This window comes from Triticum urartu, chromosome 6A (assembly GCF_056163025.1).
Source record: "Triticum urartu cultivar PI428250 chromosome 6A, HENAU_Tu73, whole genome shotgun sequence".
Classification (NCBI taxonomy): domain Eukaryota; kingdom Viridiplantae; phylum Streptophyta; class Magnoliopsida; order Poales; family Poaceae; genus Triticum; species Triticum urartu.
In genome coordinates, this window is record NC_141878.1 from 45,428,880 (window position 1) to 45,573,058 (window position 144,179).

General features: G+C 45.1%; 5 protein-coding genes and 3 pseudogenes across 6 annotated transcripts; 3 read left to right on the top strand and 5 right to left on the bottom strand.

The window, feature by feature from the left end:
• Nucleotides 1-6,638: 6,638 nt before the first annotated feature.
• On the top strand, nucleotides 6,639-8,730 carry LOC147963765 (uncharacterized). The gene has a single exon (XM_087528293.1). The coding sequence runs from the start codon at nucleotides 6,853-6,855 to the stop codon at nucleotides 8,728-8,730; it is 1,878 nt and encodes a 625-aa protein (XP_087384419.1). The 5' UTR covers nucleotides 6,639-6,852.
• Nucleotides 8,731-13,930: 5,200 nt separating this feature from the next.
• On the bottom strand, nucleotides 13,931-18,831 carry LOC125514875 (F-box protein At5g03970-like). Of its 2 annotated transcripts, XM_087531184.1 has the most exons (4): nucleotides 17,742-18,831; nucleotides 17,597-17,698; nucleotides 16,101-16,168; nucleotides 13,931-14,277 (listed from the first exon to the last, which is right to left on the bottom strand). In XM_087531184.1, exons 1-4 carry the CDS (start codon nucleotides 18,741-18,743, stop codon nucleotides 14,151-14,153), a joined length of 1,299 nt encoding a protein of 432 aa, XP_087387310.1. In that variant the 5' UTR covers nucleotides 18,744-18,831; the 3' UTR covers nucleotides 13,931-14,150. The 2 variants fall into 2 exon arrangements, with proteins under 2 accessions (XP_087387310.1, XP_048536201.1); XM_048680244.2 differs by having other exon boundaries at nucleotides 13,931-14,275; nucleotides 16,070-16,168; nucleotides 17,597-18,826.
• A 1,997-nt stretch (nucleotides 18,832-20,828) lies between these two features.
• On the bottom strand, nucleotides 20,829-22,322 carry LOC147963766 (uncharacterized; annotated as a pseudogene).
• Nucleotides 22,323-32,760: 10,438 nt separating this feature from the next.
• On the bottom strand, nucleotides 32,761-43,556 carry LOC147963767 (uncharacterized; annotated as a pseudogene).
• Nucleotides 43,555-47,811, top strand: LOC147963768 (phospho-2-dehydro-3-deoxyheptonate aldolase 1, chloroplastic-like; annotated as a pseudogene).
• Nucleotides 47,812-58,551: 10,740 nt separating this feature from the next.
• Nucleotides 58,552-61,067, bottom strand: LOC125516272 (uncharacterized). Its single transcript, XM_087529692.1, has 2 exons — nucleotides 59,648-61,067; nucleotides 58,552-58,589 (listed from the first exon to the last, which is right to left on the bottom strand). Exons 1-2 carry the CDS (start codon nucleotides 60,876-60,878, stop codon nucleotides 58,552-58,554), a joined length of 1,269 nt encoding a protein of 422 aa, XP_087385818.1. The 5' UTR covers nucleotides 60,879-61,067.
• A 2,095-nt stretch (nucleotides 61,068-63,162) lies between these two features.
• Nucleotides 63,163-63,708, top strand: LOC147963769 (uncharacterized). The gene has a single exon (XM_087529693.1). It carries the CDS (start codon nucleotides 63,163-63,165, stop codon nucleotides 63,706-63,708), a length of 546 nt encoding a protein of 181 aa, XP_087385819.1.
• A 44,609-nt stretch (nucleotides 63,709-108,317) lies between these two features.
• LOC125515873 (uncharacterized) lies at nucleotides 108,318-111,529 on the bottom strand. Its single transcript, XM_087529694.1, has 11 exons — nucleotides 111,177-111,529; nucleotides 110,836-110,993; nucleotides 110,157-110,185; nucleotides 109,932-110,076; nucleotides 109,704-109,805; nucleotides 109,354-109,465; nucleotides 109,160-109,237; nucleotides 109,014-109,047; nucleotides 108,861-108,929; nucleotides 108,676-108,765; nucleotides 108,318-108,572 (listed from the first exon to the last, which is right to left on the bottom strand). Exons 1-10 carry the CDS (start codon nucleotides 111,527-111,529, stop codon nucleotides 108,691-108,693), a joined length of 1,155 nt encoding a protein of 384 aa, XP_087385820.1. The 3' UTR covers nucleotides 108,318-108,572; nucleotides 108,676-108,690.
• Between the last annotated feature and the right edge of the window lie 32,650 nt (nucleotides 111,530-144,179).

Consider the following 144,179-nt stretch of genomic DNA (forward strand, 5'->3'; position numbering starts at 1 on the left):
GTTTCTGGATAATACAATTCTAGCATGAATAATAAAAATTTATCATGATATAAGGAAACAAAATAATAACATTATTATTGCCTCTAGGGCATATTTCCTTCAACACTACCCTCTCATGGGGCCCGGGGGTGGGGATGAGCTGCCCCTCATCTGGGAGCCGGTGCGCGATGTCGTCGGGCAGGTATCCGGCTCTCCTCAGTTTCTTGATGTCTCCCTCCGTGACGGAGGAGACCATCCACCTGCCTCCCGCTCCGGACATGGTTGGAGAAGGTCGAGGTGGGAAGTGCGGACTTGGGAGCTGGAGCTCGAGTGTGCGAAAACGGATGAGCAAAGGAGGAAGAAGGCGTGGATGAAAAGGTGAATCCTTATCCCTTTATATGGGCGGACGAAACTAAGCGTCCCCACTAGCCTGGTAAAACTCGCTTATCCCCCAAACGCCGTAATCGATGGCGCGGTTGGGTTACCCATGCTCGTATTGATGAGAACCCCGTGATAAGGGGACACGATCTTTGCTTTGACAAGACGTGTCGAAAAACTGCCTCGCGTTATGTGCGGGGCTAGTTAAAGGAAACGGTTCGAATAATCATCGGGCCATGGCATAATGTCGTGTTGCCAAAACAAGTCAGCAAATTAGATTTGTGAAAATATTATTCTCTCTACGGTGGTATGTGGAACTTATTTTGCAGGGTAGGACACTATACTTGTATTCAAATTCTTCTATGATGTATTCGGAGAAGGAACCCGCCTTGCAATGCCGAAGACAATACTGCGCGCCGGACTCATCGTCATTGAAGCCTGGTTCAGGGGCTACTGAGGGAGTCCTGGATTAGGGGGTCTCCGGACAGCCGGATTATATTCTTTGGCCGGACTGTTGGACTATGAAGATACAAGATTGAAGACTTCGTCTCGTGTCCGGATGGGACTCTACTTGACGTGAAAGGCAAGCTAGGCAATACGGATATGGATATCTCCTCCTTTGTAACCGACCTTGTGTAACCCTAACCCTCTCCGGTGTCTATATAAACCGGAGGGTTTTAGTCCGTAGGACAACATACAATCATACCATAGGCTAGCTTCTAGGGTTTAGCCTCTCTGATCTCGTGGTAGATCTACTCTTGTACTACCCATATCATCAATATTAATCAAGCAGGACGTAGGGTTTTACCTCCATCAAGAGGGCCCGAACCTGGGTAAAACATTGTGTCCCCTGCCTCCTGTTACCATCCGCCTTAGACGCACAATTCGGGACCCCCTACCCGAGATCCGCCGGTTTTGACACCGACAGTTGGACTGTTAGAAGGTCAGCGGTACTCTGTCTTATGAGATATGAAACCTCAATTTTAACGTTTTGGTATCTCGTTAATGCTGATTTTTTAGTAGGACATGACATTGAACATGCTTATGGTAACACCGTCAATCTTCAAGCTCCGCAACGTCGACCCGATTTTCAGTAGATGTTATGTGGTTGTGTTTACGTTGTGGTGTGAATATGTGTGTGTCAACATTGTAGTAGATGTTGATAAAAAATGCAAGCATAATAATAGGACTACCTATGAATTGAAAACTCTATGACAACACATATTAGTTAAATATTATTAAAAGTGACATGGGAGAGAGCTACCGTCAGTTTGGGTTCAACAAAGTCGCAAATGAGTAACCTAATTTGTTATCAATCTTTAGTAATTATTATTATAGCAAAATTGCGTATGCCAGTCATTAAGGCGAGCGGTGGTAATGCCGTCTCCAACCAACTGGTTGTCAGATTCTGAGGTATGATAAAGGAAGAATGATACAGCCTAATTCAAAACTGATTGTTGATCATGATCGGAAAAAAACATGTCGTTAACTAACCCAAGAGCCTTGATTGGTGTGCAAAATGTGCGGCCCGCACAGGGCCTATAAATTTTGGGGGCCCCAAAGTTTTAGGCAAACCCTAGGCGCCCGTTGCGCCCGTTTCTTCGGTTTGCGCAAACAGGTGCATACCCCCACGCTTGCTGGGCCGGCCTGTTTCATTTTTTTTCTTTGGTCCAAAACTGCAGTAAAAATGGTGTTTTTAAGGTTTCAGACTCAGGATCCCTCGTTTAAGGATGCAGCACACTGACCACCAGGACAACGAAGAACTTGTGTTTAACATTTCTTTCTTTTCTTTTATTTCTTTTAGGTCGCGATCTCACTGGTTCGCTGATTTCTGGGCGGGTTTTTTTTCTTGTTCCTTTATTTACTTAAATGCGCGAACATTTCTTCAAATGCGTGAACTTTTTTTTCAAATTCCATGAACTTTTATCAAAATCGACGAACTTCTTTTCAAACTCGATGAACTTTTTTTCATTCGATGAACTTTTCTCAAATTCGGTGAACTTTTTACTGATTTGATGAATTTTTTTCAAAATTGACACACTTTTTTCGAATTTGATGAACTTTTCTCAAATTTGATGAACTTTTTTCAAAGTTGATGAACATTTTTTCAAATTTCTATGAACTTTTTTTAAAATTCAATGAACTTTTTTCAGAATCGATGAACTTTTCTCAAATTTGATGAACTTTTATCAAAGTCGATGAATGTTTTTTCAAACTCGATGAACTTTTTTAAAAAAAGTTGAACTTTTTTCAGAATCGATGAACTTTTTTTCAAAGTCGATGAACTTTTTTTAAATTCGATGAACTTTTCTCAAATTCAATGATTTTTCCCAAATTCGATGAACTGTTTTTCAAAACGATGAATGTTCTCAAATTAGTCAACTTTTTTTCATATTAATGAACTTTCTGAATATGTGAACGTTTTCTAATTCATGGACTTTTTTTGAATAGACTAATGTTAATTTGCTTGTTCATGATTTTTTTATGAAAATCATGTTTATCCAAATTGACTTTCCTTCTTTTAAAAGAAAATCATGTTTATCCAAATTGTTATCAAATAATAGCAAAAATATAATTGATACACAGATAGCGCGGCTACTATCATTCTTATAATGTTCGCGCTGACTTGAGACAGAACTATGTGGCTAGTCCAGTGGTTCGCAAGATGCTTGAGGAATCTAGTGTGTGGGTTCGATTCCACGTAGGGCATCTTTTTGGAGCGTTTTTGGTTTTTGGTGTGAGCAGCGAGCGCTTCCGTTTTTGCCACGTGATGGGCCAGCCCATATCAGGAAGCGCGTGGGTGCCAGAAACTCCAGCCGGCGCTGAAGGCGCCGGTTAGGAGCTCTCAAATTTTTATATAGGCTTATCAAAAACAAAATGCTCTTCCCGGGCGCTGGGCCTCGGCCTCGCATGGCGTTGGGCCGCTGGCGCGAGCCAGGCCGCCGCAGCGCTGAATCAATCGATTAGAAACTGGATCGTGAGGTAGTGTGTTAAAAAAAGAAACTGGATCGTGAGAGTTCAAAAAAAAAAAGAAACCGATTGCAAAAGGCAAAAACTATCGCGTCGCCGTAGCTACAGCCTATAGGAGGATCCACCGGCGACTGCCCAAAAGCCGGCGCTACCAGCGCCACCTTCGCTGCAAGTCACCGTCTTGTCTGTAATTCTGTATCTGAATTTTTACAAATACATCGATTTTCTTTGCTCTTAGTCCTCATCTAATTTGGTAGAAACTGCAGGACATTGCTGCATTTGTCACAAAGCCCATCAATTCTGAGTATTTCTATTAATAGAAACTGCAGTCCATCATTTTTTTTGTACATCACGCCCATCTAATTTGATTGTTGCGGAATGTACTAGTTGATTTTACTCTAAACAATTGGAAGGAATGTGGTATAGACAGCAGTAGTTTCTTAGAAACCTCACCAAGTGAAAGACCAATGCATCTAGGTGAGTCTGTAGCAGCCTATTTTATAAAATCAAACTGGGCCTCATTTTTACAGATTATATTCTTAACCGATAAGAAATATTCTTTTAAACGATAGGCCCCATTTTACAGATCAAAGCATGTACGCATGGCGCACACTGAACCGCAAGCAAGATAAATTGATACCGGAGCCCGCCAAAAGATAAGTGCTCTTTAACCGGGGCAAAGTCAAATGTGCTCAACCTAAGGCCTTGTTTGGTGGAGGAGGTTTGGGGAGATTTGGAGGGGAATATCCTCACAGGGTTCAAATGTTGGGGAACGTAATAATTTTAAAAAAATTCATACGCACACACAAGATGATGATGATGCATAGCAACGAGAGAGGAGAGTGTTGTCCACGTACCCTCGTAGACCGTAAACGGAAGCGTTTATCAACGCGGTTGATGTAGTCGTACACCTTCACGATCCGTCCCGATCAAGTACCGAACGTATGGCACCTCCGCGTTCAGCACACGTTCAGCTCGATGACGTCCTCGCCTTCTCGATCCAGCAAGAGGGGCGAAGTAGTAGATGAGTTCCAGCAGCACGACGGCGTGGTGACAGTGTTGGTGAAGAACAATCTCCGCCGGGCTTCGTCTAAGCACTACGAAAACTACGAGGGAGGATAAACTAGAGGGGACGGGGTAGCCGGCACACGGCTTGATGTTTCTTGATGTCTCTTGGGTGCTAGCCCTAGCCCTCTATTTATATATTGAGCCTTGGGGTCAAAACTTGGAGTAAAAGCCTTCACAAAGTCGGTTTCACCCGAAAGGCAAGAGTCCTTCTCGGACTCCAGGGCCAGACGCCAGGGTTCCCGGCGTCTGGACCCAGACGCCAGGGACCCTGGCGTCTGGCCCCTGGACTCCGCAAAACTTCCTTTTGCGCTTTCCATAAACCTTGTGGGCTTTCCCCTTTGGCCCAAATAAAGTGTTCTCGTATCCAAACATTTCGGGAAACATCCGGAACCCCTTCCGGTGAATTCCGGAACCCTTCCGGTGACCAAACACTATTATCCCATATATCAAACTTCATCTCCGGACCATTCCGGAGTTCCTCGTCATGTCCGTGTTCTCATCTCGGACTCCGAACAACATTCGGTCACCAACATACATAACTCATATAGTACTATATCGTCAATGAACGTTAAGCGTGCGGACCCTACGGGTTCGAGAACTATGTAGACATGACCGAGACACCTCTCTGGTCAATAACCAATAGCGGAACCTGGATGCCCATATTGGTTCCTACATATTCTGCGGAGATCTTTATCGGTCGGACCGCATAACAACATACGTTGTTCCCTTTGTCATCGGTATGTTACTTGCCCGGGATTCGATCGTCGATATCTCAATACCTAGTTCAATCTCGTTACCGGCAAGTCTCTTTACTCGTTCTGTAACACATCATCCCGCAACCAACTCATTAGTTGCAATGCTTGCAAGGCTTAAGTGATGTGTATTACTGAGTGGGCCCAGAGATACCTCTCTGACAATCGGAGTGACAAATCCTAATCTCGAAATACGCCAACCCAACAAGTATCTTCGGAGACACCTGTAGAGAACCTTTATAATCACCCAGTTACGTTGTGACGTTTGGTAGCACACAAAGTGTTCCTCCGGTAAACAGGAGTTGCATAATCTCATAGTCATAGGAACCAGTGGCGGCGGCAGGGGTATTCACGTGTATTCATGTGAATACCAAAGATTTGGCCCAAAAAATTTATTATATGTATTATTCGGCGACCCACAAGCCTACAGCCCAGAGCCCACCAGTATTGCAGCCCACATAGCGAGTCCAACACGCTGACCACCTCGGCACCTCGTTTCGCTGATTCGTTTGACCTCGACCCGAATCCATTCCCCAGTCCCCACTCGGTCGTTCGTTCCCCAACTTAACCTAGCGCCTCCTGCAGCGGCGGCGGCGAGCAGCGGCAAGCGGAGCCGCCAGCGGCCGGCGTCCGACGAGCGTCCAGGTTCTATTCTCCTTGTCCATGTCTTCTCTCTCTAGTTCTCTTGATCTCTTCCCCTAAGAAAGTAAGAAGGCCAGCCCCCAGCCAGATTAAAATGATTACTAGTACTAGTTTGCTGGCGTTTAGTATCCGGACAAATAGCAAATCTGCAATCGTTCTTAAGGCCAGCCAGTTCCTAATTTAGTATCTGGTCACTAGTTTGCTAGACTGCAGTTTTGCTATTTTAATGTAGTTTGCTGGAGCGACCAGCAGAGCAGGTTGCTTGCTTCTTCCTAGTACATATTACTGCTAGTACATCTAGTTTGGTGGAACGACCAGGTTGCTAGATTGAAATTTTGATATTTTAATTTTTAACCTACAATTTTCAGAGTGTATATTTTGGTAGATTGCTAATCTATCTTTTTCTGATCTTGTATCATAGATGAAGAAGAAGGGTGTTAGCATTGTTGCATTGTGGGAAAGAGCTTCAAAGGCAAATAAAAGAACTTCCACATCTTCACCAAATCCTCCTGATGTTGAAGTTGAGAGCAGTAGCATTCCTCCTAATGTTGAGAGCAATCTGCAACTGGCACTAGTGCAAGCACATGAACCGGATGATAGTCACACAGAACCTGAGAGTGGCTCCCCAGCCCCAATTATAGAAGATGATGAAGCAAATGATGAAGTTCAATTTGAAGTAGATTTGGACGCACTTGAGTCAGATCCCGGGAAACGGATCCCCATCTCTAGGTACAATGTCAATGACCAGGATAAAGTTAGAAGGAGATACATCGAGTTGGGGGCATGTCAACCAAAGAAACATAATTTTGAGTACAGAGACATAAGTGGATTACAACGTCGCTTTTGTCCTTCTTGGTTTAAGGATTACAAGTGGCTTGAGTATAGTGTGAACAAAGAGGCTGCTTTCTGCTTTGTTTGCTATTTGTTCAAGGATAAAACAAAAAGCCCCGGTGGAGATTCATTTGTTAAGGGTGGGTTTAGAAACTGGAACATGAAAGCAAGATTGACAAGGCATGTTGGTGATGTAAGTAGTGCTCACGCTGAAGCTTAAGAGAAGTATGATATGTTCACTACACCACAAACATCAATTCGGGAGTCTGTTGCTTCCAACACCTCACAATACAAGGCTTTGTATAAACAACGTTTGACATGGACACTCAAGTGTGTGAGATTTCTGTTGCGCCAAGGCTTGGCATTTAGAGGACATGATGAAAGTGAAGACTCACTAAATAAAGGAAATTTCCTTGAGCTTCTAAATTGGCTAGCAGGAAATTTTGAAGAGGTTGACAGGGTTGTTCTCAAGAATGCTCCACGGAACTGCAAGATGACTCACCATGATATACAACAAGAGGTGATAAAATGTTGTGCACAAGAGACTACTAAACTAGCCATTGAAGAACTTGATGGTGGTCATTTTGCAATACTTGCAGATGAGTCTAGTGATGTGTATCAGAATGAACAGTTGGCTGTTTGCTTGCGTTATGTTGATAAGAAAGGAAGGGCGGTTGTAAGTTTTCTTGGTCTTGCTCATGTTGAAGATACTACCTCTCAGACACTAAAAGCTGCAATTCAGAAAATGCTTATGGACTACAATTTAACCTTTGCAATGGTTCGTGGGCAAGGATATGATGGAGCTAGTAACATGAGAGGTAATGCTAATGGCCTGAAAAAACTGATTATGGATGAGTCCCCTTCTGCCTACTATGTTCATTGTTTTGCCCATCAACTACAGTTAACTCGTGTTGCTGTTGCTAAGGAGAGTGGTGATTGTACTTGGTTCTTTCAGCAGCTTGCACACTTGTTAAATGCTCTTGGCATGTCTTGTAAAAAGATGAGAATGCTTCGGATAGCTCAGGCTGAAGAACTCATTAATGCATTGGAATTGGAAGAAGTAGAAACAGGGAGTGGGCTGAATCAGGAAGTGGGTTTGGGAAGGCCATGTGATACACGTTGGGGCTCTCACTTCAAAACTGTGAACCATGCCATCTCTATGTATGGTGCACTACGACGAGTCCTTCGCAAGATTGGAGACGAGTACCATGGTGCGGAGGCACAAGCGGCTCTATCCATAGAGACAATATTTCGATCATTTGATTTTGTTTTCATGGCACACTTGATGCAAGAAATATTTGGATACACAGATGAGTTGTGTAGAGCTTTGCAAAAGCAAGACGAAGATATTGTTCATGCTATTGAGCTTGTTGGTGACACAAAGTATTACTTGGAGGCTTTGAGGACCGATGCTGGATGGGATGATTTTCTCACAAAGGTCACATCTTTTTGTACAAAGCATAAGATCAAAGTTGTTGATATGGAGGGTCCTTACTTTCCCGTTGGCCGGCCTAGAAGGGGTTTATGTAATGGTGTGATCAATTACCACCGCTTCAAGGTTGATATGTTTGTGGGTGTCATTGATAGGCAAATCAGTGAGCTGAATGGCAGATTTGATGAGGTAAACACGGAGCTACTTTCTTGCATGGCAGCATTCTGTCCACTTCATCTATTTGCTGCTTATGACCAAGATAAGTTGGTTAGGCTTGCTACAAAGTTTTATGCTTCTGATTTTACAAGTGATGAACTGGCAAGACTTCCATGGCAACTAAACATGTATATTATTAATGTGCGTAGAGATGAAAGGTTTCAAAACCTGAAAAATCTGTGTCGGCTTTCAGTTATGCTTGTTGAGACAAACAAGCATGAACAATATCATATTGTTTACAAGCTTCTTAAGTTGGTATTGATTCTGCCAGTAGCTACTGCTAGTGTTGAAAGGGTGTTCTCTTCAATGAGCCATGTGAAGAATAAGCTAAGGGACAAAATGGGTGATGAATATTTGAACAATTGTTTGGTTACATTTGTTGAGAGAGAATTTTTCAATCAAGTGAAGGATGAAGATGTCATCAATCTCTTCCAAAAAGGCGACCGCAAAGTTATATTGTAAGAAGGATATCATCACTTTATCAATCAAAAGGTACTTATGTATTCATGTCGTTATGGTCTGATACATTGAAATATTGCTATTGCCATTATGCTAGTGTTGTTTTGTTCATATATTGCCAGTGTTGTGTTGTTTGGTTCATATACTACATTTAGAGCAAAAAAAAATTTGGATGAATACCCAGGCTTCATTTCCTGGCGCTGCCACTGATAGGAACATGTATAAGTCATGAAGAAAGCACCAGCAACAAACTAAACGATTAAGTGCTAAGCTAACGAAATGGGTCAAGTCAATCACATCATTCTCCTAATGATGTGACCCCGTTTAATCAAATGACAACTCTTTGTCTATAGTCAGGAAACATAACCATCTTTGATCAATGAGCTAGTCGAGTAGAGGCATACTAGGGACATTATGTTTGTCTATGTATTCACACATGTATCATATTTCCGGTTAATACAATTCTAGCATGAATAATAAATATTTATCATGATATAAGAAAATAAATAATAACTTTATTATTGCCTCTAGGGCATATTTCCTTCATCAAAATCCTCAGAAATCCTTGTCAGCCCATTTGACACGTAGGGATTGAGAAGGCCAATCCTCTCCGTTCCCCACGAATCCCCCTCAATCCATGTGGTACAGAAAACCCTCCAAGGCACCCATGGAACTGGACGCTTGCTTTGCTGCTGCTGTTGTAGGAGGTTTAACCAAATAGAGGGATTTATGAGAAGAGAGAGATTAGTGGGGAATTGAGAGAATTGGGTGAAAGAGAGGGATTAACCAAATCCCCTCAGATCCCCCTCCACTCCGGGGCTACAAAACCCCCCGTCAAACGAGGCCTAAGGGATTGATTCTAGATGGAACTTGGCAAACTAAGGGGTTGATTCCTACAAGTGCACTTCGCAGCTCATGAGTGTACACTACATAGATGGCCAGCCTCCACTTCGAGCGTACAAAATGGAGGAATCAACACCCGACGACCCATTCCTGCATCTCAGCCACCAGAACCTAACTCTAGATACCTGTGAAGCAAGCAATATCATCAGTCAAACAATCTTGTAGTATTATTTATTAGGAAAAGCCGATGGAGTTATTCCCCTAACTTTTGCATGACTCAAAACAGGAATCATTAGATTCATTGTCATTGCGCAAATTGTGCCAAAAGTTCCAATGGTAAATCATCTCAGCATTATTAGACAAAAAAAAGCATTAGAAACAGAGAACAATAGGTAAATTGTAGCGTAGTGGCACACCTTCAACCTCTAATATTACATACTGCTGAGTAGATCCTAAATGAACAGCGGGAATATGGCGGTCGCATGGAGTAGGAACTAGGAAAGCAAGAAATATATCTGGTTTCATATATAACTTGGATTCAGCATCATTAGGTCCTCCTCCAGGAAAATAGGATCAGCCCCCGCGTCGTCGTTCTCCAGGGCGACTCGGGCGGGGCATCTCACCCCCTGGCGCAAGGCCTCCTCCCGGCGTTCACCCATCCGCCGCTGCCTAACGCATCCCCGGGCAAAGCCTACTCGGATCTGGCGGCGGCGGGCCGCGGCTCTTAGGGCATCGTCATTCCTTGAACTGGGGGATCGGGTGGTGGCCGACGGCGCGGCGCTGCCCCGGCACGCGTCGCCGAGGTCTGAGGTGGAGGGGACGGCGGTGGTTGCGGGCGGATGCCGTTGGCCGGTGCTCCTGGTACGTACGTGCAGCGGCGGAACAGGGTGCGGCGGCGCGGCTCCGTCGGTGGTTGGGCGTGTTCGTGAGGCCCGGTGGCTGGCTACCGGCCATGGTCGCCGGGATGTGGACGACGCGATGGCGGGTGCGGCACGCCGGCAATTGGGCAGAGACGCCCTTGTCTGGGTCCTTGATACCGCGGGCAACTCCGGGGGAAACCCTAGATCTCATTGCGATCGAGCGATGGCGGTGCTTTAGCGTCGTAGTCCCTCTTGAGGGCATCGTTTTTGGAGTTTTCTCAGGTTCAAGGGACTAGCGACGCCGGAGGTGCACTGCCTGGTGGCGCGGCTGCCGATGAAAATCGCGCCGACTTCGGTCATGGCGGACGATGGCGACGTCTCCGATGCCGTTTCCTTGTTGAGGCATCGTCGTTGCAGTTTGCGTCATCATGCTCGGGATGTTCCGGGGGAAACCCTATGTCTAGGCCTCCCGGATCGGACGATGACGACACCTTTGGTGTCGTTCTCCCTCCTGGGGGCATCGTTTTGGAGCAAGTGCTGGGTGGAGGGGACTACTGGAGGAGCGGTGTTACATCTACCGCAAGGCCGACGGCGGATCCCGGCGGCATGGCGCCGCGGAGGTTTGACGATGGGAGCATTGGATATGGACTCGCGCAAGAGGAGGAAGTTGTCTGGCGTCATGGTGGCGTTGATGGCAGAGACGCCTGGCAAGGTCGGTGCATCAGTTCTGCTCTGAGGATGGACCGAGAGAAGATGGAGGTGACGGCCCCTACAGTGTGCGGTGCTCACTGAGAGTGTGCCAGACCGGTGTGGGACTCAATCCAGGTAGTGGTTTGGATGGGACACCCGGCTTTAGATGTTAGGCTTTGGTGCGATATCTGTTTGGTATTAGGCCCGGACATATTCAGCACGCCTTCATCAAGGGGTTAGGAGTAGCAACAACGTTACCAAGATGGTGGCTTCTGGCTTATTGATGTATCATCTTATATGGTCTTTGTGAATAATTAATAATATGGCTGTATGCATCGTCCAGATGCAGAGGCCGGGGGTACATCCTCCTTTAAAAAAAATACTTTTCAGAAATGAACAGAATCTCTATCTTCCTATAAAAAAAGTCTTTCTCCTAACTAAATAGCTATCCTCAAGTAATATTTGACGAAGTAATATTTTCAGCGTTACTTTTATTTCCAATATGCTAGTAAAAAATGTTACTAATGACTGAAACAGTTTTTAAGATGAATGTAGTCATGTAATTTTGATCAGATGCTCGGTATGAACTATTATCTGGTTGGGCAAAGTGAAGAAATCAGACCGCGTAAAAAGCATAACCATACATATCGTTTGGATTTTGAACAAGTCAAATTGTATCAGCGGTCAATGGCCAATTATGGCCAATTACAGTATATTCAAATTTGGTAGACAACGAGTGACATGCTAATAAAATGTTTAACCAAGCAACCGCACACTAGAATAATTGTCCATGAAACTACAATAACTGTAAGCAAAACGACAAACAACAGTATAAGATTTAATGAAGCCATACTACTTAAATATTGTCACAATCATTTGTTCACTAGGTATCACAATGGGCATATGAAAGCAGTTTATATGGTTACATTGCCCCGAGTAGAAGCTAAAAGAACAGCGGGCATATGAAAGGCTCATGGTACATGGAGTAGGAAAGACGATCTTGTTTCTACCTGCAGGCATAATTTTTACAAATGTACGAGCGGGTCACTTACGAATCGAATTTCATCAAAATGCATGTTGTACAAGCTTCAAGCAAGATCATGCATCATCTTATTAACTGAAACTTCCTTTGATCCAAAGTGACTGCCATCTTTTTTACTCTTCACTCTTGACATCAAGCAATAATTTCACCACTAGTCTAAAGATATAATATGCTACTCCCTCTGATCCACAACCTTAGTTCAAAGCTGCGACACTTATTATGGATCGGAGGGAGTAGTAAAAGTAAAAGATGCTAATAGCAACAAAAGCAGTAGTAAATTGAAGAACTTAGACTTGTCATTTTGATCCATGTTTGATACTAAGTATTAAGAATCCATGGTGGCCAAAATTGAAGAACTTAGACTCAACACAAAGCATAACCACATGTAGTTTGGCCAATCAAATTATATTAGTGGCTAATGGCCAATCAAAAATGTGCTGGAGTCCTCCTGAGGTGGGTGTGCTGAAGGTGAACGCCGACACAAGTTTTATAGAAGGTGTGGAGCGGGGGAGTACGAACTTGGCTATTACTCCCTCCGTTCCGAATTACTTGTCGCAGGTATGGATGTATCTAGATGTTTTTTAGTTCTAGATACATTCATTTCTGCGACGAATAATTTGGAACGGAGGGAGTAGAAAGCATCAAGGTCGGCTAAAGCTCGGGTAATTGGAGGCCTATGCTATTCGGGATGGCGTCCGGCTGGCTCTTGATCTGGGCCTCAATCGAGTCATTGCTGAGAGTGATTCTCAGGAGGTGGTAACATGCAGAGCAGGTGATCGAGGGCGCTTGTCTCAAAAAACAAAAATAAACATGATCCAGAGCGCTATGAAATTAAGGTAATATGCCAGAAAATCAACGAGCTGGGTAGAGGGTTTACTAGCCTTGAGAGAGGCAAATGAGGTAGATCACCATTGTGCTAGCAGGCTACTTTGGTCAGGAGAAAATGTCTTTGGATCGATTAATATCCTCACAAAAGAAAAGAAAAAAGACTAGCGTATTAAACAACTGGCAATGTCTCCTTCGAATCTTTCTGTGACACATGAGGACACATTGTTATCAAAACTCAGACCAAGATGACATATTCTAATAGTCAATTGATAATGTTATCCTAAAAGATGGCATGACCTCTCAAAGAAAAGATCGTCAGCGTTCACTTGCGTACCCTTTAAATTTCCTTGTCCCGAGACACACGAAGAATCAAAACCATCATGCTAATTATCTGAGCTGTGCTTCAATTCCATTGTATTCTTTTTTGTCCATACTATTTATCTGCAGCATATCCAAGCTAAGATTGCCTGTCATTGGTGTACCAGGAATTAATAGTTCTTCAGAACAACAACCAAGCAGCAATTCATCTTCTCTTTTTTGCGAGGAACAATTCCATTCTTCAGAACAAACTCGTAAAAATATTTCAAACATTAGCCAACTCATAAATCCTTCACCTCACCAACTCACAAAATGCACGACCATCAAGCAAGCAAGCACGTACTACTATTTGACTGAAGCAAGTCACTGTGCCTTTATCATGCCAGTTGGCTTATTGTGTCCAGAAATTATATAACAGAGCAAGTTAGCAAGTCATCTGCTTCTGTCAGCTGTAAAATGTGTTCTGCTTCATCAGACCACTCATGCAGAAGTTTTTTTTCGCAACGGATGCAGAAGTTTGTAGATCTCAAAGCAAAGATGCCTATCAGTGCAAAGAGACATAAAAAAAAAGTTCAACAACTTACCCAAGCCTTCCCACCATCGCAAAGGAAGCAGTAGGCAGTTGCATTCCAGCATACATGAGCAACTTCCATCTCCAGGTCACAGTGATGGGATTCAACATTCATTAGTCACAACTAACCAAAGTAAGCTTACCAAGCTCAAAACCAGGTACAGATTCAAGCAAACACACGCACAAAGTACAACATTGAAATCCCACGATGCTGATACAACACGGAAGGTAATCAAACGCATGCACAAACTAAAATGCAAGCAAGTTCACTTCAGAGCTGAGCACTGTATGCTGCTAGATAGAGGTTGAGTTTTCCATGTCGAGCATACAGATGGAAGGAACTATACTCGACAGACCATTTCTGCATCTCAGCCACCAGAATGGAAATGTAGATACCTGCGGAGCAAGTAATATCATCAGTAAAAAACTTGTACCACATACAGGAAAAGTTATTGGGAGTTATTCTCATAACTCTTCTATGACTCAAACCATCACAATTGTGCGTGTCATAAGCTCCAGAGTTAAACCATCACAGCATCATTGGACAAAATCAACACATGAAACAGAGAACAACAGGCAATATGTAGTGTAATAGCACACCTTCAGCTTCTGATATTGTAAGTTTTTGGCAACACTGTTATGCGTAGAGGCTCATGGGGCAGGATAGCAGGTTTCTAACTCTTGGGCATACTTTTTAGGAATGCAAGGGCTAGCTAGTCACTGAGAAATCGATTTTCATCAAATTCTTGCAGTACAAGCCTCTAGCAAGGGATCATGCATCATCTTACTATACCTGAGACTTCCTTCAGTCCAACATGATTGTTATGTTTTTACTCTCTATGCCATCAAGCAATACATTCAGAGTCATGCTATGCACACGGCAAATTTTGAACGATTCACACAAAAAGATTGAATCCGGCCGGACATGCATATGAGTGAGAAGGGCACTCGCCACTGGATTTGCACGTCGTGCACAGCTCGGGCAGAAGTATCATGTGTGGAGCAGTTTCGATACATTCACCACCACTTTAATAATAATATGTTAGTAAAATTCAAAAAAACGGCATCAGTGATAGAATCAATTTTTATGGTGATTCTAGTCCTGCCAAAATTGAAGTATTAATCATCAATAGTGGCCAAAATTGAAGAAATTATACACCACACAAAGCATACTACCAATAGTTTGGACCAGCCAAATTGTATTAGTGGCCAATGGCCAATTACAGGTTTGCTGGATAAGTAGTCGCATGCTGAGAAAATGTTTAACCGAACAGCCTAAAACTAGAATAGTCGTCCATAAAACCAGAGTGACTGCAGTTAAGAAGATAGACAGTAGTATAAGTTTAACGAAGGCGTACTCTTAAAGTATTGTGACAATCATTAGTTCACTACTAGGTATCACAATGATCCAAAATAAGCAGCAAAGTGAAATGGCACACCTATAAGTCCGCTTAAAAAAAGGAATTTGAAACCAGATGCATTGGCAGTTATCAATCACTTATGAAGACGGGACAACATTCAGATCACACTAGGGCATGATAGACCCATGAACAGAAAAAAACAGAAGTTAAAGGCAATTCAGCAAGAGCAAAGGTAAAATAGAAATATATCCCGGAAGCACAACAAAGGATTAGTAGTTCATTTACTACCACCTAGCATGAAAGCATTCTCATCTGGCTAAGAAAAAAGAGCATTTTCATCTCTGAGCAGGCATCGATATTTGCACAAATAGGGAATGAGGAATGGTCCTAAGCTGCCAGTCAATGGAGGGGCTAGAGGGAGAAGAGCCCACCCACTACGAGCAAGAACTTGGGGAGTACACTGTAGGAGGTAAAGCGTAAGCAAGGAGGCTGAATGGAATTGAGGGCAAACAAAAGAGCACATTCAGTAGAGAGGGGGTAGAAGATCAGCAATTTAAAGGCACGGGGAACAGAACGGAGAGCTGCTGAGGAAGAAATGAGAAAGCAGGGCCTGGAGAAAAGATTCAAGATTTAGCCTGGCATCAAAGCATGATATGAGGTGGCTAGGTGGGTAATAACAGACCAGCAGAGCAAAGAGTGTAGAGAAAATCTTAAGAGTCCTTGCTTGCAATTTGGTACTTGAGAAATTACATTGCAGTAAAAAGGGAATCAATGCATCTTTTTAAGAATAGCTCAGATACCTAAACATACATGCAAACGATAAGCTTACCTACTCAACCAGTACATCACATAGCATATCTAACCGGAAAATCATCTTATGTGCTGTGCAAGAGATCAGCTCCATCATGTCCACCACCAATGCTTGTTTCTGCAAGCATAAGAAGTCAAGCAACCAATGACATTCAAATGAAAAGCCAAATGGATATGAGGAGGCATCAACAGGATACTATTTATACAACATTAGGGATACACAAACAAAACCATATCTACTGTCAGAGTTGGTAAATAATCTCATCTTATCTTGAGAAATAAACTGCAGCTACCTCATACAATTCATGTGATGAGGCACGAACTAGCATGACGCTAATGCTGGTTTCAGAACAACACAATGTCGGCGATTGTCACAAGCGAACAACCTGACTTGGTTAGTAGCAAAGGCATGTACAGCTGCATTATTTCGCATACATCAATACACAGGCAACAATGAAATTTAGTTCAACTATCACAGAAAGAATTTGCCAATCTTGGTATCCATTGTTTTTTCCTCGAACATGCACCCAAATGTGTGACGTTGTGCATTAGAAGAAACGGCAAGATGACCCAAAAGTTCAAGAGGCTGAAACTCAATAAAACAGAAACAGAAGACAAAAGGAAAAAAAATAAAAAGGCAGCCCGGTGCACGTAGCTCCCGCTTGCACAGGGTCCGGGGAAGGGCACAAAAGGAAAAAATAAAACAAAGAGAAAACTAAAGCAAAACTGGGGCTGCGCCAGGGAATTAATCCAGCGGCCGGCCATGCTGGCGCAGCCATCTCAGAGCTTTGTCTCTATCCATTGTTTTATTGTATGGGTTTTCATATAATAAAGTAATAAAAACAATTTGCTAGCTCTGACTTGAACCACACAAATTACAGAAATGAAGCTTAGCAGTAAGTAGATCAGTGAATCCACCACCTGGCTATATAACATGAAGAAAATTAGATACCACTAACAGATACTCCCTCGGGATTTGAAAGAAAAGCATGAGATCTTGAGCGAAGATTAAGGAGGGCAACTGCAAGTTATTTCTTTCCATGTTTACCCCTGAGCACAGAGATTGAGAAGGAAAAAGTGGGCCTCCGCTTTACACCCCTCCGTTTCTCACGCACGAATTACGTGACACATGTGCAGGAGGAAGACAAAGGGGCGGAGTTTGTATGGGAGGGGATTTAACGCAAGCCGGTTTTTCAGGATGGGGAATGGGATAAGCAGGGTTAGTTTTGTCCATCGAACGCTAATAACCTTTCCGATACCCTTCTTTGGCGCAAAATGGTTGGTGTTTTTTCCACACCTTCCTTTCAAATAAGGAGGGAGTACTACTTTACAGATCATAATTATAACATAAAACGCTACCATGCAAGCATAAGAAAAGAACTCCGCATAGCTTCATCGCAATATGTTGAGGGTGTCATCAAGCATCAAAAGAGAAGTGTCATGAGACTACTTATATGGAAGTTTATAAAGAGTATGCATTTTCATCAACCAATTATTGAAAACTAACTTTCTTTTGTTATACAAAGGTTGTAAAGCAAGCTATTACCTGCAGTATAGACACTTTCGAATGGTTGATAGAAAGAGATTCTGGTTTCCACGAGCTTCTTGAGCTGCAACGACTCAAGCTGGAACATGAAGAGACTGCCTTCTGTCCACATGAGAGCCACATTATTCTCCTCAGCAAATCCTACTATCATTGGAGACTCTCTCTCCTTTGAATCCAGCGGAAATAGCTTGTCCATTTCAATTGTTCTTCCCAGCACCCACGAATTAAAACAGTCACAAATGACCTTCGTCTTCCACAATTGAACACTGAACTTTGATACAAATAGGAAACCAAGCCCTCCATCATCTGCCCGCATAACCGAGAAGTTGATATCACTGTCATACAAGTCGACCGGTGCAGGTATCACGGCTAGGCTGTCCCTATCCAAATCAAATTGGAGGATGTTGTACGAGCTATCCCGAAGCCACCAGTAAAGGGAATCCCCAACCAGCACAGCGGGTATGTTGCAAGAAATCATGGTCGGACATTCAAACGGTGGCAAGTCTTGTGCTTGCAATTGGAAGCGGGATTCGGACGCCGGTGGAAGCGGTGTTGAGATTATATCACTCCATGTGTTGGTCTCCGACAAGTAAGCGCTGGCGATGGCTCTTGTATGGTCTTGTGTCTCGGTGGTGCTTACCAAGGCCACCAGGAAGTGGTGGTCGTCTACGGCAGAGCGAAGCACCGCCCCGCCGATCGGGCTGTCCGAGTCGCACCCGAATCCCGGGGGGACGGCAATCCAGTGCTTGTCGCCGGTGACGGGGTCCCAGACCAGCAACTGGTTCGTGGGTCTGTTCAAGATTAGCACCAGGCCATGACGGCTTCCAAGGGACCTGAACCAGTCGTCGTCGCCGCGCTGCAGGGAGAAGCGCCCGGGCGGGACACGATCCGGGGCCTCGAGGGTAGGCACGAAGGAGCGGCAGCCGTACATGTCGAAGAAACCGAGGAGCGGAGGGTTGGGGCGGTGGTGGCGGCGGAAGCGGCGGAAGAAGCCGGGGTCGGAGGCGATGCGGCGCCAGCGATTGGAGACGAGCGAGGCGCGAGGGAGGGAGGACGGCTGCGGGGGGAGGCGGAGGAGGATCTCGGAGAGGAGGTTCTCGTCCTCCAGCGGCGGCGCCGCCGTCGGCAAAGGGTGGGGGCGGCTCATCTCGCCCTACTCACTGTTTTTTTTCCAGATCTGCCCTACTTTGCTCACTGGTGCGATGTGGGGTGTGGACGTGTGGTGGAGTGGATCTGATGCACTGAAAATCTGAAATGAAGTGCGCCCCGTGAAAGAGACGGAAGAGATGCTGGGCTGGACAATGGGCCACGGTATAACAATGCGACGTGCATCCTTTTTTTCTTTTGATTGAAGAAATTCCAGGCTTTGCAGCCCCTGAAAAAAAGAAGATTGAAGAAATTCCAAAAGAAACCCGGTGTATATAGAAAAAATTAATGTAAAAATCATACTATAAAATTCTACTAATAAATAATATACTGACTTGTGAACTACCAATAGGATTTTTTGTGTGTGGATCCATGATAGCAAATAGTAGGTCCAATTTTTGTCCACATATATTTGTTCTTTGCACAGCCCAAGAATAGACATATATATTAATATACAACCATATATGTCAATAGTTGACATATTTATGCAGATGCAGATTTGGTTTTAGATTTTTTTTTTCCTTTGAGAGTTCGAAGTTGATTTTATGTTTTTTTAGTAAGTCTGTGGAGCATAGTACCTATTTTACATTTGTTTTCGACGCACACACAAACCCTAAAAATACGGAAGGTTAATAACAAGCACGAGTTTTAATAGTGAACACCAATAAGGGTAGATGGGAAGCATGCTTAGAGATGAGTGTGGGCAATTCACAACGGCTTCAAACATTAAACTCAACTTTGTGCAGAGATGATTGTAGACTTGGCTTTACTGTGTAGTCTCTAACTCACTTAAAAGATCTAATTGACAAATAGCTTAGTTGTTTGTATGGCGGCGATCCAAACTATGTTATAGGGGAGACCATCCTTGTGAAGGTGATATTCGAACATTTGTCCTCGGTAGGCAGACATATGAGCTCATAATTTAGGGTTGACGACATGGCTTGACAAACCCACCTTCTTTTTTTAGGGGAGGACCATTGTAGCTAGCTTTATTAAACTCAAACCACAGCTACATCGTTTGTAAGAAACTTAACAATAAACCCCGGGGGTGAATCAAACCAAACTGAAGGCTGGTTTTTCATGACCCCTGCTAGCTAGCACATATGCTACTACATTAGATTCCCTATTACAAAACACAACACAAGCCTTTCCGAACTCACTTAAATCTTGACGGCAGTCTTCTAGAATAGGCGCTGCAACCATAGAGTATCATTCATCTTGATTAAGAGCCTGAATTGCTGCCCCGTACATACTGGTGTTAGGACATCCTCACCTTCTTAATGTAAGAAAAAAGCTCATGTTTATGTAAAAAAAACAGAACTCTATCTATGGCATTTTTGTGGGCCATTGAAGCCTCTGAAATAATAAGATTGTATAAATGCCTCCTAAACGGGTTTTGAATGATGATCTCGCTGACATGGCACGTACATGAGGTGGTCCATGGGGCAAAGGAGTGCTCCAAAACTTGTTTGGAGAAAAAACAAGCAAGCTATAGTTTTATTTATTTGTTAACTAGTCATCAAGTCACAACTTACGTGTCACAAGAGGAGAAAAGATGCTCCAAAACCTGGGTACCTACGTGTTTTATTACTCTTTTAACTAGCCATTAAATAGATTCAGAGTAGAGCATCCCTAACATAATTGTCAAGGAAGTATATATACTTTTTCCTTAAGGCCTTGTTCGATTGGCAGAGAATTGAAGGGCGTTGACAGGGATTGAGGGGGGTTAAAGCCTCTATGAGTGAAAGTCCCCTCAAATGCTCTCCAATCACTTTGGGGAGGGATGCAACCAAAGAAGGCCTAAACTACATTAGGGGGTGGGGTGATCATCTTCTGCCTAACGGCTCGTCAAACGTGTGGCAGTGCGCCTGTTATGGCGCTGCTAGAAGGAGGGCGTGAGAGGGCCGGCCGGGGGCCTTTTGCCCACGGCCGGGCAAGATGAAAGGGATTTCCTTCTTAATTCTTACTTGATTAGATTGATACATCTCCTCTCTTTATATAGAGAGGTTTACTTGACTCCCAAGCAAGGCTTACTTGACCCCTAAGCAAGCGACCCTTATCTCTAATTAACCCTAAGACTAAAGGGCTATACCGCCAGCCCAGGCCCATTAGCCTCATTACGTACTCTAACACTACACCCCACCTGGACATGCAGCTTGTCCTCGAGCTGCAGCCTAACCAATTTATAACCATGACTCGACGCAACACAAACCTAACATCTAAAAACAAGCCTTTTACATCTCGGCTTGTTTTATTACTCTCAACCTGAAATGGACTGGGACGCTTTTATTTGGGACCCCTGAACATAAAGTGGACACCATCCGCACGTCGAACGTGCACATGCACAGCCACCTGGATCCCATGGATACCATCTGGACAAAAGGAGTGCATGTGTATGGCCACCTGGAAGTGATCGCAAGAGCGACCAGCAGAGGCGCCCTCGCGGCGGCCGGCGGCAGAATGCAGTGGTGCTACGTGGTGCGCTCCTGTCGGTGACACCATGCCTTCTCCCCACTGGACGGCTGTTGGTCTGCACCGCACAGAGAAGAGTGGAGGGCTGTCGGTGGAGAATGGCGAGGAGGGGTGCGCCCCTCCCCCAACCGCCGATGTCGCAAACTTTGAGGTCGCTGTCCGTGGGAGAAACAACATGCCCAAGATCCCCGACGCAGCGGACGAGATCGAGGTCCTTTGCGCAGCGAAGAGCAATTGGGAGGAGCGGCAGCTGCAGACCATGCATCTCTCCCACAGGCCGACGCGCTAGGAGGCCGCGCGTAGTAGCTTGCAGCCTCACCGCCGCCGACACGTGGCGGGTAGTGAGCCAAGCCGGAAGTGGTGACGGCGACGGCGGGAACTTGATCTGCTGGATGGGGATGCCCTGGGGAAGCGGTGATGGCGACGGCGGGAACTTGATCTGGTGGATCGGGACTCCCTCCGGCGCAGTCAATGTGGGGCCGAACCTGATCGGCGGTGGCTGCTGCAGCCGCAATGGCTGCTACAGTGTCGTACCGGGCAGCGGCAGCGGCTGCTGCGGCGGAGCGCCGAGCGCCATGGAGGCCGCTAGGAGCGACGGCTGCCACTGCAGCTAGGGTGGGGCGGTGGTGACAGTGGGTGGCAGCTGCAGCGGCCACTGCAACCACGGCAGTTGCTGGATGGGGGCGGTGGGCGCGGGAGGCGCGGCGAGAGCCGGCGCCGGCCACGGCGACCACTGCGGGGTGGTGGCGGGCGGCGGTTGCAGCTGCAGCTGAGGCTGTAGCGGCCCAGCGAATGCCGCGGAGGCCGCTACGTGTGGCGAGTACCACGGCAGGGCTGGCGGCCCGGTGGCGGCGACCGGCGGCAGGGGCGGTGGCCGCCCGTAAGGGCTGGCCAGGTACAGCCGGATCGTCTGGACAGCGGTGACGAGGTCGTTGAGGGCCCTGGTGACCTCCTCTGAGGTGTAGGCGCCTGCTGGCGGCGCGGCGGAGGGCGTCGGCATCTGGGCAGTGGCGGCGCCGGAGGTGAGCAGCGGCGGGGATGGGAAGGGCGGCAGCGCGGTGGTGGCGGTCAGCAGCAGAAGCAACGGGGTTGGCAGCTGGGAAGACATGATCGAACCGAAGCTAGCTGATACCAAACTGTTATGGCGCTGCTAGAAGAAGGGCGTGAGAGGGCCGGCCGAGGGCCTTTTGCCCACGGCCGGGCAAGATGGAAGAGATTTCCTTCTTAATTCTTGCTTGATTAGATTGATACATCTCCTCTCTTTATATAGAGATGTTTACTTGACTCCCAAGCAAGGCTTACTTGACCCCTAAGCAAGCGACCCTTATGTAACGCCCCGGATATAACTTTCCTAATTTGTACTCCAACTCTTACCGTTTCCGGCGTTAAGTTATATTTATTTCTCGGGTTCGGGTCTTTGTCTCCGTGTGTTGTTTTCTTTGTCATGCATCTCATATCATGTCATCATGTGCATTGCATTTGCATACGTGTTCGTCTCATGCATCCGAGCTTTTTTCCCGTTGTCCGTTTTGCATTCCGGTGCTTCGTTCTCCTCCGGTGATCATTTCTTGCTTTCTTTCATGTGTGGGGATTAAACATTTCCGGATTGGACCGAGACTTGCCAAGCGGCCTTGGTTTACTACCGGTAGACCGCCTGTCAAGTTTCGTATCATTTGGACTTCGTTTGATACTCCAATGGTTAACCGAGTGACCGAAAAGGTCTCGTGTGTGTTGCAGCCCAACACCCCTCCAATTTGGCCCAAGACCCACCAAACTCTGCTCCATGTCCTAGAGCGTTCGATCACGATCGCATGGCCAAAAACTGCACCTCATTTGGACTCTCCTAACTCCACTTATGCCTATAAATACACCCCCCATTCCAATTCACGGATGAAACCCCAAAACTCCTCCTCTCGGCCGTCGGACGCGTCCACGCCGCGCCGAACGTGTCCAGCCGCCGCTGCCACCTCGCTCAGGCCAATCGGGCTTCGCCACGTCAGCCGGCCGCCGCCCTCCACCAACCTCGCGCCGCCTCCTGGCTTGCCCCGCCGCCTCTCCCGCGCGGGCCTGGGAGGCCCAGATCCGACCCTCCCAGCCAGGGTCGCCGCCGCCCGTTTCCTCTCTCCCGCGCCGCCCCTTGGCTCCAGGAGCCCGCGCCGGCCACCGCGCGCCTCCGCCGGTGTCGGCCGCCGGCCGGATCCGCCGCGCCTCGCCTCAGTGGCCCCGCCAGCCGCACGCCTCCGCCGCCCGCCGCCTCGGCTTCCGCTCCGCCGCCCGCCTCCGGCCGCCCCCACCGCTCCAGCCACGACCACCGCTGCCGGCCGCCTCTTCCTCGCATCTCCGGCGAGCGCTTCGACTCCGGTGAACAGGGACCCCGGCGATCCTCGTAAAGCGTGCATATCTGAGATCTGTTTTTTTTCGGTTGACTTTCGTCTCTCTAACCCTAATTTTTATGCATACTTTGACCGGCCGTATCTCCGCATCTGTAGCTCCGTTTTGGGCATGTAGTATATCAAAATGTTAGTCTCGACGAGTACATCATTTTATTCCATTGCATCATTTTCATTTGAGTTCATCTTGATGCCCGAAATGCTGTTAGAAGGAGGCTTCGTGAGTTAATTGTCAGATCTGCAAGTTCATCTTAGACTTTTGTCATTTTTGACATGATTATTGTGTGCATGATATGCCTGTGAGTCCTTCATATGTTTTGTTAAGAATTTTGTTATCTTTCCAGAGGTGTAACCCATGAATTTTTAGGATGTGTGTGGTGACTTGTGCAAGCTTGCAAAGTGAGGCACCCGGTAAATCTGTTTCCAGGGACTTAGTAGTTTTCACTAAGTCTGGGATTATTCAGTTCATGATGCCATATGTTCAGCTTGTTTCCTAGTGATCCGTGCCTCTTTTGAGAATGATCAGTAAAGGAGTTTTGTTAACCATTTTATGCTCTATCCAGCCATGTCTTTGTTTGCAATTATGGAGCACCCTAGCTTGAGTCAATCGAGCTCTACTTTTGCTTCGTGGTGAATCTGGGCAGATCGTAACTCGTTTGCGATTTTGCCGATATTATTGTAGTTGATTCGTGCATGCTATGCCATTGTTATTGCCATGTCTAGCTTGAATTTTATGTCTTCTTAATGGATGTATGCTTTCCTTGCCATGACTTGCACCGTGGTGAGTGCATCGAGCTCATTTACGTGCCTTCGTGAGTTATATTTCAGCATGTCTCAGTTTTCACTAAGTCTGAAAACTGATTGTGTTTTAGCTATGTTCGTGTGCCCATTAGTATATTTTGTTAAACCTTTTGGCCCCGGGTCACTTTGGGTCTTTTGTTAAGCTTGTTGAGTAGCTCGATGCCATGTTCTTACTTGTCTTAATCAGGTCATGTTTCATGTTGTTTTGCTGCTCCGAAGAGGGCTTCGTGATCTGAAATTTCAGACAAGTGTTAGTTTCACTAAGTCTGGAATCTGTTTTGCATTTGCGTTTTTGCCATGCTTGTTTGAACCTCATAATGGATGAATTGTCCGTAGCTCAGTGCTAGACTTTTGTTAAGCATCTTGTGTACATCCCTGCCATGCATTTTTTGTCATGTTTGGGTGCTGTAGCATGTTCATCTCATTGCATTTAGATGCCTACTTGCTGTAAATCGCAGACCGGTGTCATTCTTAAAACGCTTGCCATTTTCAAACCGTAACTCCAATTCCGATGATCTTTATATTGTTTTCAAGCGATTTCGTCTCATCTTTCCAGTGGAACACTTGGAATTCCAAGTTGAGGCCAGGTTCATGCATTTCCTATCATATCTTGCATTTTGCATCTCGCATCGCATCCCGCATAGCATATCATCATTGCATCGTATCGCTTGATCCTTGCACGTGGTTGATTGTATCCTTGTTGCTTGTTTGTCTTGTTTGGGTAGAGCCGGGAGACGAGTTCGCTAACGAGGAGCCCATTGAGTTTGCTCTTGAGGATCCAGTCAACTCTGACAACTGTGCAGGCAAGATGATCATACCCTCGAAATCACTACTATCTTTGCTATGCTAGTTTGCTCGCTCTTTTGCTATGCCAATGCTACGATGCCTACCTTTTGCTTGTCAACCTCCCAAATTGCCATGTCAACCTCTAACCCACCATGTCCTAGCAAACCGTTGATTGGCTATGTTACCGCTTTGCTCAGCCCCCTCTTATAGCGTTGCTAGTTGCAGGTGAAGATTGGAACCGTTCCTTGTTGGAACATTTATTTACTTGTTGGGATATCATTATATTGCTATGTTATCTTAATGCATCTATATACTTGGTAAAGGGTGGAAGGCTCGGCCTCTCGCCTAGTGTTTTGTTCCACTCTTGCCGCCCTAGTTTCCGTCATATCGGTGTTATGTTCCCGGATTTTGCGTTCCTTACGCGGTTGGGTTATAATGGGAACCCCTTGACTATCCGCCTTGAATAAAACTCCTCCAGCAGTGCCCAACCTTGGTTTTACCATTTGCCACCTAGCCTTTCCCTTGGGTTTCGCGGACTCAAGGGTCATCTTATTTTAACCCCCCCGGGCCAGTGCTCCTCTGAGTGTTGGTCCAACCTAGAGCACCGTGCGGGGCCGTCCCTCGGCAACTTGGGTTACGTTGGCTCCCGTATGCTTAGCTTATCCGGTGTGCCCTGAGAACGAGATATGTGCAGCTCCTATCGGGATTTGTCGGCACAGCGGGTGGTGTTGCTGGACTTGTTTTACCATTATCGAAGTTGTCTTGAATTACCGAGATACCGAGTCTGATCGGAACGTCTTGGGAGGAGGACTATTCCTTCGTTGACCGCGAGAGCTTGTCATGGGCTAAGTTGGGACTCCCCTGTAGGGATTGAACTTTCGAAAGCCGTGCCCGTGGTTATGGGCAGATGGGAATTTGTTAATGTCCGGTTGTAGATAACCTGAACCTTAATTAAATTAAAACGAATCAACTGAGTGTGTTACCGTGATGGCCTCTTCTCGGCGTAGTCCGGGAAGTGGACACGGTGTTGGAGTAATGTTTGCGCAGGTTGCTCTCTAGTTTCTCGCTCGCGCTTTGCCTCCTCTTCTCGCTCTCTTTTGCGTATAAGTTAGCCACCATATATGCTAGTCGCTTGCTGCAGCTCCACATATATTTGCCTATCCTTCCTATAAGCTTAAATAGTTTTGATCGCGAGGGTGCGAGATTGCTGAGTCCCTGTGGCTCACAGATTCCTACTATACCAGATGCAGGTCCAGGTGATTCCGCTCCAGGTGACGATTATGAGCTCAAGTGGGAGTTCGATGAAGACTCTCAGCGTTACTACGTGTCTTTTCCTGAGGATCAGTAGTGGTGCCTAGTTGGGGTTTGATTCGGGGCCTTGTCACATGTTGGGTTCTTTTCTATTTTGGCGCCGTAGTCGGACCATGAGTGTTTGAATGATGGATGTTATTTATGTACTTTGATGTGACGTGGCGAGTGTAAGCCAACTATGTACCTGCCCCTTTTATTATATATTGCATGGGATGTTGTGATGATTGCCTAACTTGCGACATTGCTTTCAATGCGGTTATGTCTCTAAGTCGTGCCTCGACACGTGGGAGCTATAGCCGCATCGAGGGCGTTACAAGTTGGTAATCAGAGCCTTCCCCGACCTTAGGAGCCCCATTGCTTGATCGTTTTTAGCGGCCGAGTTGTGTCTAGAAAAATGTTTTGAGTCTTTAGGAATTATATATCGGAGAGTTTAGGAATTCTTTTTACTTCCCAGTCTCCTCATCGCTCTGGTAAGGCATCCTGACGTAGAGTTTTGACTCTTCTCTTCTCAAATTTCACTAAAAAAATTTTTTAGGATCACGCGAGTATCTTGGAATCGTTCCGATGGCTTATGATGAGAATACTGTCTTGGTGCCTCCTGTCAGGGGTTTAGTGGAAGTGTCCCGGGGAGTTGAGCTCTGAGGTGTTGTCATCATAATTTTATCGTTGCAATTCTGGAATACTTGAGATATGTTCGCCGACATCGAAAATCTCTTTTATGCAGTTCGTTGGTGAGATAACCTCGACGCCACCCAGTACTGGGGCGGGAGTTCGGGAGTATCACCATAACTTGTATAACGGATGCTTTTCGAAGGTTGAGGTAGATGGTTTCCGAAGGTTTCTTGGTTATGTGTTGAAGGATGGATACAGCTGGATGTAGGATTTGCTAGTTTGGGTGAGATATTATGCTTCCCCCGTATCCCCAACACCTGATTGCATAACCGGAAAGGTTCAGAAGTTTCATAGGTGGGAATTCTAGTAGCTCTAGTTCTTCTTCCACGGATATTGGTTTGAGATTGGGATTTCTTACCGATTATTCGTTCTTGATCCATACCTTGTTGATTTATTTCTCTACCTTAATTCTACGTGGCTTCTCAATTTATGGATATGTGACCATTTGAAGAGGAATGCATTCGTTCATTTTGTTCGGATGTGAAGACTATATGTTGCAATTTTCATTCCGTTGGATTCAGCTTCAATATTTATCTGTCAATGTGCTAATGGTGGTCAACCTCTTCAGGATGGCTCCTCCAACGCGCACGACTCCGAATCCTGATCCGCCACCGCCTCCACCTCCTCCAGAGGCATGGCAAGCTGTGATGGCCGCAACCAATGCAAACACACAGCTGATCATGCAAATTCTCCAAGAGCGCAATCAAGGCAGTTAAGGGAATCAAGGCAGCAATCAGAGTCACTTTGCTACACTCAACCAGTTCCTTGCTAACGGGCCAAAGACTTTCAGCAATTGTGTTGAGGCAACCGATGCTGACGATTAGCTTGTGGATCTGTGTAAGCATTTCGAGTGCAGTAATGTCAGGCCTGAGGACTTTGTCAAGTTTGCTTCCTTCCAACTGAAAGATCAAGCTGCAGAATGGTTCCAGCAGTACAAGGACTCCAGAGGTGGACGTGTTATCACTTGGGATGATTTCCGTCGAGATTTCCGAGCTCATCATATTCCGCAGAGCGTGGTTGAAAGCAAGCGTGAGGAATTCCGCAATCTGAAGCAAGGCTCTTTGTCTATCTATGACTACAACAAGTTGTTCCAGAAGCTTGCCCGCTTTGCCAAGCAGGACGTGCCTGATGAGAAGAGCATGATATATCAGTTCAGGGGTGGTCTCAGAGAAGAAATTCAGCTCGCTCTTGTCCTCTCTGAGCCCTTGAGGTACGATGAGTTCTACAACATGGCACTGAAGCAAGAGGCTGCTCAGTTGAGGTGTGATGCTTCCAAGAAGCGAGTCAGAGATGCTACTCCTTCCTCTACTCAAGTGGCCAAGCAGCAGAAGCTTTGGCTTCCTCCTCCTCCATTCCGTCAGCCGTATCAGCAGAAGAGCAAAGGTGGCAGTGGTTCTTCCCACCCACCCAACCCTGGCTTTCAGAACAAGACTTCGTCTCAAGCTCCAAGATCGAGTGCTCCGTATCACCGTCCGCTTTCAGAGGTCACGTGCAACAAGTGCCAACAGAAGGGTCACTATGCCAACAAGTGTTTCAACCAGAGGCGTCTTCCTCCTCCTCCTCCTGTCAGATCGACAAGTACAGCTGTGGTCAAGCATAACCCCAAGCATGCCAAGGTGAATTTGATGAATGCAGCTCAGGCAGAGGACTCGTCAGATGTGATCATGGGTAACTTTCCAGTTAACTCTTTTCCAGCAAAAGTTCTTTTTGACACTGGTGCATCGCATTGTTTCATGTCAAGATCATTTGTTTCCAAGCATGACTTCGTTTCACAAATGTTGGGTAAACCTATGGGAGTGGTTTCTCCGGCTAAGTCTATGAGGGCTACTTCAATAGTTCCGGATGTTTCTATCATGATGGGTGATTTCAAGTTTCTGGCTTCTCCAATGGTTCTTGGTAACTCGGATATTGATCTTATTCTTGGGATGGATTGGCTTTCTAAGCACAAGGCTCAGCTTGATTGTGCAGCCAGGCAGATTCAATTGACTCATTCGTCTGAGGATGTAATTGTCTTTGCCGCTCGTGATGATACCATTCGTCTGTTTTCTCTCAATGAAAAGGGTGAATTGGATGCCATCTCTCAAATTCCAGTCGTTTGCGAATATTAAGACGTCTTTCCAGAAGAGCTCCCAGGAATGCCTCCGCACCGGCCAGTTGAATTCGTTATTGAACTTGAGCCTGGCACGGAACCTGTGTGCAAGCGTCCTTACAAGCTCGGACCTGAAGAGTTGAAAGAGCTGAAGAAGCAACTCGATGAGCAAGAAAAAATGGGTCTTATCCGGCCTAGTTCTTCTCCATGGGGTTGTGGTGTTCTTTTTGTGAAGAAGAAGGATGGAACGGACCGACTTTGTGTTGATTACCGTCCAGTGAACAAGAAGACCATCAAGAACAAATACCCTCTTCCCAACATCAATGAGCTGTTCGAACAACTCAAAGGTGCCCAAGTATTCTCCAAGCTTGATCTCCGTATGGGTTATCACCAGATTTGCATTCGTGAAGAAGATATTCCCAAGACAGCATTCAGAACAAGCTTTGGTTCATATGAATACACTGTCATGTCTTTTGGCCTCGCCAACGCTCCTCCGACGTTCTCTCGCATGATGAACTTCATCTTCAACGCCTACACCAATGACTTTATTTTGGTCTATCTCGACGACATTCTGGTTTTCTCGAAGAACAAGGAAGATCATGCCAAGCACTTGCGTTTGGTTCTTAATAAGCTCAGGGAACATCAGTTCTACGCCAAGTTCTCCAAGTGTGAATTTTGGCTCGATGAGGTTCTTTATCTTGGTCATATCATCTCTGCCAAGGGCATTACCGTGAATCCTGAGAAGGTGTCTGCAATTGTGAATTGGGAACCTCCTCAGAACGTGAAGCAACTCCGCAGTTTTCTCGGTCTCGCAAGCTATTGCCGAAGATTCGTTGAAAACTTTTCTAAGATCGCGAAGCCTCTCTCAAATCTTCTTCAGAAGCACGTCAAGTACGTTTGGTCTCCGGAGTGTGATATTGCTTTCAACACTTTGAAAGAGAAGTTGATCACTGCTCCAGTTTTGACTCCGCCTGATAAATCCAAGCCGTACGAGGTCTTTTGTGATGCCTCTCTCCAAGGTCTTGGCGCAGTATTGATGCAAGAGAAGAAAGTTGTTGCTTATACATCTCGCCAGTTGAAGCCTAATGAGAAGAACTACCCCACTCATGATCTCGAGTTGGCGGCAGTTGTGCATGCCCTTTTGACTTGGAGACATCTTCTATTGGGAAGAAAAGTGGAAATTTTCACTGAGCACAAGAGTCTCAAGTACATCTTCACTCAGCCAAATCTCAACCTCAGGCAAACTCGATGGGTCGAAATGATTCAAGAGTATAATCCGAGTATCGAGTATACTCCAGGCAAGGCTAATGTGATTGCTGACGCTTTGAGCAGGAAGGCTTACTGCAACAGTCTGATTCTTAAGCCTTATCAACCCGAGCTTTGTGAAGCTTTCCGCAAACTGAATCTGCAAGTTGTTCCTCAAGGTTTCCTCGCCAACCTTCAAGTCTCTCCTACCTTATAAGACCAGATTCGCCAAGCCCAGCTTCTTGATGCTATGGTGAAAAAGGTGAAGATTGGGATTGCCAAGAGTCAGTCCAAGTACAAGTGCTACCGCCTTGATGACAAGGACACTCTTTTCTTCGAGGATCGTATTGTTGTGCCCAAAGGTGAACTTCGTAAAGTGATCATGAACGAGGCTCACAATTCTCTCCTCTCCATCCACCCTGGGAGCACGAAGATGTATCAGGACCTTAAGCAAGCTTATTGGTGGACTCGAATGAAGCGCGAGATCGCTCAATTCGTGAATGAATGTGATGTCTGCAGAAGAGTGAAGGCAGAACACCAAAGGCCAGCAGGTCTCCTCCAACCTCTTGCCATTCCAGAATGGAAGTTTGACCACATTGAGATGGACTTCGTGACTGGGTTTCCAAAGTCCAAACGTGGCAATGATGCTATATTCATTGTCATCGATAAACTCACCAAAGTGGCTCATTTTCTGCCTATCAAAGAGTCGATCACTGCAGCTCAATTGGCGGAACTCTATACCTCTCGTATTGTCTCTCTGCACGGTATTCCTCAAGTGATCTCTTCAGACCGTGGCAGCATCTTTACCTCGAAGTTTTGGGATTCTTTTCAGAAGGCCATGGGCACTAACATCCGCTTCAGCACTGCTTTCCATCCTCAAACAAGCGGTCAAGTCGAGCGTGTCAACCAGATTCTTGAAGATATGCTCTGGGCTTGTGTGATCTCCTTCGGTATGAAGTGGGAGGATTGTCTTCCTTATGCTGAATTCTCCTACAACAATAGTTTTCAAGCAAGTTCGGGCAAGGCCCCTTTTGAAATTCTGTATGGCAGGAAGTGCCGTACCCCTCTCAACTGGTCTGAAACCGGTGAACGTCAGCTGCTGGGTAATGACTTAATCACAGAAGCAGAAGAAATGTGCAAAGTCATTCGTGATAACCTCAAAGCAGCCCAATCCCGCCAGAAGAGCTACTATGATAGTAAGCACCGTGATTTGGCTTTCGAGATCGGAGATCATGTTTACCTCAGTGTCTCTCCTATGAAAGGTACTCGTCGCTTTGGTATCGAAGGGAAGCTTGCCCCTAGATACGTGGGACCTTTCAAGATTGTCAGCAAGAGAGGCGACCTCGCCTATCAACTCGAGCTTCCTTCAAACTTTGCAAATGTTCATGACGTGTTCCATGTCTCTCAGCTTCGAAAGTGCTTCAAGACTCGCGACCGCACCGTCAAATTCGAGGACATTGAGCTCCAAGAAGATCTCTCTTATCGTGAGCACTCAGTTGCTATTCTTGAAGAGACTGAATGCAAGACTCGCAACAAGTCAATCAAATTTCTCAAAGTCAAGTGGTCACACCATTCCGACCGTGAAGCTACCTGGGAACGCGAGGATCACCTCCGTTCTGAGTACCCGGAGTTCTTTCAGTCCTAGATCTCGGGACGAGATCCTTTCGTAGTGGTGGAGTGTTGTAACGCCCCGGATATAACTTTCCCAATTTGTACTCCAACTCTTGCCGTTTCCGGCGTTAAGTTATATTTATTTCTCGGGTTCGGGTCTTTGTCTCCGTGTGTTGTTTTCTTTGTCATGCATCTCATATCATGTCATCATGTGCATTGCATTTGCATACGTGTTCGTCTCATGCATCCGAGCTTTTTTCCCGTTGTCCGTTTTGCATTCCGGCGCTTCGTTCTCCTCCGGTGATCATTTCTAGCTTTCTTTCGTGTGTGGGGATTAAACATTTCCGGATTGGACCGAGACTTGCCAAGCGGCCTTGGTTTACTACCGGTAGACCGCCTGTCAAGTTTCGTATCATTTGGACTTCGTTTGATACTCCAACGGTTAACCGAGGGACCGAAAAGGTCTCGTGTGTGTTGCAGCCCAACACCCCTCCAATTTGGCCCCAAACCCACCAAACTCTGCTCCATGTCCTAGAGCATTCGATCACGATCACGTGGCTGAAAACCGCACCTCATTTGGACTCTCCTAACTCCACTTATGCCTATAAATACACCCCCCATTCCAATTCGCGGATGAAACCCTAAAACTCCTCCTCTCGGCCGCCGGACGCGTCCACGCCGCGCCGGACGTGTCCAGCCGCCGCTGCCACCTCGCTCAGGCCAATCGGGCTTCGCCACGTCAGCCGGCCGCCGCCCTCCACCAGCCGCGCGCCGCCTCCTGGCCTGCCCCGCCGCCTCTCCCGCGCGGGCCTGGGAGGCCCAGATCCGACCCTCCCAGCCCGGGTCGCCGCCGCCCGTTTCCTCTCTCCCGCGCCGCCCCTTGGCTCCAGGAGCCCGCGCCGGCCACCGCGCGCCTCCGCCGGCGTCGGCCGCCGGCCGGATCCGCCGCGCCTCGCCTCGGTGGCCCCGCCAGCCGCCCGCCGCCTCGGCTTCCGCTCCGCCGCCCGCCACCGGCCGCCCCCCGCTCCGGCCACGACCACCGCTGCCGGCCGCCTCTTCCTCGCATCTCCGGCGAGCGCTTCGACTCCGGTGAACAGGGACCCCGGCGATCCTCATAAAGCGTGCAGATCTGAGATCTGTTTTTTTTCGGTTGACTTTCGTCTCTCTAACCCTAATTTTTATGCATACTTTGACCGGCCGTATCTCCGCATCCGTAGCTCCGTTTTGGGCATGTAGTATATCAAAATGTTACTCTCGACGAGTACATCATTTCACTCCATTGCATCATTTTCATTTGAGTTCATCTTGATGCCCGAAATGCTGTTAGAAGGAGGCTTCGTGAGTTAATTGTCAGATCTGCTAGTTCATCTTAGACTTTTGTCATTTTTTCCATGATTATTGTGTGCATGATATGCCTATGAGTCCTTCATATGTTTTGTTAAGCATTTTGTTATCTTTCCAGCGGTGCAACCCATGCATTTTTAGGATGTGTGTGGTGACTTGTGCAAGCTTGCAAAGTGAGGCACCCGGTAAATCTGTTTTCAGGGACTTGGTAGTTTTCACTAAGTCTGGGATTATTTAGTTCATGATGCCATCTGTTCAGCTTGTTTCCTAGTGATCCGTGCCTCTTTTGAGGATGATCAGTAAAGGAGTTTTGTTAATCATGTTATGCTCTATCCATCCATGTCTTTGTTTGCAATTATGGAGCACCCTAGCTTGAGTCAATCGAGCTCTACTTTTGCTTCGTGGTGAATCTGGGCAGATCGTCAACTCGTTTGCGATTTTGCCGATATTATTGTAGTTGATCCGTGCATGCTATGCCATTGTTCTTATCATTTCTAGATTGAATTTTATGCCTTCTTAATGGATGTATGCTTGCCTTGCCATGACTTGCACCGTGGTGAGTGCATCGAGCTCGTTTACGTGCCTTCGTGAGTTATATTTCAGCATGTCTCAGTTTTCACTAAGTCTGAAAACTGATTGTGTTTTAGCTATGTTCGTGTGCCCGTTAGTATATTTTGTGAACCCTTTTGGCCCCGGGTCACTTTGGATCTTTTGTTAAGCTTGTTGAGTAGCTCGATGCCATGTTCTTACTTGTCTTAATCAGGTCATGTTTCATGTTGTTTTGCTACTCCGAAGAGAGCTTCGTGATCTGAAATTTCAGACAAGTGTTAGTTTCACTAAGTCTGGAATCTGTTTTGCATTTGCGTTTTTGCCATGCTTGTTTGAACCTCATAATGGATGAATTGTCCGTAGCTCAGTGCTAGACTTTTGTTAAGCATCTTGTGTACATCCCTGCCATGCATTTTGTTGTCATGTTTGGGTGCTGTAGCATGTTCATCTCATTGCATTTAGATGCCTACTTGCTGTAAATCGCAGATCGGTGTCATTCTTAAAACGCTTGCCATTTTCAAACCGTAACTCCAATTCCGATGATCTTTATATCGTTTTCAAGAGATTTCGTCTCATCTTTCCAGTGGAACACTTGGAATTCCAAGTTGAGGCCAGGTTCATGCATTTCCTGTCATATCTTGCATTTTGCATCCCGCATCGCATCCCGCATAGCATATCATCATTGCATCGTATCGCTTGATCCTTGCACGTGGTTGATTGTATCCTTGTTGCTTGTTTGTCTTGTTTGGGTAGAGCCGGGAGACGAGTTCGCTAACGAGGAGCCCGTTGAGTTTGCTCTTGAGGATCCAGTCAACTCTGACAACTGTGCAGGCAAGATGATCATACCCTCGAAATCACTACTATCTTTGCTATGCTAGTTTGCTCGCTCTTTTGCTATGCCAATGCTACGATGCCTACCTTTTGATTGTCAGCCTCCGAAATTGCCATGTCAACCTCTAACCCACCATGTCCTAGCAAACCGTTGATTGGCTATGTTACCGCTTTGCTCAGCCCCCTCTTATAGCGTTGCTAGTTGCAGGTGAAGATTGGAGCCGTTCCTTGTTGGAACATTTATTTACTTGTTGGGATATTATTATATTGCTATGTTATCTTAATGCATCTATATACTTGGTAAAGGGTGGAAGGCTCGGCCTCTCGCCTAGTGTTTTGTTCCACTCTTGCCGCCCTAGTTTCCGTCATATCGGTGTTATGTTCCCGGATTTTGCGTTCCTTACGCGGTTGGGTTATAATGGGAACCCCTTGACTGTCCGCCTTGAATAAAACTCCTCCAGCAGTGCCCAACCTTGGTTTTACCATTTGCCACCTAGCCTTTCCCTTGGGTTTCGCGGACTCAAGGGTCATCTTATTTTAACCCCCCCGGGCCAGTGCTCCTCTGAGTGTTGGTCCAACCTAGAGCACCGTGCGGGGCCGTCCCTCGGCAATTTGGGTTACGTTGGCTCCCGTACGCTTAGCTTATCCGGTGTGCCCTGAGAACGAGATATGTGCAGCTCCTATCAGGATTTGTCGGCACAGCGGGTGGTGTTGCTGGACTTGTTTTACCATTGTCGGAGTTGTCTTGAATTACCGAGATACCGAGTCTGATCGGAACATCTTGGGAGGAGGTCTATTCCTTCGTTGACCGTGAGAGCTTGTCATGGGCTAAGTTGGGACTCCCCTGCAGGGATTGAACTTTTGAAAGCCGTGCCCGCGGTTATGGGCAGATGGGAATTTGTTAATGTTCGGTTGTAGATAACTTGAACCTTAATTAAATTAAAACGAATCAACTGAGTGTGTTACCGTGATGGCCTCTTTTCGGCGGAGTCCGGGAAGTGGACACGGTGTTGGAGTAATGTTTGCGCAGGTTGCTCTCTAGTTTCTCGCTCGCGCTTTGCCTCCTCTTCTCGCTCTTTTTTGCGTATAAGTTAGCCACCATATATGCTAGTCGCTTGCTGCAGCTCCACATATATTTGCCTATCCTTCCTATAAGCTTAAATAGTTTTGATCGCGAGGGTGCGAGATTGCTGAGTCCCTGTGGCTCACAGATTCCTACTATACCAGATGCAGGTCCAGGTGATTCCGCTCCAGGTGACGATTATGAGCTCAAGTGGGAGTTCGACGAAGACTCTCAGCGTTACTACGTGTCTTTTCCTGAGGATCAGTAGTGGTGCCTAGTTGGGGTTTGATTCGGGGCCTTGTCGCATGTTGGGTTCTTTTCTATTTTGGCGCCGTAGTCGGGCCATGAGTGTTTGAATGATGGATGTTATTTATGTACTTTGATGTGACGTGGCGAGTGTAAGCCAACTATGTACCTCCCCCTTTTATTATATATTGCATGGGATGTTGTGATGATTGCCTAACTTGCGACATTGCTTTCAATGCGGTTATGTCTCTAAGTCGTGTCTCGACACGTGGGAGCTATAGCCGCATCGAGGGCGTTACACCTTATCTCTAATTAACCCTAAGACTAAAGGGCTATACCGCCAGCCCAGGCCCATTAGCCTCATTACGTACTCTAACAGCGCCACATGCGACCCTTGTTTTCTTGGTTTCTTTGGCACCGTCATAAGTGGTGTTTTTAGTTTATTAGTCCCCAAAAATCTTTAATGATGTTTTGTTTGGTTTTTTTCCTATGGGTCACTATGCTTGCGATGCCACTCTATATTTAACAGTCCATTTATCTTTTACCTTTTTTGACATATGAGGGGATCGATCAACCGCCAAACCGGTGTACGGGGTAGGGGCGGACCCAGGATGAAAACCGAGAGGGGGCAAAGATGTGTAGTATTTTTTTACTGGAAGATTTGTAGATACTAATGGTTAGACCATTTACACAAACTACCCATACAACTACACAAGCATACATATAGGGACTATGTATAATAAGCAATAGAATCATATATTTCCTTATAGTATAATTTCATCATACACATATTTATGACAAGTTTATTGCAAGAGTAAAAATAAACTGACCATTTAAGACACAATGACTTGAGAAGTAGCAATATGTTGTTCCTAATCTTCTTGAATAAAATTTCTAGCCCGCAACCTGAAAGAAAAAAGTACATGTTAAGGGAGAATGTAAACATTATAATGAATAAATTAATTTAAACCCATTTCCTCCTCCCGTTCATTGCACACCATTTTTTTCATGGAAGCATTTAACCATCACTTCATTGGAGGTGATATCCAAGATTTCTCTTTCACAAAGCAAATGTTACATAAAGCATTCTTCACAAATTTCATGTAATTTTCTTACTTTTAGATGGATCCGGAGGAAGCTTGTTCAAATCAATTAACTGAGACATGTTGCGAATTGTAGATTTTACAACAAACATAGGAAAACCCTCCAATAGCTCCTCTGCCATTGTCAAAAGGTTGAGACATTAAATAAAATATTATACATGAAGGCAGATAGTACCTACAGATTTATTCCACTCTCACATATTCAACTTATTTTGTACTGTACAAAGTTATTCTTTGAAGCTACACTCAGTTAACCTAATTATCAATTAGTATATATTGTACATAAGGTTGATATTTTGAATAAAACTCGCCCAATTCCTAACTCAGAAATCGAAAATGAACAACAATTTGGAAATTAGATCTGAAATTAGAAAACATGAACTTACCCTAGGGCTTATCTCGATTGATCAACAACACACAGAAGCAGCGTCGCAGATAAATTGAGAGGGCTCCGTTCCAAATTACTCGTCGCAGAAATGGATGTATCTAGAATTAAAATACATCTAGATACATCTAAACTTGCGACAAGTAATTCGGAACGGAAGGAGTAGATAGTACAGATAGGATGTTACGTGAGTAGACCAGAGTTAGATAACGACGAAGCCTGTAATCTTAGGCAAATCCATGCTAGTGTTGCTTTGGAAAAAATAAATCACAAGGAAGCAGCGAGACATTTTATTTCTGAACAGCTCATAAAAAAGTCAAGAATTTATGGAACTCATCAAAGTCCCCCAGCAACTCAAAGAAAGCAAAATGGCACTGAAACCCCGCCCTGTTTGAATTGCCAACTATTTATGCAGTACCAAATACCATAATCAAGTGCAACCCCAGCTCCCGGCTCAGACTGATGCAATTTTTTTTACAGCATTTGTGAGTCAGTACTAAGCTTATACTCCCTCTGTCCCATAATATAAGAGCATTTTTTATACTAGTGTAGGGAGGGAATATGTATCAAGCTCTGAAGCAGATAGAAAATCAAGAAGAGCGCACACAGAATAGGACATCATGGAACATATATAAGCAGAAACCTGATGTCTGACAACTCCCCGCAGTACAACAATAATGGATACTCCTCAAACACATGCAAACAGGCGCACACACTAAAATGCAAGCATAATTCACAGGCTAGCTTGTCGCAACCAGCATGGTTTTAAAAAAGCATGAAGCAAATTAAATGAACCACAAGGTAAGTAGGGAGTACTAATTAACCGAGGCGAGTGAATGTGCCTTTAACCTTCATGCCTGTTGAAAGTGTCTAGAGAAATTAGATAGACAGGAGTTAGCAAAATAGGCGATTAATTCCTACAGGTCCGCTTCACAGCTGACCGGTACATGTTATGTGGAGGGTCAATCTCTGCCTCAAGCAAACAGAATGGAAGAACCTACCCATTTATGCTTCTCAGCCAACGGAATGTAACTCGAGATACCTGCAAAGCAAGAAATATCATGAGTCAAACAATTTGTACTATTCATTCAGGAAAAGCCATTGGAGTTATTCTCATAAAGTCTGGTGTGAATCAAACAGTAAACATTGGCTTCACTGTTGTCGAAGTTGTGCCAGAAAGCTCCATAATTAAAACATCGATGTCAGAAAAATTAGACAACGCACACAAACAGAAACAGAGAAAAACAGCACATAACTTGTAGTGTACTGGCACAAACCTCCAACTTTGAATTTTAGCAGAAGTTAAAAGACAGTGGGCACATGAGGAACCCATGGGGTAGCAAAGTAGAAACATCTGGTGTCTAGCTCTCAGGAATACTTTTAGAAATGTATGAGCAAGGTAGTAACTAACAAATCCAATTTCAGAAATTCATGTAGTACAAGCCTCAAGCAAATGATCGCACATCGTCTTATCAATTGTTACTTCCATCGGTCCAAATTATGTTGTTGGCTAATGGCCAATTACAAACTGAAGCCATTGCATGCATGATGGCTGTCAGATGCACTGCTATGCTCGGAGTTGACTAAAATTATCCTCGAGGACATCATTTATGACAGATCAAATATCTGCGCAATGGTGATAGTTCCTGAGTTAGTTCAGTTCAAATTGCAGCTCTGCCAAGGCCCAGTAATAGATTAGCAGACTATCCAGCTAGGGATGCAGGACGGTGTCCCGCATAAGCCCGCAAAAGTAGGAATTAGTTCAAAGCGAACTCAATTGGTAACAATTTTTACAACTAACATGATTTAACTACAGAGCGGGACGGATCGGGCGCCGCTCTGCATCCCTACATCCAGCTACATTTGGCTCGGCTCTTACCTTCTTGAGGAAGAGCCTCTCTTTGGTCTGATGATATTCCAGCGCCTCTCTTTGGTCAGATGATATTCCAGAGCATGTACTATGTCAAGTCTCCAGTGATTTAGCTGGAGCAAGTTATTAATGAAAGGCTTCTTTAAAAGAAAGTTTGGCGGACAACAAGTGACAAGCTGAGGAAATGTTTAACCAAACATCCGAAAACTAGAATAATCCTTCAGAAAGCTACAATAACTGCAAGCAGCAGCATACTATTTGACGAGGGCATACTCATCAAGTACTGTGAAAATCGTTAGTTCACTATGTATCATAATGATCCAAAAATAAGCAGGAATGTGAAATGGCATGGCTATGCTATAAGTCCATATAAAAAAAAAGAAAGTTGAAAACAAATGATCGTGTATTGTCAGTTGTCAATTATTTGCATACGCAGGACTGCTTGCAAATCACACTAGAACTTCATAGACCCATGGCCGCTTTAAAAACGCTTTAAAAATTCTAAATGCCATGTATCAACGAATAGAAATAAGCAACAAATATATCCCTGATGCACGGTAAATGATTAGTAGTTTATTTGTCCTCAAATTTGAACTAAAACCACAACAAGTATTTTGGAACAGAGGGGGTACTACTTAACATGACAACATTGCCATCTTTGAGCAGGCACAAACATATGCACACATGGGGAATGACGAAGGGTCCTAAATCGCCAGTCATCAAAAGAACTAGAGAGAGAACCCACACCACCAGAAGGAACTTGGGAAGTACTAATCAGGATGGAAGGGAGTGCAAACAAAAGAGCACATCCAGTAGAGAGGGGGCAGAACATCAGTGAAAATGTAAGAGAAGGGGGCTGACTGAAAGCATAAGAAATAGAACATAGTTATTGAAGAGGGGATGAGGAAGCAGGTCCTTGAGAAAAGATTCAAGACACAACCTGCTATCAAAGGCAGAATTATGGGAGGTGGCAATGTGGGAATCGACTGAGCAAAAGGTTGTAGAGAAAATCTTACAATCCGCTCTTGTACTTTGATACTTGAGACATGGTAGTAAAAGGAAAGCAATGCATTTTTTAAGAGCAAGTAATATAACTCAATACACATGCAGAAGATAAACATACCTGCTCGACCAGTAGATCAAATAACATATCCCACTGGACAATCATCTTACGTATTGAGCAAAAGCTCAGCCCCGTTGGGTGCACCACCAGCGCATGTTTCTTCAAGCATAAGAAGTCAAACAATGAAACAAACAAAGTGTCATGTGAGCAGAGTATATGACCGCTGCAGTAAGGATAAGGGGAAGGAGTTCAAGGCTTAATCGATCCTCAAGTCAGTCCCACTGTAGCCCTATCCTAATGACACTGCTGAAGCTTTCCTATTTCTTTAACTGATGTACGAGGAACAATGTAACTAGTATCAGCTAGCAATAAACCAGAAAAGGGGATATTATGCTCCAAAATCTAAGCAATGAAGACATTCCAACGGAAGACACACAGAAACCAGCAGGCATCAAATAGGTATTTAGATAAGCTCACATCTGTACCTATTCTTAAGCTCGTTCCACGCCATATTGGAATAAATATACTCATACTAACAAAATCTGGCAACGTAAGTTATCATGATTTAAATTATCATTAAAATGGTAGTCCTACAAGTGATAAATGAACAATCATTCATAAATTTAAAGCCAAATGGTTATTATGGATTGAACTAGCAATATCAGCAGAGTTAACAATACTGAATGGGAGAAGTTTAACTAGGCCTAATTAAGCTCCCAAATGTACCTATTGAGCTACCTAGTTGGTTCAAGCTGGTTTTTCATGTAGTCAACTTCCAATCCAACTGATGTGAATCCCATCAGTCAAAAAAATGGGACTGCAGCTATGCACAAACACTACCATTAGACATCTTGCATCTATCAATAGGCAGGCAAGTAGACACTCAGTTCTATTATTCTACAAAAAATTCCCAATCTTGCTAATCATTGTCTATTTTCTTGAACACATGTAATGTTTGTTTTATTGTATGGATATTCATATAACAGAAATCGCCAGGCTACAGAACATAAAGTAAATTAGATACCACTAACAGAATTCTTTTTCTAACATCGTAATCATTCCAATTAAAACCCACTACACAAGCATCAAAACATGACACTGCAGAACATCATCACTATACGCTGAAGAGGTCATGCAGCAGCAAAAGAAAAAAAATGATATGGCACTACTTCAAATTGTTGGCTTAACACAAAATGATGTGAACAGTTTCATCAGCCAATTATCGAAACATAACTTGGTTTTGTTCTAACCGGCAAATGTAGGGCATGGTTTTACCTGCAGTGTAGACACTTTCGAAGGGATGAGCGTGAGACATGGCCATATATATTAAAAGCTTCTTAAACTTCAATGACTCAAGATGGACCATGAAAACGCCGATAACTGTCCACAGCAACACTGCATTATTGTCTTCAGCAAGCCCTAGCATCACTATGTGCCTTTTCTCCTCTCCTTTGAGGGAAAGTAGATTGTCCAGTTCAATAGTTCTTGCAAGCCCCCATGAGGCAGCACCATCACAAATTCACAATCAGTCATCCTTTTCCATAACTGGGCGGTGCAGCAGTCTGAGTCTGACACGTAGAGGAAACCCACCACACCACCCTCTGTCCGCATAAGCTGGCAGCTATTCCCGCCACACATATCCACTAGCACCTGTATTACAGCTAGCCTTTGCTTCTCCAAATCAAACTCGAGAATTCCATGTCCATCCAAATTCCCAGCACAGCATCATCCCTATAAACGAAGGTGGGGAAACTACTCCCATAAGCCTGGTATGGAAGGGGTGTTGAGATGAAACTTCCCCATTGCAGGCGACTGCTCGTCTGTGTTCTTTGTCGTCGTTGTATGCCACCACCAAGACCACCTGGAAGTGTTGGATGTCTCCGGCAGCAGGAAGCACCGCGCCATTGATCATGGCCTTATTCGCATCATGTGTCACCCCCTGGGAATATCGACGCGGTACTGGTAACCGGTGATGGGATTCCACACAAGGACCTGGAGACGCTTCTGAAGTAAGATAAGCACGAGACCATGGCGGCATCCAAGGGATCTGCAACAAAAGCGGTCGCCAACGTGGCAACGTCGCACAGCAAGGAGAAGCGCTCGGGAGGGACGCGATTGGGGGCCTCCAGAGCAGGTCGGAATGACAAACCTTGAGATCTTTCGAAGTGACCGAGGAGAGGAGGGTTGCGGCGGTGGCGGCGGCGGAATCCGGGGTCTGAGATGAGGTGGCGCGGGGACGTAACGATTTTGTTTTTCTCTACTCCTAATGTCTCAGTTGGTAGGCTGCGTTCCGGGTTTTATTTTCGTCCCACCATTTTCGTCCGGTTTTTTTTCGTCCTCACTCCCACCTCTCATCGATCTCCCACATCCCCACCTCACCCGCACGCAACAAAAAAAACCCGCACGTAGAAAAAAAACCACTCGTGCGATCACGATCCCCTCCCCTCGTGCGATCACGTACTCCCGAACCCCTCGCCCTGACAGCTTCGTAGCCACCGCCGCCGCCGCCGCGGACGACCTGACGGACAAACCGCAGTCGGAACTCGTGCGTCCGCCCTCTTTCAAGTTCCTCGCCGCCGCCGACCTCACTGACAATCCGCCGTGGGATCTCATGCGGGGCCTGATCACCTGCGTGATAGATCTATTTGTTGGCCCGTGGCAACCCTCCACCTGCAGCTGCCGCCCACGCCCGCACCCCGCACCACAGCCCCCTCCGCAGGTTCTCATCGCCGCCACCGATTTCTCGTTTTGTCGTGCTAGGTTGAGCGCCGGCCGGAGCTGGTCGGCCACGGAGATGGCCGTCTGCGTCGTCGTCCTTGGGCTGAGATGGGGAGGGGCGGTCGAGATGAAGAGAGGAGGGAGAGGGAGACGGCGAGCCCATGGAGAATTGCAACCAAGAGCCGTCCCCGTCGTCGTCCTTGGGCTGAGAAGGGGAGGGGAGGACGAGATGAAGAGAGGAGGGAGACTGAGACAGCGAGCCCATGGAGAAGCGCAACCGGGAGCAAATCTGTCCGTCAGCGGTACGACGGCGACAGCCCCCTCCACCTCCGTGCGGCCACCCAGGTATGCAGCGCATTGCTCTATTCCAAGGCGCGTGCATGTCTTATTTGATATTGTGTGTGCGTGCCTGTCTAAATTGTTGTTGTGTATGATTTGCTCCGTCACTGCGCATTCCTACTATCCTAACGATGGCTGCCAAAACATTTGTTGTTCGTTCAGGTTCTTTCAATACTGCACCTGCTTCCTCTTCCTCTGCTTCGAATCGATCTTTAGTAGGTACGAACCATGGTCTTGAAGCTCATGCATGTTCACTGTTTTCTGCAGAATACACGGATAATTAAAACCTATACGGGAGACGGACATTCTTCTTCCACTTCTCTACATCATGCTACCCATCGGGCGTGGATATTCACCTCCACCAATTTCATTGATCCTATGTGCTACTTCAGTTTATTAGCTATGTTTATACACTGTTCTTAAAGGCCTAAGCCAAAATCGCATGTTAATTCCCTGCGCAATTTTTGTTATCCTAATACACCTTGGCAAAAAAAACTGTCACTCAAGATCGAACTCACAGTACTTAACTTTATACCTTCAATGCTTTTAACTGGGTGTGTGATTCTTTTGTTAGTAAATAAGATTAGCTTCTCCCTATGCATCTGTTGTTTGTTTGATAATTTATTGGGCATATTTTCAACTGGAAGACACAAAGGAGGTGGCGTAGTGGCATGGAGATCCTGGTGTTGAGTGTCTTGTTTGTCTGGCTACTGTTCTGAATAGATGCTAACACTAATTATTGAGGCTAAATGATACTGTTATACCGCTTTCTTGGCCTAAATATCATTTAGTAAACATCTTTGTTCCATATCCTATTAATATGTGTGCATCTTCTCAATTTATTCCCATTGGTGCAATGCCTATTTGATTTTATTATTAGGTATTATGGGAAAGTTAATACTAAGTACCGCCCTTGAGCAAGCGCTTTCTATTTATGTGATTCAGTTAACGAATTCAGTTTTCCGTGGCCGATGAATACAGTAGGAGCCTGGAATCTTTTAACCGCAGAGATGCTTAATTAGTAATCAAAAAATGCATCATTTCTTTGTTGGAATTCTATTGGTTCGGCCATCGACACGTCTCTCTTCAAGGCAAGGTCAGGTCTAAGGTGAGCTCATCATATTTTCTTTCTTCAATCTCAGGTGAAGATTTATTTCCTGTGCACTAAGATCCATTTTTTACATGAATGAGGAGGCCAGACAGCATTTTACGAACCGTTTATGTCTCTGAACCGGACCATACCGTGGGTGATTGACAATTGTCTTAGTGTGCATAGCTATATTCTTGGGTGCGTGTTAGATCTAATAATTTTGACAATATGTTAGGTGCCAGACGAAAGATTTGCTGATACGTTTGCATTTATCGAGTTCGGTGCAGAAGGTATTATTATATCTTCAGATGCTACATTTACGTTTTCAGCAGTTAATTGATGGTTTGATACATGGCACATTTAATATAGCGGGTGCTAGAGCTGCACTTAACCTTGGTAGCACAATGCTTGGGTTCTACCCTGTTAGAGTCTTGCCTTCAAAGACAACTATCTTACCTGTGAATCCAGAAATTCTTCCGGTGGTAGGTTGTTTGATGTTTCACCTTCTGCCAGCTCTATTCTACTTATCCACAATACTAACAACAATATCCTATTCTTCCTGGCCCGTAGATGGAGGATTAGAAAGAAATGGTCTTATAAACGGTTTATTGTAAAATATGGATAAGAAGGTACACACTCATGTTCTACTTTGACATCGTATTGTCTTTCACTTGCTCATCTTACATTTTTTTATTTCAAGACACCGCAATCAAATCAGATGTTTAATTACAATTTACATGTTTTCTCTGCAGGTTACTCAATTAGATGTAAAGAGTTTCTTTGAAGAACTTTGTGGTGAGGTGAGTTATGGCGCATATCCAATCATCGTGTCGCATAGCTTCTAAATAAGTATCTGTCTCATGGTGTAAAAAGTCCATAACTTTTGTGAGACTAGCTCTAAGACCGAAATATTTAAATAACACTATATGCTCCTCTCCTTATCAATATGAAGAAAACTGAACAAAGTACCTTGCACGAGTTGTAAATAAATAATTCTCAATTTATCAATACTGAACGTGACATTTGAATGTGTTCAATAGGCTATGTTGATTGCCCTGGTGAATGACAGTGATATCTTTGGGGAAGCTTCAGAAAGTACATCAACTTCTGCAACATCTGTACCTACTGCAGATCTTACGAGTATTGATCAGCTTCTCAAAACAGTATGTCCTTGTCAGAATCATTATTTAGCATGTGAAGTCATTTTTGTTCTTTGTTCTACACAGTATAATCATTATTTTGTGTTTGCGCTTCTGTGGTGGAGTTAATGAGCCAGGATGAAGTTCGAGAAGTTGCATTACACCATGTAAATATTGAGGTTCCACTTTAATGAGCTGTGGAAGACAAGTGCACCGGTAAGTGTTCAAAATTTTAAGTGTGTTGGTGGAAGTGGAAGGGGGATTGTGAGTTGGATCTGTCATTAACAGAGGTGGTGAACTTGGATTGGTCATGCAGACATAGCTGTTGGAGAAATAAGATGATGAAGAGCGATTTATGGGTAAAAAAATATAGTGAATAGATTTGCATGTGAAGTCAAGTGTATATGCCCAGACTCGAGCAGGTTCGCTATTATTGTTGTTCTTGTGTGTCAAGGCTTTTGGCTGCAGACTTGCAGGTATACATACGAGTCCGTGCTTAATTTTTGTTACGTTTCTTACTTACCACTGTTATTTCTAGCAGAAGGGGCAGCTGGGGCATGGGGACACTCTTGCGTAACCTCCAGCTGTTGTTTCTAAACTATGAAACTAAGAGAATAGTATGCACTGCCCTTCATTTTAATTGTGTAAACATGTGTGTATGGTATTGCTAAATCCATGAACATATAGCATCCAACATACTTGAACTTAACAGTCCAACAACATTACATGTTTTCTCGACATGTTTCCAAATGCTAATTAGAAGTTGTCAGTTCTGCAGATACAACATAATTCCAGCAGCTGTTGGAAGAAATCACACGGTGGTTGTAACTAGCGAAGGGGAAAATGCTTTTCATTTGGTGACAACATGCATGGGCGGGAGGGGTTCACTAAGGAATGGTCGACTCCCTCGCCTGTTGCTTTTTTTCTTTATGGTTGATAGATGACACAACTATAGAAGTGCAGTAAATACGACTTATATTGTCACCTGTTCTTACAACCTATCTGTTTGGGTGATAATGAAACCAATAAAAATATGGCGGCCATTAGTCAATGTTTCACAAGTCATGTATAGATCTTTTAGTTTTGTGGCCTACACGCTTATGTATAATATTTATCTGTTGATAATCATCTTTGTCATATATTGTTAAGGACATGAAAAATGATGTGTTTCAACAACCATGAAGAGCATTAGTTTGGGTGTTTTAAAAATCTTGTTAGTCACAATCTTATGACTGTTTTAGACGGAAAAAAATCAATTGACAAATCTAATGACTTCATTTATGCTATACAGGTGAGTGATAAGCTTGATCATCGGAGCTTGTGAAACCGTGTGAGATTTTGAATCCCCACAACAAGCCCGAGAGGCTGGCACTAATCACGAGGATGGGGGCTGAGAAGATCCATGACAAGCTTCCCCATATGATCAGAGTCGTGCGTTAAGCAGGGCTGATTGTCACCTGGGTCAGCGATCCCATGCACCGGAACACCATCAGCGCATCTTGCAGGTTCAAGACAGGACCATTCGATGCAATCCGGATAAGCATGATAACTTTTTGCATAATTCGACATAGAACAACCTACCTATATCTGATTTTTCACGTCAGTTGTTACGGAACCACATGCCATTTAGACATCCAATAGCATTGTTTGGACTTGTCAACTTTGGCATTGCATGGTTCTGAATTTTCACTGTTTCTTATGGTTGTGCAGGCTGAGGCTTTGTTTGATGTCCATGAGTGAGAGGGAGCTACCCTGGAAGGGTTCACCTGGAAATGACATGGCAGAACGTTACAGAGTGCATTGTTCAATCCAACACAATGACCTGAAATGATCTCATTTCCTGCTACCACACACACTGCGACCCCAGGCTGAATGCGTCACAGTCGCTCGAGATGACCTTCACCATTGCCGATAGGCTAAGGAAGAAGGACATGGAACAACCTCATATCTAGGGTACAAGCTTAAGATATCTATCTTATGTTCTTCCCTGCAAAACCCTCTTCTGCTGCTAGAGGACATAATTTTACATTCTTTAGTTTTTTTAGTAGTATAGGTGGCGTTTGATTTTGGAAATACCGAGGAAAAATCTCCCTCAAATAATAGGATATAGTTATTTTGTTGCATTACCAATTGTGCTTAGTTCAATTTCTTCTGTGTTCATCCTTTCTTGGATGCAGATAGTGTGAGAGAGATTACATGAGACCTGACAATAGATTACTCATTCGCTATCTGCTGAGATTGTACATAATGTTTATTGATTAAATTTGGAAATGTAATCTGAGAAGTAAGGGCATCTATAGTGCTTCCCTAAATTTTAAGTCCTCAAAAGACACTCCAAGTTCAACTCAAATTTTGAGGAGTTAAAGGTTATTGGAACCAGCCCTAACCCTAAAAGTTAACTCCCTATAACTTTTAGGAGGGAGCAGATGATGAATGTTTGAAGACATGCAAAGTTTTGCAAGGGATTTCAAAGAAGCACTCGAAATAAAGCTGTCGGGTTGGAATTCCAATATATCTAAATGACAACGTTTACTTCCGTTTGGCATTCCAACGAGTATAGACGGGTAATGAATTCATAATAGAAACATTTATTTTTGTTATCACTATATTCTTTATATTATTAATTTAAAAAATTGCAGGAATGTGTATGGCTATTTTGTTTTTCACTAGCTCAATGCCCGTGCATTGCAATGAGACAAAATAATTTTTTCAAAAAAGTTGAACATAGCCGGAAATATATATAATTCCCACATCTTAAACTTTGATAATTTTGATATCAATTTATGCACATACATTTCTCGAAAAAGAAACAAATACAAGCTTCACCGATAAAAATGTAGATTGGGCCTGATCCAAGAAATACAAGACTTGTACATTGATTGCATCCACCGATAAAATCCCAAATGTGTGTGGGCAAGACTATCTTCGTGTTTTCATAATATAAAAAATAGTAGGTAAGTGTCAATCTGTTGCTGGTTCAGAATTTGATAAGGTTGAAAACTTTGTATGAAAATCTTTGTAATTCTTTTGAGTTGTGGAAGAGACAATACTTCGATAATATGCACTGGATGGCGGAGGATGAAAAATAAATAAGGTGGGGCGGCTCTAAAGCATAAAAAAATTCCAATGGAAAACAAAAGTAGTTCATGCACACTAAAATGCACACAAATACTTTTCAAAATCATGCTATTGTCTGATCATTTTCTCAAAATGACACTAAAATTTGAATAATAATTACTTCTCTCCTTTGTCTTCGTCTGAACCATAATACTTATTCACAGATTTTGTTAGCTTGCTTCAAAAATTATTAATCCTGTTATGGTGTGGTTGCCTATTACTCAAGATGATTTCACATTAGCTTCAGAGGACATGTATGTTGCGTATCCTTTGCCTACTGAGCACACACAGAAATTTTTCTATCAATATCGTTAACTGAAACATATTCCATTTTTGATCAATCGGTGGATTTGACTAATCTAGATATTGTATAAGAGATATTATTCACGTATCATTTTCTTATTTCGAGTAAGCTTGAAACTGATGGTCTTAGTTGGTTTGTGTATTGACTTTCTGTAGAGCCTGAATCTACAGAAACTAAGTAGAGGGTCGCCTTTTGTGCAGGAATTTGCAGCAGGTCTGATCCCTTGCGCGTGCTCCTCCGCTTGCCCTCTCGACCCTCCCCTTGCTCATCGCCATCCATTTTATTCAGAGTGTAGATGGCGGGCAAAACACCTAAGCTCCAGGTGAGCTTCTACTCCATCCTGTAGGTGTCGTAATTTGTATGATGTTTTGTTATTAAGTTTTGCAATCTAATGGCTTGCTCTACTGTTTTTATTTTTAATCTCAACATTTCGAATTTTATCGGTCAGAGGTTACTTGAATGATTCATGGGAATTGGAATGTGGGGGGTCTCAAAGAATTTTTATAAATAAAAATCCAAATATCAACGTTTTCTAATCTCGCTCGATGGTTGAGGTCTTATATAGAACATCATCGGTATAATGATGTTGAAAGCAACCTGCCAACATCATTTTGTCCGGAACATTGAGAACCGATAGGATTCTATGTGTATTTACACTGACATTCTCTCTCCTTCGACTGACTGAACATTGAATTAATGTCGTACATGCATCCTACTTCATATGAGCAGCGCTCATGTTCCGAAAAAATAAACAGTGTGAGTTTACTATTAAAGTGGATGTCTTGTTTCTCCAGGAATGAGCTTAAAAAACACATGAGCTACTGTGACTAGGTGGCCACTTGATAAGGTGTATGTGTTAGTTTTATGTTCTGTAACATGTTAGCTGTAGGCAGTATTTTTGGACTGAGACTTGCTCCTGTTGTTTGTTTCAGATATTCAGTCTAAGATCTAAATTTCACCAATATGTCTTTTGTTTACATTTCCTGATGTGTTTTAGATGAACAGAATCACTTGTGTTTATATGGATAGTAGCTACTTTTACTTCAGCACATAAAGAACGAAATATGTATGAGTATTTTTTAAAGCATTTCTACATAAGCAAAACATATCAAGGGGCAGTATGCTGGAATAAAGTCATACTTACAAATTTGTTTCTAGAGCAAGGATGAAAAGCACTCCATACACAAGGATGATGATCCATCTGTTTCTAGGATGGTGGGACTTGAGGTCAAACTGCACAGGTTTACATTCAACTTCGCTTGTTAATATTTCTGACATATACTTGATGGAATATACATAAATATGTGTTCTTTCTTATAGGTATGCACCAGATTCAAGGATCAGCTACTTGATGAAATATACAGTAGACTCTCCTACTCAACATTACCTTAAAGAAGAATCAAGGATCAATTCAATGGGAATTGGAATGGTGAAAACACTTGTTTGAGCACATCGATCTGATCCTCACAATAGCATATTTTTAACAAATCACTGTAGTCAAATCATTTTTTTATAATTTCTATAGTAAAATCACTTACTATTGTGTATAAGTGCCATTAAGGATCAACCTAGATCTGCGGGATAGTCTGGAATATATACCCAAGGCATTATAATTGCTCTATATTATTATTAATTTTGTATATCATCACCTTAGACTACTCGAACTGTCGGCCATGCTTTGTGATTAAACAATTCTTGACTGATTAAATCCATTTCAAGTGTAATGCAAGTGTTGAATTGTGATCCATGAACAGCAAGCCCATTTGGGGAATGTATTTGAACAATGACCTAAGCAGTCGCACAAGTGGATCTGCACATATTATTATCAAGGTATCGTCTCATCTTTCAATTTTCTTTGCCACTAAAACAATGATCCAAGCAGTCGCACGAGTGATTTTTTTTCTAGAAGCTTGACAAGAAAACTGAAAACAAATAATTAGAGAAGATTAACCGGGCGGGAGGAGAGGGAAGAAGGGATAAAGAGAAAAGAAATACATAGTAACGTTATATTGATTAAAGAGTTCTAGCAATGCATCTGCTTCCAACTATATATAAAGATCTTGCATGTGATTAACCGGGCGGGAGGAGATGGAAGAAGGGCTTGGCCACTTGGATCGTGAGATGACTATTCGGTTGACCATTTGTGCTATCTATTCAATGTCATGCATCATAGAAACAAAGATTAGTTTTGTTGTTGTGGATTTTGCAGGAAAACAGAGTAGGTCATGGTGGATGAAGAAAACATTAACCAACAGACTTTTCGGTAAAAAAATTGGCTGCCTTGATTAGTTTATTTCTTATCAATTAAATTTGTATGTGAAGTACAGAAAGTTGATAATTGGGACAGAATTATGACTTTTACTATGTATCATTTTCATATATTCCTCAACAACACGTCTAGATTCATGTAGATAATAGTTTGAACACGTCTAGCAATTTACATGTCTTCTGGGCAAGCTAAGCTATTTTCTTGATGATCCAAGCAGGTTGCTGATCAAATATAAAATATGTAATTTTCTGGTTCAGTAATAAACGGGCAATTCAACTTATAGCTGGGGCAGCCTGATTTCCTCCTACACACGCCCGCTAGCAGTAGCAGTTACGACCAGGCGGTTGCGGAAGGTGATAGGTGTGGTGGTCGGTGGTGCCTGGGCTATTGATGTTCGATTTGAGAGGAAGAAGAGAGTGGCTGCTGATTTTGGGAGGAAGAAGAGATATTGAGCGTGCTGTTGCTGCCGTGTGTGGTCTTGGGAGAGGAATAAAAGAGAGTAGTAGAGAGCTTTAGAGAGATAGCAAAGGATTGAGAGGCTACTGCTATTTGTATTGCTGTCGATGCTTGCACAATGCCACTGGTTATTATACTGGGTTATTTATCTTTGAAAAAAAACAATCATTTTCTCCCTTCAATAGTTTAGTCATGACTTAGTTTTACTTACTAGCCTCTCTTCATAATTATTTTTGGATTAAATTTAGCTTTTTATAAAGTTGTAAAGAATAGGACTATTTCATGCATCCCGACGGATATGGTTGATATCCACCTGGAAAGGAATAAGATAGCATCCATGTTGTCGTCCCTTGCTGTTAGTTTGGATTCCTATTTACTTTGTGTGCCATTCCTTAATGCATGAATCAGTTGCAGTGTGAATGGGATTGACTTGTTATTTTGTTCAGTTTGTAAAAGGGTTGCTTTGTGCAAATTCTTAACACAGTCATCATAATTGCATTTATAGCAACTACCTATTATCGAAATGATAGACGGCTCCAAGATTATGGTTGTACTATGCTAAATTGCTAATTTCTATTACTAGGAATAAATACTCATGTATCTCTAAAAAGACTACTAATGTACTCCCTCTGTAAACAAAATGAAATTTATTTATGAACCGATTGTAATATTACCTCGGGTGAAGAATAACTTATACTCCACCCTGGGTGATGAATAGTATTACCATGTATATATAGTGTGTGTTGTGTGTTGTGTGTGTGTGCTTCAGACATGTCGTTTAATTATCTATTTGGTTTATTCACTAATATCTGATTGAATCGGGAATGTGCGCGCGAGGAGGGAAGAGGAGAGAACCATTGACATTTTTCATTGACATTTTTCATGCTCTGGACGAACATTTTTATGCATAGCTTTCTTTTCCATGAGAACACATGAGTGTGGAGCTACCGTTGTAGAGCCCGGGATAAAGGGTGGGTCCAGTATAGAACCAGGAGGTACTAGCACTAAGATGGGAAGGTGGTTGCCGCCCTTATCCCTTGCTGCTGGCCGGCCACGGCGATGTTGATCATCGGCTCACTTAAATACAAGTTGATGGATTTTGTGATAAGAGTGAGCGGGACGGAGGTTGGGTTTGGTATGTTTACTTACAAATTTGCATTCTTGGCTTTCGGGGCGCCACAGGCGGCGCAATACCTCCTCCATGGCAGTGGTGAAAACACACGGACACGGGGGAGGGGATCATGGCAGAGAGCGGGGCAGGCATTACGGGGGACTCCTCCTTAACGGTCTATGAGGAAGTATGGTGTGAAGGAGAGAGGGTGTCATGGTGAAAGTGAGGCGGACGTCACCCACTACGGCGGGAAACAGAGCAGAAAGGGGAGGGTCCGATGAGAAAAGGAGAGGGTGTGTCGTTGTGGTGGGGTTTTGCGTTGGTTTCACATGTTGGATTATAACATCACGAATAGTCTTGGATAGCAACATTTCTTTCTTATATATGGGCCGGATTTGGGGCACCCGGACTATCAAGACGGTTGTAGTAGCCCGTTTGATGTTCGAACACATTCGGACGTATGAGGAAAAAAAATAAGCTTAGACGTGAATACGACTTTAATTGTTTCTTTGATTCATTTATATGCATTGTTGTCCGTAGCAACCCGTAGCAACGCATGGGTGTTTTACTATTGTTTTTGCATGATGGGTATGAGTTGAGAAAACAGTTTTTATTATACTTGCTCAAGCATCGTGCGAATGAAGAAAAAAACTTTCTTGATATTGTGCGAGAATTTCTTAAGCGCATCAAGTAGATTTGAATAATTTGTAATATATTTTTAGTTGGATCATCGATTTATGTGTATACATCGTCAATTTGCTTTTTTGTTATCAATTTACATTACAAGTGAAGTAGACTTCAATTATTATGCAATTGTGTCCATGCTATATTGTTTCTTCCTGTGATATTTTACATGGATTATTTTATATACCTTCAGCAATATATTTCAGAAGCCCGTGGCAACGTACGGGCATACTACTAGTACGTAATAACGATCAAGTAGCTGGTAAAAATTAGGGAAAATAATGAACGCTTGGCTAACTTTGCCCCCCCTAACCACGTGAAGTGCAAAACTATAAAGCCCATCTATAGCAGGCCCCTGCAGCAGCCCACAACAGGAAGACAAAGGACGTAATTAGTGCTCGTTTTCTTTCCTTTTACTTGCCTCCGATGCTATCGCTAACTCTAAGGTATAGCCGCCGTGTAGGGCAGTTCCATATTCACCGTGCAATTCCTAAATCAAGATCTAGACTGTCGAAGGGGGCAAGGGGCGATCCAAAGCTTGTGGGGATGCACGGCCGGCCGGCCGACCAGCCGCGCAGCTAGCATGATCGGCGATGAGGCAAGTAAGACTATGTTACTCTTCATTTCTCATTCTCTTTACTCCATCCTTGGGTTATACTCCCTCCCTATAATTAGATTACTCTGTACCTTTAGAACTAAAGGATTGGAACAACACAAACTGTATACATAAAAGTTGTTATTAGGAAATATTCCTGAGTCCTAACCCATGAGATAAGATTTTGCATTGTTTATCCGTTCCAGCAGCAGAAAGATTTAGTTCATTAGCATGTGAATTACCCTTTGTATTTCTTTTACAACTTTTAGTAAAAAATAAATTGTTCAAAGCCACCACATGTTTTCTTCTCTTGATGAAATCTTTCATGAACCTAAGCCACAACCATCTCTGTACATTTTTTTTTCAGTCAGTCACCACACGGAAAACCTTGCCCCCCCCCCCTCCCCCCTATATTAGAATTCTGGCTCCGTCCCTGGTGGCGCCAATGCTTGCAGACGGCCGATGCGCGCGCTCGGGACGATGACGCAAGGACTGCGTAGCTAGTCTTCCTTGTTAGCTAAGTCCGGTGATAGAGATGATCAGCGGACTTGGACCACCAAAGAGCCCCCCCCCTCCTCCCCCCCCCCCCCCCCCCCCTCTTATTGAGATAGGAAGTGAGCACGTGAAAGCTCAGTGAAAACCGGCGTGTAGTCGAGGGTGAATGGCTTGACCTGCGACATGCGGAAGATGGGGTGGATGAAATTGTTATCCGGTAGCGTGAGCTTGTATGATAGTGTGCCGACGTGTTGCTCGACAGAGTATGATCGAAGAACTTGAACCCAAGCTTGGGGTAGGGGCGGCTTGACATGGAGGATTGCATGTACAGTTGCAATTTCAACATGACTTGCTCGCTGGCCTTGAACAAGCGCTCGGTGTGGTTCCTATACGCCTTCTTTTTCAAGTGCGCTTGACTGTGAGCCAGTTGTGCACGAAGGATGTCATTGTGCGACATCCAATCCAGCTCGTCGCCAGCGCCCATGTCTGGTAGGTGTAGAGGCAAATCCGGTAGCCCACCCAAGCAAAGTTTTAAATAGCCGATATAGCAATGTTATAATGGTTTGAGCAGGGTGTCACTAAATGGTACTTCTATTCATGTACAATTGTGCAATAACATTACAAAATAGCGGGCTATAGTCTTGCTATACCTGTTTGAGCGGTGTGCCGCTATTATGATTTGGCATAGCCCACTATTTAAAATTACGCAACCAAGTTGGGCTCCTTGATGTACAAAGCTTTGAATGGAGAAAAGTTGAGCGAGGGGATGTGAGTGGAGTTATACAAGAATCTATAGTCGGAAGCCACTTACATCACCATTGCCCGGGGCAATCATTGATGGTACATCTTCAAGCATTAGTTGACGTGCTCACTTGAGCCATCAGTTTGTGTGTGATACACCGTCATCTAAAATTGAGCTTGGTACACGCCGCCTCAAGGAGGGAGCGCCACATCACTCTCGTGAAGATATGGTCACGGTCCGAAGACGATGGTATGAGGAACATCGTGAAGCTTGATGTGCCTTGATTACTTGGGCAACGGTGAAGGGGTGTCGGAGGAGCACAAAGTGTGTGTACTTGGTCAAACGGTTAACCACCACCACGATGATGTCTTAGCCCTCAGACGAAATCCATGGTCAAGTCTTGTCCTGACTCGGTTTTTTTTTTTTTGAGGGGCAGTGGGTATCGACAAGTGGTTGGAGGAGGCCCGGCATCTTCATGTGCTCGTGTTTAGCCTGCGGCAAACTTCTTCAACCGCCCGCTAGAAGACGGAAAAAAATTATATGAGACCAGGTCTCACGATTAGCAGGTGAGACCCGTCCTGATGGATGACACATGACATTCACAAATCACAAAGATGCTTTGTGATTTGTGAATGCCACATGTCATCCATCAGGATGGGTCTCGCGTGAGACTTGGTCTCATAGGCTACAGTGTTACAGGATCTCATAGATAAGTTTCTTTGTTTTTGCATTGTCACACGTAAAACACAGCGAAGCTTTAATTTCCTTTGACAGGGCTCCTGATAATGGCGAAAGATCGAAAGCCTGGTAGGTGATAGGCTTGCTTCAGCATCAAGTGCAGAGCCAACTCCCCGAAGAACATCAAAGGGAGCCGACTCCCTGAAGATCGTGACATCAAACAGGAAAGAACTCATCGTTTCACTTTCAGAGAGATTTGTACTCCAATGCATGCACAGAAATACAAGAGGCCACACCTATCCTCTGTGCTGATGTGAAAGAAAACAAAATGCAATTCTGATACAGTGCGACTTATATGCAATTCTGAAGGTTGTTGTCTGTTTACTGAACTCTGTCTACCAAAAGAGATGCGGATGGAAAAATCGGTCGGGTTCTTCCAAGCAACCTACAACCCTGCCGCTTTTCGCTATCCAAAAAAGGAACCTACAACCTTCTGGATGTAACTCTGAAATAATTCATGGCAGAGTAGATTGCAGAGAGAAACTTTAATTACGCATCATGAGCAGCAAACAATAAATCAATGGAGCTCCGTGTCGTGGGCCTTCTGGTAACAAAAATGGGATCCGTGTTAGACCTTTGAACCTGAGCATTGATAGTTGTGGATGACACTTAGGAGAGTTGGGACAATTTTCGTTGGTTTATTTCTCACTCAATGTCATGCCAACCTGAGGGGTTAGGGATACATACTTATAGGTTGCTAGCCAGCCAAGCATATGCTAAGATGCTGCTAAGATGCTAGTCTAAGATGTCAGTCTAAGATGCCAGTCTAAGATGCTATCCTAACTGCCAATCCTTGATAGTCCGGAACTCTATCCTAACTGCCACAAGGACCATGTGCTGCAGCCCCACAACGATCCTAGTATACAGACTTATCCATCAATCCGGACACCTTCATGATGATAAAAAATAGGGTTTATCTAATACAATAGTAGCAACATGGGGCATAACATCAGCAGGGATATAGAAACCTGAAAACTCTACCTGGCACAACACAAGACTGACAGTAGAGCTTGCCTGATCGTGCCTACTTCAGCGGCATCAAGCAAATGAACCGCAAGAGTGACAGACATGACAACACTAATTATTAATCCAAGCAAGTAACCGTGTCCTCATACAGAACATAGATAATAGGCACGTAGTTTGCAAACGAAGCGATTAGCTCCTACTAGTCATACAACTTCACACCTGACCAGTACAGAGGGCCAAATTCTGGGTGTAGCACACGCCCATGAACAGCATACAAAACGGAAGAACCTACAGCACACAATCAATTTCTGCATCTTGGCCACCGGAATGTAACCCTAGATACCTGCGGAGCAACCAATTTCATCAGTCAAAGTTAAAGTTGTGTATCTCAATACATTCATAGAAAAAAGTTGAAGTTATGTATCTCAACTTATGTACGACTCAAACAGTAAACACTAACTTCACTTTTTTCTATGAAACCAACAATAGAAACAGAGAACCGCTACAGGAGAATAGTTCATTTTTGCCACCACACCTTCAACTCTTATTATTAGCATATATTCTCAAGTTTTTGGCTACATCTGTTATTCTGTTCTCAATAGAGGCAAATAAAATAAATAAACTGTGGCTCAAATAACTCCAGGGAAATACTGGTCATCCCAGCTTATTGAATCACTTGAAATATTCATTTTTTATCATGGGCACGTAAGGGGCTCATGGGGTAACCGGGTAACAAACCCGAACAGTCCGGTTTATAGCTTATAGACATACTTTTCAGAAATGTATGTGCTAGCAAGTCGCTCACAAACCAAATTTAATTGAACTCATGTAGTAGAAGCCTCAACTAAGGGATCGTGCACCGTCTTATTAATAGAAACATTTCATTCGGCCAAATATAGATGCACTGCTCTTTCTTCACAACAACAAAAGCAATGCTTTGACCACTAGTTTTACTGATAACATTAATATGTTAGTAAAAGTATACAACTTGTGGCAAAAGCAGTGTTTACGGTGAATCTAGTCATGCCATTTCGACCATATGTTTATAAGAAAAGTCTTGAACATCTAAAGTGACCAAAAGTGCAGAAAATAGACTACCCGCAAAGCATTGATACATATAGTTTGGACCAGACAAATCATGTTAGGGGATAATGGCAGTTGGCAGATTACATATGCAAATTAGATAGGCACTGAGAGATATGCTGAGAATAATATTTAAGCAAACTGCCTTACACTAATAATCATCCATAAAACTGCAATAAATTGAGCAAAAAGATAAATAGAAATACAAAAATTAATGAAAGCATACTCTTCGAGTATTATGACAAACAACATTAGGAAAAGATAAGCAAAACTACACCAATTCTAAAATTTATAGAATATTCAAGGAACAGTATAAAAAGATGAATGTTGTAGAAATGAAGAACATGTACACTCAGACCATTAGCTGGTCAGAAGAGTAAGTTATCCAGAATTATAAGCCCATTCCATGCCATATCAGAAAAAATAAAAACATAATCATATTAAGAAATCCAAGCAGATTAGTGAAATAAACAAATAAAATATTTTTCCTATGTACAAATGCACTTGGTACTCTCAGTAGGACTCTTCTAAAAATGGTAGATGAGTAAATATTCTTAAATTCCAGAAGTTCATCATTACAAACTTAATATTAGCACAATTACAGAGATAATAAATACTGAATGAAAGAAATAGAACTAGCTTTAAACTTCAACATGTACCTATTGAGTTCACTATATTTTTCATGTAGTCATCTTCAACTTCCCACTATTGAGTATTGAGAAAAAACTGCCTTCTAAAACTACTACTGTATTATATAATATTTGCATATGTGAATAGGCATACGACAACCAGATTTATTTCAATGCTACACAAAGAATTTGCTAATCTTGATCTTTATTGTTTTATTGTATGGATATTCACATAATAAACTGATGAAGCCAGTTTGCTAGCTCTAACTTGATTACAGATATGGAACTCAGAATAGACCAATTGCAGCCCAACGCCTGGCTACAGAACACATATAAAATTATACACCACTAAAGGATTTTTTTCCTACACATCATAATCATTAAACACCACACAAGAATCAGAATAGAAACCGTACAGAAAAAATTCGCTATATGTTGAAGAGGGCATCAAGCAGCAAAAGAAACAATTGCTATGACACTACTTGAAATTGCTAACTTAAAACAAAAGGATGTGAACCATATATGCCATCAACCAACTATAAAAAACTAACCTGGTTTTATTACAACCAATATATATATATATGTAAGGCATGCTTTACCTGCAGCGTAGACACTTTCAAATGGATGATAATGAAAAAGGGGGTAGGCTCCAGGAAGTTTATTGAACTGCAATGACTCAAGATGGACTGTAAAGAGGATGTGATGTGTCCATACGAACACCACATTATTTTCCCCCATGGGCCCTTGTATTATTATGTCATTCTCCTCCGAATTCAGAGAAAGTAGCTTGTCCAGTTCAATGGTTCTTCCAAGACCCCATGAAGCAACACCATCACAATCAGTCTTCCTCTTCCATAACTGGATGCTGCGGTCTGTCTGGAGGAGTAAACCAAGGCCACCACCCTCTGCGCGCATAATCGAGAATAGGCAATGGCCGTCTTCAAGGATATGCACTGGCAACCGTATGACAGCTAGGCTTTGCTTCTCCAAATCAAACTCAAGAATTCCGGTAAAATTCCCAGCAAGCCTCCAGTAAAGGGAATCCCCAATCAGCACGGCAGGCTTGTAAGTAGAAACGAAGGTGCCAACATTACTCATTGGAACGCGAGATGGAAGCTGTGTTGAGACGAGTTCACCCCATGCGCCAGCCTCTGAGGAGTAAACGCAGGCAAGCGCTCGTCTGTGTTGCTTGTCATCATTGTCTGCCACTGTCAACGCCACTTGGAAGTGTTGGGCATCGTCTCCAGCAGCACGAAGCACCGCCCCGTTGATCGGTGTCTTCTCTGCATGTATCGCAACCCCCGGGGGCACGTCAAGGCGGTGCTGGTCGCCGATGACGGGGTCCCACACCAGGATCTGGTTCTTAGGTTTGTTGAAGACGAGTACCAGGCCATGGCGGCATCCAAGGGACATGAACCGGTCGCCGTCGCCGTCGCCGCGCTGCAAGGAGAAACGGCCGGGGGAGACACGATCCGGGGCGTCGAGAGCAGGTAGGAAGGGCAGGTCTTCATTTCTGACGAAGAAACCGAGTAGGGGTGGGTCGCGGCGGTGGTGGATGCGGAAGCGGCGGGAGAAGCCTGGGTCGGAGAGGAGGAGGCGCCAGCGCCTGCAGACGGCGGAGGCGCGGGGGAGGGAGGAGGGCTGCGGAGGCAGGCGGAGGAGGATCTCGCGGAGCAGGTCGTCGTCGCCCAGTGGCCTGACCGCCGGCGAGCAGGGGTGGCGGCGGCGGCGGCTAGACCTAGGCATCTCGCCCTCCTCACTGCTCGTGCGGGATGTGGACCATACCTGGACGCGAGCCGAGCTGAGCCGAGCTCGGGCCGAGCCAGCCATTAGCTCGCCCAGCACGAGCCAAGCCAGCCCGAGCTAACTGCTTAGGCGAGCCTAAGTAGCAGGCTCGACCCGAGCTGTGTGCTTGCTCGGTCCAACTCGGCAGCTCGTGTGCACTGCACATCAGCGTGCAGACTACTCCCTCTCTTTCTAATATAGTAGTATTTATATGTGCTAAGTGCTAACTTTGACAGCAAATACACCCAAGTGCTAACTTTGGACAGCATCAACACTGAAAGCCTGAAACTTTGACAGCATGTACACCCAAGTTTGGACAGCATTAACACTGAATGTCTGAAACTATTGACAAAAAAATACACACAGGTTTGGACAGCAAGTACACTGAAATTTGGACATCAAATGCACCCAAGTTTGGACAACACTGAAGAAATTGAGATGAACATAAACCATTCATGAGTTTAGCAAAATAAGATGACATATGTCACATCCATAGTTCAAAGTTCAATGACAACATAAACTTAATAGTCCAAGGTTGAGAAGTTGACATATGTCACATCTAAAGTTTCAGGCAACATAAGCCATGCAAGAACTCCATCGTTCAAGGGTGACGACCAATATAGATCCATTGCTTGATTTACTTCTATGTGCAAATTTAACAAATGCATCTTGATGGTTTTCTCCCTACAATGTATCCTACATGTAACAATGGTTATTGTAAATAAGAAAAGCCTACAAGTAACAAAAGTAAACTAAAAAAATCTTACAAGTAACATACTTACTAGTAGTTGCAATCTGCCACACTTTTAGGCAATTTGACCTTCTCCACATCCTCCTCCTCATCATCTTCTTCCACATCCTAGTTTTGTGCAAGTTAGCCATTAGATTTTTAGTTTATGGCAATAACATGATGCATATTGAAATCATACGACATAAAACATAGATCGAAATCATACCAACACATTTAAGTCTTTGTGAGCACCCTTGATATAGCTTCCGCCACACACCAATGCCTCCACCATGTATGGTTTTAGAGAGCTTCGATAATCATCCAGAATTCTTCCACCGGTGCTAAAAGTGGATTCAGAAGACACCGAGCTAGCAGGGATAAACAGGGGCATTACATGGGCATAAATACTCACTTTTTAGACAGTATATACACTCAAATGCACCCAATGTTGTACAACATATACATTCAAACGCGCCCAATGAACAGCCAAATAATAACTTGATTCCTCCTACACAAAGCTAGCTAGGCTAGCAGACTGAATAATAACTTGCTACATCAGAAATAGACAATCATGTTACAGACTGTAAAATATTATGCAATTGCTACAAAATATCTGCAGGCGCAAAACTGGAGGACTCTGGTTGCGTTAGACTTAGTCATATGCAAATCTTCAGGAAACAATCAATTACTTAAGCACAACTGATTATAATGGACAATAGCAGATGGGCATAAATCAAGTGGAAACAATAGGAAATTTACTACTTCTTTTTTTGTTCTTTGGCTTATCCCTATGCATCACACAACAAGCTCACAAGCTTTATTTATATCTAGAGGAAAGAAGAGCAGGCCACTGCTTTGTGCTTACCCAGGACTCAGCTTCAGCCGGAGAAGTAGGCGTGACGGAGGTGTTCGCGGAGCCGGTCCAGCCGGATGCAACAGCAGCTGCCGCCCGCGCGCCGATATCTTTGTTGTCAGGTAGACGCCGAGGCGGAGGCGGGGGTGGCACTGCTCGCGCCTGCTGCTTTGCCCTCACAAGCGGGTCAACAAGGACGATGCTTGGATTGGCCATGGAACGAACGGACGGCTCGATGCCGGCGTCCATGGAGCTGGAGGTCTTGCTTCTGCCCTTCTTCTTTTTTCCAATCGCTGGCTCCTTCCCAAGAATGGAGGTCAATGACCTCTCTTTCTTCTTCTCCATGGCTCCTTGGGCGATCTGGACAAGCGGCGTGTGTGTCATCGGCGACACAAGGAATTGCAATGGCGGCGGCCGGCGGAGGCTGGCTAACCTAGCGCTGGGGGGAAAGAGGATGAGTGCTGCTCGGGGTGAGGTAGAGCGCTAGGTCAAGTGACTGGTGCTGGGCCACTTTGGGCTGCAGAGTTGGACGAGCTCACGGGCTGGCTCGAGCCGAGCTGGGCTCGGCCCGAGGCCGAAACAAGCCCAATAACGCAGCTCGGCTCGGCCTTTTTGTTTCTCGGGCCGAGCCTGGGCGAGCCCGAGCCGAGCCTGAAAGCTCGAGTTCGACGTCCAGATTATGGGGAAATCTGATCTCAACACCGATTCCATACCAGGCTACGGATAGTCCATCCCGTGTCCCCACCATGGTTTATACAGATGACGCTGTGCTGGCTGGAGATTCCCTTCACTGGAAGCTTGTTGGGAATATGGTTGGAATTCTCGAGTTTGATTTGGAGAAGCAGAGTCTAGCTGTGATACAGGTGCCAGTGGATATGTATAGCGGAGGCAACTGCTTCAGGGTTATGCAGGCCGAGGGTGGTGGGCTGGGTTTCCTTCTTGTTTCAGAATCAGACTGCACTGCCAAGTTATGGAAGAGGAACACTGATTGTGATGGTGTTGCTTCATGGGAGCTTGGAAGAACTATTGAACTGGACAAGCTACTTTCTCTGAAATCAAAGGAGAAAGGGCGCCTTGAGATACCAGGGTTTGCTGAGCAGAATAATGTGATGTTTCTGTGGACATTTATTGGCGTCTTGATGATCCAGCTTGAGTCATTGGAGTTCAAGAATCTTTATAAAACCATGTTCTTTTCTTACTATCATCCATTTGAAAGTGTCTACAGTGCAGGTAATAGCATGGCTTACATTGCAGATACAACAAAACCAAGTTATTTTTTGATAATTGGCTGATGCAATTATGTTCACATCATTTCTTGTTAAGTGAACAATTTAGTTAGTTTTTTCTTTTGCTGCTTGATGATCTCTTTAATGTATAGTGATGATGTTCTGTGGTGTGCTGTTCTAAATACAAGAATTGCAAAGAACTTTGTAGAATAATTGAAATAAATTCCATCATTGCCTGCTCATTAATATATGCAGGAATTGTCCAATGTTAGTGTTAGTGCTACCTGCAGTGCCGTTTTTACCCAATAGGAGATACACAAAACTTAGAAGTTGACTACATGAAAAACTGGCTTGGACGCTTTGGATGCTTAAGCCTAGTTATATTTCCTTCATTCTGTATTGTTGTCCCTGCTGATATTGCTAACAATCTTAAATCCATAATAAACACTTGGTTTGAAAAGTAAGATAAATTTTCATTATCTTTTATAGGACTGTTCTCGCTGTGGCAAATTCCATATGTAGAAGGAAAAAAATAATAACCAGAGTTCATCTTCATCATTTCGTGCTAAATTTATTTAAAGATAATTTGAAAAGGATCACTTAAAAATAATTTGCATGGTGTGGAAGAAGCTACAGAATAGCTCCGGGAAATTTCTCTGTTTTGACCAGCTAATACTATGAGTTTTTTTTTCATTTTTACAATATTGATGAGTATCTGCTTTTAGGAAAAACCAGCAAATCTGACAGTAGGTGTGTTTTGTTAATATTATTGTATCAAGCTGAGTTATTTTTCCGAATTACAGCTATGGATTTATCTGAAAACCCAGTCGACTCCTTCTCATTTATGTTTGTCTTTTATGGGAAATCTTTGTGTCGTTTGCTTCGGGTTGGAGCCTAATCTCTTTTATCTCTGGTTTATTGATCGCTGATATTGGTTACAACATGGGGCTCTCATTATACGAGTTAGAAAATAGCAAAGCTTGATAGCTTAACCACTAACCATGCCCGGCGGCCATATACTTCTTTTTAGCTGGGCGGCCATCTACTTCGCCCCACATGACACATTGTTTGACTTCTTATGCTTGTAGGAACATGTGTTTCTGGTGGACACGACAGGGCTGAGCTTTTGGTCAATACGTAAGATGATTGTCCGTTCGATATGCTCTTTGATCTACTAATTGAGCAGGTTATTTTATCTCCTATTCTGCCCCTATCTAGTGGATGTGCTCTTTTGTTTGCCCCTCCATTCCTTCCAGCTTCTTTGCTTTTGGTTATACCTTGTCCTTAGTACTCCCAAGTTATTCTGGTACTGTGGGCTCTTCTTCTTCTAGCCCCTTCAATGACCGATGACTTTGGACCCTTCCGCATTCCTTATTCGTGCATACGCTTGTGCCCCTCAGATATGGGAATGCTGTCATGCTAAGTACTACTCCCTCTGTTCAGAAATAACTGACGTGGTTTTAGTTTAAATTTGAACCAAAACCACGTTAGTTATTTTTGAACGTTGGTAATAGAATCCTGTCATGCTAAGTACTCCCTCCTTAAATAAATATAAGAGCGTTTAGATCACTATTTTAGTGATCTAAATGCTCTTATATTTATCTACAAAGGGAGTAAAAACTACTAGAAAATGAACCACTAGCCCATTACTATGCTTTCAGGATATATTTCTCCTTTTGTTTTACTCTCATGGCATTGCCTTAACTTTTTTCCCTGTGGTTATTGTCTATCACGTCCTAGTGTGATTTGCATGTTGTCCCGTGTAATATACAAGTAATTGATAACTAAAAACACATGAGCATATGGTTCCATAGTTCCTTTATTTATATGGATGTACAGGCATGTCATTTTGGATTGCTGCTTATTTTGGATTAGTGTGATACCTAGTGAACAAATGATTGTGACAATATTTTGAAAGTTGTGGCTGCATTAAATCAAATATTGTTGTTTTTATTTTGCTTGCAGTTATTGTAGTTTCATGGATGATTATTCTGGTGTTAGGATGATTATTCTACTGTTGTGTTGTTTTGCTGAACATTTTATTAGCATGGTACTTGTTGTCTGCCAATTTGGCCATTAGTCACTATATGTAGTTATGCTTTGTGTTCAGTCTAATTTCTTCACTTTTGGCCAGCTGGATGTTTAATACTTAATATAAAACACAAGATCAAAATTCCATGACTAGATTCATCATAACAACTGCTTTATTACTAATAACTTTTGTTAGTTTTTACTAGTAGTGGTGAAACTGCTGGACCAAAAGAAGTACTCCCTCCGTCTCAAAATATAAGACGTTAGCCTAAAAAACGTCTTATATTTTGAGACGGAGGTAGTATCAATTAATCAGATGATGCATGATCATGGCAGAGCTATAGCACGCTATAGCATTTAAAAGAGGTCCTGCGCTAAGGGTCTTTTTGTCCAAACACGTGAGCAAATATTTTAAATAGCTCGCTATAGCACTGCTATAGCATTTAGAAGAGGTCCGCCGTTAAGAGGCTTAGCGCGCTATTAAAACTTCGTACATGATCCCTTGCATCTGGCTTGTAGTGCATATATTTGACGAAATTCTATTTGTTAGTGCTAGTTAAGCTCATGCATTTCTAAAAAGTATGCGTATGAGCTAGAAACCAGATCTCTTTTTTTTTTTTTGCTTTCCTACTCCATGAGCCTGCCATATGCCCGCTGTTCTTTTAGGCTCTATTCAGACAAGTATAGCCAAATACTTGTAATGTTAGAAGTTGAAGGTGTGGTACTGCCCACTACGCTACAATTTACCTTATTGTTGTTCTCTCGCTCTGTCTAATGTTGATTTGTCTAATAATGCTGGATGATCTACCTTCGAAACTTTTGGCTGAATTCCAACAATAGTGATGAAGCTCATGTTTACTGTTTTGGGTCTTGCAAAAGTCAGGAGAATAACTCCAACGGCTTTTCGCGAATAAATAGGACTACACAATTGCTTGACTGACGGTGATATTGCTTGCTTCACAGGTATCTAGAGCTACATTCTGGTGACTGAAATGAAGAAATGGGTTGTTGGCTGTAGGCAGGCTCTTGTATTTTGTATGTTGGACCTTCAGATTGACTCTCTATGTAGCATGCACCGGTCTGTACTCTGGTGTGAAGTGCACCTGTAGGAATTAATTGCTTAATTTGACAACCTGCGACAATTATCTAGTTTCTGTATGCATCAGTCAGCTGGCATGATGGTTGATGGCACGTTTACTTGTTTTGGTTGATTACCCTGTGTTTCTTTTTTTCTTTCTTTTTTTTGGTTGATTACCCTGTGTTTCATTTAACCTGCTCTATCTATGCTTCTCAAGCAAGCATCTTGTTGACGGGCTCGCCTGTAAATTTATCTTGCTTGCATTTTGGTGTGTGCGCATGTGTCTGTTATTTGACTTATTTGCGTGTTGTATCAGGCGTTGAGATTTTGGCCAGATTTTGTGGAATTTGTATCTGATTCCGTGCTAAGTATTGCCATCTCTAACGTGATCCGTAAATTCGCTCTGGCATTCTGTATGAGCATGGTTAATAATATAGTCAGCTGATGGCTATAAGGAACTGTCATGTCATCTATAGCTATCATCCATATGCACTCATATAATAGTGTAGGCTATAAGGTTGGCTGTTATACTAGTACTTTTTTATCTTCTCTTTTTCTCTTTCTTCACATTTATTGCATTTGTTTTGGAATACGTAGCTAGGCTTTTGCATGAGAGCCCACCTCCCTTACTTTTCCATATCTCTCTCTTCCACATAGGTAAAAATGCCATGTAAACGGGCTATAAGCCCACTATTGTACTTGCTCTAATGCGGACAGACAAGGGTGGACCTGTTTGCGGACATTTTAACTATTGTTTGAACTAAGCGGGAAAAATTTATGCAAACACAGTGGATTTCATTCAAGTTGGGATAGAAAATATCACAAATCATCCATACATATTATGCAAATAAGTCTAATACAACAATAGTTCAAATTCAATAAGATTAACGGGATGTTCAATAAGTTTTTTATGAATGGTTCCCGTCATCCCACACATACTATCCCTATAGCTTTATCCAACGGTGCATGTGCATAAATGGCAGTGCGTTCGGGCTACACAAATAGGTCTAGTACAACGGATCCTGTCATCCCACACATACTACAGATTGAGTGAATGAATGATTCAATCGACAAGTTGAGCAAGAAGAAGCAAAACTTGCAATCTCCTCGGATGCCGTGTGCAATGGTCACCTTGCCTCCAACATATTAGCCGCACCACAAAACTTGGTGACCCTGTGGTCTGGATAGCATATCATTGATACACTAATGACACTAGTAGAAAAAGGGTCAAACGTGAAGCACATTAGTGCCGGTTTGAATTTGAGCCGGCACTAATGGTACCATTAGTGCCGGTTCGAACGACTATGCATTAATGCCGGTTCGTGTTGAACCTTTAGTACCGGTGCCACGAACCGGTACTAAAGGGGTGATGGCAGGCTGGCGTCAGGCTGGGGCCCCACGATCACCTTTAGTACCGGTTTGTGGCACAAACCGGTACTAAAGGGTAGCCCTTTAGTACCGGTTTGTGCCACGAACCGGTACTAAAGGGGTCTGACCTATAGTACCGGTTTGTGACACAAACCGGCACTATAGGGTAATTTTCAAACTCTACCCCCCGTGTGTCGCCATTTCAGTTCTGAAAAAATCAAAAGAAAATGATAAAAACTTCAAAAAATAAAATCCTTCGAGAGGTAGTTATATTACTACATCTACTAGTTAGAAAAATTTGAAAACTTAAATTTGGACATGTTTTGCAAAAAGTGTAGGGAAAATGTAAAACGGCTATAACTTTTGCATACGATGTCGAAAAAAACGTATAATATATCAAAAAATTCAGCACGAAAATCCGCATCCGATGGAGACCGCCTACGACCTGTTTGCAATTTTTTAGAATCCTCAAATTCCAAAAGGAAAAAAAGATATGGTCAAATTTAAGTTTTTTTTGTTAAATCTGGTCAAACTACTTATTCAAGAAGTATTAATGTTACTACATAATTATTCAAGAATATTAGTGTTACTAAATAATTTTTTCAATTTTTTGAATTTTGGTCAAATCTGGTCAAACTGTGGTCAAACTGTGGTCAAACTTATTCAAGAAATATTAGTGTTACTAAATAATTACTGTTTTTTAGAATAATAGTTTCAAACTCAAACAGTGAAATGTGTGACTTTATGCTCAAGCTAAACTCCTGAGGGTTAATAGGATTGGCATCTTACTATTGTGAGGAAAACAACAAGTGTAGACTTGGAAACGAAGGAGAATAGAACCCGAAAGTTAAGCGTGCTCGGGCTGGAGTAGTGAGAGGGATGGGTGACCGGTCGGGAAGTTAGATGATTTGGAATGAGTGATCCACACTTGAGCAGTTAAGAGAGGTGATTAGAGACTAAATCACCAAATAATTCATAAAAATTAAAAATAAAAAAAATCAAAAAAAAATTCCAAAATTTTCAACAAAAAAATTCAAAAAAAACCTTTAGTACCGGTTGGTAACCGGTACTAAAGATCCCCCATACCAGGGCGCGAGCTCACACCACGTGGTGGCACTTTAGCACGAACCGGTACTAAAGGGGGGGGGGGCTTTAGTGCCCACCAATTAGTGCCGGTTATGGAACCGGCACTAAAGGCCCTTACGAACCGGTTTTAAAGCTCCGTTTTCTACTAGTGTGACCTCACATTGCAATCATGGGTGATGTGCGTGTCATACGGCGCCATATGCTTTCGCGTGTGAAACGATTCATGCATGTCAGGACCCCGATCCTAAGTCACATCGATCTAGCATGTAACACATCATATCACTTTGCGGCCTCACGCACGGTATTCCCACAGGTGTCACCTTACCTGGCCCGGGACTATTTGCGCCTTTTGGCTCACGTATATGATAGTGTCGCTAGCATCCATATGGCAAAGAACCCGGGCCGACATGACTAGTCGTGAACCCAAAGTGGCACTAACTTACAGGGACAGGCATACATGAACCAACATCGAACGTGTCGGTCATCAGCGTGTGAATCCGGGCTGTAGCAACTGGGCTAACAGGACTCCGGGAACCCGGGCTATAGCAGGCTAGCAAGACTCCGAAAGTCACCGCGTGACATTTCCCCGAAGGGATAGACACAGGAGCGAAGTGGGACACATGCCGGCCAGTCTAGTGTTCCGGAGCAGTAGTAACTGGGCTAGCAGGACTCAGGTAAACCGGGATGTAGCAGACTACCATGGCTCAGTGGAAGCACCAGACTACATTTCCCCATAAGAGAGGCTACCAAGGATAGACAACTAGGTTGTCGGATCCCACACATACCAAGCATTTCAATTATACACACAATATGCCCGATATGTGTAAATACAACGTGGCATCACAACAAAACTCTACGACTCAAAGTATTTATTCATTAGACTCCGAGGAACCAAGTATTAGAAACATGGGTCTCATGACCCAACATACAGAGCATACAAGCAACAAGCACAAGCGGAAGCTTAACTTGTCTGAGTACAGACAACTACAAATGAAAAGGCTGAGAAGCCTGACTATCTACAAGATCCTGCCGAGGGCACAAGATCGTAGCTGAGGTAACAAGCTAAACGTCAAAGTCCACGCGAAACTACTAGTGAGACTGAAGTCTCTCTGCAAAAACATAAATTAAGCAAACGTGAGTACAAATGTACCCAGCAAGACTTACATCAGAACTATCTACATATGCATCAGTATCAACAAAGGGGTGGTGGTGGAGTTTGACTGCAGCAAGCCAGCTTTGACTCGGTGGCTATCCTGAACTATGACTGCAAGTAACTCTTTTGAGGTGGCGCACACGAGTCCACATATTCACCAATCAATACACCACTATGGATCCGCTCCCGTCTCCCTACGTGAACGCCATCCATAGCACTCACGCTTATCTTGCGCATTTTAGAGTATCCACTTTCACTTGTCTATGAACTGTACAGGCAACCCAGAAGTCCTTTACCGCGGACATGGCTATTCGAATAGATGATGTTAACCCTGCAGGGGTGTACTTCTTCACACACGCTCTCGCCACTTACCACCATGTACACGTCGTGTATCTCGGCAACCTTCAAGCGGAAGCCTGGCGAGGGAGTCGGCCACGACCTGACTAACCACACAAGTCTCTAGTTCAGGTTTATCACCTATTCGGGTTCCATCCATGAGGAGATCCGGCCGAGGTTTCGCTCACAGCCCCAAACGATGTGTACAGGGTTCCGCGACACCAAACGGACACCAGGCATTCCCGGCCGTGGTGTATCTACCGCATCATAGCCCACCCCTAGGGTCAGCGCTACACACGGCCTCCAACACATATCCTACAAACACCAGAAACTAGTTGCAACTGCTGGACAGAGATCGAGGCGATTAATAAGACGAGAGGGGTCAACTTACCGAAACCCAATGTGTGGTAGTAACTATTCATGGATCACAAACACAGAACTCAGTTTCTGAGGACGGTTTCAATGAGACAACCCACCATGTACTCCTACATGGCCTCTCATCGCTACCTTTACCAAATCGTGTTCCCACACTTAGCTCACACACAGTAGGACATGCTCATCACCATTCCAATTCATCCCCGATGAATCAGACCTAACTCAACTCTAAGCAGTAGCAGGTATGGCAAACAAGCATGAATGAGGAGGCACATCAGGGCTCAAACAACTCCTACTCATGCTAGTGGGTTTCATCTATTTACTGTGGCAATGACAGGTCATGCAGAGGAAAAGGGGTTCAACTACCGCATCATGTAAGAGTTGAATCGCTGTTGTCCTAATGCAGTAAAAGAGAGCAGGAGTGAGAGAGTGGGATTGTATCAGAATGAACAAGGGGGTTCTGCTTGCCTGGCACTTCTGAAGATAGTATAGCTCTTCATCGGTGTCATCGATCTCATCGTCGGTACCACGTCTACTGAGGAGGAACAATTACCAGCAACAGAGAGGAAACACAATCAATGCAATGCAACAATTTATGTATGATCATGACATGGCAACATGCTGGTGTTTTGAGCTAATGCAACTAGTAACAAAGTTAAATGAAGTTGGTTTGAACCAAAGGTTCAAATTCAAACTCCATATGTGATTATTTAAATGTCAAACATATGATTTTCCCTATTTAGCAACTATAAGTTGTTCCAACATGCATGAAAATGGTACAGATGGATAGATTAAATTTTTCTGATAATTTTTCATATATAAATTATTTCATTTGGAGTTATGGTTGAATTTCTATGAATTTTTGAAGTTTTTAACATTTACTCAAATTTCCTAGATTATTTCAAATCCGGAAAATTGTTAACTGCATTAGCATTACGGCATAGTGATGTCAGCAGGTCAACAGCAGCCGGTCCAGGTCAAACTTGACAAGCGGGTCCCACTGGTCAGTGTCACAGTGATGGCTAGGGTCACAGACACGTGGGCCCGGTCAAAGGCCACGTCAGCATGGTCAATGCTGACGCGTGGGTCCGCTAATTTTATTAAGTAATCTAATTATTATTTTATCCAGTAAACTAACAAAGCGGGTCCCACGGTCAGTGTCTATTGTTAAATTAATAGGGTTAGTTAGCCCCTAATCTAATGACAGCCATGTCGGCTAACTGGCGATTAGCCGCCGGCGCTAAGCAGGACACGGCGGAGGTCCTCGTCCGGCCGTTTCCGGTGACGAGAGGCCGTGCGGATGGGTTCTGTGGGACCGGCGTGATGAGGCGCGTCGGACGGTGGCAGCTGCGAGTGCTGGGGTGGCGTGCAACGGCGGCGGCGGCGACGAGCCGGGCGGCGGACGGAGCTCGGGACACACGGGCGCGGTTGCTGCAGTGCGTTAGCGAGCGGGATGAGGTGCTGGGCCGACTCCACATGGCTCCGGGAGCACGCGGGACTCGTTGGTTTGAGCAACGGAGCACAACAGCTGGGTTCCTGGCGCCTATGGCGGACGGCGGTGCTCGGGCACGCGGGCGAGGATGCTACGGCACGGGAACGAGCGAAATGAAAAAGGGGAAATGGCAGGAGGTCACGGTGAAGACGTTGACCAGGTCAGTGGGCTCGGGGGAGGCCGGATGGCGTCGGGGCATTGCCGGCGATCTCGGAGGCCGGAGTTAAAGACGACGGTGGTGGCGGCGTTCTCGGGCACCCAATGTTGTGTGACTCGGTGGAGAGGGCGAGGGCGTCTTCACAGAGCTCAGGGGCGTGTCTAGGGGCGTAAGGGAGGCCGGTGGCTATGGCTACGACAACGACGAGCGGCGGCGACTGTCGCCCTCGGGTGGCTGTGCGCGAGAGAAACAGAGGAGGGGAGAGAGAGCAGCGAGTGAGGGGAGGGGAGAGAGGTCTCTTGGCGTCTCCATGGCGCGAGGGGGGAAGGGAGAGCTCGCCAGCACGAAGCAGGAGCTAGCGCACGGGGCGCGCGTGTGCTGGCTTGCCAGTGGGCACAAGGTTGAAGACAACCTTGCCCCTCGTGGGCTGGGTCAACAGTGCCAGGCCAGGTGGGCTGCCAGGTGGCTCCAGGTAAACACTTCTCTCTCTCATTTGTTTTCTGTTTTCTATTTTTCTTTTCTGTTTTGATTTAGTTTCTAGACCAAATCATTTTTGTAGCTTCTGAAATTTATTATGTGGCCTAATACAAAATATTCAGAGCCACTCACAAGTTTTCAGAAATATTGGAGTTACAAAAATATTTATAGAAATTTATATCTCCAATTCAAATAAGTATTGATTTAATTCAAAGACCAAAAATGTCCTGGAAAAATGTGTATCATCTCTGGTTAAGGTTTTCACCTTTTTCCATAAATCATGAACATTTCCGAAGGGCATTTTGGGTTCATTGAAATATATTTTATTTGAACCTATTTGAATTCTATTTGATGCCAGGGGTTGAGCATCCCCATTTCAAAATTTCATGAAAGTTAAACATGATGCAAGCAAGATGCAAACACTAGGCAGTACCAGAAGCTAGGGATGTGAAAACTCACCCCCACTAAACAAGAATCTCGTCCCGAGATTCAAGTGTAGGGTAAAAGAAAGAGGGGACTCAAACTATCACAATCTTCATGATCCAACTGCCCTCACCGTAGATATTGATTCATTGTATCATTTTGGTCTTGATGTCTTTGCTTTCGAGATCTTCGTCCAACACTTTGACGACAGAAAGAAGCTCTACAAGAATCGATCTCCTCGAAGATCGAGCACTCAAGATCAACTCATGGGGTGATACATAGGAACATCTCTTGAGTTGAGATATAAAACACACATCAGTTGCAATGGAAAAAGGTAGATGACAAGGGTTCAACTGGGTAGGCAGAAATTCCACGCTGAAGAAGATGGTGCATGGTTTCAAGATAGCGATGAAATAACTGTCATGATTCCATGACGGGGCACCTTAGAGGAGGTGACTCGTAGAACTATTCCCTGAAGTGACAGAAAGAATTACTTTTGATATAGAGATCATTGAAACTCTCTATACCAGGCTAGGGTAATCCACAATCGATCATTTGAAGAAGTTCCAAAGAATGACATACTCGGACTAGGATGGATGAGGTGGACTACCTTGTTGAAGACAACGCAATGGATGATTTTTGCTTGTCATCGGAAATAGATGGGACCCATGGTAGGACCACTTCTGAAGATGATCCTGAACATCAATTAATGAGAGGGGAAGCCCATGGGAAATTGGCACAATGGCGGTGCAAGCTGGGAACAAAATGCAAGTGTTGGGAATGTATGTTCCTACCATCATATCTGCCTGAGATTCAGATTTGGTTGGTAACAGGATATTCTAGACAACATGTCTGAAAAGGAAAGGTTGCAACACAAATCGACGAGATGATGTTGCAAGATTCTCGGGAGATGAACTATGGTAGCAAGCTCCAAAACATGAGCTGGTTCTGCTACACACATGTGAACACGCTGTCCTAGACAGGCATGACCACATAGTAGTCTTACAATGAAACACTACCGAGTTCTGGTTGGGAACCATCATTGAGGATAACGAAGTATTTACGCAAGTCCATGGATTAGATCCCAAGCATAAACTTCTCTTTCTTGAACAAATCAGTCAGTGGCTTGGTGTGCTAGGGAATACATATGGAATGGAGATGATCAGTCTGTCAAACCACATAATACTTTGCACATGCTTGACTGACTTGGGATGATTCCAGAGGGAGCAAAACAAACTTTCCTGAATTCACGGCGGCAACTTGCTTCGAATGCACATGAGTTAGAGGAAGTCACTTCTTTCATCGAACATATCCTTCATGAACGGATTACGAAGAAAATGCTTAGACAAGTTTCCAACACTGGCTTATATGTTCATCATGAATCATGGAGGGGGTTAAAACTGTTGCTGATGGTCTCTACAACAATTCATCTAGGTTCCCATACAAATGGAGTTCCATAACTATGTGAACAAGATGATAGCATTGGTCAGACCAAGAGATATAATGGTGTATGCTCGAGGAAACAACCAAAAGTAAGACAACATTACGAACATCGTTGGTTCTGATTTGATTTGACGATAGCCCACACTCAAATCAAAGTTTTGACAAGACAATAGATTCAACAACTGATCACAAGGACCAATCGATGAAGATATCATCTTTCGACAACACACACACACATGGATATCCCATAGAACGAACTAAGTTAGGCAAGCTTTTATCTTCCAACTCTCCAAGTTGTTGTTTAGCTTAACCAACTAGCTCAAGGGTATCCAACACAGATTCTTAGAGAATGAATGGTTTAGAGAAAAACCAACATGATCACGAACTCAACATAGCGGTCAGGGAACAACCTGGTAATACTTCCGAGAAGATATTCAAAAAATCACGAACCACCGATATGTTATTAAGCTCGAGAACAATCTTGCTTTTCAGGGCAAGACGATATGATCAAAAGAGTGAGGGATTAACACAATCCTAACTCATTGATCCAAGAGTGCACCGGAAATAAGGACTAGGTAGCATGATCAATCTTAGGATGATGATTCAATAACCAGCACGCTAAGAGTGAGAGTATTGTCCATTAACTACTAAGCAACGAGGTTGCTAGGAGTATTGATTTCACACATCACAGTTCACTTGTCGGCATTCCGGTTACAACAACACGGGGCCGAGGAATGAATAATGATGGCAAGAAGTATCACTGCGTCAAGAATTCATAAGAGGTGGTGCAATTCTCATGAAATTCTTGACATAAAGATGGTAACACTCCAAGGTAGAATGGAGCAAAAGCTGGATTGGCATTTTGATCCACGGAATACAACTAATTTGACTCAAACCTCAAAATGGACAAGGTACTGGAGTTTGTTTCTCCTAGTCATTCTAGAATAGAATGGCTTGACAAACCACAAGAATAATAGGCATCGACGAATGAATGCACACATACTTTAGACTATCGATTGATAGGCAATGGTCAGAATACAAGTGAAGAGTAACAACTCAAGGAACATATATCTTTCTGAGTTGTGGATGCATAGATTAGTATGTCGAGCAAAGCTCAACATTTCTTCCGGATAACCCATGCAGAAAGGTAGAACTGACAGATCCAAAATGCAAAATGGAGAACTCATCAAGAGCACTCTTATTGTGATGTTTTGGTTCAACAAGGAACTTCTGCCATGAGTAGTTCATGGTATTTGGAAGAAGGAAATACCACGGACCTCGAGGACTATCGCAAAGGTTACTAATATCCTAAAGGAACTAGCAAACACTATCAACATGAAGTAAGTAGGGTGAATTTTGGGCTCAAAAACCCAGGAGTAGAATGCCTACTAACTAAATAGCATCACAGGATGCTTTCAAGAATAATGGCCAGAATCATCACACTGGGGATACAAAGCATTGCTAGATTACTGGGTGGTTCTCTAGGATGCCTAGGGTCATAATACTAGCTCCGACATATATGTCAAGGCAAGAGTACCTCAACAGACCGTTTAGTGTGCTTAATTTGGCCCAAAAGGACATCGGGAAATGGGAGGAAGGATTTGCAAATGCATCAGATTCTTTAGAAACCTGGGATGACTCGGACAGCATAACGACTGTAAATGCTCAAAAAGATTTGAGACATCCTGCAAAAATGGGGGCATAACCGCTCAACATCACAATATCAGGGTTCTGAGGCCAGTTATGAACACACGGAAGTAGTAGGAGCTGAACTGAGACTTGAAATCAACAATCCTAAGAGTGTATGGATTAGTAACACGTGAACCTGATAGAAAGATGAGAAGCCTAGTTCTTAATCCCCGTAGAAGAGAAGAGGATGACTCAGATCAAAAGGCCATAGGGTAAAGTGAAGGAAATATGCCCTAGAGGCAATAATAAAGTTATTATTTATTTCCTTATATCATGATAAAAGTTTATTATTCATGCTAGAATTGTATTATCCGGAAACATAATACTTGTGTGAATACATAGACAAACTAAACGTCACTAGTGTGCCTCTACTTGACTAGCTCGTTAATCGAAGATGGTTATGTTTCCTAACCATAGACATGTGTTGTCATTTGATTAACGGGATCACATCATTAGGAGAATGATGTGATTGACATGATCCATTCCATTAGCTTAGCACCCGATCGTTTAGTATGTTGCTATTGCTTTCTTCATGACTTATACATGTTCCTATGACTATGAGATTATGCAACTCCCGTTTGCCGGAGGAACACTTTGTGTGCTACCAAACGTCACAACGTAACTGGGTTATTATAAAGGAGCTCTACAGGTGTCTCCAAAGGTAAATGTTGGGTTGGCGTATTTCGAGATTAGGATTTGTCACTCCGATTGTCGGAGAGGTATCTCTGGGCCCTCTCGGTAATGCACATCACATAAGCCTTGCAAGCATTGCAACTAATGAGTTAGTTGCGAGATGATCTATTACGAAACGAGTAAAGAGACTTGCCGGTAACGAGATTGAACTAGGTATTGAGATACCGACGATCGAATCTCGGGCAAGTAACATACCGATGACAAAGGGAACAAAGTATGTTGTTATGCGGTCTGACCGATAAAGATCTTCGTAGAATATGTGGGAGCCAATATGAGCATCCAGGTTCCGCTATTGGTTATTGACCGGAGACATGCCTCGGTCATGTCTACATTGTTCTCGAACCTGTAGGGCCGCACGCTTAACGTTACGATGACAGTTTCATTATGAGTTTATATATTTTGATTTACCGAAGTTTGTTCGGAGTCCCAGATGTGATCACGGACATGACGAGGAGTCCCGAAATGGTCGAGACATAAAGATTGATATATTGGACGACTATATTCGGACACCGGAAGTGTTCTGGGTGATTTCGGAGAAAACCGGAGTGCCGGAGGGTTACCGGAACCCCCCGGGAGAAGTAATGGGCCTTATGGGCCCTAGTGGAGAGAGAGGGGCGGCCAGGGTGGGCCGCGCGCCCCCTCCCCCTCTGGTCCGAATTGGACTAGGAGAGGGGGGCGACGCCCCCTTTCCTTCTCCCTCTCCCCCTTCCTTTCCCCCTCCTAGTAGGAGTAGGAAAGAGGGGGGGGGGAAAGAGGGGAGTCCTACTCCTACTAGGAGGAGGACTCCTCCTCCTTGGCGCGCCCAAGGGCCGGCCGGCCTCCCCCCTTGCTCCTTTATATACGGGGGCAGGGGGGCACCTCTAGACACACAAGTTGATCTTGGAGATCGTTCTCTTAGCCGTGCGCGGTGCCCCCCTCCACCATAATCCTCGATAATATTATAGCGGTGCTTAGGCGAAGCCCTGCGACGGTAGAACATCAAGATCGTCACCACGCCATCGTGCTGACGGAACTCTTCCCCGACACTTTGCTGGATCCGAGTCCAGGGATCATCATCGAGCTGAACGTGTGCTAGAACTCGGAGGTGCCGTAGTTTCGGTGCTTGATCGGTCGGGCCGTGAAGACGTACGACTACATCGACCGCATTGTCATAACGCTTCCGCTGTCGGTCTACAAGGGTACGTAGACAACACTCTCCCCTCTGGTTGCTATGCATCACCATGATCTTGCATGTGCGTAGGAATTTTTTTGAAATTACTACGTTCCCCAACAGTGGTATCAGAGCCTAGGTTTTATGCGTTGATGTTGTGCATGAGTAGAACACAAGTGAGTTGTGGGCGATATAAGTAATATTGCTTACCAGCATGTCATACTTTGGTTCGGCGGTATTGTTGGATGAAGCGGCCCGGACCGACATTACGCGTACGCTTATGCGAGACTGGTTCTACTGACGTGCTTTGCACACAGGTGGCTGGCGGGTGTCAGTTTCTCCAACTTTAGTTGTGTTGGGGAACGTAGTAATTTCAAAAAATTTCCTACGCACACACAAGATTATGGTGATGCATAGCAACGAGAGGGGAGAGTGTTGTCTACGTACCCTCGTAGACCAGCAACGGAAGTGTTGACACAACGTAGAGGAAGTAGTCGTACGTCTTCCCGATCCAACCGATCCAAGCACCGAACGTACGGCACCTCCGAGTTCTAGCACACGTTCATCTCGATAACGATCCCCGGACTCCGATCCAACAAAGTGTCGGGGAAGAGTTCCGTCAGCACGACGGCGTGGTGACGATCTTGATGTTCAACTGTCGCAGGGCTTCGCCTAAGGACCACTACAATATTATCGAGGATTATGGTGGAAGGGGGCACCGCACACGGCTAAGAAAACGATCACGTGGATCAACTTGTGTGTCTAGGGGTGCCCCCTGCCCCCGTATATAAAGGAGCAAGGGGAGGAGGCCGGCCGGCCCTATAGGCGCGCCAAGGAGGAGTCCTCCTCCTAGTAGGAGTAGGACTCCTACTAGGAGGGGGAAGGAAGTGGGGCGGGAGAAGGAAAGGGGGGCGCCGCCCCCCCTCTCCTAGTCCAATTCGGGCCAGGGGGAGGAGGCGCGCGGCCCACCCTGGCGGCCCCTCTCTCTCTCTCCACTAAGGCCCATATGGCCCATTACTTCTCCCGGGGGGGGGGTTCCGGTAACACTCCGGCTCTCCGGTTTTCTCCGAAATCACCCGGAACACTTCTGGTGTCCGAATTGTTGGAAATATGCCCTAGAGGCAATAATAAAGCATTATTATTATATTTCCTTGTTCATGATAATTGTCTTTATTCATGCTATAATTGTGTTATCCGGAAATCGTAATACATGTGTGAGTAATAGACACCAACATGTCCCTAGTGAGCCTCTAGTTGACTAGCTCGTTGATCAACAGATAGTCATGGTTTCCTGACTATGGACATTGGATGTCATTGATAACGAGATCACATCATTAGGAGAATGATGTGATGGACAAGACCCAATCCTAAACATAGCATAAGATCGTATAGTTCGCTTGCTAGAGTTTTTCCAATGTCAAGTATCCTTTCCTTAGACCATGAGATCGTGTAACTCCCGGATACCGTAGGAGTGCTTTGGGTGTACCAAACGTCACAACGTAACTGGGTGACTATAAAGGTATACTACGGGTATCTCCGAAAGTGTCTGTTGGGTTGACACGGATCAAGACTGGGATTTGTCACTCCGTATGACGAAGATGTATCACTGGGCCCACTCGGTAATGCATCATCATTATGAGATCAAAGTGACCAAGTGTCTGGTCACGGGATCATGCATTATGGTACGAGTAAAGTGACTTGCCGGTAACGAGATTGAACAAGGTATTGGGATACCGACGATCGAATCTCGGGCAAGTAACATACCGATTGACAAAGGGAATTGTATACGGGGTTGCTTGAATCCTCGACATCGTGGTTCATCCGATGATATCATCGAGGAGCATGTGGGAGCCAACATGGGTATCCAGATCCCGCTGTTGGTTATTGACCGGAGAGCAATCTCGGTCATGTCTACATGTCTCCCGAACCCGTAGGGTCTACACACTTAAGGTTCGGTGACGCTAGGGTTGTAGGGATATGTATATGCAGTAACCCGAATGTTGTTCGGAGTCCCGGATGAGATCCCGGACATCACGAGGAGTTCCGGAATAGTCCGGAGGTAAAGAATTATATATAGGAAGTGCTATTTCGGCCATCGGGACAAGTTTCGGGGTCACCGGTATTGTACCGGGACCACCGGAAGGGTCCCGGGGGTCCACCGGGTGGGCCACCTATCCCGGAGGGCCCCATGGGCTGAAGTGGGAAGGGATCCAGCCCAAAGTGTGCTGGGGCGCCACTTCCCCTAGGGCCCATGCGCCTAGGGTGGGGGAAACCCTAAAGGGGGGCGCCCCCTTGCTTGGGGGGCAAGCCCCCCACCCCTTGGCCGCCGCCCCCCTAGGAGATTGCATCTCCTAGGGCCGCCGCCCCCCCTAGGCCCCCTATATATAGTGGGGGGGGGATGGAGGACCTCTTACCTTTGCCTTTGGTGCCTCCCTCTCCCTCTCCAACACCTCCTCCTCCTCCATAGAACTTGGCGAAGCCCTGCCGGAGTACTGCAGCTCCATCACCACCACGCCGTCGTGCTGCTGCTGGAGCCATCTTCCTCAACCTCTCCTTCCCCCTTGCTGGATCAAGAAGAAGGAGACGTCACGCTGACCGTACGTGTGTTGAACGCGGAGGTGCCGTCCGTTCGGCGCTAGGATCTCCGGTGATTTGGATCACGTCGAGTACGACTCCCCCATCCCCATTCTTTGAACACTTCCGCTCACGATCTACAAAGGTATGTAGATGCATCCAATCACTCGTTGCTAGATGAAATCATAGATGGATCTTGGTGAAACCGTAGGAAATTTTTTGTTTTCTGCAACGTTCCCCAACAGTGGCATCATGAGCTAGGTCTATGCGTAGTTCTCTTTGCACGAGTAGAACACAATTTGTTGTGGGTGTAGATGTTGTCAACTTTCTTGCCGCTACTAGTCTTATTTTGCTTCAGCGGTATTGTGGGATGAAGCGGCCTGGACCAACCTTACACGTACGCTTACGTGAGACCGGTTCCACCGACTAACATGCACTAGTTGCATAAGGTGGCTGGCCGGTGTCTGTCTCTCCCACTTTAGTTGGAGCGGATTCGATGAAAAGGGTCCTTATGAAGGGTAAATAGAAGTTGACAAATCATGTTGTGGCTTTGACGTAGGTAAGAAAATGTTCTTGCTAGAACCCTATTGCAGCCACGTAAAACTTGCAACAACAATTAGAAGACGTCTAACTTGTTTTTGCAGCAAGTGTTCTGTGATGTGATATGGCCAAAGTTGTGATGAATGATGAATGATATATATGTGATGTATGAGATCATGTTCTTGTAATAGGAATCACGACTTGCATGTCAGCGAGTATGACAACCGGCAGGAGCCATAGGAGTTGTCTTTATTTTTTGTATGACCTGCGTGTCATTGAGATACGCCATGTAAATTACTTTACTTTATTGCTAAACGTGTTAGCCATAGTAGTAGAAGTAATAGTTGGCGAGCACATACTCACAATGTCTGGGTTACATAACCGCTTGACTCAGCTGGGAGTTAATCTCCCGGATGACGCAGTCATTGACAGAATCCTTCAGTCGCTTCCACCAAGCTACAAGAGCTTTGTGATGAACTTTAATATGCAGGGGATGGAAAAGACCATTCCTGAATTATTTGCAATGCTGAAATCAGCAGAGGTAGAAGTCAAAAAGGAACATCAAGTGTTGATGGTGAATAAAACCACTAAGTTCAAGAAAGGCAAGGGTAAGAAGAACTTCAAGAAGGACGGCAAGGGAGTTGCCGCGCCCGGTAAGCAAGCTACCGGGAAGAAGCCAAAGAATGGACCCAAGCCCGAGACTGAGTGCTTTTATTGCAAGGGAAGTGGTCACTGGAAGCGGAACTGCCCCAAATACTTAGCGGACAAGAAGGCCGGCAAAACAAAAGGTATATGTGATATACATGTAATTGATGTGTACCTTACCAATACTCGTAGTTGCTCCTGGGTATTTGATACCGGTGCAGTTGCTCACATTTGTAACTCAAAGCAGGAGCTGTGGAATAAGCGGAGACTGGCGAAGGACGAGGTGACGATGCGCGTCGGGAATGGTTCCAAGGTCGATGTGATCGCCGTCGGCACACTACCTCTACATTTACCTACGAGATTAGTTTTAAACCTCAATAATTGTTATTTAGTGCCAGCTTTGAGCATGAACATTGTATCGGGATCTCGTTTAATTCGAGATGGCTACTCATTTAAATCCGAGAATAATGGTTGTTCTATTTATATGAGAGATATGTTTTATGGTCATGCTCCGATGGTGAATGGTTTATTCTTAATGAATCTCGAGCGTAATGCTACACATGTTCATAGTGTGAATACCAAAAGATGTAAGGTTGATAATGATAGTCCCACATACTTGTGGCACTGCTGCCTTGGTCACATAGGTGTCAAACGCATGAAGAAGCTCCCTGCAGATGGACTTTTAGAGTCTCTTGATTATGAATCATTTGACACGTGCGAACCATGCCTCATGGGTAAAATGACCAAGACTCCGTTCTCAGGAACAATGGAGCGAGCAACCAACTTATTGGAAATCATACATACTGATGTGTGCGGTCCAATGAGCGTTGAGGCTCGCGGTGGCTATCGTTATGTTCTCACCCTCACTAATGACTTGAGTAGATATGGGTATGTCTACTTAATGAAACACAAGTCTAAAACCTTTGAAAAGTTCAAGGAATTTCAGAGTGAGGTTGAGAATCAACGTGACAGAAAAATCAAGTTTTTGCGATCAGATCGTGGAGGAGAATACTTGAGTCACGAATTTGGCACACACTTAAGAAAATGTGGAATAGTTTCACAACTCACGCCGCCTGGAACACCTCAGCGTAATGGTGTGTCCGAACGTCGTAATCGCACTCTATTAGATATGGTGCGATCTATGATGTCTCTTACCGATTTACCGCTATCTTTTTGGGGCTATGCTTTAGAGACTGCCACATTCACTTTAAATAGGGCTCCGTCGAAATCCGTTGAGACGACACCGTATGAATTATGGTTTGGGAAGAAACCTAAGCTGTCGTTTCTAAAAGTTTGGGGATGCGATGCTTATGTCAAGAAACTTCAACCTGAAAAGATCGAACCCAAGTCGGAAAAATGCGTCTTCATAGGATACCCTAAAGAAACTATTGGGTATACCTTCTACCTCAGATCCGAAGGCAAGATCTTTGTTGCCAAGAATGGATCCTTTCTAGAGAAAGAGTTTCTCTCGAAAGAAGTAAGTGGGAGGAAAGTAGAACTTGATGAAGTATTACCTCTTGAACCGGAAAATGGCGCAACTCAAGGAAATGTTCCTGAGGTGCCTACACCGACTAGAGAGGAAGTTAATGATGATGATCATGAAACTTTAGATCAAGTTGCTACTGAACTTCGTAGGTCCACAAGGACACGTTCTGCACCAGAGTGGTACGACAACCCTGTCTTGGAAATCATGTTGTTAGACAACGGTGAACCTTCGAACTATGAAGAAGCGATGGCGGGCCCGGATTCCGACAAATGGCTAGAAGCCATGAAATCCGAGATAGGATCCATGTATGAAAATGAAGTATGGACTTTGACTGACTTGCCTGTTGAGCGGCGAGCCATAGAAAATAAATGGATCTTTAAGAAGAAGACAGACGCGGATGGTAATGTGACCATCTATAAAGCTCGGCCTGTCACTAAGGGTTATCGACAAGTTCAAGGGGTTGACTACATTGAGACTTTCTCACCGGTAGCGAAGCTAAAGTCCGTCCGAATCATGTTAGCAATTGCCGCATTCTATGATTATGAGATATGGCAAATGGACGTCAAAACGGCATTCCTTAATGGTTTCCTTAAGGAATAATTGTATATGATGCAGCCGGAAGGTTTTGTCGATCCTAAGAATGCTGACAAGGTGTGCAAGCTCCAACGCTCGATTTATGGGCTGGTGCAAGCATCTTGGAGTTGGAACATTCGCTTTGATGAGATGATCAAAGCGTTTGGGTTTACGCAGACTTATGGAGAAGCCTGCGTTTACAAGAAAGTGAGTGGGAGCTCTGTAGCATTTCTCATATTATATGTAGATGACATACTTTTGATGGGAAATGATATAGAACTCTTGGACAGCATTAAGGCCTACTTGAATAAGAGTTTTTCAATGAAGGACCTTGGAGAAGCTGCATATATATTAGGCATCAAGATCTATAGAGATAGATCAAGACGCCTCATAGGTCTTTCACAAAGCACATACCTTAAGATATTGAAGAAATTCAATATGGATCAGTCTAAGAAGGGGTTCTTGCCTGTGTTACAAGGTGTGAAATTGAGCTCAGCTCAATGTCCGACCACGGCAGAAGATATAGAAGAGATGAGTGTCATCCCCTATGCCTCACCCATAGGTTCTATTATGTATGCCATGCTGTGTACCAGACCTGATGTAAACCTTGCCGTAAGTTTGGTAGGAAGGTACAAAAGTAATCCCGGCAAGGAACACTGGACAGCGGTCAAGAATATCCTGAAGTACCTGAAAAGGACTAAGGAAATGTTTCTCGTTTATGGAGGTGACGAAGAGCTCGTCATAAAGGGTTACGTAGATGCTAGCTTCGACACAGATCTGGATGACTCTAAGTCACAAACCGGATACGTGTATATTTTGAATGGTGGGGCAGTAAGCTGGTGCAGTTGCAAGCAGAGCGTCGTGGCGAGATCTACATGTGAAGCGGAGTACATGGCAGCCTCGGAGGCAGCGCATGAAGCTATTTGGGTGAAGGAGTTCATCACTGACCTAGGAGTCATACCCAATGCGTCGGGGCCAATCAAACTCTTCTGTGACAACACTGGAGCTATTGCACTTGCCAAGGAGCCCAGGTTTCACAAGAAGACCAGGCACATCAAGCATCAATTCAACTCCATTCGTGAACATGTTCAAGATGGAGACATAGATATTTGTAAAGTACATACGGACCTGAATGTAGCAGATCCGTTGACTAAACCTCTCCCTAGAGCAAAACATGATCAACACCAGAATTTCATGGGTGTTCGATTCATCACAATGTAACTAGATTATTGACTCTAGTGCAAGTGGGAGACTGTTGGAAATATGCCCTAGAGGCAATAATAAAAGCATTATTATTATATTTCCTTGTTCATGATAATTGTCTTTATTCATGCTATAATTGTGTTATCCGGAAATCGTAATACATGTGTGAATAATAGACACCAACATGTCCCTATTGAGCCTCTAGTTGACTAGCTCGTTGATCAACAGATAGTCATGGTTTCCTGACTATGGACATTGGATGTCATTGATAACGAGATCACATCATTAGGAGAATGATGTGATGGACAAGACCCAATCCTAAACATAGCATAAGATCGTATAGTTCGCTTGCTAGAGTTTTTCCAATGTCAAGTATCCTTTCCTTAGACCATGAGATCGTGTAACTCCCGGATACCGTAGGAGTGCTTTGGGTGTACCAAACGTCACAACATAACTGGGTGACTATAAAGGTATACTACGGGTATCTCCGAAAGTGTCTGTTGGGTTGACACGAATCAAGACTCGGATTTGTCACTCCATATGACGGAGAGGTATCACTGGGCCCACTCGGTAATGCATCATCATTATGAGCTCAAAGTGACCAAGTGTCTGGTCACGGGATCATGCATTACGGTACGAGTAAAGTGACTTGCCGGTAACGAGATTGAACAAGGTATTGGGATACCGACGATCGAATCTCGGGCAAGTAACATACCGATTGACAAAGGGAATTGTATACGGGGTTGCTTGAATCCTCGACATCGTGGTTCATCCGATGATATCATCGAGGAGCATGTGGGAGCCAACATGGGTATCCAGATCCCGCTGTTGGTTATTGACCGGAGAGCAATCTCGGTCATGTCTACATGTCTCCCGAACCCGTAGGGTCTACACACTTAAGGTTCGGTGACGCTAGGGTTGTAGGGATATGTATATGCAGTAACCCGAATGTTGTTCGGAGTCTCGGATGAGATCCCGGATGTCACGAGGAGTTCCGGAATGGTCCGGAGGTAAAGAATATATATAGGAAGTGCTATTTCGGCCATCGGGACAAGTTTCGGGGTCACCGGTATTGTACCGGGACCACCGGAAGGGTCCCGGGGGTCCACCGGGTGGGGCCACCTATCCCGGAGGGCCCCACGGGCTGAAGTGGGAAGGGATCCAGCCCAAAGTGGGCTGGGGCGCCACTTCCCCTAGGGCCCATGCGCCTAGGGTGGGGGAAACCCTAAAGGGGGGCGCCCCCTTGCTTGGGGGGCAAGCCCCCCACCCCTTGGCCGCCGCCCCCCTAGGAGATTGCATCTCCTAGGGCCGGCGCCCCCCCTAGGCCCCCTATATATAGTGGGGGGGGATGGAGAACCTCTTACCTTTGCCTTTGGTGCCTCCCTCTCCCTCTCCAACACCTCCTCCTCCTCCATAGAGCTTGGCGAAGCCCTGCCGGAGTACTGCAGCTCCATCACCACCACGCCGTCATGCTGCTGCTGGAGCCATCTTCCTCAACCTCTCCTTCCCCCTTGCTGGATCAAGAAGAAGGAGACGTCACACTGACCGTACGTGTGTTGAACGCGGAGGTGCCGTCCGTTCGGCGCTAGGATCTCCGGTGATTTGGATCACGTCGAGTACGACTCCCCCATCCCCATTCTTTGAACGCTTCCGCTCGCGATCTACAAAGGTATGTAGATGCATCCGATCACTCGTTGCTAGATGAACTCATAGATGGATCTTGGTGAAACCGTAGGAAATTTTTTGTTTTCTGCAACGTTCCCCAACACGAATATAGCCGTCCAATATATCAATCTTTATGTCTCGACCATTTCGAGACTCCTCGTCATGTCCGTGATCACATCCGGGACTCCGAACTAACTTCGGTACATCAAAAACTCATAAACTCATATAACTGTCATCGAAACCTTAAGCGTGCGGACCCTACGGGTTCGAGAACAATGTAGACATGATCGAGACATGTCTCCGGTCAATAACCAATAGCGGAACCTGGATGCTCATATTGGCTCCTACATATTCTACGAAGATCTTTATCGGTCAGACCGCATAACAACATACGTTTGTTCCCTTTGTCATCGGTATGTTACTTGCCCGAGATTCGATCGTCGGTATCTCAATACCTAGTTCAATCTCGTTACCGGCAAGTCTCTTTACTCATTTCATAATACATCATCTCGCAACTAACTCATTAGTTGCAATGCTTGCAAGGCTTATGTGATGTGCATTACCGAGAGGGCCCAAAGATACCTCTCCGACAATCGGAGTGACAAATCCTAATCTCGAAATACGCCAACCCAACATTTACCTTTGGAGACACCTGTAGAGCTCCTTTATAATCACCCAGTTATGTTGTGACGTTTGGTAGCACATAAAGTGTTCCTCCGGCAAACGGGAGTTGCATAATCTCATAGTCATAGGAACATGTATAAGTCATGAAGAAAGCAATAGCAACATACTAAACGATCGGGTGCTAAGCTAATGGAATGGGTCATGTCAATCACATCATTCTCCTAATAATGTGATCCCGTTAATCAAATGACAACACATGTCTATGGTTAGGAAATATAACCATCTTTGATTAACGAGCTAGTCAAGTAGAGGCATACTAGTGACATTTAGTTTGTCTATGTATTCACACAAGTATTATGTTTCCGGATAATACAATTCTAGCATGAATAATAAACATTTATCATGATATAAGGAAATAAAATAATAACATTATTATTGCCTCTAGGGCATATTTCCTTCAGTCTCCCACTTGCACTAGAGTCAATAATCTAGATTACACAGTAATGATTCTAACACCCATGGAGCTTTGGTGCTGATCATGTTTTGCTCATGGAAGAGGCTTAGTCAACGGGTCTGCAACATTCAGATCCGTATGTATCTTGCAAATCTCTATGTCTCCCACCTAGACTAGATCCCGGATGGAATTGAAGCGTCTCTTGATGTGCTTGGTTCTCTTGTGAAATCTGGATTCCTTTGCCAAGGCAATTGCACCAGTATTGTCACAAAAGATTTGTATTGGACCCGATGCACTAGGTATGACACCTAGATCGGATATGAACTCCTTCATCCAGACTCCTTCGTTTGCTGCTTCCGAAGCAGCTATGTACTCCGCTTCACATGTAGATCCTACCACAACACTTTGTTTAGAACTGCACCAACTGACAGCTCCACTGTTTAATGTAAACATGTATCCGGTTTGCGATTTAGAATCGTCCGGATCAGTGTCCAAGCTTGCATCAACGTAACCATTTACGATGAGCTCTTTGTCACCTCCATATATGAGAAACATATCCTTAGTCCTTTTCAGGTATTTCAGGATGTTCTTGACCGCTGTCCAGTGATCCACTCCTGGATTACTTTGGTACCTCCCTGCTAGACTTATAGCAAGACACACATCAGGTCTGGTACACAGCATTGCATACATGATAGATCCTATGGCTGAAGCATAGGGAACATCTTTCATTTTCTCTCTATCTTCTGCATTGGTCGGGCATTGAGTCTTACTCAATTTCACACCTTGTAACACAGGCAAGAATCCTTTCTTTGCTTGATCCATTTTGAACTTCTTCAAAATTTTGTCAAGGTATGTGCTTTGTGAAAGTCCAATTAAGCGTTTTGATCTATCTCTATAGATCTTAATGCCCAATATGTAAGCAGCTTCACCGAGGTCTTTCATTGAAAAACTCTTATTCAAGTATCCCTTTATTCTATCCAGAAATTCTATATCATTTCCGATTAGTAATATGTCATCTACATATAATATCAGAAATGCTACAGAGCTCCCACTCACTTTCTTATAAATACAAGTTTCTCCAAAAGTCTATACAAAACCAAATGCTTTGATCACACTATCAAAGCGTTTATTCCTACTCCAAGAGGCTTGCACCAGTCCATAAATGGATCGCTGGAGCTTGCACACTTTGTTAGCTCCCTTTGGATCAACAAAACCTTCTGGCTGCATCATATACAACTCTTCTTCCAGAAATCCATTCAGGAATGCAGTTTTGACATCCATCTGCCAAATTTCATAATCATAAAATGCGGCAATTGCTAACATGATTTGGACAGACTTAAGCATCGCTACGGGTGAGAAGGTCTCATCGTAGTCAATCCCTTGAACTTATCGAAAACCTTTTGCGACAAGTCGAGCTTTGTAGACAGTAACATTACCGTCAGCGTCAGTCTTCTTCTTGAAGATCCATTTATTCTCAATTGCTTGTCGTTCATTGGGCAAGTCAACCAAAGTCCATACTTTGTGCTCATACATGGATCCCATCTCAGATTTCATGGCTTCAAGCCATTTTACGGAATCTGGGCTCACCATCGCTTCTCCATAGTTCGTAGGTTCATCATGATCTAGTAGCATGACTTCCAGAATAGGATTACCGTACCACTCTGGTGCGGATCTTACTCTGGTTGATCTACGAGGTTCAATAGTATCTTGTTCTGAAGTTTCATGATCATCATCATTAGCTTCCTCACTAATTGGTGTAGGTGTCACAGAAACTGGTTTCTGTGATGTACTACTTTCCAATAAGGGAGCAGGTACAGTTACCTCATCAAGTTCTACTTTCCTCCCACTCACTTCTTTCGAGAGAAACTCCTTCTCTAGAAAGTTTCCGAATTTAGCAACAAAAGTCTTGCCTTCGGATCTGTGATGGAAGGTGTATCCAATAGTTTCCTTTGGATATCCTATGAAGACACATTTCTCCGATTTGGGTTCGAGCTTATCAGGTTGAAGCTTTTTCACATAAGCATCGCAACCCCAAACTTTCAGAAATGACAACTTTGGTTTCTTGCCAAACCACAGTTCATAAGGCGTCCTCTCAACGGATTTTGATGGTGCCCTATTTAACGTGACTGTGGCCGTCTCTAGAGCATAACCCCAAAACGATAGCGGTAAATCAGTAAGAGACATCATAGATCGCACCATATCAAGTAAAGTACGATTACGACATTCGGACACACCATTACGCTGTGGTGTTCCGGGTGGAGTGAGTTGCGAAACTATTCCGTATTGTTTCAAAAGTACACCAAACTCGTAACTCAAATATTCTCCTCCATGATCAGATTGTAGGAATTTTATTTTCTTGTTATGATGATTTTCAACTTCACTCTAAAATTCTTTGAACTTTTCAAATGTTTCAGACTTATGTTTCATTAAGAAGATATACCCATATCTGCTTAAGTCATCTGTGAAGGTGAGAAAATAACGATATCCGCCACGAGCCTCAACATTCATCGGACCACATACATCTGTATGTATGATTTCCAACAAATTTGTTGCTCTCTCCATAGTATCGGAGAACGGTGTTTTTGTCATTTTACCCATAAGGCACGGTTCGCAAGTACCAAGCGATTCATAATCAAGTGGTTCCAAAAGTCCATCAGTATGGAGTTTCTTCATGCGCTTTACACCGATATGACCCAAACGGCAGTGCCACAAATAAGTTGCACTATCATTATCAACTCTGCATCTTTTGGCTTCAACATTATAAATATGTGTGTCACTACTATCGAGATTTAATAAGAATAGACCACTCTTTAAGGGTGCATGACCATAAAAGATATTACTCATATAAATAGAACAACCATTATTCTCTGATTTAAATGAATAACCGTCTCGCATCAAACAAGATCCAGATATAAGTTCATGCTTAACGCTGGCACCAAATAACAATTATTTAGGTCTAATACTAATCTCGAAGGTAGATGTAGAGGTAGCGTACCGACCGCGATCACATCGACTTTGGAACCATTTCCCACGCGCATCGTCACCTCGTCCTTAGCCAATCTTCACTTAATCCATAGTCCCTGTTTCGAGTTGCAAATGTTAGCAACAGAACCAGTATCAAATACCCAGGTGCTACTGCGAGCATTAGTAAGGTACACATCAATAACATGTATATCACATATACCTTTGTTCACCTTGCCATCCTTCTTATCCGCCAAATACTTGGGGCAGTTCCGCTTCCAGTGACCAGTCTGCTTGCAGTAGAATTACTCAGTTTCAGGCTTAGGTCCAGGTTTGGGTTTCTTCTCTTGAGTAGCAACTTGCTTGCTATTCTTTTTGAAGTTCCCCTTCTTCTTTCCTTTGCCCTTTTTCTTGAAACTAGTGGTCTTGTTGACCATCAACACTTGATGCTCCTTCTTGATTTCTACCTCCGCAGCTTTCAGCATTGCGAAGAGCTCGGGAATAGTCTTATTCATCCCTTGCATATTATAGTTCATCACGAAGCTCTTGTAGCTTGGTGGCAGTGATTGGAGAATTCTGTCAATGACGCAATCATCTGGAAGATTAACTCCCAATTGAATCAAGTGATTATTATACCCAGACATTTTGAGTATATGCTCACTGACAGAACTGTTCTCCTCCATCTTGCAGCTATAGAACTTATTGGAGACTTCATATCTCTCAATCCGGGCATTTGCTTGAAATATTAACTTCAACTCCTGGAACATCTCATATGCTCCATGACGTTCAAAACGTCGTTGAAGTCCCGATTCTAAGCCGTAAAGCATGGCACACTGAACTATCGAGTAGTCATCAGCTTTGCTCTGCCAGACGTTCATAACATCTGGTGTTGCTCCAGCAGCAGGCCTGGCACCCAGCGGTGCTTCCAGGACGTAATTCTTCCGTGCAGCAATGAGGATAATCCTCAAGTTACGGACCCAGTCCGTGTAATTGCTACCATCATCTTTCAACTTTGCTTTCTCAAGGAACGCATTAAAATTCAACGGAACAACAGCATGGGCCATCTATCTACAATCAAACATAAACAAGCAAGATACTATCAGGTACTAAGTTCATGATAAATTTAGGTTCAATTAATCATATTACTAAAGAACTCTCACTTAGATAGACATCCCTCTAATCGTCTAAGTGATTATGTGATCCAAATCAACTAAACCATGTCCGATCATCACGTGAGATGGAGTAGTTTCATTGGTGAACATCACTATGTTGATCATATCTACTATATGATTCACGCTCGACCTTTCGGTCTCCGTGTTCCGAGGCCATATCTGTATATGCTTGGCTCGTCAAGTATAACCTGAGTATTCCGCGTGTGCAACTGTTTTGCACCCGTTGTATTTGAACGTAGAGCCTATCACACCCGATCATCACGTGGTGTCTCAGCACGAAGAACTTTCGCAACGGTGAATACTCAAGGAGAACACTTCTTGATAATTAGTGAGAGATCATCTTAAAATGCTACCGTCAAACAAAGCAAGATAAGATGCATAAAAGATAAACATCACATGCAATCAATATAAGTGATATGATATGGCCATCATCATCTTGTGCTTATGATCTCCATCTTCGAAGCACCGTCGTGATCACCATCGTCACCGGCGCGACACCTTGATCATCATTGTAGCATCGTTGTCGTCTCGCCAATCTTATGCTTCCACGACTATCGCTACCGCTTAGTGATAAAGTAAAGCATTACAGCGCAATTGCATTGCATACAATAAAGCGACAACCATATGGCTCCTGCCAGTTGCCGATAACTTGGTTACAAAACATGATCATCTTATACAATAAAAATTTAGCATCATGTCTTGACCATATCACATCACAACATGCCCTGCAAAAACAAGTTAGACGTCCTCTACTTTGTTGTTGCAAGTTTTACGTGGCTGCTACGGGTTTTTAAGCAAGAACCAATCTTACCTACGCATCAAAACCACAACGATAGTTTGTCAAGTTGGTGCTGTTTTAACCTTCGCAAGGACTGGGCGTAGCCACACTCGGTTCAACTAAAGTTGGAGAAACTGACACCCGCTAGCCACCTTTGTGCAAAGCACGTCGGGAGAACCGGTCTCGCGTAAGCGTACGCGTAATGTCGGTCCGGGCCGCTTTGTCCAACAATACCGCCGAACCAAAGTATGACACGCTGGTAAGCAGTATGACTTATATCGCCCACAACTCACTTGTGTTCTACTCGTGCATATAACATCAACACATAAAACCTAGGCTCGGATGCCACTTTTGGGGAACATAGTAATTTCAAAAAATTTCCTACGCACACACAAGATTATGGTGATGCATAGCAACGAGAGGGGAGAGTGTTGTCTACGTACCCTCGTAGACCAGCAACGGAAGTGTTGACACAACGTAGAGGAAGTAGTCGTACGTCTTCCCGATCCAACCGATCCAAGCACCGAATGTACGGCACCTCCGAGTTCTAGCACACGTTCAGCTTGATGACGATCCCCGGACTCCGATCCAACAAAGTGTCGGGGAAGAGTTCCATCAGCACGACGGCATGGTGACGATCTTGATGTTCAACTGTCGCAGGGCTTCGCCTAAGCACCACTACAATATTATCGAGGATTATGGTGGAAGGGGGCACCGCACACGGCTAAGAAAACGATCACGTGGATCAACTTGTGTGTCTAGGGGTGCCCCCTGCCCCCGTATATAAAGGAGCAAGGGGAGGAGGCCGGCCGGCCCTATAGGCGCGCCAAGGAGGAGTCCTCCTCCTAGTAGGAGTAGGACTCCTACTAGGAGGGGGAAGGAAGTGGGGCGGGAGAAGGAAAGGGGGGCGCCGCCCCCCCTCTCCTAGTCCAATTCGGACCAGGGGGGAGGAGGCGTGCGACCCACCCTGGCTGCCCGTCTCTCTCTCCACTAAGGCCCATATGGCCCATTACTTCTCCCGGGGGGGGGGGGGGTTCCGGTAACCCTCCGGCTCTCTGGTTTTCTCCGAAATCACCCGGAACACTTCCGATGTCCGAATATAGTCGTCCAATATATCAATCTTTATGTAACGACCATTTCGAGACTCCTCGTCATGTCCGTGATCACATCCGGGACTCCGAACTAACTTCGGTACATCAAAAACTCATATACTCATATAACTGTCATCAAAACCTTAAGCGTGCGGACCCTACGGGTTCGAGAACAATGTAGACATGACCGAGACATGTCTCCGGTCAATAACCAATAGCGGAATCTGGATGCTCATATTGGCGCCTACATATTCTATGAAGATCTTTATCGGTCAGACCGCATAACAACATACGTTTATTCCCTTTGTCATCGGTATGTTACTTGCCCGAGATTCTATCGTCGGTATCTCAATACCTAGTTCAATCTCGTTACCGGCAAGTCTCTTTACTCGTTTTGTAATACATCATCTCGCAACTAACTCATTAGTTGCAATGCTTGCAAGGCTTATGTGATGTGCATTACCGAGAGGGCCCAGAGATACCTCTCTGACAATCGGAGTGACAAATCCTAATCTCGAAATACGCCAACCCAACATTTACCTTTGGAGACACTTGTAGAGCTCCTTTATAATCACCCAGTTACGTTGTGACGTTTGGTAGCACACAAAGTGTTCCTCCGGCAAATGGGAGTTGCATAATCTCATAGTCATAGGAACATGTATAAGTCATGAAGAAAGCAATAGCAACATACTAAACGATCGGGTGCTAAGCTAATGGAATGGGTCATATCAATCACATCATTCTCCTAATAATGTGATCCCGTTAATCAAATGACAACACATGTCTATGGTTAGGAAACATAACCATCTTTGAATAACGAGCTAGTCAAGTAGAGGCATACTAGTGACATTTAGTTTGTCTATGTATTCACACAAGTATTATGTTTCCGGATAATACAATTCTAGCATGAATAATAAACATTTATCATGATATAAGGAAATAAAATAATAACATTATTATTGCCTCTAGGGCATATTTCCTTCAAGTTGAACCAAGTGTGGCTACGCCCGGTCCTTGCGAAGGTTAAAACAGCACCAACTTGACAAACTATCGTTGTGGTTTTGATGCGTAGGTGACAACCGTTCTTGCTAAGCCCAGTAGCAGCCACGTAAAACTTGCAACAACAAAGTAGAGAACGTCTAACTTGTTTTTGCAGGGCATGTTGTGATGTGATATGGTCAAGACGTGATGAGATATAAGTTGTTGTTTGAGATGATCATGTTTTGTTGAAGTTATCGGCAACTGGCTGAAGCCTTATGATTGTCTCTTTATTGCATAAGATGCAAGCGCCAAATAATTGCTTTACTTTATAGCTATGCGATAGCAATAGTTGCAAGAGCAATGGTTGGCGAGACGACCATGTAACGACAAATTGATATAGATCAAGATGATGGAGATCATGGTGTCATGCCGGTGATGATGGAGATCATGACGATGCTTTGAAGATGGAGATCAAAGGCACAAGATGATGATGGCCATATCATGTCACATATTATGATTACATGTGATGTTTATCTTTTATACATCTTATTTTGCTTAGTTCGACAGTAGCTTTATAAGATGATCTCTCACTAAATTATCAAGGTATAAGTGTTCTCCCTGAGTATGCACCATTGTGAAAGTTCTTCGTGCTGAGACACCACGTGATGATCGGGTGTGATAGGCTCTACGTTCAAATACAACGGGTGCAAAACAGTTGCACACGCGGAATACTCAGGTTGACGAGCCTAGCATATGACAGATATGGCCTCGGAACACGGAGACCGAAAGGTCGAGCGTGAATCATATAGTAGATATGATCAACATAGTGATGTTCACCGTTGTAACTACTCCATCTCACGTGATGATCGGACATGGTTTAGTTGATATGGATCACGTGATCACTTAGAGGATTAGAGTGATGTCTATCTAAGTGGGAGTTCTTAAGTAATATGATTAATTGAACTTAAATTTATCATGAACTTAGTCCTGGTAGTATTAGCATATTTATGTTGTAAATCAATAGCTCGCGTTGTTGCTTTCATATGTTTATTTTGATATGTTCCTAGAGAAAATTGTGTTGAAAGATGTTAGTAGCAATGATGCGGATTGGATCCGTGATCTGAGGTTTATCCTCATTGCTTCACCGAAGAATTATGTCCTTGATGCACCGCTACGTGACAGACCTATTGCAGGAGCAGATGCAGACGTTATGAACGTTTGGCTAGCTTAATATGATGACTACTTGATAGTTTAGTGCACCATGCTTAATGGCTTTGAATCGGGACTTCAAAGACGTTTTGAACGTCATGGACCATATGAGGTGTTCCAGGAGTTGAAGTTAATATTTCAAGCAAATACCCGAGTTGAGAGATATGAAGTCTTCAACAAGTTCTATAGCTAAAAGATGGAGGATAATCGCTCATCTAGTGAGCATGTGCTCATATTGTCTGGGTACTACAATCGCTTGAATCAAGTGGGAGTTAATCTTCTAGATAAAATAGTGATTGATAGAATTCTCTAGTCACCATCACCAAGTTAGTAGAACTTCGTGATGAACTATAATATGCAAGGGATGACGACAAGGTTGTTAGAATCGTGATTCTGTTATACGATTCTATGACTTTACGATCCAAACTTACCCATCTGATTCTATGATTTTAGTTCATAAAATCTATGTTTCTACGATCCTGGTAGTGAAGATTCTACGATTTACGATTCTACCATCAGAGCTCCGATCCGATTCAAAATCGCGATTCTGACAACCTTGGATGACGAAAACAATTCCAAGCTCTTCACGATGCTAAAATCGGCGAAGGTAGAAATCAAGAAAAACATCAATTGTTGATGGTTGACAAGACCACTAGTTTCAAGAGAAAGGGCAAAGGAAAGAAGGGGAACTTCAAGAAGAACGGCAAGCAAGTTGTTGCTCAAGTGAAGAAGCCCAAGTCTGGACCTAAGCCTGAGACTAAGTGCTTCTACTGCAAAGGGACTGGTCACTGGAAGCGGAACTACCCCAAGTATTTGGCGGATAAGAAAGGATGGCAAAGTAAACAAAGGTATATTTGATATACATGTTATTGATGTGTACTTTACTAGTGTTCATAGCAACCCCTCAGTATTTGGTACTAGTTCAGTTGCTAAGATTAGTAACTTGAATCGGGAGTTGCAGAATGAACAGAGACTAGTTAAGGGTGAGGTGACGATGTGTGTTGGAAGTGGTTCCAAGATTGATATGATCATCATCGCACACTCCCTATACGTCCGGGATTAGTGTTGAACCTAAATAAGTTTTATTTGGTGTTTGCGTTGAGCATGAATATGATTTGATCATGTTTATTGCAATACGGTTATTCATTTAAGTTAGAGAACAATTGTTGTTCTGTTTACATGAATAAAACCTTCTATGGTCATACACAACAACGAAAATGGTTTGTTGGATCTCGATCGTAGTGATACACATATTCATAATATTGAAGCCAAAAGGATGCAAAGTTAATAATGATAGTGCAACTTATTTGTGGCACTGCCGTTTAGGTCATATTGGTGTAAAGCGCATGAAGAAACTCCATGCTGATGGAATTTTGGAATCACTTGATTATGAATCACTTGATGCTTGCGAACCATGCCTTATGGGCAAGATGACTAAAGACTCCGTTCTCTGGAACAATGGAGCGAGCAACTGACTTATTGGAAATAATACATACTGATGTATGCGATCCGATGAGTGTTGAGGCTCGCGGCAGGTATCGTTATTTTCTGACCTTCATAGATGATTTGAGCAGATATGGGTATATCTTCTTGATGAAACATAAGTATGAAACATTTGAAAAGTTCAAAGAATTTCAGAGTGAAGTGGAAAATCATCGTGACAAGAAAATATGGTTTCTACGATCTGATCGCGGAGACAAATATTTGAGTTATGAGTTTGGTCTTCAATTAAAACAATGTGAAATAGTTTCACAAATTCGTGCCACCTGGAACACCACAGCATAATGGTGTGTCCGAATGTCATAACCGTACTTTATTAGATATAGTACAATCTATGATGTTTCTTACCGATTTACCACTATCGTTTTGGGGTTATGCATTAGAGACAGCTACATTCATGTTTAAAATGGCACCATCAAAATCCGTTGAGACGACGCCTTATGAACTGTGGTTTGGCAAGAAACCAAAGTTGTCGTTTCTGAAAGTTTGGGGCTGCGATGCTTATATGAAAAAGTTTCATCCTGATAAGCTCAAACCCAAATCGGAGAAATATGTCTTCGTAGGATACCCAAAGGAGACAGTTGGATACACCTTCTATCACAGATCCGAAGGCAAGACATTCGTTGCTAAGAATGGATCATTTCTAGAGAAGGAGTTTCTCTCGAAAGAAGTGAGTGGGAGGAAAGTAGAACTTGATAAGGTAATTGTACCTTCTCCCTTATTGGAAAGTAGTTCATCACAGAAATCTGTTCCTGTGACTACTACACCAATTAGTGAGGAAGCTAATGATGATGATCATGTAACTTCAGATCAAGTTACTACCAAATCTCGTAGGTTAACCAGAGTGAGATCCGCACCAGAGTGGTACGGTATTCTTGTTCTGGAGGTCATGCTACTTGACCATGACGAACCTACGAACTATGGGGAAGCAATGATGAGCCCAGATTCCGCAAAAATGGCTTGAGGCCATGAAATCTGAGATAGGATCCATGTATGAGAACAAATATGGACTTTGGTTGACTTGCCCAATGTTCGGCAAGCCATTGAGATTAAATGGATCTTCAAGAGGAAGATGGACGCTGATAGTAGTGTTACTATCTACAAAGCTAGACTTGTCGAAAAAGGTTTTTGACAAAGTTCAAGGTGTTGACTACGATGAGATTTTCTCACTCATATCGATGCTTAAAGTCTGTCCGAATCATGTTAGCAATTGCCGCATTTTATGAAATCTGGCAAATGGATAACAAAACTGCAATCCTTAATGGATTTCTTAAAGAAGAGTTGTATATGATGCAACCAGAAGGTTTTGTCAATCCTAAAGGTGTTAACAAAATGTGCAAGCTCCAGCGATCCATCTATGGACTGGTGAAAGCATCTTAGAGTTGGAATATACGCTTTGATGAGTTGATCAAAGCATATAGTTTTATACAGACTTGCGGTGAAGCCTGTATTTACAAGAAAGTGAGTGGGAGCACTACAACATTTCTGATAAGTATATGTGAATGACATATTGTTGATCGGAAATAATGTAGATTTATTCTGCAAAGCATAAAGGAGTGTTTGAAAGGAGTTTTTTCAAAGAAAGACCTCGATGAAGCTGCTTACATATTGAGCATCAAGATCTATAGAGATAGATCGAGACGCTTGATAAGTTTTTTCAATGAGTACATACCTTGACAAGATTTTGAAGTAGTTCAAAATGGAACAGTCAAAGAAAGAGTTATTGCCTGTGTTACAAGGTGTGAAATTGAGTAAGACTCAAAGCCCGACCACGGCAGAAGATAGAAAGAGAATGAAAGTCATTCCCTATGCCTCAGCCATAGATTCTATAAAGTATGCCATGCAGTGTACCAGATCTATTGCATACCCTACACTATGTTAAGCGAGGGAGTACAATAGTGATCTAGGAAGTAGATCACTGGACAGCGGTCAAAATTATCCTTAGTGAAATAAGGATATGTTTCTCGATTATGGACGTAACAAAAAGGTTCATCGTAAAGGGCTATGTCGATACAAATTTTTGACACCGATCTGGATGACTCTAAGTCTCGATCTAGACATATTGAAAGTGGGAGCAATTAGCTAGAGTAGCTCCGTGCAGAGCATTGTTGACATAGATATTTGCAAAATACTTATGGATCTGAATGTAGCAGACCCGTTGACTAAGCCTCTTCCACGAGCAAAACATGATCAGCACCAAAGCTCCATGGGTGTTAGAATCATTACTGTGTAATCAAGATTATTGACTCTAGCGTAAGTGGGAGACTGAAGGAAATATGCCCTAGAGGCAATAATAAAGTTATTATTTATTTCCTTATATCATGATAAAAGTTTATTATTCATGCTAGAATTGTATTATCCAGAAACATAATACTTGTGTGAATACATAGACAAACTAAACGTCACTAGTGTGCCTCTACTTGACTAGCTCGTTAATCGAAGATGGTTATGTTTCCTAACCATAGACATGTGTTGTCATTTGATTAACGGGATCACATCATTAGGAGAATGATGTGATTGACATGACCCATTCCATTAGCTTAGCACCCGATCGTTTAGTATGTTGCTATTGCTTTCTTCATGACTTATACATGTTCCTATGACTATGAGATTATGCAACTCCCGTTTGCCGGAGGAACACTTTGTGTGCTACCAAACATCACAACGTAACTGGGTGATTATAAAGGAGCTCTACAGGTGTCTCCAACGGTACATGTTGGGTTGGCGTATTTCGAGATTAGGATTTGTCACTCCGATTGTCGGAGAGGTATCTCTGGGCCCTCTCGGTAATGCACATCACATAAGCCTTGCAAGCATTGCAACTAATGAGTTAGTTGCGAGATGATGTATTACGAAACGAGTAAAGAGACTTGCCGGTAATGAGATTGAACTAGGTATTGAGATACCGACGATCGAATCTCGGGCAAGTAACATACGGATGACAAAGGGAACAAAGTATGTTGTTATGCGGTCTGACCGATAAAGATCTTTGTAGAATATGTGGGAGCCAATATGAGCATCCAGGTTCCAGTATTGGTTATTGACCGGAGACATGTCTCGGTCATGTCTACATTGTTCTCGAGCCCGTAGGGTCCGCACGCTTAACGTTACGATGACAGATTCATTATGAGTTTATATATTTTGATGTACCGAAGTTTGTTCGGAGTCCCAAATGTGATCACAGACATGACGAGGAGTCTCGAAATGGTCGAGACATAAAGACTGATATATTGGACGGCTATATTCGGACACCGGAAGTGTTCCGGGTGATTTCGAAGAAAACCGGAGTGCCGGAGGGTTACTGGACCCCCCCCCCCCGGGAGAAGTAATGGGCCTTATGGGCCCTAGTGGAGAGAGAGAGAGAGGCGACCAGGGTGGGCCACGCGCCCCTCCCTCTCTGGTCCGAATTGGACTAGGAGAGGGGGGGCGGCGCCCCCCTTTCCTTCTCCCTCTCCTCCTTCCTTTCCCCCTCCTAGTAGGAGTAGGAAAGAGGGGAGTCCTACTCCTACTAGGAGGAGGACTCCTCCTCCTTGGCGCGCCCAAGGGCCGGCCGGCCTCCCCCCTTGCTCCTTTATATACGGGGGCAGGGGGGCACCTCTAGACACATAGGTTGATCTTGGAGATCGTTCTCTTAGCCGTGTGCGGTGCCCCCCTCCACCATAATCCTCGATAATATTGTAGCGGTGCTTAGGCAAAGCCCTGCGACGGTAGAACATCAAGATCGTCACCATGCCGTCGTGCTGACGGAACTCTTCCCCGACACTTTGCTGGATCGGAGTCCGGGGATCGTCATTGAGCTGAACGTGTGCTAGAACTCGGAGGTGCCGTAGTTTCGGTGCTTGATTGGTCGGGCCGTGAAGACGTACGACTACATCAACCGTGTTGTCATAACGCTTCCGCTGTTGGTCTAGGAGGGTACGTAGACAACACTCTCCTCTCTCGTTGCTATGCATCACCATGATCTTGCGTGTGCGTAGGAAATTTTTTGAAATTACTACGTTCCCCAACATAAAGGAGTAAAAAGAGCCTTACGTTCCCTTCCACAATCAATTCCCTTATATAACTAAAGCATTTATAGACTCAACTTTGACCAGTTTGGCTTGGTAATCCTATAGGCAGTCAGGCTCTGATACCAAAGCTGTCAGGACCCCAATCCTAAGTCACAGCGATCTAGCATGTAACACATCATATCACTTTGCGGCCTCACGCACGGTATTACCACGGGTGCCACCTTACCTATGTTGGGGAACGTAGTAATTTCAAAAAAATTCCTACGCACACGCAAGATCATGGTGATGCATAGCAACAAGAGGGGAGAGTATTGTCTACGTACCCTCGTAGACCGAAAGCGGAAGCGTTAGCACAACGCGGTTGATGTAGTCGTACGTCTTCACGATCCGACCGATCCAAGTACCGAACGCACGGCACCTCCGAGTTCAGCACACGTTCAGATCGATGACGTCCCGTGAACTCCAATCCAGTAGAGCTTCACGGGAGAGTTCCGTCAGCACGATGGTGTGGTGACTATGATGATGTTCTATCGTCGCAGGGCTTCGCCTAAGCACCGCTACGATATGATCGAGGTGGATTATGGTGGAAGGGGGCACCGCACACGGCTAAGAGATCAAGAGATCAATTGTTGTGTCTATGGGGTGCCCCTGGCCACGTATATAAAGGAGTGGAGGAGGAGGGTACCGGCCTAGAGGAGGAGGCGCGCCCAAGGGTGGCAATCCTACTCCAAGTAGGTTTTGCCCCCCCTTTCCTATTCCAACTAGGAGAAGGGGGAAGGAGGAGGTGGAGAGAAGGAAGGAGAAGGGGGGCCGCGCCCCCTTCCCTTTCCCAATTCGGATTGGGGCAAGGGGGGCTGCGCACCACCTCCTGCTGCCTCTCCTCTTCCACTACTTTGGGCCCATGAGGCCCAATAACCCCCGGGGGGTTCCGGTAACTCCCCGATACTCCGGTATATATCCGATAACCTCCAGTATTCAGAATGAACAAGGGGGTTCTGCTTGCTTGGCACTTCTGAAGATAGTATAGCTCTTCATCGGTGTCATCGATCTCACGTCGGTACCACGTCTACCGAGGGGAACAATTACCGGCAACAGAGAGGAAACGCAATCAATGCAATGCAACAATATGATGCATGATCATGACATGGCAACATGCTGGTGTTTTGAGCTAATGCAACTAGCAACAAAGTTAAATGAAGTTGGTTTAAACCAAAGGTTCAAATTCAAACTCCATATGTGATTATTTAAATGTCAAACATATGATTTGCCCTATTCAGCAACTATAAGTTGTTCCAACATGCATGAAAATGGTATAGATGGATAGATTGAATTTTTCTGATAATTTTTCATATATAAATTATTTCATTTGGAGTTATGGTTGAATTTCTATGAATTTTTGAAGTTTTAGACATTTCCTGGATTATTTTAAATCCATTAACTACATCAGCATTACGGCACAGTGACGTCAGCAGGTTAACAGCAGTTGGTCCAGGTCAAACCTGACAAGCAGGTCCCACTAGGCGCGTCGGACGGTGGCAGCTGCGGGTGCTGGGGTGGCGTGCAACGGCGGCGGCGACAAGCCGGGCGGTGGACGGAGCTCGGGACACACGGGCGCGGTTGCTGCAGTGCGTTAGCGAGCGGTATGAGGTGCTGGGCGGACTCCACATGGATCCGGTAGCACGCGGGACTCGATGGTTCGAGCAACGGAGCACAGCAGCTAGGTTCCCGGCACCCATGGCGGACTGCGGTGCTCGGGCACGCGGGCGAGGATGCTACGGCACGGGAACGAGCGAAATGAAAAAGGGGAAATGGGCAGGAGCTCACGGTGAAGATGATGAGCAGGTCAGTGGGCTCGGGGGAGGCCGGACGGCGTCGGGGCAATGCGGGCGATCTCGGAGGCCGGAGTTGAAGACGACGGTGGTGGCGGCGTTCCCGGGCACCCAACGTTGCGTGACTCGTTGGAGAGGACGAGGGCGTCTTCGCGGAGCTCAGGGGCGTGTCTAGGGGCATAGGGGAGGCCGGTGGCTATGGCTACGGCAGCGACGAGCGGCGGCGACGGCCGCCCTCGGGTGGCTGTGCGCGAGAGAAACAGAGGAGGGGAGAGAGAGCAGCGAGTGAGGGGAGGGGAGAGAGGTCTCTGGGCATCTCCGTGGCGCGAGGGGGGGGGGAGGGAGAGCTCACCAGCACGAAGCAGGAGCTGGCGTGCGTGTGCTGGCTTGCCAGTGGGCACAAGGTTGAAGACAACCTTGCCCCTGGTGGGCTGGGCCAACAGTGCCAGGCCAGGTGGGCTGCCAGGTGGCTACAGGTAAACACTTCTCTCTCTCTCTCATTTGTTTTCTATTTTCTATTTTTCTTTTCTGTTTTGATTTAGTTTCTAGACCAAATCATTTTTGTAGCTTCTGAAATTTATTATGTGGCCTGATACAAAATATTCAGAGCCACTCACAAGTTTTCAGAAATACTGGAGTTATAAAAGTATTTATAGAAATTTATATCTGCAATTCAAATAAGTATTGATTTAATTCAAAGACCAAAAATGTCCTGGAAAAATGTGTATCATCTCTGGTTAAGGTTTTCACCTTTTTACATAAATCATGAACATTTCTGAAGGGCATTTTGGGTTCATTGAAATATATTTTATTTGAACCTATTTGAATTCTATTTGATGCTAGGGCTTGAGCATCCCATTTCAAAATTTCATGCAAGTTAAACATGATGCAAGCAAGATGCAAACACTAGGCAGTACCAGAAGCTAGGGATGTGACAATGCACTTGCTACCAGAAGCCCCCCCCCCCCCCGCCCCTCTCCCCCTGCCTATGAAATTCGTGGATACGGCCAACCACGCATCGCGCAACAACTCATCCTCCATGGTCAAGTACCCCACCATCCTTCGTACTCTAAAAAACGACATGGTGTTTGAAAATAAGTTCAATGGCATTTGACCGAACACCTACTGGGCATGGTGTCCGCCATGGGTGACATCGACAAGGTGGGGTGTACTTGCCTACGGACGGGTCCTGGGTAGACGACACCATCGTGAAAGGTGGGCTGGCGGGTCGGTGCTGGTTGTGGAGGGCCGCCCGGAGAGGTAGAACAACAACGTCAGAGGAGGAGGGTGTGGATGCAAAGTAAGGGGGGAGATGCGACGGAATGGAAGAAAATGGGACCGGAAGGAAAGATTTAGTGGGCCGGGGTGTCGGATTCCTATGTCCGGACTCCTGCAAGCCCCCATCCTCCCACTTTGCTTCAACTTCGCGGGAAAAAGTGTGTTTAGACCGCTCGGTGGATCGATAGAGCCCGCCTTGGAGATGCCCTTATACATATATATAGTCAAATAAAACAAAATGTTGCACATAGTTTACAACCAAATAAGTCACATAGTTTCTCCATCACAATAAATAAAAATCTCATAGTGTATTACAACCAAGTGAATTTAAAATTATACCAAATACGTTGAAAGAAAATGAGCCAATACACCCATTCATTTTGAAGCTGAATGTGAGTTGTCCAATCACACATTTCTTGATGAAATTAGATAAAGTGTGTAAATGTTGCCGCTCCATACTCACGTTTAACATTCTTACCCTGAAAGTCCCACCCTTGATCAAAGATGTTCGTCCTCTAAGATCATGTTGTGCATGATCACACAAACGGTCATCACCTCCTACATCCTCTGAGGGTTCCATGTTCTATCAGGGTGCCTAACAATAGCCCATCGAGATTGGATAATATTGAAAGAACGCTCCACATCCTTCCTAGTACTCTTTTGTTCTTGGGTAAACCTACTCTCCCACGGGCTTGGAGATTGTCTTCACAATAGTTGACCATTGAGGATAGATACCATCATTTAGGCAGTATCTCTTGTATTTCTGGCCATTGACCTCAAAATTGATCTATGGGGAGTTGCCTTCTTAAAGCTTTGTGAACACCGATGAGCACTGAAGCATGTTGATGCCATTGTGAGAACCTATCATGCCGGAAAAAGTGCCGAATCTAGAGTTCTTGTGAAGTTGTGATGTCACAGCTTCAAGGATGACCATGCAAGCTTTAACATGTCCCTTATATTGCTCTTTCCAAGCAAATGGACAGTTCTTCCACGGACGGTGCATACCATCTATACTACCAAGCATTCCCAGAAAGCATCTAGATTCATTGATCGCCAACAACCGGGTTGTATTCACATCATTTGGTTCTGTCAAGTACTCTGGGTCAAACATTGCATATTCATCCACAAGATCATTGGGAATTCCGTATGCAAGCATCTGAACAGTTGCGGTACATTTCTGTTAAGAGGAGAAGCCAACCTTTTCAAGGGCATCATGCCTGCATTTGAAGTAATCATCATACGCCACCACTCCCTCCCGAATACGGTTGAACATATGTCTCGCCATCTGGAAGCGTCGCTGAAAAAGCTTGGGAGGGAATAGTGCGTCAATGAAATTGAAATTATCGCTGTAGAGTGTGCAATGGATACTCTCTCTGTTACGATTCAATCCTGGAGAATGGCCCGAGATCGATCCCCTAAACCTAGGTCGCTGACTAGCAATGTGCTCATTGACGACCAAAGTAGCTAGCAACCATAGAATCCTCACCGTCGGATGATGAATCGTCCGATGAACATATGAAGTTGTTGTAAAACAATATCATCCGAGTTGTCCACCATGGTACCTTGCGGGGAAATGCCTGAACAACTTGCGGACGACAACGAAGGTGGTCATGGTCGAGTCGTGGCCGATGCAAGGCAACGCCCTCTGCCCATACTGGCAATAGGCATGTCGAAGCACGTACCCTCCGGCAGTGATGGTGGAGGTATGCAGTGCCGACGACTCTGGGTAGGCTTGCCTTGTAGTGCTCCCGATAGTGGCGAGGAGCGGCTGCAAACGCCGACTAATGTGGGCATCACTGGATGCGATGGCGGTGGGGCCGTCGGTGGACGACGGGGCCTGGGGTAGTGGTGAAGCGGCCGGAACTGTGGTGGTGGCGTGGGCGACGAGGCCAGGGTGGTGTGTGTGAAGGGGGAGGGGGAAGAATTACCGTTGTGCCATAGACGGGCAGGCCAAGGAAGGACATGAGGAGGGCAACACGGGCGTCTGCTGCGTGTCTGCGCCGACATCCGTCCTCGTTTTGCGTCGCTGCGTTGAGTCGCGTTTTCTGTCCGCTTGGACCCAAACGGACGCGGGCGAACGAATGCGCCGTCGCGTTGGAGTTGGCCTTAGGATTCAGTCACGTATTATTTACACCAAGATTTACACTAGGATACAATCACTTTTTTCAGGGAATACCATCATGACTTTATTAATTTAAGCCGCACTTACATTGTATCAACAACGACAAAATAAAACTAGGGGGATTATGTGCCCAAACACAACTATCAAAATTACATTCATGGGCAAGTGTATGCGCCACCCGGTTTGCTTCCCTTGGACAATATGTAAACAAAACTCTATCGAAAGAGTTAGCATGAATACGAATGTCCTCAAAGATCGGAGCAGCAAATGTCTGCAGAGAACCCTTCGTCCTGAAGAGTATCAACAACTCCTGCAGAGTCATACTGGATGACCAGTTTCTGACAGCCTAGTGGATTTGTAAAATGAATTTCATGCAGAACTGTTTGGGCAAGCTGTGGCTGCATCTATCGCAAAAGGAATAACCAGAGTCATACTGGATGGCCAGTTTCTGACAGCCTAGTGGACTTGCAAAATGAAACTCATGCAGAACTGCTTGGGCAAGCTGTGGCTGCATCTATCACAAAAGGGGATTGAGCTTCGGTGCCTTAAAGGCACCTACCTTTTGGTCTATGACAGGTGGGCCAGCCACCTGTTAGGCCCATCTGTCATAGGCCCAAAGGCAGGTGCCTTAAGGCACCGAAGCAGCGTCGCACAAAAGGAATAACCTGGGAGCTCGCGGTACCCCAAAAAAGTTATAGGTCTACTGTAAACAAATTTGCGGGACACGGCTTTATCTATAAATCCTCAAATTCCCCTGTTAGATTCCTTTGAATCAAAGGAGCCCTAAAACTGCTAAAACTACACATTCAAATAAAATAGATTTTGTGTTGATTGTCAATCGTTCTAGCTAAAACGGCAGAACCTACAAATTCAATCTGCCCTACCAGAGCTGCCGTCTACAGAAAACAAAATCCTTTTCAAACAGCTCTGCGAAATATATTACTTCCCAAATTAGAAGTAAAAAACTGCAGCTAGAAGAACACGACTCAGAAAAGTAAACAGACAAGGAGAGGTGCATAAACACACAGGCCACAACAACAGTTTTCATCATCCAGGCGAGCCAGACCATCGGGTACCACTTGGCAATTCAGAGTACATCACTTCAACCACTCTAGCTAAACCTGAGCTAGTTTACAAAAGTCAAAGTTCAACCATCCAGACCTAAGCATGGTACGGTTCCCACAACACACAACTTGATTTCGGCCCTCAAAAGAATTTCGGTTAACATCCATACACCACGGAGACACCCGTTGCGGATTCTTCATTGCCTGATCAGCTGCATGCCTGCATGTATGCTTAAGATTAAGAACCAATTCAGAAATTTAGATCATTAAGAAAGGCGAGCGATCAGGAAGAGGTGTGGTTCAAAGATTTGCCCTCGGGTTACCTGTGTAGCTGAGGTTCACTTGGAGGCTTTTATGTTAGCGAGGGCGGTAAGGGCCTCCGCGATCTTGCCTTCATTGATCGACCTAGTGGCCTGTGCAAAGAAATTTGGATTTTGCAGGACTGAGCTCCTGTTCCTGGTAATATATAAAATGGCATATATCCCAAATGTCAGCAAAAGACACTGACCTTGAGAGACGGTATGAGTGCATAAACCTCTTCAATGGTCTCAGGCCCAATGTTCGCTATCATGCATATCTGTTACAGGTACAACAAGCCATTTCATGTTGAGATGAGGGAAATGAGATACAAGAAGGTGAGAGGAAAAGAAGGGTGACGAACCTCGCCATCATTAACACCATAGTCTTTAAGGGGTCTGCAGCTATGAGTCAAGGAAATTAACTACAAAGTGGTTGCTTGGCAAAACAATTTAATTGCGTAACCACATGCAATCTCCAATACTAGCTCTTTATCAAAACAAAGGATACTCCAGGATTTCTTTCACCAACTTCGCAGAGGTGAAGTGATTTCCTTCTTTTGCATATTGAAAGGCCTTGTCGAACGACCTGCCGGTGCAAGAAGAAAAGAGTAAACATGAAGGCACACAAGCTAACAGACTAGAACACCACATAAACAATTATTAGCGGAACATAACAGAATTAAAACAACAGATGTTCCTTACTCGGGAATTTTTATCTTTGGATCCTCTGATAAGATAGCCATATGTCCCTGAATTTTCTGCAACATTTCTGCTGCTTCACAGTTCGTTAACAATATAGAATTTGGAGACATATCTGCAACCAATTGTTATGCGGGAATCAGCTTGCCTATTTTTCGTTTAGACAGAAGGGACGTTTGAAAATCATAATATAAGATGTTTGCCCGTTTCAAATGATGTAAAACTAACAATCTCATTATACAGAACTTCTCAAGTAAAGAGCCTACTGAAATTCCATAAACTACCATTAAGGTTACTATGAAAAAAAATAAGCTTCTAGAAAAATAGAGGATATTTCAATGGAAGGAACTGACCAAGCTGAAGCTTTAGTTCTGCATCAGACATTGCAGGCTTTGCATTTGATGCGGAGCCCTTCCCACCCTTCCCAGCAGTAAATGCCTTCCCTCCTTTGCTACCTTCTCGTATGAGAACATAATACATGAAAGAAAGATATAAGACACAGAAAGGCAATCGATTGTATAACTAGAACTTTTAGTTTTATCAGCAATGTATAGCAAAAGTACAAAATGATGCATACATACCATTAGAAAAGGATGAAGCCTTTCCACCAGTTTTTAGGCTATCAGATGAAGCTTTCCCATTTGACTTGGAGTGTGTGGGGGGAGCCTCTTCTTCCGAAAAATCTAAATACAGGCAGTGATATATGAGGTTCTTGTATATTTTCAACTATATATCAATATATTATTCACATCGACTTATTCAGTTTCATTCAACAATCCAGTAAATTTTAGTGCTTATTTATGTACTGTGATCAGATATCCTGCCCTATCAAATACTGCAGCAGTTACAATGTAAGCAGCTCAATGATTACCATTTGTTATGCACAGCCATATATTGGTGAAACAAAACAATAGTGTCTTGCCTTCAACTACAAACGATATGGAGTGTCCTTTCACACTCAATGTAATTGTAAATAAAATCAACTATGAACAGATAGTCAACGAATCATCTGCAAATAAAATCAAAGGGGAACCACAAACATGGTATATAATTCTCTTTCGACATTTTTTCTGTAGTACTTAATTAATCCTATGAAGGTTGCCAAGATAAGTACTTGGCGAGCATAGAAGGTTGTGGGACTCTTCTAGTCAAATGATTCTTTACTGGAACAAAAAAGCATCATTTCATGTTTTCAAACATAAATGTTTACCCCCTTCTTGCTAAAGATGCCCTAAGCCCTAGGGTAGCAGGGTACAACCGTATAAATGAAATTTTCTGACAGTGATAAATAAAACACAATGGATGCTGATCATGTCAGACAGATAGCTCGTAACGTGCTGGCAGACACAAGTGATATTCTTATAACAAAAGCAAATACCAAAGGATTTTCTCATGGAGCAGAGCCGTGATAAGTGTAGTAAAACTAGATTTAAATAAATTGTTGCCCGGAAAATGTTTAAGGACGAGATTGAGCAATATTATTACCATCAAAATCAGAATCAGAATCAGAAACAAGAACAACTTCATTAGAATTGTTCTGCCATCCGTTCGGTGCTCCTGTAAGAATAAACCAGTTAAGAAATCTGTCAAACTCTAAACTTGCCTTCGAAAGCTCAACTGACACAAAATTCATTTTGATAAAGCTGTAAAATCATCAGTCATCATATAGCAGGATCACACAACTGAACAACAAAAAAAACGTAACATAAAAGTCTTAGATTAAAAAAAATTCCCTGTCAGACACAAATACTTTTATTATGTTCGGGTTTGGCACCTGAGGCACTGCGGGGGTTGTCGCTCTGGTTTGGCATGGCAAAGGATATTACTGGGCGGGGCATGGGATGTCGAATATCCTGCGCATTCTGAAGGTAGTGGCCGTGCCAGGCGGCGCGGGGTTGGCGCTCAGGTTCAGGTTTGTGTTTGGGTTCAGTGTGTGGATGGAGTTGTCTGAGCTGGGCATGGGAGATTGGCGATCCTGCAGGAGGCTCAAGGCAGCTCTGAGGTTAACACTCAGGTTCAGGTTTCGCATGTAGGAGTAGACTGAGCAGGGTATGAGGCATCGGAGATCCTGCGGGTAGTGAAGGTAGCCGCCGCCCAAGGCGGCGCTAGGGTTTGCATTCAGGTTTGGAATGGGGAAGGAGATGGCTGGGCAGGGCATAGGAGGATGAAGATTCGGCATGTGGTGGAGGTAGGGGACGTCGTGAAAGAGGTGACCGAGGGGTGGGAGTTAGGGCCGAAAGGCGGCGGCGGGCCGGTAGCGGCAGTGAACATGGGTGCTGCGGTAGGCGCAGGGTTAGGAGGCGACCCGAAGAGAATACCCATGTCGAAGGGAGGATCGGGGTTCTTAGTGTTCGGATTAGGGTTAAGGTTTCTGGCTGGAGACGCCATGGGAGGTGGCGGTGGAGTAGATCTAGAGAAGAGGGGAAGAGGAGGAAAGTTGGAGGTGGGATGGAGCGGAAATGAAGGTCAATAACTCAAGATATAGGCGGTGGTTGTTTTGTTGCTGTTGTGCCCCGCAATTTCACTTTATTTTGACTTAAAGCCTCTCAGTTCCAAACAAGTTGCGGTACACTAGAGTTGAAACCCATAAATCTCGAAACCAAGTCATGGCTCTTCCACGTGGATAGCTAACTTCCACGCACCCATGCCCTTGGCTAGTTCTTTCGTGATACTGCTGCTAAATGTTGCTATTTTAAATTAATTCCAAAGATACCCAGTACAATATGCATGTACATCACTCCACTCCACACATTTCAACAAGACAACAAGGTTGTAGTGTGTGTTTCTAAGATGCTGCGAAATAGAAAACCTATTGCTAGTGAACATCGAAGCATATTGGTGAGGCACGAAGACTCATTGGCGAAGTTAAAGCCAATCCTCCGTTGGCCAAGTGAGTAGTGCTCGGACCACTTCAAATATGCAAGGGATAAATCATCATGCTCTCCAAAGTAGTATATTCTTGAGAGAGAGAATTTACGGCCTGTCGTAAGCCGTTCTAACACAGGTATGAAAAACGCCAACTATCACATAACCACGAGCATATCACACATGTGATATTTCAGAATAGGCATATACCTCGGTTTCTAGTTTAGTTCTATATTTGATCCAAGGATTTTCTTTTACCAAAATAGGAAGGTTGGATTAACTACGGGGCTGCTTGCTTCATAGCCACGCCTTGCCACACTTTGCCACATATCAAGTTAGGCAAGTTTGACCAAGTTAGGTGGGTGTTTGGTTCTAGCCACACCTAAGGCAAGATTCTTTTGTTCAAAATAAGTCCACATGTCATACACACAAAAAGTGTGGCGAAATTCACTTGGACAATCCAAAGTGAGACTAAGAATTTGAGCACCTAAGCTAAGGCAAGTGTGGCAGAAGTAGTGTGGTAAAATTGGTCACCAACTAAATATGCCCTACATTAACAGGCGATCTTCCTCTGCAAAGCAGAATTAAAACACACACACACACCAAGATGCTCAAGCATGGAATTTGAATACACAGACCAAGCTTATGTGCTTAACTGCACCAAAATCAACAAAACTTCTTCCAAGGCATGCAAGACATATCAACAGATACTCTCTCTTGTTGAAAGGAAGGACCATTCGTTAGACTAAAACCCTTAGGAATCGCTAAATTTAGCCATGCACTTGTCCATAAACACAAATGATCCATTTAGTGCTACCTTATTCACAGGCAAACAGACCCAAAACCTAATAGGCTGCTAGTGATTCCACAATGCCCAGCAACGTTTAATGCATTCTCATTTTGAGCAAGCTGTGTCACGATCAACTCAATTATCTACTTCTCCAGTTTTCCTTCAGACACCAAATTATAAGAACCCACCCACATATGAGTGTGACACAACCAATAGCAAAATTGTTAAGATTAATTTGGTAACAAATATTAGCCAGATGTATTTCTACAAGCGCACATAAACAGATAATCCAATCCAGTTCCACAATCCAAAGGGCATTGTGCTAGGAAGAACTTTCTGAAGGACTGGAACCCTCCAAACGTCCTACAGTCGGAAGAAGCCCTGAACAAACAATTATGTTTCGTCGTGGATATATCACACACCCATAACAAAATCCGACCAAAACCACATAAGCAACCGAATCATCAGCCCTCGCAACGGTCACTTGGATCTAATCCTTCTCTAATAGCCAAGATTCGTATCATTCGATGCCCACCCGCCAGGGCACCCGTATCATTCGTGACAACAAAACCCTAGGCGTTCTGCAAACCCTAATCCTTAGCCATTCGCATCGGATAGACGCCGAAGAGCCCGACACCCACCGGGCTTTATCCGGTGAAGGTCGCGTTGGTCGAGGGTTGAAACATCGACGCAAAAAAAAAAGAATTACGGGGAAAGGGGGATAACGAAAGGGGGGTCACCTGACATGGACGGGGGGTACGACCCCTTCCCTCCCCTGTTCGCCATTGCGGCTGCCCGCGGGGGAGAAGGCGGTGGTGATCGGGAGGCGCCTGCCGGAGTCGGTCGCGTCGCCGCCGCCGCTCTCCACACTGACGCCGCAAGACTCACTGCTCGCTGTCGCTGGCGAGGAGACGGAGAGTGAGAGTGCGGGGAGCTCCTAATCCGCGCTTTAAGCGCCGGTTGGCGCTTCTGGCGCTCGCAAGCGACGGGGAAGCGGGCCGGCCCAAAAAAGGAGCGCGCACAACAGGAAAAATAAAATAAAGTTGGCACTTGTGAGGAGACTCGATCCAGCAACCTCCTGTCTCGTATTACAACACGCTAACCACTCAGCCACAACAACATATCCGGTAGGTTACATCACTTCTTTTCTTTACTAGGTTCTTCTTACCTTTTTCGTTTTTTCATTTTTCCTTTCTATTTTTTATTTTTTTCTTCCTCATATGATGAATTTTTCCAAACTCGTGAACTATTTTTCAAATCGATGAACTTTTCTAATTTTTGATTAGAAAAAGTTCATCGGATTTGAAAAAAGTTCACAAATTTGAAAAATAAATTCACCGGATTTGAAAAAAGTTCATGGGATTACAGAAACAGTTCATCACATATGCAAAATGTTCATCGATTCTGAAAAAAAAGGTTCATCAAACTTGAAAAAAGTTCATAAAAATGATAAAAAGTTCATCCATTTTTAGAAAAGTTCATTGAATTTCAAAATAGTTCACCGAAATTGAAAAGAGTTCATGGATTTTCAAAAAAAATGAAAAAAGTTCATCAAATTTGAAAAGTAGTTCATTGAATTGAATGAAAAAATAATCAGTTTTGAGAAAAAGTTCATCCAAATTGAAAAGAGTTCATGGATTTTCAAAAAAATTTAAAAAGAATTAGATAAAGTTCATCAAATTTGAAAAATAGTTCATTGAATTGAATGAAAAAAAATCAGTTTTGAGAAAAAGTTCATCAAATTTCAAAAAAGTTCATCGAAATTGAAAAGAGTTCATGGATTTTCAAAAAACATCAAAAGAATTAGAAAAGGTTCATCAAATTTGAAAAAAAGTTCATTGAATTGAACAAAAAAAAATCAGTTTTGAGAAAAAAACTCATCCGTTTTAAGAAAAGTTCACGAAATTGAAAGAAATCACCAAGCCAGGAAAAAAGAAACAGAAAAAAAATGAAAAACGAAGAAAGAAAAAAGGAAAAAGGAAAGAGGAAATAAGGAATAAGAAACGTCGGAAGAAAATATTAACATGTCGGGCGTGTTGGCGTGGTGGTTATTGCGGTGTGGTTCCATCTCTGTGGTCCCGTGTTCGATTTTCTTCACTTGCGCTGTTTTTGCTGCAGGAAAAGGGAGGTGAGATGGGCCGGCCCGCGAGTAAGCTGCTGCAGGCGCCGGTTAGCAAAAACAGTAGAAACCGGCGCCTGCAGCGCCAAATAGGAAATGCCGAGAGTGCGGCCTGCCTCTGCCCGGATGTATTCACGGGTTTATAAAGTTGGGCTGGGGAGTGGGGAGTGAGGGAGAGATGCTCTGGGCTCGGATCGATTATGGGCCCATGAGTCCGGCACGAGGGCCCATACATGAGATACAACCATTCTAAAAAAAACATAAGGTACAACCATGCTTGCTCGGATACACGACGGGCGGATCCGCAGTGCCTCTTCGGAGACCCATTCCCTCCTCCACCCCTTCCCTCTCATGAAGCTTGCCGGTGCAGTGATTTCCATAAAATTGCCCCGTCAAAACCACACAAAAAAACCACCACGACAACAAGAAAAAAAAGGCTCATACATATGGGCCATGGACTTACCGAAAGTTGGGGGCTCACCCGAGTCGGAGCAGGAGTGCAACTTGGGGCTGCACAGCCGGTCGCCGGCTTAGGGGATCTCTCTCATTGAAGAAGAAATCGAGGGAGAGAAGAGAGAGCGTGAGGATAAGAAAAACTAGATCATGATGGCGTGTGTTGCAGCGCCCTTCTATTTTGGCAATAAATTATGAATTTGAATAAATAAGTAGTGATGCAAAACATTAAAGTTAAATTTACACAAACCAACTCATATATTTGTAAGCTTTGAATGTGGGAAATTTAGTTGATTTGAAGTGAAGTACTACGGTAGTAGGGATGAACTGGTGCGTCGTTTCCGCCATGGGGTGGGCTAATCACGTGAAGGGGCAGCGATCCATCCCAATTTAGTGGCAGAAGCCTAAAATTGTTACCAGAGGAGCTGCCCAGCAGGGCTAGCGTTTATTAGTAGCGAACGAAGCGAGCCTAAATAAGATTAGAGCTGATCAGACCGCCGAAATTGCCCAAAATTGATGATCGGACGACTGGGGATGCTGATGGTCTGAGAGGGGTGGAAAAGTGCTCAGTTTTAATGTATCTAAAAATGTCCAGGCTATGGAGGAGAGAGGCGTGCGGTGACGTCTTGTGGGTCATGTGATACGTGGGTACGTGTTCTGATTAGAATTTCAATTAATTATTTACTAGCACACATGTTCTTGCGTTGCATTGAAATAAAATTTTGAGAAGTATATTTAAATTTCTTCCAACGGTGTTGGTTCATTACGCGGTCTTTAATCAGGCACGACACTTCGAATCCTCATGTTCAAATTTTCAGTTGAAGTCCTGTGACTAATGCCCCAATTTAATTCATGGATAATTTATTCCAACGGTGTTGGCTCATTGTGCCGGATCTTCATGCTCAAAATTTCGGTCTAAGACCCGCAATTAATGTCTTATTTTTATTCATGGGTAATTTCTTTCAATGGTTTTGGCTCATCATGCAGCCTTTAGTCGACAACGACACTTCGGATCCTCATGCTCAAAATTTCATTTTAGGTCCCGTAATTAATGCCCACAATTTAATATGTGGATAATTTCTTCCAACGGTGTTGGCTATTGTGCATCCTTTAATCGAGCACAATTTAATTCATGGATAATTTCTTCAAACGATGTTGGCTCATTGCGCAACTTATAATCGGGATATTTCCTCGAGGGATAAATCAGATTCATCCATTGTTTATCAATTCCAAGACGGCTTATTGATTGGTAAGTCGGAGAGATGTTTAAATTGGTGGGTTCGGAGTAAAAAATAAGATGGGACTATTAAATTGATGAACAAACATGAAAAGACATATAAATGTTTTCCATGTAGGGAAGAGTCCCTTGCTGGTCATACATCTTGATTCGATGATATAATATTCGCAGCCCTGCCCCTGCTTATGAATATCTAGAGAAGAACAATGTAAGAAAAATTGCCTCCTCCTCCAAGAAAAGCTAGGGTTCGTGCCTCTCGCCAGCTCCGCCGCAGGTTCGCCTCGTCTCCGGTGGCCCTAGGGCCATGGGGGGGGGGGGGTGGATCCTGGCAAGGGCCGGCGGGAGGGCTTCGTTGTTAGTCGTTCCTTCAAGATTTGTTAGGGTTTGTGTCCTACTCAGGAAGACGAGACGGCGGCGGCTCCCTGAAGATGGATAAAGGTCTCCCCGCCTAGTCCCCGTTCCGGTGGTGCGTCTAGCATCGTTGGTGGGCGTGTGAAGGTGTGTCTCCGGCGGATCTATCTTCGGTGGATTTGCTCGGATCTGGTTGTAGTTCATTTATGTTCGTGTGTCTTTAGGTTGGATCCTTTCGATCTACGTTATTCTTCATCAGCGACGGTTGCTGTCCTGGTGCGCTGGTCCTACGGAGTCTTGGCACGACGACTTCCCGACTGTCTACTACAACAAGTTGTGCCCGACTCCGGCGAGGGAGGGGTGATGACGGCGGCGCGCCTTCGGCTCGCTTCAATGATTGTAATCGTCGCTAGATGGTCTACGGATTTGGATGTAATTTTTATCATTTCTAGTGTTCGTTGTACTGCCATGATAGAAGATGAATAGATTGAAAGTTTTCTCGCAAAAAAAAACAATGTAAGAAAAATTACATACATTTTTGCACACAACAGGACGCTGTTGCAACTATCTCTCAAAACATTGGTTGGGCCAAAAGCGAAGCTTCATGGTCAGGTATACTGTAATACTGAGAAGGTATGGTGAGAAGTTGTGTTTGTTAAAGCATTTGCTAATTATACTGGTATATGGGGGGATGTAGCTCAGATGGTAGAGTGCTCGCTTAGCATGCGAGAGAGGTATGGGGATCGATACCCCACTTCTCCAATTTTTATTTTTGTTCTTCTGTAGATCTCAATATTGTTACTGTAAAAAACTGTCTTCACTTCACTTTTGCAAACTCCAAAATCTCCCCAAACATGTGCAAATTTCTTCTATACATAAAAGGAAAATCAAAAGCATGCGCACAATCTGTGATGCAAACTAAGGCGGTGCAAAAAAAAAATCACATGCCAAGAGTAAAATGTCACCATCATGATTTTGTTAACCAACCGTACTGTAGAAAAGGAAAGAGCAAAATGATACCCTGAGTCACAGTTGCAGCATTCCAGAAAGAAAGAAACAAAAACTCATCCATATGTTCTACTCTGCACCCAACCAAATTTATCCGGTCGATCAATCTCACCAATGCAAAAAAGATTAAAATAAAAACGTTCTCCTACACCCACTTCTCTAAAATTTTTTTCTGCAGATCTCAATATTGTACTGTAAAAAACTTCACTTTTGTCTTCTTCTTTTTTCGTGTGTACATGCGTGTACTTGGGTTTGTACTATATTAGATATAAATATGTATGCCGACAAGATAGCAATGCCGCGGTGCGGAAAACTCCTTTGGTGCACGGCGTCCAGTGATATGCATATCCTCACCAGTCGGTTGCATGTGGATCATCGTCTCGCATTAACTGTGCAATGTATAGGAGTGATGCGTTTGTTTTTCACCGGGCTGTATTGGCCGCGTAATCCAGCCGGTTTGGTCCTGGATCCTTCCGCATGCGCAGCAGATGTCCCGCGACCCAGCACCATGAGAGGCTGCAATTTAGAACAGGTTGCATATTGGACCAACCGGCCCCGAGCACAAGTTAGGCCACTGTAAAATTATGCCAGCTCGCTCGGCTGGATTGTTTGTCAGGTTTAGCAAAATAAGTCTTCAACGCACAATTAGTCGGCCATGTTGACATTTCTTTATAGATGTTAATCCAATAATTAGTTGTTAATCATTCCCGCTTTATTTATCTAATCAAGTGCGTTTAACCGAGGATCGCGTGCAGTGCTGTACGAGCCTCACAGACACATTCATGCAGCGTCAACCTGGTTTATGCTGACAGTTTTTATTTATTAAACTTAATATCTTCCAATATGAACCATTAGAGATTCTAATTGCCAAGACAAATCTCCCGGTACGTACCACTGTAACCATTTGTTTTGGTCAGACCAGCCAGCCCTTATCGTCTTAGCTCCACGCACAGGCAAAACATTTACTGTTCTTCTCCCCCTCCCCATCTTTCACCTACCAAAGTCGCTAACGGCGGCGGCGGAGATCAAACTCTCAAGTGTTTCCGACCGGCCCCTGTCGCCGTCACGGATTCTACCCTTGATCATAAACATCTATAAATCCATAATTACATAAAAGAATCCAAAGAAGATTCAAATACTGTTCATAGATAGACTTGATCATAAACCCATAATTTATCGGTCTCAACAAACACACCGCAAAAAGAAGATTATATCAAATAGTTCTCCATAAGAGAGGGGGACAACGTTGTATTGAGATTCAAAAAGAGAGAAGAAGCCATCTAGCTACTAACTATAGACTCGAAGGTCTGAAGTAAACTACTCACACTTCATCGGAGGGGCTATGATGCTGATGTAGAAGCCCTCCGTGATCGATGCCCCCTCCGGCGGAGCTCCAGAACAGGCCCCAAGATGGGATCTCGTGGATACAGAAATTTTATTACTCTCCACATAAACAAAATTCTTCTCATTCGGAATATTGGGAGTATCATAAGAGACTCGAATACTATAAATTGTTTCCACATTAAAAGAGTAATGTTCAGAAAAGAGGTAATCATAATCATGACAAGTTTTATAAATATAATCACTTTTTTTATAGCATAAGTATCATCACAATAATCATCATAAATAGGAGGCATGCTATCATCATTATAAATTTGCATAGCAAAACTTGGGAGACTAAAAATATCATCTTCATTAAATGTAGCATCCCCAAGTTTGGGATGAACATTAATTGCATCAAATATAATCTCAAAAACATCATCTTCATCAAACATAGCATCCCCAAGCTTGGGCCTTTTCATATCATAAGCATAATCACTCTCATCACTAATAGTATGGATAGCACCAATAGTATAACAATTATCATATTCTTCCAAGTAAGTGCCAAAAAGATTTTCAAGATCATAAGAAGTATCATTATTTTCCACAATTATATTTTCATGAGGCACAATAGTAATAGGAGCAGCATTATTTGGGAGAGATATCTTTTTACCTCTCTTCCTTTTTCTTTTCTTCTTCTTCTTCTTCACCACATCATGTGTGGGTTCAATCCTATTTTTGGAGCTCCTTATTAATGAGATTGGTTGAATAGGAGGCTCCTCCTTGTTACCTGATTCATCATAAGAAATAATAGGAGGATATTGGGAAGTATCTTCCCTTTCATTAGTATTCTCTTCATCTTCTATTTGTTTTCTTTTCTTTATGTAGTTGGCAATATAAGGATTTTCAATACAATTCACCGCACAATACATATAAATTTCCTCTAGATCAAAATGAAGAACTCTATCAAGGGCATATTTTGGAATATCCTTAGTTATACGTTTCATTTCTTCATAACCCAAGAGCAAACTAAGTTCATTATGATGTGCAAGGGAAATCAAGTCATCACAATTTTTGGACACGATACGATCATGAAACAATTTGCATTGGGTATTGAAATGATCATGTTCATTGCAAAGCTCACAAGTATGGCCAAGATAATTTAAATTTTCAGCACATTCATCTAGCCTTTCTTGCAACAATTTAGTTTCTAAGTACTTATGCCTCTTGCAATACTATCTTCCCTATTTGGTGTGTACTTACAAACCCAATGTACTCAAAATTGACATGTTTATAGGAGACATCATAACTAGTGCAATCATCATTAGTATCATGGATATTCAAAGAATTCGTACTAACAACATTGCAATCATGCTCATCATTCAAAGATTTAGTGCCAAACATTTCATAGACTTCTTCCTCTAGCACTTGAGCACAATTTTCCTTTCCATCATACTCACGAAAGATATTAAAAAGATGAACGTATGAGACAAACTCAATTCCATATTTTTTTATAGTTTTCTTTTATAGACTAAACTAGTGATAAAATAAGAAACTAAAAGACTCGATTGCAAGATCTAAAGATATACCTTCAAGCACTCACCTCCCCGGCAACGGCGCCAGAAAAGAGCTTGATGTCTACTACACAACCTTCTTCTTGTAGACGTTGTTGGGCCTCCAAGTGCAGAGGTTTGTAGGACAGTAGCAAATTTCCCTCAAGTGGATGACCTAAGGTTTATCAATCCGTAGGAGGCGTAGGATGAAGATGGTCTCTCTCAAGCAACCCTGCAACCAAATAGCAAAGAGTCTCTTGTGTCCCCAACGCACCCAATACAATGGTAAATTGTATAGGTGCACTAGTTCGGCGAAGAGATGGTGATACAAGTGGTATATGGATAGTAGATAATAGTTTTTGTAATCTGAAATTATAAAAACAGCAAGGTAGCAAGTGATAAAAGTGAGCATAAATGGTATTGCAATGATAGGAAACAAGGCCTAGGGTTCATACTTTCACTAGTGTAAGTTCCCTCAACAATAATAACATAATTGGATCACATAACCATCCCTCAACATGCAACAAAGAGTCACTCCAAAGTCACTAATAGCGGAGAACGAACGAAGAGATTATGGTAGGGTACGAAACCACCTCAAAGTTATTATTTCCAATCAATCTGTTGGGCTATTCCTATAAGTGTCACAAACAGCCCTAGAGTTCGTACTAGAATAACACCTTAAGATACAAATCAACCAAAACCTTAATGTCACCTAGATACTCCAATGTCACCTCAAGTATCCGTGGGTATGATTATACGATATGCATCACACAATCTCAGATTCATCTATTCAACCAACACATAGAATCTCAAAGAGTGCCCCAATGTTCTACCGGAGAATCACGGCGAAAACGTGTGCCAACCCCTATGCATAGGTTCATGGGCGGAACCCGCAAGTTGATCACCAAAACATACATCAAGTGGATCACGTGGTATCCCATTGTCACCACACATACGCACGGCAAGACATACATCAAGTGTTCTCAAATCTTTAAAGACTCAATCCGATAAGATAACTTCAAAGGGGAAACTCAATCCATTACAAGAGAGTAGAGGGGGAGGAGAAACATAAGATCCAACTATAATAGCAAAGCTCGCGATACATCAAGATCGTGCCAAATCAAGAACACGAGAGAGAGAGATAGATCAAACACATAGCTACTGGTACATACCCTCAGCCCCGAGGGAGAACTACTCCCTCCTCGTCATGGAGAGCACCGGGATGATGAAGATGGCCACCGGAGAGGGATTCCCCCTTCGGCAGGGTGCCGGAGCGGGTCTAGATTGGCTTTCGGTGGCTACGGAGGCTTCTGGCGGCGGAACTCCCGATCTATTGTGCTCTTCGATGTTTTTAGGGTATATGGAGATATATAGGTGAAAGAAGTACGTCAGGGGGGCCACGAGGGCCCCACGAGGGTGGAGGGTGCACCCAGGGGGGTGGGCGCGCCCCTACCTCGTGGCCTCCTCGAAGCTTCCCTTACATGCACTTCAAGTCTTCTGGGCTTCTTTCCTTCCAAAAATGAGTCCCGTGAAGTTTCAGGTCAATTGGACTCCGTTTGATTTTCCTTTTCTTCGAAACCCTAAAACAAAGTAAAAACAGAAACTGAAAGAGATGATAAATAATATTTTTGGTATTTTTGGTATAGAGATGCAAAGTAAAAAGTAAAAGCAAAGCAATAATAAAGTGATGGAGATTGATATGATGAGAAGGAGACCCAGGGGCCATAGGTTTCACTAGTGGCTTCTCTCAAGAGCATAAGTATTCTATGGTGGGTGAACAAATTACTATTGAGCAATTGACAGAATTGAGCATAGTTATGAGAATATCTAGGTATGATCATGTATATAGGCATCACGTCCGAGATAAGTAGACCGAAACGATTTTGCATCTACTACTATTACTCCACTCATTGACCGCTATCCAGCATGCATCTAGAGTATTAAGTTAAAAACAGAGTAACGCCTTAAGCAAGATGACATGATGTAGAGGGATAGTTTCATGCAATATGATAAAAAAACCCATCTTGTTATCCTCGATGGCAACGATACAATACATGCCTTGCTGCCCCTTCTGTCACTGGGAAAGGACACTGCAAGATTGAACCCAAAGCTAAGCACTTCTCCCATGGCAAGAACAACCAATCTAGTAGGCCAAACCAAACTGATAATTCTAGGAGACTTGCAAAGATAACCAATCATACATAAAATAATTCAGAGAAGATTCAAATATTATTCATAGATAGACTTGATCATAAACCCACAATTCATCGGTCTCAACAAACACACCGCAAAAAGAAGATTACATTGAATAGATCTCCACGAGAGAGGGGGAGAACATTGTATTGAGATCCAAAAAGAGAGAAGAAGCCATCTAGCTACTAGCTATGGACCCGTAGGTCTGAAGTAAACTACTCACAATTCATCGGAGGGGCTTGGATGATGATGTAGAAGCCCTCCGTGATCGATGCCCCCTCCGGCGGAGCTCCGGAACAGGCCCCAAGATGGGATCTCGTGGATACAGAAAGTTGCGGCGGTGGAATTAGGTTTTTGGCTCCGTATCTGATCGTTTGGGGGTACGTGGATATATATAGGAGGAAGAAGTACGTCGGTGGAGCTTCGAGGGGCCCATGAGGCAGGGGGGCGCGCCCTAGGGGGGAGCGCGCCCTCCACCCTCGTGGCTTTCTTGACGGAGGGTCCAAGTCTCCTGGATCTTATCTGATGAGAAAATCACGTTTCCGAAGGTTTCATTCTGTTTGGACTCCGTTTGATATTCCTTTTCTTCGAAACCCTAAAACAGGCAAAAAACAGCAATTCTGGGCTGGGCCTCCGGTTAATTGGTTAGTCCCAAAAATAATATAAAAGTGGATAATAAAGCCCGATAATGTCTAAAACAGTAGATAATATAGCATGGAGCAATCAAAAATTATAGATACGTTGGAGACGTATCAAGCATCCCCAAGCTTAATTCCTTCTCGTCCTCGAGTAAGTAAATGATACAAACCAAATTTTTGATGCGGAGTGCTACTTGGCATAATTTCAATGTAAATCTTCTTAATTGTGGTATGAATATTCAGATTCAAAAGATTCAAGACAAAAGTTCATGTTGACATAAAAATAATAATATTTCAAGCATACTAACAAAGCAATTATGTCTTCTCAAAATAACATGGCCAAAGAAAGCTATCCCTACAAAATCATATAGTCTGGCTATGCTCTATCTTCACCACACAAAGTATTTAAATCATGCACAACCCCGATGACAAGCCAACACTACAAAAAAGACACACCCGTGACATTTTGGGCCGAACGAATTTTTTCTGTCATCCATATATATGACACTTCTATGACGATAATTGTGACAAACCCCGGTATCATCATAGATGTGGTGGGCTCCTACTTCTATGACAAAAAATTATGACAGAAAATGGGCTTTTCATCCTGGGCGGGCCGGAAACGCAGCTGCATGACATTTTTTGGGCCGTCCATGATGAAAAAACCGTGGTAGAAGCGAGGGCGAGGAAAATTTCGGGGAGTTCCTGGTTACGGTGGGAGGTCGGGGGCCGAGCGATGCGTGTTTCTCTCGTACACGTACGCGCGTGTGTGCGAGGCGTTGGTTCTAACTGAACCTGAGCGAGGCGTTGGGCTCTAACTGAACCCGAGCGATTGCACTGCAGGCTACGCATTACTGAACCCGTGCGATCGATCGATGGCTGTTAACTGAACCCGGTCGAGCGATTCCTTCACTACTGCTGCTAACTGAAGCCGATCGATGCTGCCTCTGGATGAACAGTGAGCGTTGCGCAGGGGGGGGGGGTTGGATGAACAGTTCCCGGTGGGGGTGGATGAACAGGACCCCGTGGTGTTGCCTCTGGATGAACAGGACCCCGATCGATCGAGCCGGTTGGGGCTGGATGAACAGGACCCCGTGGAGGGCTGGATGAACAGGACCACCCCATGGAGGGCAGGATGAACAGTAGATGGTGGAGGGCAGGATGAACAGTAGCCTGTGGAGGGGTGGTTGAACATGAGCCCGTGGAGAGGGCTGGTTGAACAGTAGCCGGTGGAGTAGCGCGCGGTGGAGGCTGGATGAATAGGAGCCCGTGGATGAACAGTCGCAGGTGGAGGCTGGAGGAGGTCGACGGTGGATGAACAGTAGCTCGTGGAGGCTGGAGGGGGTCGACGGTGGAGATGAACAGTATCCCATGGAGTCCCGTTTTGCGGTACGCCACACCCCTCCCAATGAACAGGACCCCCATTTCGACCGTAGCGCTCAACCACAAGTACATTTCCTCCGTTTTGCGGTACGCCACACCCCTCCCGATCAACAGGACCCCCGTTTCGACTGTAGGAGGTCCGTTTTCTCCGTTTTGCGGTACACCACACCCCTCCCGATGAGCAGGATCCCATTTCGAACGTGGCCGGTCAAACACAAGGCTGTTTCCTCCGTTCTGCGGTACGCTAGGCCTCGTTTCCATCGCCTGTTCCGTCCAAGCCCTCCCGATGAACACGACGCATTCCGTTGCCTCCCCATGAACACGACGACGACGCTGTTTCTCCGTTCCGACCCAGCCATGTAGACGAGCCCTGGCCATACGTATGCGCGAGTAGGCGTTCGAGACCCCGCCCGTATGTACACATACGTGGCCGTATTTTCTTTCTTGCACCCTGGCCGCCTCTACTACGACACGTGCACGCCTCTACATCGACCAGTATATGCACGTACACGTTCGCGACCAGAATGACAACGCTACGTACGCTTCGACCAGGTGGGTCCCGACTGTCAGGCACTTCCTTGCGTGCGAAGATGTAGCTGGTGGGTCCCAGCAGTCAGGGGGGCGAAATACGGTGGCCCGTCTGGTGGGTCCCGCTGTCAGGTGGAGGAATAATTATTTTGCACGTAATAAGGAGGCACTTCCTTGCTGCGGCCGTGGACCCAGCTGTCAGCCTCTCCACGTACAGTGCACATCCGATGGAAGCTGTTCCTTGACCACGTTGACCACGCCACGCCGAGAGCGCAAGGGCGGTGGACGACGACGAGGCCTAGGAAGGGGACGCCGCAGAGTCGGGGAAGACGCGGCAGTGAATGCCCACGCGTAGAGGAGTACGAGGGTTCACTGGTTCGCTGCGGTGTGAGGCTGCCATCGCCGCAGAATAACAGGGGGTGTGGGTGAGTAGAGGGATGGCCTGGCCAGCGGTGGGAGTAGTAGGGGCGGTGAGGCCTCCGCCGCATCGCAGCCGGCCACGGGAGGCAGGAGCACGAGGCACGACCGGCGCTGGTTTGGGCGGCTAGAGCAAGAAGACCAGAGGTTGAAGCAGCACTACGGCCGTTGGATGGACATCGTACGGTCACTGGAGCTAGAATCGTGCATATTGACTAAGTTGACAAAGCCCTCCGTCCCCGTCAACTTAGTAGGCCCACAAGTCAGCCTGCCACTATACTGGGTCCCAGCTAACAGGGGAGTATTCATTTTTTTGTGCGTAATAAGGAGGCACTTCCTTGCGTGCGAAGATATAGCTGGTGGGTCCGAGCTGTCAGCGGTGGTAACTTTTTTTCGCGAAATACAGAGGCCCCTTCGGTGGGTCCCTGATGTTAGGTGGAGGAATCATTATTTTGCGCGTAATAAGGAGGCATTTCCTTGCGTGCGGCCGTGGACCCAGCTGTCGGCCTCTCCACGTAAAGTCCACTTCAGATGCATGTCGGTCGTTGACCAGGCCGCGCCGAGAGCACCAGGGCGGTGGACGACGGCGAGGCCTAGGAAGGGAATGACACGGAGGCAGGGAAGACTCGGCAGTTGTTTCCCACGCGGAGGGGAGTACGACTGTACGAGGGTTTACTGGTTCGTCTGCCGTCGCCGGAGAATAACAGTAGGTGTGGGGGAGTAGAGGGATAGCTAGGCCAGCGATGGGAGTACGGTGGGGCGGTAAGGCCTGCGCGGCAGCAGAGCCGGCCGCGGGGAGGAGGGAGCAGTCGGTCCCGCCGGCGCCTGTTTGAGCGACTGGAGCAGGAAGAGCAGAGATTGAAGAAGCACGACGGCCGTTGGATGGCCATCCAACAGTCACTGCTTGTGCGTCAACCATTTTTTTAGGAAAGCCTCAAATCTGTGGAAAACAGCATACAGCCCATCTACCATTATTTCTAATAATTTACAGCCCATTTGCTAATTATTAAGGTTTTTTTGGAGCCCATATTCTTTTTGTTAGCATTGCAGCCCATATTCTTTTTGTTAGCATTACAGCCCATATTGTGGCACGGTTAAAAAATTATACGAAATTTTGCATATTTCGGTGCGGTCCGAACTGTTTTTAATCCCGAAATTTCGACTCACATTCAAACTGATTTAAAAAATAAATGTATATCAATATAAAATCCAACAAATTGTCCACGCATAAAAATTAATGTAATTTCAAATCTCGAAATGAAAAAAAGATATTTGAAACTAATTGCCGGTTTGATGTGTTTTAAAAATGTATAGCCCATTTCTCATTACTGATGGGCCATTTTCTCGGCCAGCCGAATGAAAGTTCTCCTCGTCTTGAAAAATTTGCAGCCCACCAGGCCTGACAAAGCGACTTACTTGGCAAATCAGAAAAAACCCGGGCTGTGGCCGTGGACCCAGCTGTCAGCCTCTCCACGTATAGTACTCTTCCGATGGAATGTCGTTGACCACGTTGACCACGCCGCGCCGAGAGCACAAAGGCAGTGGACGACGGTGAGGCCTAGGAAAGGGACGACACGGAGCCGGGGAAGACGCGGCAGTGGATGCCCACGCGGAGAGGAGTACGAGGGTTCACTGGTTCGGCTGCGGTGTGAGGCTGCCGTCGCCGCAGGGCCTGGCTAGCGGTGGGAGTAGTAGGGGGTGATGAGGCCTCATCGGCAGCACAGCCGGCCACTGGAGGCAGGAGCAGGCGGTCTCCCTGGCGCTGGTTTGGGCGGCTGGTGCAAGAAGAGCAGCGATTGAAGAAGCAGCAGGACCGTTCGATTCAAATCCAACGGTTACTGCTGCTAGAATCGTTTGTTGACTAAGTTGACAAGCCCTGCGTATGCGTCAACTTAGTAGGCCCACAGGTCAGCCTCCCAACCGGTACGCCCCAGATGTCAGTGGGAGGAATCATTTTTTTCGTGTAATAAGGAGACAGTTGATTGCGTGCGGCCAGGCTAGCGGAGGGAGTAGGGTGGGCCGAGGAAGCCTGCGCGGCATCACAGCGGGCCACAAGAGGAGGGAGCAGGCAGTCCCGCCGGCGCTAGTTTAGGTGGCTGGAGCAGGAAGATCAGAGATTGAAGAAGCACGTCGGCTGTTGGATGGACATCCAACACTAACTGCTGCTAGAATCGTGTGTTCACTGACAAAGCCTTGCGTAAAAAAGTCAGCCTCGAAATCTGTGACGTGTACAGCCCATTTGCTATTATTTTTATAATTTTTACTCATTTTCTAATTCATATGGAATTTATTGCAGCCCGTTTTCCATTTTTAGAATTGCTGGCCATTTTCTGGTCAGTACCAGGGTCAAAAAATTAACTAAATATGTGGAAAATTTTGAAAATTCGCAATTTTTTACTGGGGAACGAAATATTTTTAATCCAAAAATTAATAGCCATACTAAAACAAATTTAAAAATAAATTAGTACTATGTCATGTTAAATCCAATGAAATACGTATAAGATATCAGTGAAGAACAAAAACAAAAAAAGAAACTTATATCCCATTTGCTATAAATTTTTTGGAATTTTCAACCCCTTTTGATATTACTTTTAACAGACATTGACCATACTCTTAAGCCAGGCCGGAATGCATCCCTCCTCGTCTTGAAAGATTTGCAGCCCAGTAATTCGGAGAAAACAAATAAGCCTAGCTTGGGTATTCTTCAAAAAGAAATACTGGGCTACCTATTTTCCCAAAGAACTGGTGCATGAGTATTTAGCTTTATTTATTTACTTATTTATGTTTAGGGGACCATGAGCATGTATCTGGGCCGGATTCATGTGAGAGCCTCCCTTCCAGTTAATTATGGGCTTCTCTATTGGGCCTTCATCAGTGGGCTGCATGTTATCAACAAATGGAAAATGTGTTCCGAGTTTTAAAAAAATGTGTTCCGTACGATAAATAGTATGCGCTACGTACGATACGGGGCACTAAAGGATCGAACTGTGCAACGACTTCCAAAACATTGTGTTTGTCGTTCTAACAACACATTTATTCAACCAACAGACGAAATATACTACTGATTGTACATTGAAAACAGCAGCAGCAACCAGGGCTGGGGGTGCAACAGAAGCAGTAAGCAGGCCAGAAGAGTGAAGACGCAGCTCTCTCTTCCAAACCAAACATCATCCATCATTACAAAAGGGCTACCAAAAAAGAACAAGTGTATGCATCAAACTAAATAAAGATCCTACTACACCAAGTGTACGCATCTAACTAACTGGCTCAGTTAGACGTTACTATTTATTAAGCTATGGAGATTGCCTGATGGCTTGAACCAGATGGGTGCCTGACGGGGGAACCTCCAGCCAGCAGGTCCAAGTCTGATACTTGCGACCCTCTCTCCTACTTTGGGCTGCAGAGCGTGGCGGCACATATCAGGGTATGGTGCATGCAGAGACGCATGGTACGTTGTGTACACACAGTTTTGCCTGATGAACGAAACCCCGCTGCCATCATGATCCTTGCCGTCGGTTATCTCCTGGTTAATCGGATAATTCACTCCGACAAACAGAGAGCGTGTACCAAGGCTACTTACCAGCCTCCAGTCAAAAATTCCTGAAGGCCCAGAGAAGCTGGGATCCTGCTCAAAGACCTTGCAGTGACTGTGATTGTATTCCGCGAAACAACACGTCCGGTACGTGCGAACGATCATCAATCTTTCGCCGTCGTCTGATCGAGCCAGGAACCACCTGCAACTGCCATGCCGCTTTTCTTTGAAAGGTTCTGGGATTAGGAGTAGGGACACCAGGCGGCCTACAACATCATATCAAGTTGGAGTCAAATAAAAAAGGGCTCTTGGTTTAGTCAATCTTAAGAACAGCATGTTATGAGCATGAATATTTTTTCAGCAAATGTTGACAGTAATATAAGCAAGCCATCATGATATCATAGGAAAGTAACATACTGCTGTAACAGCCGTTTGTAGCGATGACTGGAGTAGGCCAGCAATACGTCCAGCCATAGAAGGAGTTGACAACGTAAATGTAGCCCTTGTGTTCAATGGCATCAGAGAACCATGGACGATGTATGATCCTGCGATGGACGTGCAGATTTATCCACTTACCGCAGTGACCTGTCAGATAGGCGAGACCGCGGTTGAAGAACACAATTAGCCTGAAGTCTTTATAATTCACAGATCTTGTGGGCACTTAGCAGATTACAACCTTGAGCAAACCAAACTTGGTATCATGTTGGCTACTATAAGATTCCGAGTATTCTGGGCCGCGGTGCCAAAGCGGTGCAGTGTTAATCAAAGGAAGGGGGATCAATCGCCGGGTGTAGACCTCCACGAGCATCCAGCTGCCGCGACCGTCGACGAGCACCATCCAAGACGTGTTCATGCCGACCCAGTACATACCGTTAATGTAGTTGAGGTTGACGGAGATTGGATCGCAGTCAAGGGGGTTGATGCTCGCCACCCTACGATCGTTATGCTACGTGACACGCCGTTTCTGAAGATCAGTCGCCATTAGCAAGCAAGTAGCTGGCTTAAAAAGCTCCGGCCTGAGGGCTTTGAGTAAACGGTACAGCCCCGACGAGCACGCGGCGAGCGGCATGGTACTGAGATTGTCCACACATGAAACAATGAGCTTGATTACCTCTGTCGGGAGCGAATTCCAGCCACTCTTTTGGCGGACGCTGCTCGGTTCTGCCATTGTTAGTGCTTGGGTTTCGGACGAGGGGGGGGGGAGGCGCCTTAGCGGGGATGGAAGATTAGACGAGATTATGTGCGGACAAAGATGGAGAAGCGAATATGTGCTATGGGAAGTGGACAGGTGATGATGACTACAGCACGCCGCTTGACTTACGAGACACATACCAGCAGCGTAGGGTCATGTCGATGCCAGATAACTTGCTTGAGTGATCATAGTACTGGTACTCCCTACAATGCTATGCCCTAACTGGCTTGAGTAGAGTAGTAGAGTAGGACTCTACTCTACTACTAGCACCGGAGGAGTAGTATATTCTAATCTAAAATAGTTACAAACTTCAATGCCCGAGCGTGGAACGACTACGAACCGTGCTCAAAGACCGTGTCTACGTGGTGTTTGGACATGGCCGACAACCTCAACGCCAACGGTGCTACTCCCGTTGCACCGTATGTGTTTCTGTCCTTCCTGTTCGAAATCGTGGTAGAATTCATGTTTCTACTCTGTATCCTACTACTATGCTAGTCCACATGATTAGTTTCATCTTTGTTATAGCCGTCATGATTTATTTTGTGCTTATTCGGATTAAATCTCGTAGTAACTTGCTCATATATTCAACTAGCGCAATGTCCCCTACAGCCACTCACGTTTCATGGACGGCCTGGTCGATGTTGGAATTTTGCTAGTAGGCCTTTATAAGGTGAGCTATTCTACCACTTGTATGAGCATGAGAAGAGGAGACCTACACGCGCGCTCCTCCTCCTTGCTCGCCTCGCCACGCCACGCCTCGCCACGAAGCGCCGCGGGTTGCGGGATTGAGCCGAGTCGAGGACAGAGCTATACTCCCACGACCTACCCAGCCCGCACTATATAGTTCCTCACCACCGTTCCAGATCATTGCGCCGCCAAGCAAGTCTCCTCCATCCCTCCTTTCAGTGTGCATCGGGAGAAGGGACAGCAGGCCTCTGGAACCCCGCCTCTCGTGATCCTGTACGGGAGAGGGGCGATCAGGTTTTTGGGGAGCGCACTCGCGCGACTGCTGGCAGCGATGACTTCGTGAATGACGACTTCTTCCCCGACCTCGGCAACCTCATCTTCGACATGGGCGACAACGTCAACGCCGGCAACCAGTGAGATACAGGGTGTAGGAAGCGGTTTGGGAATTTGCATGCCTTTCCAACCAGTGAGATACTCCGTAGAAAGTACGACAAAGAAATAACCACAGAGAAGGAAGCTAAAAGTAAACAATCAAACGAGCATTTTTGCATTTGTTTTGCATTGAATCGTTTCACAAGCTTGACTAGTGTTGTTTTTCTACTTGTACAAAAACTGCATCGTAAAGTTAAAACATGCATTTGCACGTACATAAGTAATAGTAGTACTCCCTCCGTCTAGGTGTATAAGTCTTCCCTCCTTCTTGGTCACGGTGGACAACCGAAGATGACTTATTGACCTGGATGGAGGGAGTAGCACAATCTGCAAGCATATATCGAGAGAGACGTGTAGTGCGATAGTATATAGTAAAGTTTGTGCTATATGCACGTACTTGCAAAATGCGTACGAATACACAAGGTTTCCAAACTTTCCCTTTTGCATACTTAATTAAGGACGCTAAAAATTCCTGGACGTTCGGGATTTATCATTTGCGTCCCAAAACTAATGAGATCGCCTTACGAAACAAAAATTATACTCCTCCTAAAAGCCACGACGCTCGCAGGAGCGCTTGCGCCGCGCCACGAGTGCCCTGGTGCGCGGCCGTTTCCCAGCGCGCCGACACAACGCCTCTTCCTCAGCCTCGCAACTCGCGAGGTGCTGATTGGCGGCTTGCCGGCGGGCGAGCGCGATCTCACCGGTGTGGTGATCCGGCGCCAACAGGTACTCCTCCTTGCTGGAAGCATGCACTCGGTCCACGTACCGCCAAGCGTAGATGAGGCGCTTGGGCCCGACTGCACTTAGGGCGTCGGCACGGGCGTCCTCCGCCACCCTCACGGCCCTCGCACGAGCCTTCTTCCAAAGAGCCAATTGCCTGACTCTCTCGGACGCGACATAGGCCTCCCAGGTAGCTTGTTCTGCGGTGCGCTTCTCTTCCTCGGCCTTCTTCTCTGCCTCTATTTTGGCGCGCTCTGCTGGAGGCAAAGCCTCCCACAAGGCGACATCCATTTCTTTCCAAAGCTCCTCAAGGCTGGGGGCTCGGCGGGCGGCGTGGCGTTCTCCTCGTAGCAGGGAGCCGACGCGTCCTCCGGCGCGCGTGCTGGCGAGATTGGGAATGTCGACGCGTCCACCTCGACGCGTCGCAGCGAGGAGCGGAACACCGATGCGTCCTCCTTGTCTAGTGGCAGCGAGGAACGGAACGGCGACGCGTCGTGTAGCGGTGAGGAGCGGAACACCGACGCGTCCTCCTCGACTAGTGGCGGCGAGGTACGGAACGACGACGTGTGACCGTCCGCGCGGTGCAGCGAGGGGCTCCTATGGCTTGGGAGGGGCGATGCCATGGTGGTCGACGTGAGAGGGAGGGCGAGGAGATAGCGATGAACGTGAACATGTGGTGGAGGAGATAGCGATGTCGTGAGAGGCGCAGTATTTATAGCGAGCAATGGCACACCTACGTAAGATATGGACTGAGCTGCACTGACTTAACTGCCGGTCTAGTTGCATCACTGACATGTGGGCCAGACCCCTGTTGGGCCCATATGTCAGTGACCGAATGCACCCGCAGTTAAGTAACAGCTACGTGGACATATTTGTTGGAGTAAATTACGGGGGAGCGAAGCGGTGGAAATATTGCTGGTCACAACGGATTGGACGAGCGTGGGGGGAGGAGAGTCATGCATGCAGATTTTTTCACACGAGGTGGAGTGGTGGGACCGCCGGAGGGAGAAGGAGAGTTTGGCAGGCATATTGTTTCCACACATTGAGGGGGAAAAAATGGAGACGAACGGGCTTCCTGTAGGTATGGGGAACAGTGCATAATAAGTCATCTTGCATGCTCAGCTAGGTATAGTCTCAAGTCATTAAAAACAAACACGCCCCACACATGTTCATATTTCAAGGTGCACTAAATTATTGCATGCGATGATTAAGGCTGGCCATAATGGTGGTATCTTAGCTGGTATCATGCACACGGGAATAGCAAACATGCTGATGTGGTAAAGAATTAAAGAAGAGAGGGGGGTTAGAGTAACTAGTGTTCATGCATGCATTGGTAAACACATTTTTTTGTGGAGAACGACATCACTAGTTAAGTACTTTTGCAGACTTCAAAAACTATTCCACAATGTGTCAACATTCACAATGTCAAATCAATATTTTTACACTCATTATAAAACGTAGTTATTATACTCCCTCCTTCCATCTATATAGGGCCTAATGCGTTTTTCGAGGCTAACTTTGACCAAATGTTAGAGCAATAATATATGACATGCAACTTACACAAAGCACATCATCAAATTCGTATGTGAAAGGAGCTTTCAATGATATAATTTTCACATTATGCATGTCATGTAGTATTAATTTTATCAATAGTCAAAGGCGGTCTTGAAAAACGCATTAGGCCCTATATAGATGGAAGGAGGGAGTACTCATTATAATCAGTACTCCCTCCGTCTAGGTGAGCAAGTCATCTTGGATTGTGCACTGTGACCAAGGAGGAGGGGAAAACGAGAGATCTTAATGTTTATTTGCTAATTAATAGCATTGCATGCAATGAACTAACCACTGCATGTCGTGTTTGGTAGTCTCAAGTCATTAAAAGCATGCACACCCACATCTCCTATTGGTTGATATGTCAAGAAACAAGAAACGAGGTAGAAGTTAATGCACCGCGCCTAAGTGTTTTGGTAGTATTGTAGATATTGATATTTTTAGTATAAATTTGGTCGTGGGATTTCATTGATGCATGTCAAAGCGTTGACAGGTCTGCTATGCGTGACCTAAAGATGAAAGTGTTGAGCATCTCGAAGTTGATCAACAATCTTCAATTGTCAAAGATTAGTCGTTCGGCCAATAAGGTGGCACACTTAATCGCTAAGTATAGCTTTGACAATAGATTAGATGGTATTCTTATAAATAACGTACCGCCCTGTGTGGTGAATATTGTATCGAATGAGTGTACTGGTGTGGCTGGTTAATTAATATAAGGTGGTGTTCAAAAAATTATAAATTTGGTCAAACACTTCGCAAACGGTTGATGGGAGTAAAAAGGACCAGAGGGAGTATCATGCATGCGGAGTAGGCAAAAAAATTGCTTGTCTAAAAAAAGGCAAAAATTTTTGCTCATTTATAGCCGGTCGAAGTCTCAAAGGGTGCGACCGCGCGAGGGAGGCGAAGGTCGTGGGAGGCGCGACGTTTGATGGAATTAAGTGAAGTTACATCCACGCGCCGGCATGGCGTGCAAACAGGCAGAAGCTATACCGTCAGGCCTACGATATGGGTCTAGTAGACATGACATTTAGTGGGTCCCGCATAGTTCTCGAGAACTTTTTGGGGGCTTGCAGCCGTTTATCCATTGGGAAAGCCAGCAACCCCACGCCGTTCGCACGCCCTACTCGTCCCCGTCTTCTACCTTACAACAGTTCGCTCCCAGTCGTCCCGTCCTTTCACATTACTTCGCTCCCAGTTTTTTTGCGGGGTACAACAGTTCAACTTCTCCTAACCCTCCTCCAAAATCCATGGCCTCCCAAATCTCCATGGTCGCCGCTGAGTACCAGGTTAGAGCCATCACCGGCGATCAGTTCATCGTCATCTACACATGTGGATCCGAGACGGTGAAAGCATGGCTTGCTCGCTTCCTACGCATGTTCAACAGTTCAACGGATGAGTGGGTCGCTGGGCTAGATGTTGAGTACACCACAGTCCTGGGACGAGAGAAGGATCTAAAGGACGAAGAGAAGAAGAAGCCCGCCGTGATCCAGGTTTGCGTACACAACGTTTGCTTGGTCTACCACATATGCCATGCCTAGGGATGGCAATGGGTCGGGTTTGGGGTGGGTGGAGCTGGTCCAAATCCAACTCATGACCCATCTTCCTACCCTCTGCCCATCCATCAAATTATCCATGGGCAAAACTTGTGCCCATGTCCAAACCCACTGGATACCCACATACCCATGGAGCTCCATGGGCATAGAAAAGTCAGCATGAAGCCTTCCCAAAGAGCAAATTAACTCATCATCATTCACTCACAAATGACAACATAAGCTACATGCATAAGTAGGCAACAAGTAATACGATGAGTCCTTAAGTGTGACATACCAGAGGTTGATTCTCCAGCATATAGCTCATGGAACAAGTTGCATATTTCCTGCCACTTCCCATTGATTCGCTCTTTCTACTATCACTGGCATATGGCCTCACATGTCAATGGGTATCCATTGGATATCCATGGAGCACAAACTATAACCATGCCCAGCCCGGCTGTTCGTGGGTATCCATATTCATGGACCCATGGGCGAAAATGTGCTCCATACCCTTGCCCAACCGGGTCGGGTATCCATGGATATCCAGATCCATGGATAAAATTGCCATCCCTAGCCATGCCGACATTGAGTGCCAGGATTTTAAGAACTTCCTCAAGGACAAAAGAGTGAAATTCGTTTGAGGGAGTCCTGGATTAGGGGGTCTCTGGACAGCCAGACTATCTCCATTGGCCGGACTGTTAGACTATGAAGATACAAGATTGAAGACTTCGTCTCGTGTCCGGGTGGGACTCTACTTGGCGTGGAAGGCAAGCTAGGCAATACGTATATGGATATCTCCTCCTTTGTAACCGACCTTGTGTAACCCTAACCTCTCCGGTGTCTATATAAACCGAAGGGTTTTAGTCCGTAGGACAACAATCACAACATACAATCATACCATAGGCTAGCTTCTAGGGTTTAGCCTCTCTGATCTCGTGGTAGATCTACTCTTGTACTACCCATATCATCAATATTAATCAAGCAAGACGTAGGGTTTTACCTCCATCAAGAGGGCCCGAACCTGGGTAAAACATCGTGTCCCCGACCTCCTGTTACCATCCGCCTAGACGCACAGTTCAGGACCCCCTACCCGAGATCCGCCGGTTTTGACACCGACATTGGTGCTTTCATTGAGAGTTCCTCTATGTCATCGCTGTTAGGCTTGATGGCTCCTACTATCATCGATAGCGATGCGGTCCAGGGTGAGACTTTTCTCCCCGGACAGATCTTCGTATTCGGCGGCTTTGCACTGCGGGCTAATTTGCTTGGCCATCTGGAGCAGATTGAAAGCTACGCCCCTGGCCATCAGGTCAGACTTGGAAGTTTGAACTACACGGCCGACATCCGCGGAGACTTGATCTTCGACGGATTCAAGCCACAGCCGGGCGCGTCGCACTGTCGTGATGGGTATGACCTAGCTTTGCCGCCAAACAGTACCCCAGAGGCCGTGCCCGCATCAGCTCTGACCCTTAGTTCGGAGCCAACTGCGCCAATTGAGGACGGGTGGTTAGACACCGCCTCAGGGGCTGCAGTCTCAACGGCTATCGAGCTGAACACCAGCATAACCCTTTGCGCAGCCCGTGACTCCAAGGTGCCGGACTCTTTTTCTGACTCCGAACCGCCCGCGCCCCTGCCGATCGAATCCGATTGGGCGCTGATCATGGAATTCACCGCCGCGGATATCTTTCAACACTCACCCTTCGGCGACATTCTGAATTCACTAAGGTCTCTCTCTTTGTCAGGAGAGCCCTGGCCGGGTTATGGTCAACAGGATTGGGATGCGGACGACGAAGAAATTCGACGCCCACCCACCACCCACTTCATAGCCACTGTCGATGATTTAACCGACATGCTCGACTTCGACTCCGAAGACATCGACGGTATGGACGACGATGTAGGAGACGAACATGAACCAGCACCTATAGGGCACTGGAAAGCCACCTCGTCATATGACATATACATGGTGGATACACCCAACGAAGGAAATGGCGACGAGATAGCGGAGGATGACCCGTCCAAGAAGCAACCCAAGCGCCGACGTCAACGGCGCCGCTCTATGTCCCGCCAAAGAAAAAGTGGTGATACCAGCACAAGAGATAATAACACTCCGGATAGTGCCGAAGACAACAACAATCCCCTGCAGCAAGATTTAGAGCAGGAGGATGAAGGAGCCAGCTCTCCTGAGAGAGCGGGAGACGAAGAGGAGGAGGATGATCACATGCCCCCCTCCGAAGACGAGGCAAGCCTCGGCGACGATGAGTTCACCATCCCAGAGGATCTCGTCGAACAAGAGCGCTTCAAGCGCCGGCTTATGGCCACGGCAAATGGCCTGAAGAAAAAGCGGCAACTACTTCAAGCTGATCAAGATCTGCTAGCTGACAAATGGACTGAAGTCCTCGCAGCCGAGGAATATAAACTCGAACGCCCCTCCAAGAGTTACCCAAGGCGCAGGTTACTACCCCGACTGGAGGAAGAAGCGTATGATACGGCTGATCGGCCACCTCGTGGCTGCGATAGAGAGGCATTCCAGCCAAAAGCTCAGCCTCCCCCCCAACGCCATTCAAATAAAAAGGCATGGGGAGATACGCCAGACCTGCGAGACATATTGGAGGACAAGGAAAAGCATTCAAGATCGATCTACGGATCATGATGGCGCACCACTCTGCGAGATGACAAACGTCACGCTGGATACAGAAGCAAATCCGGCCGGGCCGAACACAGCGGGCAAGACCCATTCGAGCTGCGTCGCGATATAGGCCAATATAGAGGCGCTGCACACCCCTTATGCTTCACAGACGAAGTAATGGAACATCAATTCCCAGAAGGTTTCAAACCTGTAAATATTGAATCATACGACGGCACAACAGATCCCGCGGTATGGATTGAGGATTTCCTTCTCCACATCCACATGGCCCGCGGCGATGACTTACACGCCATCAAATACCTCCCACTAAAGCTCAAAGGACTAGCACGTCATTGACTCCATTAGCTGTTGGGAAGATCTAGAAGCCGCATTCCTCGACAACTTTCAGGGCACTTATGTGCGACCACCAGACGCCGATGATTTGAGCCACATAATTCAGCAGCCAGAAGAATCGGCCAGGCAATTCTGGACTCGGTTCCTTACAAAGAAAAATCAAATCGTTGACTGTCCGAATGCGGAGGCCTTAGAGGCTTTCAAGCACAACATCCGAGATGAGTGGCTAGCCCGGCACCTTGGTCAGGAAAAGCCGAAATCTATGGCAGCCCTCACGACGCTCATGACCCGCTTTTGTGCGAGAGAAGACAGCTGGCTGGCTCGTAGTAATAACATATCAAAGAACCATGGTACCTCAGATACCAAGGACGGCAATAGCAGGTCACGTCGCAACAAGCATAAGCGCCGCATTAACAGCGAAAATACTGAGGATACGGCAGTCAATGCCGGATTCAAAGGCTCTAAACCCGAACAGCGGAAAAAGCCATTCAAACAAAGTACGCCGGGTCCGTCCAGCTTGGACCGTATACTCGATCGCTCGTGTCAAATACACGGCACCACAGACAAGCCAGCCAATCACACCAACATGGATTGTTGGGTGTTCAAGCAGGCCGACAAGTTAATTGCCGAAAACAAGGACAAGGGGACGCATAGCGATGACGAGGAGGAGCCCCGGCAGTCGCACACTGGAGGACAGAAGAGGTTTCCCCCGCAAGTGCGGACGGTGAACATGATATACGCAACCCACATCCCCAAGAGGGAGCGGAAGCATGCGCTCAAGGACGTATATGCGTTGGAGCCAGTCGCCCCAAAGTTCAACCCTTGGTCCTCCTGTCCGATCACCTTCGATCGCAAGGACCACCCCACTAGTATCCGTCATGGAGGATTCGCCGCACTGGTCCTAGACCCAATCATCGATGGATTTCACCTCACTCGAGTCCTTATGGACGGCGGCAGCAGCCTAAACCTGCTTTATCAGGACACAGTGCACAAAATGGGTATAGACTCCTCAAGGATCAAACCCACCAAAACAACCTTTAAGGGCGTCATTCCAGGTGTAGAGGCCCATTGCACAGGCTCAATTACACTGGAAGTGGTCTTCGGATCCCCGGATAACTTCCGAAGCGAAGAGTTAATCTTCGATATAGTCCCGTTCCGCAGTGGTTATCACGCGCTGCTCAGACGAACCGCATTTCCTAGATTCAATGCGGTACCGCATTATGCATACCTCAAGCTCAAGATGCCAGGACCTCGCGGAGTTATTACATTCAATGGAAACACAGAGCGCTCTCTCCGAACAGAGGAGCACACCGTGGCCCTCGCAGCAGAAGCGCAAAGCAGCCTCTCAAGGCAATCAACCAGTTCGGTGCTTCACAGCTCGGACACCTTCAAGCGCGCTCGGGGCAATCGGCAAATAGACCGCCTGGCGCGATCTGAGCTCACGTAGCAATACGGCGGCCACCCCAATCCCAGCCCAGCGGCGAAACTTGTGCCGCGCGTACATAATTACGCATTAAAAATACCATGGGCACAGGTGGGAAGGGGGGGCGCAACTACGACACGCCCCAAGACGCGGCCTAAACCGCACTAGGGGCTTCCCGTTCGGTTATTTTTTTTTCTTTCAGGACCTTAATCTCTGGAAACACTGTCCGGCAGCACTATTGCCGAACACATGATGCAGCAACCAAGGAGGCAGACAGCTACGTCATACCACAGAATTCCCAGGTTGATTACAGTAACGAGTGAAATATTCAATTTAATATCATTACTCAGCTTGACCTTGGAAGGGGCTTAGTCCTACTCTTTGCTTATCACACTATCTGTATCACTCTGCTTTAACGTAGTTTTTTAATAAACAATGCATGACATTACGACTATTATTGCATTTTTGTTATATATATGTGTGTGTGTGTGTTCATTAACGACGCCTTGCAACCGTACACTTTGGTACGGCCAATACACCAGGGGCTCACGCACCCCACAATGCGGTGTGAAAAGTCCGAACACTTTCACAAGTGCGGCACCCCGAACTTATAGCATTATATGCATTAGCTCCGAATCATGTCTTTGGTCAAATGTTGGGTTTGCCCGGCTCCTATGTTTTGGTACCTTACGTTATGCTCTATCGGCTAAGGTAGCGCTAGGAGAACTACTGCGATTGTGCCCCAGTTCTGCCGGGCTGAGCACCTCAGTAGAGAAAGCTAAAACTGACTGTCATGATAAGGCGAGAGACTGATCGCTGTTCGGCGAGGTTTTTTGAGTCCCTAAAGACTTATGCCGCTTAGGGCGAGGGGCCGGCCCTGTCCGGCTTAAAGGCGTGTATCGCGCCCCGAATTTGGCCTTCCGAATACCAGGGGCTTCGCCGAAATTTAAAATTATAGAATTCTATGGCTAAATGAGAGTGATAAAGCATTATTAGTCTGGTTGCCTTGTTCGTTGTGTTGAGCACCTCCCTCGAAGGACCCAAATATGGGAACAAGCGTGCTCAGGTTTATCCCGAACACCCCAGCACTCATGGCATGGGGGCAGAAGCCGAGGACTAGCCATCTCTTAGATTGGATAAACAGCCAAATAGAAGGTAATATTTTAAATTTAAAAAAGCGTTGCATAGCGCATATGAAACAAGTTTTCATAAATACAGGATAAAACGAGCAAGTTTACTCAAATATTACATCTTTCGAACACTCATCCGCGATAAGACACGCACCTGGCAGAACACCCTCGTAGTACATCTCGGGGTGGAGGTGCTCCTTCCCCTCCGGCGGCCCCTCCTTGATCAACTTCACGGCATCTAGCTTGACCCACGGCAATTTCACATGGGCGAAAGCCCGGCGTGCACCTTCAATGCAGACGGATGGGTTGACGACCTCCAGCCGTGGGCAGGCATCCACAAGCCGCCTCACCAGGCCGAAGAAGCTGTTCGGAAGGGCGTCGCCAGGCCACAGCCGGACTATAAAGCCCTTCATGGCCTGATCGGCCGCCTTATGTAGCTCGACCATCTGCTTCAGCTGGTCGCTCATTGGCACCGGATGTTCGGCCTCAGCATACTGAGACCAGAACAGCTTCTCTGTCGAGCTTCCATCCTCGGCCTAGTAAAATTGTGCGGCATCGGACACACTGCGGGGAAAATCTGCGAATGCTCCTGAAGAGCTCCGGTTCCGGGTAAGTAATCAGTAATTTACTTTTACATGCTTGCTTTGCATATAGAAAGCCTTACCCGCCGCTATCTTCTTCATTGCGTCGATCTCCTGGAGGGCCTTCTGGGCCTCGGCCTTGGCACACTTTGCGCTCTCAAGGGCCACGGCAAGCTCAGACTCTCGCGTCTTCGAGTCAAGCTCCAACGCCTCGTGCTTTGTCACGAGAGCCTGGAGCTCTTGCTGCACCTCGCCCACCCGAGCCTCGTGCTTCTCTCGCTCGGTGCGCTCCTTGGCCGTTGTATCTTTGGCCTTGGTTAGCGCTTGCTTCAGGGTCGCCACCTCAGTCGTGGCCCCTGACAAACATACGATGATCCTGTCATTTTGCAATCGCGTCCTTTTTCATATAGACATATCTATAGACGGGGTACTACTTACCCTTGTTCTCCTCGAGGTCCTGCTTCAGTACGGCGACCTCCGCAGTCAGTGCGACGGACGCCAGCAGCGAAGCCTACATATGCATATTGACATACTTATATTAGACTCCTGCGATATTATTTGATCCTCTGTTCGGCTTTTCTTTGTGAACATCGAACAAAGCATCAGGGGATACTGTCTATGCGGTAATATTTCTACTACATTTTAAAACACTTACCTCGAAGCCTGTTAGAAGGCTGGCACAGGCTTCAGTCAATCCGCTCTTGGCGGACTGAACCTTCTGGATCACCACACTCATGATAGTGCGGTGCTCCTCGTCGATGGAAGCGCTGCAAAGCGCTTCCAGCAGATTGTCCGGTGCCTCTGGATGAACAGAGGTCACTGGCACAGGCGTCTTGCCCCTCTTATAAGGAGGCCGCCTGCCCGAGCCCGGAACCGCTGGAGGGTCCGGCACGGTGTTCGGCTGAGGGCCGAACTCGGAGCTCTCGGGGGCCCCGTCCCCTCGGCTCCCAGAGACCGGAAGGTCGCCCTGAGGCGCCTCCGGGACTGTCTCCCCTCCATCCGGTGCCTCTTGAGACAACACCTCGGCGTCGTCGGCAGGATGAGGGGAGGTGGCGGTCGGGACTGGATCACTATCCATGTCCGACAAGCCCAAGGAGCCGTCCGACGATACATCGATACTGGCTCGGGGCGGCCTGCATAATTGTGTTCGGCGTTAGGGAAAACAGTGCGACGAAGGAATCCTATGGGTTACTTTGGCATCCGAATACTTACGATCTCCCCGGGGGCTTGGCCCTGGGCAACCACTCGTCCTCGCCTTCATCGGCGGCGGTGGAGCTATCCGGAAGGAGAGTCCTTCCCTTCTTGGACCCCCCGGCCTCCCCAATTGGGGCGACCTTCCTTTTCTTGTCTCCCCCAGTCGGTGGGGGAGCATCTTCTTCTTCCTCTTCCTCGTCTTCAGGGGAAGAGTGCGCCGCAGGGTCATCGGACGGCGAGTCCGACGACGCCTGGCGTTGGGAACTCTTTCGTGTTCCCTTGGCCTTCTTGGTCTTCTCTGGCACCTTATAAGGGGCCGGAGTTAGCATCTTTGCCAGAAGAGCGTCTGCGGGGCCTTCGGGAAAAGGAGCCGGACAGTCGATTTGTCCGGCCATCTTCTGCCAGTCCTGTCAAAGGTACGGGAGTTTAGATCCCGCATAGAGTCAATCTATATGAAAAAATAAGTATCATGTGAAAGGTAGAGCAGCTTACCGCACTGGCTTGGCGCTTCGCGCTGAATCCGCGATCCTCCGTGTCTTCATGAGTCGTGTCGAAGAGCCTGTTCGGAGTTCAGTACTGCGCCGGATTGAACTCCCACAAGTTGAACTCCTGTTGTTGGCATGGGAGTATCCGGCGGATGAGCATGACTTGGACTATGTTGACAAGCTTGAGCTTCTTGTCCACCATGTTTTGAATACATGTTTGGAGTCCGGTCAGCTCTTTCGAATTACCCCAGGACAGGCCCTTCTCTTTCCAGGAGGTGAGCCGTGTGGGGATGCCAGATCGGAACTCGGGGGCCGCTGCCCATGCAGGGTCGCGCGGCTCGGTGATATAGAACCACCTCGATTGCCACCCCTTTATGGTTTCCACAAAGGAGCCCTCGAGCCATGTTATGTTGGGCATCTTGCCCACCATGGCGCCTCCGCACTCCGCCTGGCGGCCGCCCACCACTTTCGGCTTGACGTTGAAGGTCTTCAGCCATAAGCCGAAGTGGGGCTTGATGCGGAGGAAGGCCTCGCACAC

Coding starts and splice junctions, on each gene's coding strand:
- LOC147963765 (XM_087528293.1), top strand. CDS start 6,853: ATGTTCACTACACCACAAACATCAATTCGGGAGTCTGTTGCTTCCAAC.
- LOC125514875 (XM_087531184.1), bottom strand. CDS start 18,743: ATGAGCCGCCCCCACCCTTTGCCGACGGCGGCGCCGCCGCTGGAGGAC. Junction 17,699..17,741: donor AGAGAGAGTCTCCAATGATA/GTAGGATTTGCT, acceptor TCATGTGGACAG/AAGGCAGTCTCTTCATGTTC. Junction 14,278..16,100: donor CATAAGATGATTTTCCGGTT/AGATATGCTATG, acceptor TACTTGCTCCGC/AGGTATCTACATTTCCATTC.
- LOC125516272 (XM_087529692.1), bottom strand. CDS start 60,878: ATGGCTGGCTCGGCCCGAGCTCGGCTCAGCTCGGCTCGCGTCCAGGTA. Junction 58,590..59,647: donor TGAAAGTGTCTACGCTGCAG/GTAAAGCATGCC, acceptor AATTTATTGCAG/TTTTATGGATGATTATTAGT.
- LOC147963769 (XM_087529693.1), top strand. CDS start 63,163: ATGGTTTATACAGATGACGCTGTGCTGGCTGGAGATTCCCTTCACTGG.
- LOC125515873 (XM_087529694.1), bottom strand. CDS start 111,529: ATGCCGAATCTTCATCCTCCTATGCCCTGCCCAGCCATCTCCTTCCCC. Junction 110,077..110,156: donor GGGCAGGATATCTGATCACA/GTACATAAATAA, acceptor ATTGATATATAG/TTGAAAATATACAAGAACCT. Junction 108,930..109,013: donor ATGGTGTTAATGATGGCGAG/GTTCGTCACCCT, acceptor TACCTGTAACAG/ATATGCATGATAGCGAACAT.